The sequence below is a fragment of the Solanum dulcamara genome, chromosome 10 (genome assembly GCF_947179165.1).
Source record: "Solanum dulcamara chromosome 10, daSolDulc1.2, whole genome shotgun sequence".
Classification (NCBI taxonomy): domain Eukaryota; kingdom Viridiplantae; phylum Streptophyta; class Magnoliopsida; order Solanales; family Solanaceae; genus Solanum; species Solanum dulcamara.
The window spans coordinates 68,489,875-68,617,164 of NC_077246.1; the positions used below are offsets into that span (position 1 = coordinate 68,489,875).

A 127,290-nucleotide genomic window follows, 5' to 3' on the forward strand; every position below is an offset into this window, starting at 1 on the left:
AATCCGCCCATTCCGCATTATTTAAATATTCCGCCCATTTCGTATTAATTATTATTTTTCCGCTGTTCCGCATTATTTTATATTTTTGCCCACTCCGCATTATTTTAATCATCCGTTTTACTTTTATTTTTATTTTAATTTCCATCTCCCTATAAATAGAGGGATTGGACAGAAGAAAAGGAGGGGCTTACACTTACACGAACAGGAGGAGAGAAAAAAAAAACGCAGACAAAAAAAAAAAAAACTCTTACATTGATTTTGAATATTTCTTTCAAAGTATTTTTGAATTTGCACTTAGCTTTACTTTTAAAATGAGGGTAGATTCATGACCAAATCATCCCCGTTCACTGCCCTGCAACAGGTAATATTTACTTCATGTTCCTTTGTTTTTTTCGATGTTATTATGCTTAAATATTATCCTAAAAATGCTAGCCTCCTAATTTCGTCACTCTCTTTTTGTTTGTATGAACACTTCGGGAGCAAAAATGGAGTTTCAATGTAATCTTCATTCCCTCACACGGAGCCGATATCCTTATTATTATTTTTACTATTGTTATTATTATTATTATTATTGTTGTTATTATTATTATTTTTAATTATTATTGCTATTATTATTATTAGTATATTTTATTTTCTGTTATTACTATTATTATTATTATTATTATTATTTTCGCTATCAATATTATTAATAGAAGTAGTAGTATGTTTATTTTTCTGTTAGTATTACTATTATTATTATTATTATTATTATTATTTTCGTTATTCATATTAATATTATTATTTTCATTATTAATATTATTAATAGAAGCAGTAGTATGTTTATTTTTCTGTTATCATTATTATTATTATTATTATTATTGTTATTATTATTGTTATTATTATTGTTATTGTTATTATTATTTTCGTTATTATTATTATTAGTAGTAGTAGTATATATTCTTATTATTACCGTTTCTTTTTATTATTATTAGTATTTTATTTACTGTTAGCATTATTAATATTACTATTATTATTAATATTTTCGTAATTATTATTATCATTATTATTAGTACATTTTGTTTACTGCTATTATTATTAATATTACTATTATTATTATTATTGTGTTATTATTAGTATTGTTATTTTCGTTATTAATATTATTAGTAGTTATAATTGTATTTTTATTTTTTACTGTTAGTATTATTATTATTATTATTATTATTATTATTATTTTCGTTGTTATTATTATTAGCAGTTATTATTAGTATATTTTATTATCATTAGTATTATTATTATTAGTAATAGTAGTATATATATTTTTATTTTACTATTTTTATTATTAATATTAATAGTATATTTTATTTCTGTTAGTATTGTTATTATTATATTTTATTATTATTATTATTATTATTATCATTGTTATTTTTATGGCTATTATTATTATTATTATTGTTATTATTATTATGGTATTATTGTTATAATCATTATTATTATTTTTATTATTACTATTATTATTATCGTTATTATTATTATCATCATTATCGTATTTATTATTATTGTTGTTGTTATTTACTGTTATTATTATTATTATTATTATTTATCATATTATATTTATTATTTATCATATTATTATTATTATTATTTATCGTATTATTATTATTATATATTTTTTTACTACCGTTATTATTATTATTATACTTTATTATTATTAATATTATCATTGTTATTATTATTATGGCTATTATTATTGTTATTGTTATTGTTGCATTATTGTTATTATGATTGTTGTTATTATTATTACTATCATTAGTATTATTATTACTATTATTAGTATTACTATTATTACTATTACTACTATTATTAGTATTATTATTATTATCATTACATGTTAAATTTGCTTTTATAATGTGAATATGTTCTCACTAATGCAATAGCTAACATTGTATAGATATTTAGATTTGTGAACTTTTAATTAAAATGAGTCATCATAATAAAAGAAACCTATATTTTTATTTAAGGCTAAATTATTAGTAAAAAATACCGCATTTAAACACGCACTTATTTCATGCAATAAACAATATTTGCCTAATAATTTCAAGTTCAAAAATCTTTTTCCATGTAATTACTAAGCTTCATTTTCAAAACTTTTGAACAACTTTTTATAATTTTAATCTAAACCTAAGTTTGGCCGGTAATCGTTTTTAACGAATCTTGAAGGATGCCTAATCCCTTCCCTTTAGGATAACTAGAACCCTTATCTAGAATCTCATAAGCTAAGTAGACCACTAATCGGAGATCATTTTTTAGCATTAAATAAGTTAATTATTTAGGTATCCTAATTTACCTTAAAAATAATTAAGTGGCGACTCCTTAAAATTAAATAATTTAGGAATCATCAATATGTTGTACACCGTTTGACCTCGAGTTAAAATGGGGTATAACAATAATTTGTCTTGAGTTGAGGTGGATAGTTGTGTGTATATATATGTATTGATTGGAATGAAAAGAATGAATTGATTTGTTAAGAATGTCCTTTTGCTTTTATAAAATGAACATAGGACAAAAATAAGGATTTTAGAGTAGATGTTTGATGATTGATGTGATGATGATACTTGACAATGATGTGATGATAATATATGATGATGATGTTTTGGTGACGATGTGAGTGATGATGTGAATGGTGCTTATTTAATATATGTAGAATGGTTGACGAAGAGGTATATTGATGAGGATGTTATGTGATGAAGTGGATTGGAGTCTAATGTGAGTTTGTGGTATGTGATGTGCATAATTTGAGTTGATTGGAGTCTTAGGAATGTTTTGAAAATAAATAATCTTTTGAGGAGGAGTTTTAAATAAATTATTTGTGAACCTTTTTGCATGAACTATTTATACACTATTTTGAGTCTAAAGAATTAGTAGTTTTATCTTTGATTTAGAAAAGAGTTTAAGTATGAGTTGAGTATGAGGAGCCTTTAAACGAGTTGAGTATTTTTACATTAAAGTATCTATTTTGAGTTTGAGTTGAGGAGTTGAAATTATATTTTAATGTACATGATATTTTCTACATTCATTGAGTCGAGATTGTATAAATTTTTAAAGAGAAGAGTTTGATGATTTGAGATGAGTCGATTTAAAAGAAGGTCCAACGAGACTAGTCATTATGAGTTAATTGAGTTGAAATGAGAACAGAGTTGATGAGGTGGCAATGTTCCACATGAAACTAGCCGTGAGGGCTTGTTTAAGATGATTGGAGGAGTTTTATGAGCATGGAGTCATGGGAGGAGTATCGAGCACCGAATTGGGCAAGAGTATAGTCCATACTCGAACCCAATACCTGTGTTGCCAAACGTAGGGGGGATTGAACCGTTAAAATCGGATGCTTCCCCGAGAGCTTTTGTCCTGACATTATAGGACCTGGTTGGATTGGATCCATGAGGTTCGTCGTTCATGCCCTGGCAAGGTATGAATGGGCGTGGCAACGACGTCGCTTCGTTGTACCTTCACTGGCTCATAAGTGTTGGTTGTCGGTTAAGAGAAACTCCCATTTAGGTCTTGATAGTACTCTGAGTCAGTTGAGTTGAGTGAGTTGCTATATGCTTATGAGTTAGTCCGGTCTACACTATTTCTTGTTAGACTTAGGACACTTGAGTGAGTTGTTACAGATTTATTGAGTTGAGTCCTTTGAGTTGAATTGTAAAACGTTGCATAATTTAATTAGCATATTTACTGAGTTGAGTCCTTTGAGCTGATTGTTGAGTTGAATGTTGAGTAGATTGTATACGGTCGGATTGGAGTAGATGAATTGTGATTGGAATGAATGGAATGGTACGTGACTAGATTGGATTTGATTATTGAGTTAATTGTTGAGTTGAGTGTATATAATCGGATTGCACATGATTGAAAGGGATCGAATTGTAAATGAGTTGATTGAACGGTATTGTGTATGATTGGATTGGACTGTATGGTATATGATTGATCTTTGTCTAAAAATGTATTATTACTTTAGACTTATGACGCCTTGTTGAGTCTCTCTTATCTTTTCAATTTGAGATATTTGGACCGCTGCTATTCTTCCTTGAGGTCTGTTTCATTCTGCCATTTTACATACCAGTACATTCCACGTACTGACGCCATTTGGCCTGCATCGTTTCATGATGCAGAGACAGGTTTGAGAGATCGTCAATAGGAGCATCATTGGGGATCTATTCGCACTCAGCGTGTTGGTGAGTCCTCCCCTACATTCGGAGGACACCGTCTGTGTATTCTTGCATCGAGTTAGCCCTTTTCATTTTGATTTGAGGTAGCCATGAACATGTCATTGGCACCAATTAGATAGTAGTGATAGAGGCTTCATAGACTAGATAGTGATGAGTCGATCGAGTTATTCTTGTCAAACTATTTATAATGACAAATATTAGAGTCGAATTTGTTGGCCCATGGCCTTTATTCTTTGAGTTAGACTGAGGTTTGAGTTGCCCACTGAATATTCTCTTTATTCTTTTGTCTTCCGCTGATCGAATGAATGAACGGATGTGTAATCAGGCTATGTGGTTCGCTTGGGAGCCAGAAATGGTTTCTGAGTGCCGGTTACGTCTAGGATACCCTCCCGGGGCGTGACAGATAGTGGCGCGTCGCGCCCTTACAACGCCAAGGCCAAAGTTTCTGAATTCTAGAAAATTGGCCTGAAAAACCCTGCACAACTTTTAGTGGCGCATCACGCCAAGGACCAAACTACTGAGGCATGTTTCTGGCGCGATAGTGGCGCGTTGCGCCCTAACAGTGCCAAGGTCATTTCCCCAGTAGTTGCAACCCAGGCCAAAGTGAAATTCCTGCCGTGCTAGCTCGTCTTAGGATCGTCATATCTTTTGACTCCGAACTCCAAAATTTACGTTCTTGGTGGCGTTGGAAAGAAGACTCGACGACCTTTAATTTGATAGGTCGTGGTCCACCCAAACTGACGTCCTTCAAAAGATAGGGTCGTTAAAATTCGACCCTTATACGAACTCATCCTAAACTTAGCCACGACGGATCTTTCGGACTTAGCTCGGTCCTAGGGGCCTTTGGTGACCCCACATCACCCCTAACACTGCTCAGTCCCTCAGAGACTCGTCTTAACTCACGAATATACTTCAAGATACTCAGGTTCGACCCCTCCCGAACACAAGAAGGGTCCGAATCTTTGGAAATTTTTTTGAGGGGTGTTACAACCACTTAACTTTAATGTCATAAATTCTTGCCGTTAGCTTAAAAAAACTTAAATTGTACCAGCCTAAGAAAACTAACTTGGGATAATTTTACTATGCATTAAAGCTTGTGAAAAGAATTTAGAGGTAAGTAGGACTACGAAAAGTTTAGGAGTGCACTGATAAACCATGCCAAGTTTAGGGGGTAATGAGGTATTCTATATCAATTAGCAACTTGAAACCATAAAATTTATAGAAGCATATGATAATACCAATTGAAACTTGAAGTTTTAGAAGGAAAAAAGGCCGTTGAGGGTTAATTAAACTACTTTACTAGTTATGACAAGATGACTTCAAAATGGAAAGCTTTCTCTTACTTTTACTCAACTAGTAAAAGTAGGTTACATCACAAAGCAGATCTGCCAACACAAAAGTTGAAAACACCACATCTGCACAAAAATCTTCATAATAAAATAAGGCAACATGAGATTTAGTTTACTGTAATTGAAAAGAAAGCTAAGAGAAGACGCGTTTCAAAACCTTTGCAGCAAATTAAGGAATATACTACTATTTATGATGGTATCGTCCAGGTCAACTTGTGCTAATCCACCAAGTATATGTTCAAGATTAAATATATGTGTAAAAATTAATATTTTACCTATATATGAAGCAATGATTTTCAACAAGATTTAAAATACATGTAACTTTTTACCTATTTATGCACTTAGGATTTTCTACAAACAAGGTATTATTTTTTGACGAAAGGTCTTCAACTACCACTTTTCGGTCTTATGTGAATCTATCACTGCTACTATCTTTGACCAACACAAGTATTGAATAATTCTATCCACCATAGCTTAAGAAGATAAAAAGAAATCCCTAACTTTCTATTGTTTTTACTGAAGTTTGAGCTCTGATTTTCCATGATTTACACCCACTAACATAAATTAATTAATGGACTGAAAGCAAAGGTTAAAAGAGAGAGGAGAAACCAGATGATGAACATGCACTGCAATTTGACAAAGAAAATTCAAAAAAAAAAAAAAGCAAGATCTTTTTAGCTTATTTCTGATGACCAATAGCTGACTCATGCAACAGTTATCAACTTATATATATATATATATTCTGCAAGGAATGTTCTTAAACCATCAACCAAAACATAATAATATTTCAGTTACCTTAACAATACAGCAATCCTCTTCAAGATCAGAAGTCACAATGAAGGACTTAATCAGTGGAAATGTGGTGGGTGTTCCCATGAGTTCAGCAGTATGTTCATTTGAAAGGCAGCCTAAAAGACTGCTATTCCTATCTTCTTGCCAAGACCATATTCCATCGGCAACATCAAAGATCTTATCTAAATTAAAGCAACGTGAGTATTTTCCCCATCTCTTGCTGAAGAATCAACTCGATATTGTAGTAGTTCTAAACAGTATCAATTAATGACCCTTGAAAAGAAGAGAACATTAAGATTGAAAATTAATTTTTGAATATGCAGGAAAATCTGTGATTAGGAACAAACTGGGAGAAAGGATGGACTGTCTTGCACAAGGCATCCGCGAGCATGGTAAGCACTCACGTTTGGAGTTAGAAATTGGAAAGGAATATTTTGCCTTTGGAAATAAACAGCTGAAGTTTTGTGATTGAAAACCAAATAATCCTCAAACAAATTTTTCAATATTTGACGAGTGTTATCTGCATAATACTGATTGGTAAACTTCAACTTGCAAATAATCAATTTAGTATTTAAAAGTGAAGTCGCGGCCAAACACAATTGTAAACCTAAAGAACACATATAAGTGAGTCATAAAATTCATGCAAAGAAGCACTAATTACATGTATATACAATACAAAGTATTGATTCTAATATCACAACTCAAATTATGCAGTGAGCCTAAGCCCGAAGCTAACAGAAACTGTGAAGGGAAAATTGAGCCTTGGAGCAAAAATTCTTCAAGTACGAGGACTGGAGAAGATATTCAGGCAGAAGTTTAGTGTTAGAGATGATGAAAAGCTATTGAAGGTTTCTCAATGCTATTTATCTACTACAGCTGGTCCAATAGCAGGCCTTCTCTACATCTCTACTGATAAGATTGCTTTCTGCAGTGAGAGATCAATAAAGCTCTTATCTCCAACCGGAAAGTTACTTAGAGTTTGTTATAAGGTATCGATCCCAATAACTAATATACGGAAAGCAAAAGAGTGTGAAAATATGGAGAAGCCATCACAATTCACAGAAGTATATACAGTTAGTTACAGAGGACGATTATGAGTTCTGGTTTATGGGGTTCTTTAATCATCAAAAGGCTCTAAGATATCTACAGCAGGCAATTTCAACTTTCAAGAACTTCAATCAGCTAAGAAGATGACTTTTTTGTTTTATTTTGTTTCCTAATACATCCATTCATCAATGTCAAATGTTTATGCAAAAAACAAATTTTCAGATCAGTTCAAACTTTTAACTAGTTCCATTGCTCAAAGGAGGTTTACATTTTTTAGGCTTTAAGCATTAGTTGTTAATACGAGTGGATAGACTTTTTGTAAAACTAATGCAAACAGGAGGCTGATTCATCTTTTGACCAGTCATCCAGCCATTTTCATGACATCGTCAGTGAGTCTTGATTCATCCCCATGGCATAATCACACCACTCATAAGCTATAAAGAGTCTAACTGAAAGTTGGGTAGTGTCAAATATCTCAAACTACCTCAATAGTTCAAGCCTTAGTTCTTGGGTGAAATTTGGTCGAATAGGTAATCAAACCAAAAATCTATGATTTGAGAGTTAAATCATGAGTTATTATACCAGGAATAGCTTAAAACGACTTACCTTAATGATGGGAAGGATTGGGAGTGATTTCATCTTCTTGGACCGAGTTTGTGGAGTGGGAATCGAGAAAAATGATAAATTTTAGAGTTGTAGATTTGAAATACCTTTGAAGCAACCACAGGTCTGGGAATGATCACAGCATTGAAGATTGGAGTGACCAAGAAGAACGCTGTGATTGTGGTCCTTGAGCCCGTATTCGAGATCATGAAGCTGAGCTCAATACCTCAGCAGCCCCATAGAGTGGATATTGAAGCAACCGCGCTCACGATCACGATTTTGGAGCTTTGGCTTACTGCCTCCTAGACCGTGCCTCGTTGCAATCGTGAGGCATATATTGTGCTCACAACCTTCTTTGTTACCATGCAGAAATCACTAATGCTGTGATTGCGCAAACATATTGCGATCATAGAACCAGTTCATTTTGACAGGTGTTTCCCTTTCCTTAACCACAGTCCATTCTGATCATCGAAGAGAACAAGTAAATACCCACACCATACAACTAACTCAATTTAGTCCTAAGCATGCTTCTGACATGCCTCCAACATGTTGAGTAGAAACAAAGTTTTTGATTGAAGAGAAGAAACCATTTTGTGCAGATGATTTTCCTCTTTGAGAATCTGATCCAAGAATTGACAATATGCCCTGTTTCACTATACTTGTCTTAGGCAGATGTCATGTAGGTGGTTAATTTACTCAATCGTTGAGGATAGTATAATTGTTTTCTTTAGATTTTAATGTGCTCGCTTGCATAATGCTGGTGGGAGGTGACATATATAGATACTTAAAATAAACTAAATTAAATTAGCATTCAACTATAAAACCCATTACACAAGGAGGACAAGAAAAACTGGTAAGCTCATCAACACTACAATTGAGATAATTACTACTTACTTAACGGACCTGTGAAAGCTAGAATAGTTTGTATAGTTGTGAGTAGGAGGAGCATAATGGCCGCCACAGTTGAAGCTCCCACCCAAGGACTACTAAAATAATTATGCTTCAAATTTGCCTTCATTCTGTTCCATGGATTTTTACAATGTTCAACTGCTTTTCTGAATTCTTCATTGTAATAGAAGTTGGGATACGTAGTGATCCCCTTTCCAATTTTGTTGAAGAGGCTAGCCACTTCTTTGTCCTCTCCTATCCAGGTCACTATGATTCCCTTTCTGCGAAGCAAATTCACATCTTTATCTGAGTCTATAAGTTGATCCATGAATAATGCATAATCACTGAAATATTTAAAATGTACATCAGATGATTGTTGCTCATAAGCAATGAGATTTCGCAGGATGGTTTCCGTGTTATCTTCCACTCGAAGACAAGGGATTGTCATCAATCCACTCTCGAACTTTATATCCAATAAACTTGCCATATAACTGACCTTTGCAAAGCTAACTCCAGCTTCAGAAAGCTCTGTTGCATTTGGCATCGCCTTTTGTCGCGTTATGTCATATTTCGAGTACTTTTTCATGGTATTTCGGCCATGACATGAAAATATATGTACTACATGAAGTAAATGTTTGATATTTCCTGCATTACATTCTATCTCTTTAATAATAGATGCATGAGTCAATTTTGGCATGTCACCAAAATAATTAAATGTATCATTTGCCAATATTGCCAATGGTAATTCATCATCTTGCTTTGTCATGTGAAAGAGCTTGTTGAGGTCAAAGAAAGGAAGTTGGTTTTCTAGTAACATCAAGTCTCGGAATATGTTATTATCATTAATATTGATAATTTTGCCTTCTCCTTTTGGATACATTTGACAACACTCTCGAATAAACTCAACCACAAAGCAACCATCAAGCAACAACATTTGGCAAAATTCATCAGTATAGAGGTCTTCTATATCGTCGTAACACTTTAGTGCTTCCCCCTTCAGTTTCTCCAATTCACTAATGCAACTTTCCACATCAAGCCCCTCTTTTCGTTGAAGAAATCGTCTTAGGTACAACAGTTGTACTTTTTCATTGGATCAAGTTGAGGATTTTTCTTATGGTAAGGACCAATAGAGATCATCTTTGATGTATAAGCATCTGGATTTGATTCACGTAGCCAGACGTTTACTTTGGAAATCGTCCATGATTTAATAGACAAATTGTCTAAATCCTCAAACATTTCATCAAAGATTTGATTTACAGATTTCTTTGTTAGTGACACTAATGAATCCTGACCATTTATTTCCTTTATCTCAATTAAATGATCCACTTTCCTCCCTTCTTATCCACCTCTAAAGTTCAAGAAATTGATTGTTGCCATCTTTCCTCCAAAGATCTCATCTTTCTCAAGAATTAGGAATGTATAAGGTATGTAATGCTACTCCTAACGTGGATTGAGTTCATCCTCGTGCCTTGCGTCTTTATTGAGTTGAGTTTATTGAGTTTTGAAGCTTCATGAAATGGGATTTTTGAGTTATCTATAATTTCTATTGAGTTTTTGTATATAAATTCATATTTATTGATGATGTCCTTGAGTTGGGTATTTTGGGTATACATACATGTCTTCATTCACATGAACCCAAATTGAGATTTTTTTTTTGTTTTATTATATAGTGATGGAGTTTTAAAAACATGATTTAGGAAGGTTTTGAATGAGAAAGAGTTGAGTTGTGAGGAGTCCCATAACTACCATTTTGAGTATGAAAGAGTTGAAAATTTATATATATTCTTTCAAAACATATAATTGAGAATGAGTTGAGTCTGAGAAGTTCTTAAATTTTGTTATTTTAAACATGAGTATTTTGAGTATAAATGATTGTTGGAGATGGAGTTTTGGAAAGGTATGAATGAGTTTGAGAAGTCTCTGAATTATTATTTTTAGTATGAGTTTGAGAATTCTCTCAATTATTATTTTGAGCATGAGTATTTTGAGTATAAACAAGTTGAGCATTATTACATTACAACATCTATAGAAGCAGCAAAAATGTTTTCTATAGTTGAGAGAGAGACCTTGTAACACCCCTCAAAATTTTCCCCTAAGATTCAGACCCTTCTGGTATACGAGTAGGGTCGAACTCGAGTATTGCAGAGCGTATACATGAGCTAGGATGAGTCTCCAAGAAATTTAAGGATGTTGGAGGTGATGTGGGGTCACAAGGGGCCCCTAGGACCAAGCTAAGTCCAAAATATTCGTCGTGGCTAAGTTTGAGGAGGAGTTCGTGTAAGGGGTCAACTTCTAACGACCATATCTTTTGAAAGACGACACTCTGGGTGGCCTATGACCTTTTAAATTATAGGTCGTCGAGTCTTCTTTCCAACGCCACCAAGAATGTAAATTTTTAAGTTCAGAGTCAAAAGATATGAAGATCCTAAGACAAACTGTCACGGCAGGGATTTCAGGCCTAGGTTGAAATTCTGGAAAAAGGCTTGGCGCCCCAGTGGCGCGATGCGCCACTATCGCGCCAGAAATATGCCTCAGTAGTTTGGTCTCTGGCACGCTACGAGATGTGCAGGGTTTTTCAAGCCTAATTTCCAGAACCCAGAAAATATGGGCTTGGCGTTGTAAGGGTGCGACGCGCCACTATCGCGCCAGAAACATGCCTCAGTAGTTTGATATCTGGCGCGGCGCGCCACTACTAGATGTGAAGGTTTTAGACGTAATCATCCTGGCACTGCAATGACGCGACGCGCCACTATTGCGCCAAGAGCATTTTAGCCTATTTTCAGAACTTTTTGAGGAGGGGCAATTTGGGAACTTACCCAAATTATATATGTATCACCCTAGACCATTTTGAGATCATATTTTGCAGCCCCTCTCTCTCTCTAAAATCCCTAGGAGTTTTCCTCCCTCTCCCTCTCTTCTTCTTCTTCTCCATTTCCAATAAGAAGAGTTCCAAGAGCTTCAAGATTCGAGTTCTCCATTGAAGACCCAACATCAAGGTTTTCTTCAAGTCTTCATTAAGGTATGTAAGGCTATCCAAAACATAGGTTGAGTCCACCCATGTGCCCTACTCTTGCTTTGAGATTAGAGGTCCATGAGAATTGAGTTTCTTGGTATGGTTTGTGTTTGAATGAGTTTTGTCTCCTATTAATTTGATCCTATTTTTGTTGATGTTGTTGAGCTAAGAGTTTCTAAAACCTTCATGTTAGCATGAGTTGATGGAGATGACTTGTTAATATGTGTTGTTGATCTCTTTAACCATGTGACTATGTTGCATAAGTCAATTTCCTTAAATATGCTATTCTATTTGAATTGTTAGGCTAGAGCCATAGAGTTGTGATGAGTCTTGAGGAGATGTCATAAATGCTTATCTAAATGAGGCTTGATTGAGTTGATTGGAGGATAGAATTGACGAGTGGACAAGGTCCTAAATGAGACATGCCATTATGACTTAATTGAGTTGAAATAAGAATAGAGTTGATGAGTTGGCAATGTTCCACATGAAACTAGCCGTGAGGGCTTGTTTGAGATGATTGGAGGGAGTCTTATGAGCATGGATTCATGGGAGGAGTATCGAGCACCGAAGTGGGTGAGAGTACAGTCCATACTCGAACCCCAGAAACTACGCCGCCAACGTAGGTAGGGATGGAACCGTTAAAGTCGGATGCTTCCCGTGGGATCGAACCTTTAAAGTCGGATGTGTCCCATTTTTATTGTCCTGAAATGATAGGACTTGACTAATAGATGATTCCATGATTAGGGAGGCGTTCATGCCCTGACAAGGTATGGACGGACGTGGTAACAACGTCTGATTATTGTACTATCACTGGCTCATAAGTGATGGTTGTCGGATAAGAGAAACTCCCATTTAGGTCTTGATAGTACTCCGAGTCAGTTGAGTTGAGTGGCTTGTGATGTGGTCCCGTCTAATCTATTCTTGTTATACTTAGAACACTTGAGTGAGTTGTTATGTATTTATGAGGTGAGATCCTGAGTTGATATTAATGTTTTCTTGGTGGTTGTTTCTTCCGGCCATTTTACATACTCGTACATTCCACGTACTAACGTCATTTGGCCTGCATCATTTCATGATGCAGAGACAGGTACCAGAGATCATCAACCGGCGTACCGTTGATTATTTACACATTTACGGATACGTGGTGAGTCCTCCTAGTTTCTGGAGGATCATGAGCTCCCTGTATAAGCTTTATGTTGTTTCCTTTATTTTGATTGTTGGTAGCCATGGGCTTGTCATTTGCACCTTCTAGACTTTGATAGAGACTTCATAGACTAGAGTGTGGGGAGGTTGGACTGTTATTTTGAGGAGTCATATTATACTTATTTTGTTGAGTTGAACATGTTTGGCCTTCGGCCCCATATTGTGAATGGCATGATTGAGCCTTCCTTTGAGTGTATGTGACTGAATGATAGAGTGATTGAATCAGGTGGTTCGCTTGAAGGACAAAAATGGCTTTTAAGTGCCGGTCACGTCTAGGGTACCCTCTCGGGGCATGACAGACCTCATCTTTTTCAGTTTGAAGAAGCGGTGGAAATAATTGGTTATCTATTGAGATAATCTCAGTGGAGGGTGCCATCCAATTCCTACAAAAAGACACATTCTTTTTAATTTCAATTCATAGATACCGTGACTATTATTATTATATTTAATCCAAATCATTTCATTGCAGAACTTGATTTGAAAAGAGAAAACAAAGCAATAAAAGGGAAATTATATCAACTCTCATGCTACTTAATGAAAAGAACCCTACTATGTCTTGTCAAAACTTGTAGGAAAAGAAACTAATTTCATCTATTAAAAATAAAAAGATCAGGAAGGAATACCGTTATATTAATTTAATAGAAAACACATACTCTCACCTTTTTATTTTAATTGTCTCTCTCATTTATGAGTAACTTTTTAATTCTAACTTTTTTCATGACACTTTTACGGTCAAAAGATTAAAGAGCACTTTAGTACATTTTATATATTTTTAGTTTAAGACCATAAGATTCAATAAGTCTCTTTACTTTCTTAATTCTGTATAAAGTCAAAATTAGATTAAAAAATTGAAACAGACACTAGTAAAAAGTCACTATTTTTCCTTGTGAAATTTTTGCACATAAAAATTAGGAGGCTTTCTTTTGTTTTAGTGGGAATCTATTTTCCACCATGCGTTTTCCCAAAGAGCTAGTTCCTTGGAAAATGAGTAGAAAAATCGTACTTTATAATAAAAAATTCTCATTAATTCGCAGCGGAAAAACCCTCTATTAGTGAGGATGGTAGAGATGTGGTAGGACTTTTTGAAGCATGCAAGTTGTTTGCGTGAAGATTAATATAATGTTTTTCTTCATAAAAAAAATAACAGAAGTTGATTTACATTTGAAACAACAGAACAGAGAAGAAATTGTGTTTTTACATATTCTCATTCACTTTTCCCTTTACACTAGAAAAGAAATTGTGTTTTTCATATTCTCATTCACTTTTCCCTTTACACTAGAAAAGAAATTGTTTTTTTTCATAAATGTGTATAGTAAATATGATTTGAGCAAGTGTCTTAAGGATATCTCAATGTATATTATATGGTATGACTCAGAAGTGTTTGAAATAGAAATAATAAAAGGAAAAACAAAGAGTGAAATTTATTAAAATTGGCCAAATTAAGAGAAGTTAGGCCAAATTATAAACATGACAAGTAGCAGCAGCTATTAGGACTCTTGAGAAATTAATCTGAAAATAAATTAAGCTAAGGAACAAGTTGACGGATGAAAACCCAGGCTTCTTTATCACTGATATGCTGAAGCCATTACATTGGAGGTTCTGCAACTTGATATTCTTCAAACCCAGATTGAGTTGTTGATTATTGTTGGCAAGCGTAGAAGTTAATCTTGCGAGAAGGGAAGAATCTTTATAAGTTTTAGTGATTGTTTTCTTGCTTCACACTTAAAATACATTAGGATGAGTTATGATTTTATTTCCTCTCTTATCCCTTCATTACCTTCATGTTTATTCAAGATTTCGTTCTTACTTAAGGAAAATGCCGAGACTCACTGAGTACCGCTAGTGTGTACTGACGTTCACTTTGTGGAACCTACATTGACCTAGGTCAATGTAGATGCAGGTGTTATAAATGAGTAGACTACGGGCTAGATCGTGTTACGCTGATTTGGTGAGCTCCGCCTTTGACCGTGGAGTTTCTTCTCTTTCAGTTAATAGTTTTATTCATTTGTCCGGTATTTGTTTTGAGGAATAGCCAGGAAATCTATGTCTTGTGCATTCCTCTTAGCAACACCATAGAAGCTTCACAGATGTGTTTTAGTTGGGTTTATGGTTGATCACATTACTTGGGATAATTTTCAGTATATTTTAGTATTTATTGATTTCGATCTTTATTTGGATTATTTTATGAATTGTTAAGTTCGATTTTTTTCTATCAAAGGGATTAGTTATCTGTTTTTATATATGTATGCGGGTCTATGATATGAAGGTACAGGTTAGAACAGTCAAGCTGGTTCGCTCGGTTAAGTAAGCCATCGGGTGCCGGTCAAAACCTTGTGTAGAGAACGGATCGTGACAAAATCTAAGAAAGATATACTAAGGTTTGCATGGGGGTTAAGGATGTGAGGGTGGTGGGGATGAGGACTATGGGGTTGGTACAGAGGCGTATCAAAAATTTCAATAAGATGAGTGCATTGTTACGAAAAGGGGATCTACCATATAAATTTTACCAGTTTGATCTTTAGTTTCTTATAATTGAATCCGTTAAAATTTTAAAAATTATGGGTCCAAAATTACTTCTTATCTATTCAAATATATATATATTAAATCGTTTTGATTGGAGAGACTAAAGCATTTTGTGCAAGCCATTGTGCAGTTAATTTTCCTCTTTGAGAATTTGATCCAAGAATTGACAATATGCCCTGTTTCACTATACTTTTCTTAGGCAGACGTCGTTTTGGTGGTTTACTCCATTCTCTTCGCAGTCTAGTAATTACATAGTATAATTCTTATAGCTAAGAAATTAAGTGTTGTTACCTTAAGCAAACAACAAAAAACATTCAATAGAGGATAGTGTCTAATTGTATGACAGTTCCAAGCTAAGAGTAAGAAAAAGAAATTATGAAGAATATATGCGATGAGGGTAGTATTATTGTTATATGGAATGTTTGTTGTGAATCAAATAAAAGGGGATTGTTTTCTTAGATCTAAATAATGTGCCCGCTTGCCTAGTGGATAAAGTTATATGGTACATGTTGTTGGTGGAGGTGACATATATAGATACTTAAAATAAACTAAATTAAATTAGCATTCAGCTATAAAACCCGATACAAAAGGGGGACATGAAAAACTCGTAAGCTCATCAACACTACAATTGAGATAATTACTACTTACTTAACGGAACCTGTGAAAGCTAGAATAGATTGTATAGTTGTGAGTATGAGGAGCATAATGGCCGCCACAGTTGAAGCTCCCACCCAAGGACTACTAAAATAATTATGCTTCAAATTTGCCTTCATTCTGTTCCATGGTTTTTCACAATGTTCAATTGCTTTTCTGATTTAACTGGACCTTTAGAGGCGATAAAAGTCGCCACAAAATGTCATGCCCCGGGAGCGTACCTTAGATGTAACCGGCATCCGAAGGCCATTTCTGACCTCCGAGCGAACCACCTGGTCCAGTCACACATTCATTCAATCACATTCTCTTAGCGGAAACTCAATTAATGAAATACTATTCGCAATAAGAGGGCCGAAGGCCAAGCATTCATCAACTCAACAACAAATATAATAAGACTCCTCGAATTAACCATCCAACCTCCCCACACTCCAGTCTATGAAGCCTCTATCCAAGTCTAAAAGGTGTCAATGACAAGTCCATGGCTACCAACAATCAAAATAAAAGAAATGACAACAAAACTGTACAAGAAGGATCAATATCCTCCGGGGACTAGGAGGACTCACCAACTAGCTGGAAGTGTATGTGGATCTTCAACGGAGCGCCGGTTGATGATCTCTAGTACCTGTCTCTGTATCATGAAACGATGCAGGCCAAATGGCGTCAGTACATGGAATGTACGAGTATGTAAAATGGCCGGATGAAACTACATTAAGAAAACATCAATATCAACTCAGGATCTCAACTCAAACATATATACATGACAACTCACTCAAATGTCCTAAGTCCAACAAGAATAGTTTAGATAGGACTAACTCATAAGCCACGTAACTCAACTGACTCGGAGCACTATCAAGGCCTAAATGGGAGTTTCTCTTAACCGACAAACCATCACATATGAGCCGGTGATAGTACAACAATCAGACATTGTTGCCACGTCCGTCCATACCTTGCCAGGGCATGAACGCCTCCCTAATCATGGATACCATCGATTAGTCAAGTCCTATCATTTCAGGACAATAAAATGGGAAACATCCGACTTTAACGGTTCGATCCTATGGGAAGCATCCGACTTTAACAGTTCCATCCCTACCTACGTTGGCGGCGTAGTTTTTGGGGTTCGAGTATGGACTATACTCTTACCCGCTTCGGTGCTCGATACTCCTCCCATGACTCTATGCTCATAAGACTCCCTCCAATCATCTCAAACAAGCCCTCACGGCTAGTTTCATGTAGAATATTTCCCACTCATCAACTCTATTCTTATTTCAACTTAATTAAGTCATAATGGCATGTCTCATTTAGGACCTTGTCCACTCGTCAATTCTATCCTCCAATCAACTCAATCAAGCCTCATTTAGATAAGCATTTATGACATCTCCTCAAGACTCATCACAACTCTATGGCTCTAGTCTAACAATTCAAATAGAATAGCATATTTAAGGAAATTGACTTATGCAACATAGTCACATGGTTAAAGAGATCAACAACACATATTAACAAGTCATCTCCATCAACTCATACTAACATGAAGGTTTTAAGAATTTCTTAGCTCAACAACATCAACACATATAGCATTAAATAAATAGGGGACAAACTCATTCAAACATGAACCATACCAAGAAACTCCATTTTTCATGGACTTCTAACCTCAAAGCAAGAGTAGGGCACATGGGTGGACTTAGCCCATGTTTTGGATAGCCTTACATACCTTAGTGAAGGCTTGAAGAAAACCTTGTGGTTGGGTCTTCAATGGAGGACTCAAATGTTGAAGCTCTTGGACTCTTTTTGTGGGAAATGGAGAAGAAGAAGAAGAGAGAGAGAGAGATTTCCAGGGCTTTTAGAGAGAGAGTGAGGGCTGAAGAAATGTTCCAAAAATGTTCAAGGCTTGTGTATATATAATTTGGGAAAATTCCCAAATTACCCTTCCTCCAAAATTTTGAAAAATAGGCCAAAACGCCCCTAGCGCGATAGTGGAGCATCGCGCCCTTACAGCGCCAAGGCCAATTATGCCTAAAAACCTGCACAACTTTTAGTGGTGCGTCGCGCCAGAGCCCGAACTACTGAGGCATGTTTCTGGAGCGATAGAGGCGTGTCGTGCCCTTATAGCGCCAAGGCCAAAGGTTCTTGGTTCTAGAATTTGGCTTGAAAACCCTGCACACTTTTTAGTGGCGCGCTGCGCCAGAGCCCAAACTACTGAGGCATGTTTCTGGCGCGATAGTGGCGCGTCGTGCCCTTATAGTGCCAAGGCCAAAGGTTCTGGGTTATGGAATTTGGCTTGAAAACCCTGTACACTTTTTAATGGCGCGCCGCGCCAGAGCCCAAACTACTGAGGCATGTTTCTGGTGCGATAGTGGCGCGTTATCCTCCGGGGACTAGGAGGACTCACCAACTAGCTGGAAGTGTATGTGGATCTTCAACGGAGCACCGGTTGATGATCTCTAGTACTTGTGTCTACATCATGAAGGCCAAATGGCGTCAGTACATGGAATGTACGAGTATGTAAAAGGGCCGGATGAAACCACATTAAGTAAACATCAATATCAACTCAGGATCTCAACTCATACATATATACATGACAACTCACTCAAATGTCCTAAGTCCAACAAGAATAGTTTAGACAGAACTAACTCATAAGCCATGTAACTCAACTGACTCGGAGCACTATCAAGGCCTAAATGAGAGTTTCTCTTAACCGACAACCATCACATATGAGCCGATGATAGTACAACAATCAGACGTTGTTGCCACATCCGTCCATAACTTACCAGGGCATGAACGCCTCCCTAATCATGGATACCATCGATTAGTCAAGTCCTATCATTTCAGGACAATAAAATCGAAAACATCCAACTTTAACGGTTCGATCCCATGGGAAGCATCCGACTTTAACGGTTCCATCCCTACCTACGTTGGCGGCGTAGTTTCTGGGGTTCGAGTATGGACTATACTCTTACCCACTTCGGTGCTCGATACTCCTCCCATGACTCTATGCTCATAAGACTCCCTCCAATCATCTCAAACAAGCCTTCACGGCTAGTTTCATGTGGAACATTTCCCACTCATCAACTATATCCTCATTCTTAACTCAATTTAAGTCATAATGGCAAGTCTCATTTAGGACCTTGTCCACTCGTCAATTCTATCCTCTAATCAACTCAATCAAGCCTCATTTAGGTAAGCATTTATGACATCTCCTCAAGACTCATCACAACTCTTTGACTTTAGCTCAACAATTCAAGTAGAATAACACATTTAAGGAAAATGACTTAAGCAACATAATCACTTGGCTAAAGAGAACAACAAAACATAATAACAAGTCATCTCCATCAACTCATACTAACATGAAGGTTTTAGGAATTTCTTAGCTCGACAACATCAACACATATAGCATTAAATAAATAGGGGAAAAAACTCATTCAAACATGAACCATACCAAGAAACTCCATTTTTCATGGACAACTAACCTCAAAGCAAGAGTAGGGCACATGGGTGGACTTAGCCCATATTTTGGATAGCCTTACATACCTTAGTGAAGGCTTGAAGAAAACTTTGTGGTTGGGTCTTTAATGGAGGACTCAAATCTTGAAGCTCTTGGACTCTTTTTGTGGGAAATGGAGAAGAAGAAGAGAGAGAGAGATTTCTAGGGCTTTTAGAGAGAGAGTGAGGGCTGAAGAAATGTTCCGAAAATGTTCAAGGCTTGTGTATATATAATTTGGGAAAATTCCCAAATTACCCTTCCTCCAAAATTCTGAAAAATAGGCCAAAACGCCCTTGGCGCGATAGTGACTCATCGCGCCCTTACAACGCCAAGGCCAATTATGCCTAAAAACCTGCACAACTTTTAGTGGCGCGTCGCGCCAGAGCCCGAACTACTGAGGCATGTTTCTGGCGCGATAGTGGCGCGTCGCGCCCTTATAGCGCCAAGGCCAAAGGTTCTGGGTTCTGGAATTTGGCTTGAAAACCCTGCACACTTTTTAGTGGCGCGCCGCGCCAGAGCCCAAACTACTGAGGCATGTTTCTGGCGCGATAGTGGCGTGTCGCGCCCTTATAGCGCCAAACCCAGAGGTTCTGGGTTATGGAATTTAGCTTGAAAACCCTGCACACTTTTTAGTGGCGCGCCACACTAGAGCCTAAACTACTGAGGCATTTTTCTGGCGTGATAGTGGCGCGTCGCGCCACTGCGGCGCCAAGCCCAGTTTTCCAGCTATTGCAACCCAGGCCTGAAAATCTCTGTTGTGCTAGTTTATCTTAGGATTGCCATATCTTTTGACTCCGAACTCCGAAAGTTACATTCCTGGTGGCGTTGGAAAGAAGACTCGACGACCTTTAATTTTCTAGGTCGTGGGCCACCATATTGACGTCTTTCATAAGATAGGGTCGTTAAAAGTCAATCCCTTATACGAACTCATCCTAAAACTTAGCCACGACGGATCTTTTGGACTTAGCTTGGTCCTAGGGGTCCTTCGTGACCCCTCATCACCTCCAACACTCTTCAATCTCTTAGGGACTCATCTTGTAACACCCCAATTTATTTTTAAGAATTATTTATTTATTTTTTTAGTTATATTTTGGATGATCTGACTTTAGGAGGGCATAACCCTATCAAAATTTGAAAATTTGGGAAAACCCATAAAATGAAAGTTGTAGATAATTGAAATACCTTTCCAACCATAGGTCATGGGCTTATATACGACATCGGAATAAAAAGTTATGGACATTGCAAGGCAAAAGGGTCAAGATAGGAAGAAAATTTGGCCCAACCCGATTCCAAATCGGGTCAGCCCATATTTATTTCCATGTAAGAGATAAGTTCAGCCTTATCTCTTTCCTTTCATCCAAAATATTTCCAGAACACCATAGAAATATAGAGAGATAGAGAGAGAGTGAATTAAAATCCATTTTTGACCCAAATTCGAGTTCCGATTTCAAAAGCTCATGAAGAGAAAAACGTTGCACGTTGCGTTGTCTTCATTTTGAGCTAAAAATCAGAGAAGAAGGAGTGTATTAAGGTGGTTGACTTATACTTCAAGGTAAGATTTAGTTGTTGTTTTTCCTTATTATCAAACTTGTTTAGAGATTTAACGGATTAGAACGGAGAAAATAGTGTTATAAACTTGTTTGTTGCTTTGTTGGAATTTATGGATTAGGGGATGTTTTGGTTGGATTAAATGGGTGGAATTAGTTAAGTTATGAAGTAGAATGATTGTTTATATTGTTGTTGATGTTCTTGATAAGTTGTTGTTGTCGAAATTGGGGGAATAAACTTTGGTTGCAAACCCGTTTTTGGTTGGGACTGCTGTTAGTAATTGTAGTATAACTCCTTGTGTAAAACTTAGTTTTGAGTGATTCAAGATGTTTTGGAAAGCTATTTCATAGGGCTATAACTTTTATTTAGGATCCAAAATCCAGTTTTGCTTTTATTGACTCGAAAAAGGGTGATGAAGTACAGGGGAGGTGCTGCCCAGATTTTGGTCTAAAAGTCCTACATGGACTGCTGTGGGTATTTTGAGCATATCTTGTTGTACATAATTGCTGTAGGGGTGATTCAAAGTTGTATATGACCCTAATACATATAGCTATAACTTTCTTTGAGGACACAAAGCCTAATTATCCCATTTACCCCTTCGAAACTGAGCAGCAATACAAGACAGTAGTGCTGCCCAGAATTTCTGTTTTGATATTTTGGGTTGATTTTCAGTGATTTTATGTTTAGTTTCGATATGTTGGAGCTTTTAAACTTAAGTAGATGTTTGATTGTGTATTTAAGGTGTATATTCTCTTATACAAGCTAAGAGGAATTGTTTGACGAAGTGGATTTTGGTTGATCTATGACATAGAGAAATTGAACTCCGCGAGTGGTGGTAGAACTTGTTGTATGCTAAAACGCCAAGGTTCGTGTATAAACTTGAACTTGAAATATTTTATTTTTCAGAAATTTAAAGTATTTTATTGGGTTGTTTCCTTACTCCTTGTTTTATATTTTGGTATGACTATTATCTCAAGTATTGCAAAACTTTCGTTGAATCGCCCACTTGTACGAATTGCTAGATCATTTTGCATTCTTGTTGGGAAATTGTCCTTCTTGTTACGGTGACTTGTCATCGATATTGGCATGCCTCTCGATTCAGATCTTGCCCGTCTTGACTTTGGATTTATATTTCGTCTTGACGATGGATTTTCGTCCATTTTTGAGTACGAGTGAAAAGCCACTTTCAACATGGTCTTTGATCTTCTTGATATTGAGTGACGACCCTTCTTGATATGGACACTTCTTGATTTTGGGGCTTCGGTCCGTCTTGATATTGATTGTGCTTAGTGTGAAGGCATGACGTACATATGGGGTGAAATTGATTATTTGACTACTCTTTTGAATTAAATTATAAGCATTCTTGGTACTTAAGCCTTTGAATATTAGTATTGGTATTTTGAAACTCTCTAAGATTTGTATTTGATACTTGATATACTTGTTCACTTGGACTTAATGCTACCTTATTGAACTGTTTATGATGAAAAAGAAAATTGAGAATTTTTTTAATGGCTCTAAGTCCAAAGGTTATACACCACTAAGCTTTATGCTTAGCGATAGTTGTTTCCTATCGTAGGTGATATGCAAGGCGGGATATGAAGATGGTCATGTGGAGTAGACTTTTTGGGAGCTCTTTTGAAGATCACATATGCATATACATCTAGTTTTTATATATTATTTTGGGGACTTGTACATGATACATGTGTGACACTTATGTACAAAATTTTTAAAGGCTTGTAACTTAAACCATGTGACTAATTTTGTTATTTTAGAGTGTGCTTTTAACTCAAGTAATGCAATATACTAGGTCATATTTTGACTTGTCATTATGCACGAAGGAATATAATATTTTTGTGATAATTACTTATTTGAAGTTTTGTGTATTTTATGAACCTGAAGTATTGTTGAATTGGAAATCATTTTTTTTTAAATAAAACTCATATATTGTTTTTCAATAAGTTTTTTTTAGGGTAAAATAATAGAAATAATTAGTTTTGTTTCGTAAGTGGTATTCTCCTAAAAGGGGATGCTACAAGAGTTGGTATCAGAGCATAGGTTTATAATTCTAGGACTTTTGTTATGATTTGTTGGCAGACTATTTTCTTTTGTCCCGTATATTTTTTTTTTCTTGTATATAGTGCATATGCATCATGTGCATGTCCCTAATGCAATGTGATCTTCCCTTATGTAGGAGTCAATTCGTGGCATCTTCTACTTCTAATAGACTTATGGAAGCCGCTCGTGAGGGGGAAAATAACTCTAATGCCCAACCCCACCTACAAGAAGGGGTTGGAGAACATTTTTCTGATCCTAATCCTCTTAGCACAAGTGGATCTGAAGCGGGAAATAATCGGGGGACAAGAGTTGAGCCACACCCCCAAATGAGTCATGGTGCTCCTGCTGCTGATCCTCCTTTTCAACAAATGGCTGATTTCTTTCATCACATGGCTAGAAGAATGCCTGACCCTGATGAAATGAACTATGAGAAAATGAGAAAAATGGGGGGAGTTGAGTTTGAAGGAACTGTTGACCCTACCGATGCCGAGCAGTGGTTAGAACGAATTGAAAGAGTATTCGAGCAGTTAGAGTGTTCAGACACTTCCAAATTTAAGTATGCTGTCTCACTGTTACAAAAAGATGCTTATGATTGGTGGATAAGTGTACCAAATGCCAGGGCAAAACCTTCTGTTCTTACTTGGGATGATTTTGTGAAGGAATTTCATAAGAAGTATGTCCCACCTGCTTATCACGATGCAAAGAAAAAAGAGTTCTTAAATTTAGAGCAAGGGAGCATGTCTATCGCTGAATATCAGCAGCAATTTCTCAGGCTGTCCCGCTATGCTGGGGGTATTATTAATGATGAAAAAGATAAGTGCAGGCGGTTCGAAGACGGTTTAAATGATTCTATCAGAAAATCTGTAGCGGTCCTACAACATGAAAATTTTTGTAAATTAGTTTCAGCTGCTCTTACTTGGGAAAGGATCGACAAGGAACAAACTGGTAGAAATGAACACAAGTTCAGGAAAGCTTATGCAGATTCAGGAGGTCCATCAAAAAGAGGGAAATTTGACAGTTCCACAGCTAATACTTTTCGCAAGATAGCCCAACATAAGCAGAATAGATCAAGTTACTCTACTGCCAGCACTCCAAGCTATGGTCAAGGCAAGACTCGTATACTCACTTGTGCACAATGTGGGAAAAATCACTTTGGTACTTGTAGAAGAGCTTCTGGTGCTTGTTTTAATTGTGGGAGCTTCGATCATAAAGTGAGGGATTGTCCTAATCCTAATCCCATTTCTTCTCCGCATACGGAAGTCTCTGTTCAGAAACCTATTACCACTCAATCTCAAGGGAATAGAGGTGCAAGATCTAGAAACACACAAGCAACAGGTGCAGGTGGATCCAATCAAGCGAGTGGATCAAGAGCTACAGCACGAGCTTATGCGATGAGACAGAGAGATGAACAAGATGGAGCAGATATGGTTGTTGGTAAATTTCACTTATTTGACTTATGTGTCGTTACATTATTTGATCCTGGTTCTACACATTCGTATGTTTGTTCATCATTGGATTTTCCTGAAAATGTGAAGCCTGTGAGACTCGATTATGGTGTGCTTGTCCAAAGTCCTTTGGGTCAACAGGTTGTTTGCAATCAAATCTATCGAGGTTGTCCCTTCATGATTCAAAACCTGGTCCTTCCTGCTGATTTGATTGAAATGCCTTTCCATGATTTTGATATTATTATCGGTATGGATTGGCTTTATAAATATCATGCAGTAGTGGATTGTAGGTCCAAGCATGTGACTTTTAAGGACCCTGCATTTTCACACATTATTGTGCAGGGTGAAAGGTCATTGTCCTCTAATATTATTTCTGCGGCCTTAGCAAAAAGGATGATTCGTCAGGGTTGTAGTGTGTATCTTGCTCACATAATTGATACACGTGTGGAGAGTCCTATTCTTAAAGATATACCTACTGTGTGTGACTTTCCTGAAGTGTTTCCAGAAAATCTTCCTGGGTTACCACCAGAAAGAGAAGTTGAATTTCCGATTGAGCTTATTCCTGGATCTACTCCTATTTCTATCACTCCTTATAGGATGGCACCAGCAGAATTAAAGGAATTGAAAACTCAATTGCAAGAACTTCTAGAGAAAGGTTTCATTCGTCCAAGTGTTTCTCCTTGGGGAGCCCCTGTGCTATTTGTGAAAAAGAAAGATGGTACTTTTAGACTTTGTATTGACTATAGACAATTGAATAAAATAACAATCAAGAACAGATATCCATTACCAAGAATTGATGATTTGTTTGACCAACTGAAGGGTGCTAATTTATTCTCCAAGATCGATTTAAGGTCTGGGTATCACCAACTGCGTGTTAGAAAGGAAGATGTTCCTAAAACTGCTTTTAGAACTCGATATGGTCACTATGAATTTTTAGTGATGCCCTTTGGATTAACTAATGCGCCTGCAATATTCATGGATTTGATGAATCGAGTATTTAGGCCTTATCTTGATCAATTTGTGGTGGTATTTATAGATGATATTTTAATATATTCCAAGAATGAAGAAGAGCATGATAAACATCTTCGAATTGTTTTGCAAATTCTGCAAGAGAAGAAGCTTTATGCTAAGCTTTCTAAATGTGAATTTTGGCTCGGTGAAGTGGCCTTTCTGGGACATATTGTGTCGGCCGCAGGTGTGAAAGTGGATCCTGGTAAGATTCAAGCTATTGTTGAATGGAAACCACCTAAAAGTCCAACTGAAGTAAGGAGTTTCTTGGGTTTAGCGGGATACTATAGGAGGTTTGTCAAAGGCTTCTCCATTATCGCCTCCCCTTTGACTAAACTTTTAAGGAAGGATGTCAAGTTTGTATGGGATGACAAATGCCAGGAAAGTTTTGAAAATCTCAAATCCTTATTGACACAAGCTCCTATACTTACTCTACCAACTGAAGGTAAAGAATATGTGATATATAGTGATGCTTCTCATCATGGTTTGGGTTGTGTACTGATGCAAGAAGGGAAAGTGGTTGCATATGCTTCCCGAAAATTGAAACCACATGAATTGAACTATCCTACTCATGACCTTGAGCTCGCTGCCATAGTGTTTGCCTTGAAAATTTGGAGGCATTACTTATATGGCGAAAAGTGTCACATATTTACTGATCACAAGAGTTTGAAGTACTTGGGTACACAGAAAGAGTTGAATTTGAGGCAACGTAGATGGCTTGAACTCATTAAAGATTACGACTGTACCATTGACTATCATCCTGGTAAAGCCAATGTAGTTGCAGATGCTCTAAGTCGTAAAGCCTTTGCTAGTTTATCTATTAATCCTCTGACTTCATTTCTTGACTTACGAGCCATGAATGCTTGTCTTGCATTTAATTCTGATGGCTCTATTGTTGCTAGATTGCAAGTCAAGCCAATTCTACTTGAACAGGTGAAAGAAGCACAACAATTAGATGAGAAGCTTGTAAAATTGATCAAAGAAGTTCAAACTGGAGGAAAGCTTGATTTTACTTTAGGGGAGAATGGTGCTCTATTTTATCATAATAGGTTATGTGTTCCGAAGGATGACAACTTGAGGAAAGAGATTTTGAATGAAGCACATACGTCACCATATGCAATGCATCCTGGAGGTACTAAAATGTACCAAACCATCAAAGAACACTACTGGTGGAATGGTATGAAGAAGGACATTGCGGAATATATTTCCAAATGCTTAACTTGTCAACAGATAAAGGCCGAGCATCAAGTCCCAGCAGGATTATTACAACCCCTATCAATACCTGAGTGGAAATGGGAAAGAATAACCATGGACTTTGTTTTTGGGCTTCCACGTTCCCAAAGAAATCATGATGCAATTTGGGTTATAGTTGATAGGCTCACTAAAAGTGCTCATTTCTTGGCCATCAGAATGGACTACCCACTTGAACGTTTAGCAGAATTGTACGTTAATGAAATTGTGAGGCTACATGGAGTTCCTGTTTCTATTGTATCTGACCGAGACCCGAGGTTTACATCTAGATTCTGGACTAGCTTGCAAGAAGCTTTGGGCACTAGGTTGAACTTTAGTACATCTTTCCATCCTCAGACAGATGGCCAATCCGAGAGGGTGATTCAAATCTTGGAAGATATGCTTCGAGCTTGCATTATGGAATTTGAAGGTAGTTGGGACAGACACCTAGCCTTGGTAGAATTCGCTTATAACAATAGCTACCAATCAAGCATTGGCATGCCACCCTATGAAGCCTTATATGGGAGAAAGTGTAGAACTCCTCTTTGCTGGAGTGAAGTTGGTGAACGAAAACTGGTTGGTCCTGAGATTGTGCAACAAACTGAGGATAAGGTAAAAATAATCAAGGATCGTCTAAAAATTGCTTCAGATAGACAAAAGTCTTATGCTGATCTTAAGAGGCGTGAAATTGAATATCAAGCAGGAGACAAGGTATTTTTAAAGGTTTCTCCATGGAAGAGAATTATGAGATTTGGCCAAAAAGGGAAACTTAGTCCTCGATTTGTTGGACCATATGAAGTACTTGAGAGAGTTGGTCCAGTTGCATATAAACTAGCACTTCCACCGGAGTTAGATAGGATCCACAATGTCTTCCATGTTTCTATGCTTAGAAGATATCGCTCAGATCCATCTCATGTTCTTCCTGTTGAATCCATTGAGGTCAATCCTGACTTGACATACGAAGAGGAACCTATCAAAATCTTGGAGCATGATACAAAAAAGCTTAGAAATAAGAAAATCCCTTTAGTAAAGGTCCTTTGGAGAAATCATTCTGGCAAGGAAGCTACCTGGGAGAGAGAAGAGGATATGCGACTCCAACATCCACAGTTGTTTTGAGGAGACTATCAGGTAAATTTCGGGACGAAATTTCTTAAGGGGGGTAGAGTTGTAACACCCCAATTTATTTTTAAGAATTATTTATTTATTTTTTTAGTTATATTTTGGATGATCTGACTTTAGGAGGGCATAACCCTATCAAAATTTGAAAATTTGGGAAAACCCATAAAATGAAAGTTGTAGATAATTGAAATACCTTTCCAACCATAGGTCATGGGCTTATATACGACATCGGAATAAAAAGTTATGGACATTGCAAGGCAAAAGGGTCAAGATAGGAAGAAAATTTGGCCCAACCCGATTCCAAATCGGGTCAGCCCATATTTATTTCCATGTAAGAGATAAGTTCAGCCTTATCTCTTTCCTTTCATCCAAAATATTTCCAGAACACCATAGAAATATAGAGAGATAGAGAGAGAGTGAATTAAAATCCATTTTTGACCCAAATTCGAGTTCCGATTTCAAAAGCTCATGAAGAGAAAAACGTTGCACGTTGCGTTGTCTTCATTTTGAGCTAAAAATCAGAGAAGAAGGAGTGTATTAAGGTGGTTGACTTATACTTCAAGGTAAGATTTAGTTGTTGTTTTTCCTTATTATCAAACTTGTTTAGAGATTTAACGGATTAGAACGGAGAAAATAGTGTTATAAACTTGTTTGTTGCTTTGTTGGAATTTATGGATTAGGGGATGTTTTGGTTGGATTAAATGGGTGGAATTAGTTAAGTTATGAAGTAGAATGATTGTTTATATTGTTGTTGATGTTCTTGATAAGTTGTTGTTGTCGAAATTGGGGGAATAAACTTTGGTTGCAAACCCGTTTTTGGTTGGGACTGCTGTTAGTAATTGTAGTATAACTCCTTGTGTAAAACTTAGTTTTGAGTGATTCAAGATGTTTTGGAAAGCTATTTCATAGGGCTATAACTTTTATTTAGGATCCAAAATCCAGTTTTGCTTTTATTGACTCGAAAAAGGGTGATGAAGTACAGGGGAGGTGCTGCCCAGATTTTGGTCTAAAAGTCCTACATGGACTGCTGTGGGTATTTTGAGCATATCTTGTTGTACATAATTGCTGTAGGGGTGATTCAAAGTTGTATATGACCCTAATACATATAGCTATAACTTTCTTTGAGGACACAAAGCCTAATTATCCCATTTACCCCTTCGAAACTGAGCAGCAATACAAGACAGTAGTGCTGCCCAGAATTTCTGTTTTGATATTTTGGGTTGATTTTCAGTGATTTTATGTTTAGTTTCGATATGTTGGAGCTTTTAAACTTAAGTAGATGTTTGATTGTGTATTTAAGGTGTATATTCTCTTATACAAGCTAAGAGGAATTGTTTGACGAAGTGGATTTTGGTTGATCTATGACATAGAGAAATTGAACTCCGCGAGTGGTGGTAGAACTTGTTGTATGCTAAAACGCCAAGGTTCGTGTATAAACTTGAACTTGAAATATTTTATTTTTCAGAAATTTAAAGTATTTTATTGGGTTGTTTCCTTACTCCTTGTTTTATATTTTGGTATGACTATTATCTCAAGTATTGCAAAACTTTCGTTGAATCGCCCACTTGTACGAATTGCTAGATCATTTTGCATTCTTGTTGGGAAATTGTCCTTCTTGTTACGGTGACTTGTCATCGATATTGGCATGCCTCTCGATTCAGATCTTGCCCGTCTTGACTTTGGATTTATATTTCGTCTTGACGATGGATTTTCGTCCATTTTTGAGTACGAGTGAAAAGCCACTTTCAACATGGTCTTTGATCTTCTTGATATTGGGTGACGACCCTTCTTGATATTGGGTGACGACCCGGTCTCCACTGATTTTTAGTGGCGATTAAAGGCTTTGATAGCCATTGATTTTTAGTGGTAATTAAAGATCGCCACTAAAACCTAATGCTAAAAATCATTTTAAATTAAAGATAAAATATAAATAGTGACCTTGAATGTGATATTTGCGTAAATCAACCTCATGTTTATATATCTAAGTAGTAATAGAGCTTTTACTTCATTTTATTCAAATTTTGAGTAACTCATTTTTCGACAAAACTTTGACCAACTAGCTTGATGTCTGTAACAAATACTTCTATCCAAATGTGTTATTCCGTCATTTTACAATTTATAAACATTTTTAGTTTGATCAAATATTGTACAATTTTAACCCTAATATTTTTCACTCTCAGAAATACTTTTCATTAAATGAAAAAATGGTTTTAAATGTTGTGTTTCATTGGGTTTAAATGTTCAGTTGCAAAGTTGTGCATAGAAGCTCCAGTTGACAATCTAATCCAAGTACAAAGGTCTCTCAAGTCCTTCCGCCAGAAGAAACTAAAGAAGATAGACATAATCGATAAATGTGCTCTTTATTTTGGCTTCATCTTGCATCTATGCCCTCCAACTTTGAGTGTGCACAAATAGATACCTAAACTTGTATAAAGTTAAACAAGTAGACATGTGTATCCTATGTGGCATCCTACGTGGCCAATTTGCATCCTACGTGACATCCTATGTGTATTATGCCACGTAGGATGTGTGTATCTACTTATTCAATTTTATACAAGCGTAAGTGCTTACTTATGCACATTCAGAGTTGGAGATCAGCTAAGGCCAAGTTCAAGGGCGTGTTTATGTATTATGCCAGGAAGATATAATGGTTAGGGAAAAAAAGAAAAAAAATTGCCTTACTAGTTTTGATAAGATGACTTTAGAATGCAAAGTTTCCTCTTTTACTCAACCTGAAAAGTAGGTTTACATCACAAAGCAAATCTGCCAACTCAAAAATTGAAAACACTACATGTGCACACAAATCTTGATTACAAAAACAAGTCAGCATGAGATTAGCTTACTGTAATTGACCAAATATTCAAAAGAAGAAATTGAGAAAGACCCAATCTTTTGATATTATGTTCACGGTGATGTTAAGGTCAACTTGTGCATACTCTAACTACTCCGCTAAATACCTGCTTTGGCAATAGAGTGTAGCAAAGCCAGAATTCATCAAGTAATTTTTTGACCTATATATAATAATGATTTTCTTTATACACATTACACAACATCATTTTTTGACAAAGAGTATTTAACTAACCACCAGTCGATCTATATGGCTCTGCCACTTCTACTACATCAAATCAATACAAGTGTTGGGTAATTCTATATGCCATAACGTAGGCGGATAGGAAAACATCTCCTAACTTGTTTTGTTTTTACTGGAATTTGAACTGTAACATAAATTAATTAATGGACTGAAAAGCAATGAGAAGAAAAAGAATAGAAAGCAGAGGTTGAACATGCAATGCACTTTCACAAAAAAAAATCAAAGTAAAAAGCACAAGATCTTCTTTTTTGCTTGTTGCTGATGACCCATAGCTGACTCATGCAACAGTTAGTAGTTAAAATATTCATTAACTTCTCCCAAACTGCTGTATATATACAAGGAATGTTCTTAAACCATCAACCAAAAGCATAATAATATATTAGTTACCTTCACAATATAGCAATTCTCTTCAAAATCAGAATACACAATGAAGAACTTACTCAGTGGAAATGTGGTAACTGTTTCCATGAGTTCAAAAGTATGCTCATTTGAAAGGCAGCCTAAAAAGTTACTGTCTCTATCTGCTAGCCAAGACTATGTTCCATCTGCAACTTCAAAGCACTTATCTAAAATAAATCAAAGTGAGTATTTTCGATCCCCCGTCTTTTGATGAAGAATCAACTCAATATCCTTGAAGAAGATATCATTAAGATTGAATATTTTTGAATATGCAGGAAAATCTATGATTGTTAAGATGAACAAGCTTGGAGAGAGGATGGACTGTCTTGCACAAGGCATCCGCGAGCATGGTAAGCACTCATATAATATTCTTGATATATATTATAAAGGAAGAGTATTTGAAGTTAGAAACTAAAAAGTAGTAGTTCGCCTTGGTTGAAGTTTTGTGATTGAAAACCAAATACTCCTCAACAAATTTTTCACATGTTATTTGCATAATACTGATGACTAAACTTCAACTTGCAAATAATGACTTAAGTATTATGAATTTAAGTTGCGGCCAAACACAATAGTAAAACTAAAGAATACAAACAAGTGACTCATGAAGTACTAAAATTCATGCAAGTAGCACAATTTACATGTATATATGATTAACAGTATCGATTTTAATGTCAGTAATGGGTCAAGTTTAATTGTGCAGTGAGCCATAGCCCGAAGCTAACAGAAACAGTGAAGGGGAAATTGAGCCTTGGAGCGAAAATTCTTCAAGTTGGAGGGTTGGAGAAGATATTCAAGCAGATGTTTGGTGTTAGAGATGATGAAAAGCTATTGAAGATTTCTCAATGCTATTTATCAACTACAGCTGGTCCAATAGCAGGACTTATCTACATCTCTACCGATAAGATTGCTTTCTGCAGTGAGAGATCAATAAAGCTCTCATCTCCAACTGGAAAGTTGCTTAGAATCTACTATAAGGTACCACTCTGCTTCGTTTTTATTTTAACTCTTAATTTTCTAGTATCATGAAGCATCATCTAATAGGCCAGTTCACAATTGCAGGTATCGATCCCAATAAGTAAGATAATGAAAGCAAAAGAGAGTGAAAATAGGGAAAAACCATCACAGAAGTATATACAAGTAATTACAGAGGATGATTTTGAGTTCTGGTTTATCGAAATCATCAAAAGACTCTGAGATATCTGCAGCACGCAGTTTCAAGTGCTTCATGCAGCTAAGAAGATAACTACTACATTTTGTTTTTTCATTTTGATTTGTAATACGCCCATTCATCAATGTAAAATGTTGATGCAAAAATGTACAGATCTTTTCAAACTTATAACTAGCTTCCATTGCTCTAAGGAGACTTTCGTTTTTTTAGGCTTTGATCCGTAGTCTGTTAGCACGAATGTATAGACTTATTGTGCAGTCAGAAGGTTAATTCATCTTTTGGGACTTGGCATAGTCATCACTTCCTAAGTGTATGTTTGAGTAGCAGATTATAATGCTCCTCGAGAAGCATATTTAAAATATTATGTTAAGTTCCCAACAAAGAGGGCCCCCCTTGATAATAGAAACACAATAAATAACGGATGGTAACAAATAACAAAAGAAAAAAACTACATGAATAAGACTAATACTACGACTGACACGGTGCTTCACTCCCACCTTGTCTCAGATATCCTTATTCCTAATTCATCGCTCATAGTATGCCCAAACATCCATCTCAACATCCTCATTTCTGCAACTTGTATCTTCTGAACATAAGATTACTTGACTTTCCAAGACTCTACCCCATACAACAAAGTAAGTCTAACCACAACTCTAATATTCTGAACATAAGAGTTCTTGACTTTCCAAGACTCTACCCCATACAACAAAGTCAGTCAAACCACAACTCTACAAAACTTACCTTTAGTTTTAACGTTACTTGTTCATCACACAAGACTCTGGAGGCAAGCCTCCATATCATCCACATCGCACCAATACGATGTGTGACATAATTGTCGCCCAAAATACTTAAAATTTTCTCTCTTGGGGATAACCCGTGTATCAAGCCTCACTTCCATGCTTGCCTTATGCCACATCATTGAAATTGCACTCCAAATATTCTGTTTTGTTTCTACTCAACATGGTATCCTTAGACCCCATAATTTGTCTCTACACCTCCAACCAAATAATTACTCCGCCACAAGTCTCATCAATCAATACCGTTTCATTTGCAAATAACATACACCGTGAATATGCCACATCGATTCATCCATCACCAAGGATAATAGAAATGGGATATGTGTTGATCCCTAGTGCAACACCATCTCAACTAAAAAATGGTCTAAGTCTTCTCCCACTATTCTTACGTGAGCTGTGGCTCGATTATACATGTCGTTCATCCCTTAATGTAAGCCACCACTACACCTTTAGCCTCCCAACATCTACAAAGGACTTCACTCTGAACTTTGTCATATGCCTTTTCTAGGCCAGTAGACACTATATGTAAGTCCCCCTTTCATTCCCTATAATTATCCACCAGACATCTCACAAGATGAGATGACAAGATGAATGGCTTCTGAGTAAGTTTGTAACATTTGGAGGGCTCAAATTGAACAAACATCTGCCTGTAAAAGAGAACATGACTTTTCCGGAAAGGTAGCAACAGATAGCTTGCAATATACTAGGCATTCTTTTCTTTTTTTCAATGTTGTTTCCTATTCTTCTAACAGAAAATACAATTACTTTGTGTGCTTAAATTACCTTCTAAAAATACTTGGCATTTCTCTCATGATTTTTCAACGGCAAAAGTTTGCCTAGAAAAAAATAAGTTAAATTACTCAAAAGAAAATGTATTGTTTGTCATGCATGTATATGCATGTATGGTGTGTTCCACATAAAGTCAGCATAAATGGCCTACAAAACCTGCCTTTACACCTCAAGATGAGATGACAAAAAAGGTTAGATAAGGTAACTGCCTTAAAAAGAGAAGTTAATATAATCTAGAATTGTTGGCCGTAGGTAACAGATTGAAATATTTGAATGACTACTTTTTTCCCTTTGCCTGATTTATTGAGCAACAAATCAAAGTTCATGGATGACTCATTCACGATCAACAGCCACTAATTAACTTTAATGTCATAAATCCATGTCATTATCTTGTCAACCTTGATCATACAAGACTAATAAAACTAACTTGAGATAATTTCACTATGCACCAAAAGTTTTCTCTTACTTTTAATCAACTTGTAAAAGGAGGTTACATCACAAAGCAAATCTTCCAACTCAAAAGTTGACAACACCACATGTGCACACAAATCTTCATAATAAAATAAGGAAGCATAAGATATTTACTATCATTGAAAAGACAGCTAAAAGAAGACATTTTCAAAACCTTTGCAGCAAATTGAGAAATATACTATTTTGATGACCCATAGCTGACTCATGCAACAGTTAGTAGTTAAAAGATTCATCAACTTCTCCCAAACTGCTGTGTATATATATAGTGCTGCAAGGAATGTTCTTAAACCATCAACCGAAACATAATAATATCTCAGTTACCTTCACAATAGCAATTCTCTTCAAAATCAAAAGTCACAATGAAGAACTTATTCAGTGGAAATGAGGTAGGTGTTCCCATGAGTTCAGCAGTATATTCATATGAACGGCAGCCAAACAGACTACTGTCTCTTTCTGCTTGGCAAGACCATCTTCCATCTGCAACTTCAAAACACTTATCTAAAATAAAGCAAAGTGAGTATTTTCCCTCAGAAGAATAATCTACTTGTTCTTGTATTAGTTATAAAGAGTATTAATGACATGTTCTTGAATATGCAGCAAAATCTGTGATTAGTAAGATGAACAAACTTGGAGAAAGGATGGACTTTCTTGCACAAGGCATCCGCGAACATGGTGAGCACTTACATTCATGATGAAGAACTTTAAAAGATTAATCGAAAAGTTACTTAGACAATATTTTGATTAAGTTGAAAAGGAATATTTCGAGGTTGAAATTGTGTATGGGCATGAGTTTATTTGGAAAAGAAAAGGTTGAAATATTGTGAATGAAAACCATCATCCCACTCGAAAAACTTCTAAAACAAGTTTTTTAATAATTTCACTATTTCAAATACTGAAGTTCAATATTTATAAATATGGTGCCAAACATCAACTTGCACATAATGACATCAGTATTTGCAAGTGAAATCATGGCCAAACACAAGTGTAAATCTAAAGAACAATAGATAAAGGGAGTCAAGATGTACATAAATTTGTGCAACAAGCACTATTTACATGTATGAAAGAAAATACTGATTGCAAAGTCCTTAATGTTTAAACTTTTGTCGTGCAGTGAGCCTTAGCCCGAAGTTAACAGAAACAGTGAAGGGAAAATTGAGCCTTGGAGTAAAAATTCTTCAAGTGGGAGGGTTGGAGAAGATATTCAAGCAGAAGTTTAGTGTTAGAAATGATGAAAAGCTATTAAAGGTTTGTCAATGCTATTTATCAACTACAGCTGGTCCAATAGCAGGACTTATCTACATCTCTACCAATAAGATTGCTTTCTGCAGTGAGAGATCAATAAAGCTCTTATCTCCAACTGGAAAGTTGCTTAGAATCTACTATAAGGTACCACTGCTCCGTTTTTATTTTACCTCTTAATTTTCTAGTATCATGAAGCATCATCTAATAGACCAGTTCACAATTGCAGGTATCGATCCCACTAAGTAAGATAATGAAAGCAAAAGAGAGTGAAAATAGGGAAAAACCATCACAGAAGTATATACAAGTAATTACAGAGGATGATTTTGAGTTCTGGTTTATCGGATTCCTTAATTATCAAAAGAGTGAGAGATATCTGCAGCAGGCAATTTCAAGTACTTCAAGTAGCTAAGAAGATAACTACTTCTTTTTCATTTTGATTTCTAATACGCCCATTCATCAATGAATGTACAGATCTCTTCAAACATGTAACTAGCTTTATTCCTTAATACGCCCATTCATCAATGAATGTACAGATCTCTTCAAACATGTAACTAGCTTTATTCCTCAATGGAGGGTTTGGAGTTTTTAGGCTTTGAGCCCTAGCTGTCAATACGAATGTATAAACTTTATTGTAAAACTAATGCAGTCAGATTCATCTTTTGGGACTTAGCAGAGTCATCACTTCCTATTTGACCATTTGAGTAGCAGATGGTTATGGGAACCCAAATTTGAAGTAGTGTACATTCTAACATAACAAGTTCAATGGGTAATAACAAGGTACTTTGTTGTTAAAAGCACTTATCCCTCTTATAGATTTACTGTAATGCATATTATTCTGTGAGGAGCTAAGGAATTGTTAAATATCTAATATAAAAGAAAAGAGTGACAAACTGTAAAATGCAAACTGTTACCAGATAAGGTTGGATAAATTCTTAAATGGATTAGTAACTGTAGCAAGGACATAGTAGCTAACTCCACTTATATAAATATCAAAGTAGTGCCGCTTCAAATAAGATCTAAAGGGTTGGTCTTGTAAATATTCACGGGATCAAGATTGAGTGCATGGTCGTAAAAGTGCTAAGAGCAAAATACCGGTTAGTTTGGGTCGATAAATAGAGTCTCTGTGTAATAATATAGATACACAATTCAATGATATTTTTGTCCTAGATTTCTCACATGATATCAGAATCAGGTTAAAAATGGGTGTTTATCTTGGCGGGTTCAGTGTAGCCGCTACCCATTTGACAGTAATGAGGATTTTTGTTGGAGAAATTTTTTCAGAGGGGTTCTCTGTTTCGAGGCATAGATTTAATGGAGGAGATGTAACACCCCGAAATTTTTTTCGCAAAGACTCGAACATTTCTTCACGTGTGTGTGGAGACTCGAACCGAAGGACTTGTAATTTTATATATGAGTTAGGATTAATTCTTAAGTTTTGAAGTGTGTTAGATGTGTTTAGGGGTCAAAAGGAATCTCTAACACCAAGTCGAGTCCAAAGAACTTCAGTCGATTAAGTTTTCGGACGAGTTAGTATAAGGGTCAACAAGATTTTTGCCCAGTTTTCCAGATTTTGAAGAGGGGCAACTTGGACATTTTCCCTAAACATATATACCCTAACTTGGAACGTTTTGGGATCATTTTTCAGCCTTCTCACCTCCCAAAACCCTAATCTTCATCCCCTCTTCTCTTTTAAACATCTCCAACAAGATTTGCCCTCAAAATCTCAAGGATTCAAGCTTCCCATTGAAGACCCAACAACAAGGTTTCTTCAAAATCTACTCTAAGGTATGTAAGGCTAACCTAACATATGGATTAAGTTCTTCCATATGCCCATAGATGTGTTGGATAGAAGTTGTGAAAGATTTGAACCTTCTATGAAGGTTTTCTTGAAATTTCCTAAACTATAGAATATTACTAAAATGTGTTAATGGTGTTCTTGAGTTGACTTTGTTGAGAGTATGGATTTATGTATTCATTCACATGAACTCAAGATGAGATTTATTTTTTTGGTCATACAAGATTGATGGTTTTTATGTATAATAAAAATAATATTATTTTCATAGTGAAATGAGATATTCTTTTACATGAGTTTGATGAAATTGATTTTTAGTTATATGAGAATTTTGGGATAGTTATGAATGTGAAGGGCATAAAAAGAAACGAAACCTTGGTAGAGTTAGAATTCCCTTTTGTCTCTGTAAATTGAACATAGAATTAAATAGGGATTTTGGAGTAGATGTTTGACGATGATGTGATGATGGTGTTTGATGATGATGTGAATGATGATATTTGATGATGATGTGATGATGATGTTTGATGATGATGTGATGATGATGTTTGACGATGATGTGAATGAAGAGGTTATGTTGATGAGGATGTTGTGTGATGAAGTGGATTGGAGTCTAATGTGATTATGTGATATGTGATTCGCATAATTTGATTTGATTGGAGTCTTATGAACATTTTGAAAATAAATGATCTTTTGAGAAGGAGTTTTAAATAAATAATTTGTGAACATTTTTGCATAAACTATTGATACACTATTTTGAGTTTAAAGAGTGATTATTTTCATCTTTGATTTAGAAAGAAGTCTCTTAAATTCTCATTTTTGAAAATGAGTATTTTGAGTATAAATGAGTTGAGCATTTTTTTCTCTTTAGAATGTCAATTTTTGAGATTGAGTTGAGATTGTATCAATTTTAAAGAGAAGAGTTTGATGATTTGAGATGAGTCGATTTGAAAGAAGGTCCAATGAGGCCAGATTTGATTTGAGTTTTGAAAAGAGTCTAATGAGACTAAATGAGTTGATTTGAAAGAGTCCAATGAGACTAAATGAGTATTTTGAGTATTTTACTCACTTGATAGATATGAGCATATTGAGTCTTGGGAGGATTATCGAGCACCGAATTGGGTAAGCGTATAGTCCATACTCGAACTAATAAACTACATCGTCAAACATAGGAGAGGATTGAACCGTTAAAGTCGGATGTTTCCTAAATTACTGTCCTGACATGATAGGACTTGATTGGTTATGGATCCATGATTGTTGATTCGTTCTTACCCTGGCAAGGTATGAACAGACGTGGCAACAACGTCGGCTTGTTGTACTATCACTCGCTCATATGGTGATAGTTATCGGTTAGAGAAACTCCCAATTGAATGGATTGTTCTTGATATGATTGGTTTGATTGTGATTGTAGATGATTGAGTTGAATTGTAAAACATTGCATAATTTTAATTTGTATATCTATTGAGTTGAGTTGATTGCATATGATTGGATTGGATTGGATTGGGTATGTGATTGGATTGGATTAGATGATATGTGATTGAATTAGAGTTGATGGTACATGATTGGATGGGATCGAATTATAAATGATTTGATTGAACTGTATTGTACATGATTGGATTGGATTTTATGGTATATGATTGTTCGTTGTCTAAAAATGTATTCTTACTTTAGACTTATGACCCTTTGATTGAGTCTCCCTTATCTTTCTGATTTGAGATATTTGAACCAACGTTATTCTTCCTTGAGGTATGTTTCATTCTGCCATATTACATACTCATACATTCCATGTACTGACGTCCATTTAGACCTGCATCATTTTATGATGCAGAGACAGGTTTAAGAGATCGTCAATAAGAGCCCCATTGAGGATCTATACACACTCAGCGTACTGGTAAGTCCTCCCCTACATTCGGAGGACACCACTTATATTATTCTTGCGTCGAGATAACCCTTTTCATTTTGATTTGAGGTAGCCATGAACATGTCATTGGCACCAATTAGATAGTAGTGATAGAGGCTTCATAGACTACATAGTGATGGGTTGATTGAGTATTTTCTTTCCTTGAATTATTCTTGTCAAAGTATTTTAATGATAAATATTGGAGTTTGATTTGTTGGCCCATGGCCTTTCTTTCTTGAGTTAGATCGTTGATTTGGATTGCCCGCCAAATTATTTCGTTATTTTAAACTTTCTGCTGATTGATTGATAGTGAATGGATGTGTGATTGGACCAAGTGGTTCGTTTGGGGACCAGCAATGGTCTTTGAGTGCCGGTCACGTCTAGGGTACCCTCTCGGGGCGTGACAAGAGATTACAGAGAGGAGATGCAACCTGTTGAAAATTATGTAAAGAAGGTAGAACAAATTTATTTTGTCAAAAATTCAAGCCAAAGGGAGAATTATTGGGTGTTTGCCCTAATTTTCTTACCATAATTGGGTTTCCTTTTCGTAAAAGGAAAACACAAAGTCTCCATATATGGCTGGTCCTTTTTCTTGTATGAAAAGATTTATGACTCTATAAATAGAGGCACAATCTTTCTAACTTTCTAAGTTGGTAGAATTCACAATATAGTCTTAGGGGCTTTAAGAGTTTTATTTTGGAGAAGAATTTGTGTGAATCTCTTTTTATTTCGAGTGAATTATTTGGGGTTATTTTTCTCAATATTGTGTACTGTCTTTTATATAGTGGATTGTTCATCTCCTCTTGTGGATGTAGATCGATTAACTGAACTACGTTAAATGTTTGTGTCTCTTTCGGTATATTTCTCGATGATAGTCTTACTCATGGTTATTCGAGATTTGTTTTGCTAGCTTCCGCATGATACTCAATTATTTCGGTCATAACAAGTGGAGTCTGTATGTTTTTCTCCACGCTGATCTTGAGGAAGAAGTCTATATGGAGAAACCACCTAGTTTTTTTGCTCGGGGGGAGTCTGGTAGCCTTGTATATCAATTGTGTAATTCACTCTATGGTCTGAAATAACCTTCTCAAGCTTCATTTAGGAAGTTCAACATTGTAATTTTATCACTCTGTGTTTTATCGACATTATGCATCAAATTCAATATTTAATGGAAAGACTAAGCACATTGAGATTGACTGACATTATGCATCAAATCAAGTATTTTATGAGATTTCATTGACAGTCAATTTTGTGAAGTCGAGTGATCAACTTGCCGATATTTCACCAAGCCCCTCATCAGTTGTCACGCCCCGGGAGGGTACCCTAGACGTAACCGGCACTCAGAAACCATTTCTGGCTCCCAAGCGAACCACATAGCCTGATCACACATCCGTTCATTCATTCGATCAGCGGAAGACAAAAGAATAAAGAAAATATTCAGTGGGAAACTCAAACCTTAGTCTAACTCAAAGAATAAAGGCCAGGGGCCAACAAATTCAACTCTAATATTTATCATTATAAACAGTTTGACGAGAATAACTCAATCGACTCATCACTATCTAGTCTATGAAGCCTCTATCACTGCTATCTAATTGGTGCCAATGACATGTTCATGGCTACCTCAAATCAAAATGAAAAGGGCTAACTCGATGCAAGAATACACAGACGGTGTCCTCCGAATGTAGGGGAGGACTCACCAACACGCTGAGTGTGAATAGATCCCCAATGATGCTCCTATTGACGATCTCTCAAACCTGTCTCTGCATCATGAAACGATGCAGGCCAAATGGCGTCAGTACGTGGAATGTACTGGTATGTAAAATGGCAGAATGAAACATACCTCAAGGAAGAATAGCAGCGGTCCAAATATCTCAAATTGAAAAGATAAGAGAGACTCAACAAGGCGTCATAAGTCTAAAGTAATAATACATTTTTAGACAAAGATCAATCATATACCATACAGTCCAATCCAATCATACACAATACCGTTCAATCGACTCATTTACAATTCGATCCCTTTCAATCATCTGCAATCCGATTATATACACTCAACTCAACAATTAACTCAATAATCAAATCCAATCTAGTCACATACCATTCCATTCATTCCAATCACAATTCATCTACTCCAATCCGACCGTATACAATCTACTCAACATTCAACTCAACAATCAGCTCAAAGGACTCAACTCAGTAAATATGCAAATTAAATTATGCAACGTTTTACAATTCAACTCAAAGGACTCAACTCAATAAATCTGTAACAACTCACTCAAGTGTCCTAAGTCTAACAAGAAATAGTGTAGACAGGACTAACTCATAAGCATATAGCAACTCACTCAACTCAACTGACTCAGAGTACTATCAAGACCTAAATGGGAGTTTCTCTTAACCGACAACCAACACTTATGAGCCAGTGAAGGTACAACGAAACGACGTCGTTGCCACGCCCGTTCATACCTTGCCAGGGCATGAACGACGAACCTCATGGATCCAATCCAACCAAGTCCTATAATGTCAGGACAAAAGCTCTCGGGGAAGCATCCGACTTTAACGGTTCATTCCCCCCTACGTTTGGCAACACAGGTATTGGGTGCGAGTATGGACTATACTCTTGCCCAATTCGGTGCTCGATACTCCTCCCATGACTCCATGCTCATAAAACTCCTCCAATCATCTTAAACAAGCCCTCACGGCTAGTTTCATGTGGAACATTGCCACCTCATCAACTCTGTTCTCATTTCAACTCAATTAACTCATAATGACTAGTCTCGTTGGACCTTCTTTTAAATCGACTCATCTCAAATCATCAAACTCTTCTCTTTAAAAATTTATACGATCTCGACTCAATGAATATAGAAAATATCATGTACATTAAAATATAATTTCAACTCCTCAACTCAAACTCAAAATAGATACTTTAATGTAAAAATACTCAACTCGTTTAAAGGCTCCTCATACTCAACTCATACTTAAACTCTTTTCTAAATCAAAGATAAAACTACTAATTCTTTAGACTCAAAATAGTGTATAAATAGTTTATGCAAAAAGGTTCATAAATAATTTATTTAAGGCTCCTCCTCAAAAGATCATTTATTCTCAAAATATTCCTAAGACTGCAATCAACTCAAATTATGCACATCACATACCACAAAATCACATTAGACTCTAATCCACTTCATCACATAACATCTTCATCAATATACCTCTTCGTCAACCATTCTATATATATTAAATAAGCACCATTCACATCATCACTCACATCGTCACCAAAACATCATCACATCAATCATCAAACATCTACTCCAAAAATCCTTATTTTTGTCCTATGTTCATTTTATAGAAGCAAAGGGACATTCTTAACTAATCAATTCATTCTTTTCATTCCAATCAATACATATATATACACACAACTATCCATCTCAACCTCAAGACATTTATGACAAGAAATCTCATCTTGAGTTCATGTGAATGAAACATGAACCCATACTCTCAACAAAACTCAACTCAAGAATATCGTCAATACCTATAAATCTATATACAAAGATACATTTGTAGCCAAAAATATGAAAGATAACTATTTAGTAACTCAAGTCATTAAAATCACCAATCAACCATTTATATCTAAAACATTCCATAGTTTAGGAAAAACTTTCAAGAAAACCTTCTAAGAAGGTTCAACTCTTTCACAACTTCTATCCACACATATATATGGGCATATGGAAGAACTAAATCCATATTTTAGGTTAGCCTTACATACCTTGTTTGAAGACTTTGAAGGAACTTGATGTTAGGTCTTCAATGGAAGACTTGAATCCTTGAAACTCTTGAAGGCACCCTTTGTTGGAGATGGATTTGGGGAAGAAGAAGAAGAGAGAGAGAGAGAAGCTCCTAGGGCTTTTAGAGAGAGAGTGGGGGCTGAAAAATGGTCCCAAAACGTTCAAGGATAGGGTATATGTAATTAGGGAAAAAGTCCAATTTGTCCCTCTTCAAAAATCTGAAAAAATGGGCAAAAATCTTGTTGGCGTTGGAAAGAAGACTCAAAGACCTTTAATTTGGTAGGTCGTGGTCCACCCAGTTATTTATATACTAGGAGATATGGTCATTTGAAGTTGACCCTTATACTAACTCGTCCGAAAACTTAATCGATTGGAGTTCTTTGGACTCGACTTGGTGTTAGAGATCCCTTATGACCCCTAAACACCTCTAACACACTTCAAATACTTAGGAATTAGTCCTAACTCACATGTAGAATTACAAGTCCTTCGGCCCGAGTCTACTCACACGTGAAGAAAGGTTTGATTCTTTGCGAAAAATTTTCCGGGGTGTCACATTAGTCTTCGTATTAATTACATTTGTAACAGGCTAAGTACATATGACTTGTATGCACTAGCTTAAGGGGGAGTGTTAGAATAGGAATATGTATATACAATCCTACTTAGAATAGAAATAGTAATAGAAATACGAATAATAAATAGTATTCTACTTGGTAAAGGATTGTATGGTAATGTCTATAAATAGGGTCTATGTGTAATAATGTAAATACACATTTCAATAATATTTTTATCCTATATTTCTCGCAGATACTTTCTGGTATGTATGATTTTATGAGATATATTACAAATTATTGGGGGATTGTTGAGTAATTAGTTTGTAACCTTTGAATGACTTAAATTGAATAGACACATCTATTCGTGAGAGAAAAGACGATTTTTTAAAAGTCATCTCGCAAGTTCTATAAATATAAGGACTCTCTTGAAGTAGCGAAAGTTAGCTTGCAATATACTAGACTTTCCTAAAGACAATGGCTTGGATTCCCCTAAAAAATATATGGCAAATATCTCAACATGCACAGTGAATTTGACATGGCAAACTCTTCCTTCTTCAGTGTTGTTTCCTATTATTCAAATAGAATATACAATTACTTTTGTGCTTAAATTACCTTTTAAAAATACTAGACATTTCTCTCAAGATTTTTCAAAGGCAAAAGTTGGTCAAGAAGAAAATGAGTTAGTTTACTCATAAGAATTAAATCATTTGTCATGCACGTATGGTGAGTTCCACATAAAATCAGCAGGAATGGTCTACAAATCCAGCCTTTACACGTCAAGATGCGATGACAGAAAAGGTGAGAGAAGGTGACTGCCTTAAAAGAGAAGTTATAATAAATCCAGAATTGTTGGCCCATGTAACATATTGAAATATTTGAATGGCTACTTTTTTCCCTTTGCCTGAATTATTGAGCTACAAATCAAAGTTCATGGATGACTCATTCATGTTTCAAAGGGGACAATCCAGTGGTGGTTGTTGATCACCACATAACTTTAATGTCATAATTCTTATCGTTATCTTGTCAACCTTAAATCATACAAACCTTAGAAAACTAACTTGGGATAATTTTACTATGCATTAAAGCTTGTGAAAAGAATTTAGGGGTACGAAAAATTTAGGAGTGAACTGAATAAACCATGCCAAGTTTAGGGGGTAATGAGGTATTCTATATCACTTAGCAACTTGAAACCATAAAATTTATAGAAGCATATGATAATACTAATTGAAACTTGAAGTTTTAGAAGAAACTAAACAGGATGTGACTGTAGAGAAACATGGCCATGAATGGAATTCACGAGTCGATTTGCATATAAAAGGAAAAAAAGGTCGTTGAGGGTGAATTAAACTACCTTACTAATTATGACAAGATGACTTCAAAATGGAAAGCTTTCCCTTACTTTTACTCAACTTGTAAAAGTAGGTTACATCACAAAGCAGATCTGCCAACATAAAAGTTGAAAACATCACATGTACACACAACTCTTTATTAAAAAAAAGGCAACATGAGATTTAGTTTACTGTAATTGAAAAGAAAGCTAAAAGGATACATGTTTCAAAACCTTTGCAGCGAATTACGGAATATACTATTTTTATGAAGTAAAATTATATGTTCAAGATCAAAATATATGTATAAAAAATAATTTTTGACCTACATATATATGAAGTAATGATTTTCAAACAAGATTTAAAACATATGTATAACAAGCAACTTTTTACCTATATATGCAGTTATGATTTTCTACATATACACAGTATAATTTTTTGACAAGGTTGTTCAACTACCACTTTTCAGTCTATGTGAATCTATCACTGCTACTTAACTTCAACCAATACAAGTGTTGGGTAATTCTGTCCACTATAGCTTAGTCAGAAATCCCTAACTTTCTTTTATTTTTCTTGAAATTTGAACTCTGATTTTCTGTGATTTACACCCACCAGCATAAATTAATTAATGGACTGAAAGCAAAGGGGGAAAAAGAAAGAATAGAAACCAGAGGTTGAACATGCACTGCACTTTGACAAAGTAAATTCTAAAAAAAGCAAGATCTTTTTTGCTTATTTCTGATGACCAATAGCTGACTCATGCAACAGTTATCAACTTATATATATATATATATATATATATATATATATATATATATAGTTCTGCAAGGAATGTTCTTAAACCATCAACCAAAACATAATAATATTTCAGTTACCTTAACAATACAGCAATCCTCTTCAAGATCAGAAGTCGCAATGAAGAACTTAATCGGTGGAAATGTTCCCATGAGTTCAGCAGTATGTTCATTTGAAAGGCAGCCAAAAAGACTACTATCCCTATCTTCTTGCCAAAACCATATTCCATCTGCAACAGCAAACATCTTATCTAAATTAAAGCAACGTGAGTATTTTCCCCGTCTCTTGATGAAGAATCAACTCGATATTGTAGTAGTTCTAAAGAGTACTATTTAATGACCCTTGAAAAGAAGAGATCACTAAGATTGAAAATTATTTTTTGAATATGCAGGAAAATCAGTGAATAGTAAGATGAACAAACTGGGAGAAAGGATGGATTGTCTTGCACAAGGCATCCGTGATCATGGTAAGCATTTACATTTGAAATTAGAAATTGAAAGAGAGTATTTTGCCTTTGGAAATAAACAGTTGAATTTTTGTGATTGAAAACCAAATACTCAGGCAAATTTTTCAATATTTGACGAGTGTTATCTGCATAATACTGAGGGCTAAACTTCAACTTGCAAATAATGAAGTTAGTATTTGAAAGTGAAGTCACGGCCAAACATAATTGTAAACCTAAAGAACACATATAAGTGAGTCATGAAGTGCTAAGATTCATGCAAACAAGCACTTATTACATATATAGACAATACAAAGTATTGATTCTAAATTCGCAACTATAATTATGCAGTGAGCCTAAGCCCAAAGTTAACAGAGACTGAAGGGAAAATTGAGCCTTGGAGCAAAAATTCTTCAAGTAGGAGGGTTGGAGAAGATATTCAAGCAGAAGTTTAGTGTTAGAGATGATGAAAAATTATTGAAGGTTTCTCAATGCTATTTATCAACTACAGCTGGTCCAATAGCAGGCCTTCTCTACATCTCTACCGATAAGATTGCTTTCTGCAGTGAGAGATCAATAAAGCTCTTATCTCCAACTGGAAAGTTGCTTAGAATCTACTATAAGGTACCATTCTGCTCCGTTTTTCTTTCAGCTCTTAATTTTCTAGCCACGTAAAGCATAATCTAATAGGCCAGTTCACAATTGCAGGTATCGATCCCAATAAGTAAGATAATGAAAGCAAAAGAAAGTGAAAATAGGGAAAAGCCATCACAGAAGTATATACAAGTAATTACAGAGGATGATTTTGAGTTCTGGTTTATGGGATTCCTTAATCATCAAAAGACTGAGAGATGTCTGCAGCAGGTAATTTCAAGTACTTCAAGCAGCTAAGAAGATAACTACTTTTTTTTCTCATTTGGATTTGTAATACGCCCATTCATCAATGTAAAATGTTGATGCAAAACCAAATGTACAGATCTTTTCAAACTTGTAATTAGCTCCATTGCTCAAAGGAGGCTTTAAGCCTTTGAGCCGTAGCTGTCAACACAAATGTATAGACTTATTGTAAAACTAATGCAGTCAGAAGGCTAATTCATCTTTCGGGACTTGTCATAGTCATCACTTCCTAAGTGAACATTTGAGTAGCAGATCATAATGCTCCTCGAGAAGCATATTTAAAATATTATGTTAAGTTCGCAACAAAGGGAGCCCCCCTTGTTAATAGAAACACATATCAGATGTTAACAGATAACAAAAGTAAGAAACTAAATGTATAAGACTAATACTACGACTAACACGGTGCTCCAGACCACCACCAAGCCTAATCCCGTCGAAAAGCAAGACAATGTTGCACTGCCTACTAACCATTTATCTTAATCTGCGACCTTCATACCCTTTTATCTAAGGTCATATCTTCAATAAGCTGAACCTTCACCCTGTCCTATCTGATCGCCTCTGTCCAATACTTCTTCGGTCTACCTCTACATCTCTTCAGACCTAATATATCAAACTTCTTACACCTCCTTACTGGGCATCTACTTTTCACATGCCCAACCATATCAGTCTTGCTTCTCTCATCTTGTCAACCACTGAGGCCGCTCCTACCTTGTCCCTTATATCCTCATTCATAATTTATCGCTCATAATATGCCCACACATCTGTCTCAACATCCTCATTTCTGCAACTTACATTTTTTGGACATTAGAGTTTTTGACTGACCAAGACACAGCCAGGCCCATACAACAAAATCAGTCTAACCACCACTCTACAGAATTTAACTTTAAGTTTTGAGGGGACCTTTTCATCACACAAAACTCTAGAGGCAAGCCTCCATATCATCTACGTCACACCTATACGATGTGTGACATCATTGTCGATTGTCCATTTCCTTGGATTAAAGACCCAAGATACTTAAATTTTTCTCTCTTATGAATAGCCTGTATATCAAGCCTCACTTTCATGCTTGCCTCATACTACATCACTTAAATTGCAATCCAAATATTTTGTTTTGTTCCAGCTCAACATGGACCCTTTAGACTCTAAATTTTTTATCTACGCCTCCAACAAATTGTTTACTCTACCACGAGTCTCATCAATCAGTACTATGTTATTTGCAAATAACATACACCATGACACTTCACAATGAATATGGCGCATCAATTCATCCATCATCACGTAATATAAAAATGGGCTAAGTGTTGATCCCTAGTGCAACGCCATCTCGACTAGAAAGTGCTTTGAGTCTACTCCCACTGTTCTTACCCGAGTTTTGGCTCTATTATACAAGTCACCAGTACACCTTTAACCTCACGATATTTACATAGGACTTCCCTCAAAACCTTGTCGTATGCCTTTTCTAGGTCAATAAACACCATATGCAAGTCCCTCTTTCATTCCCTATACTTCTCCACCAATCATGTCACAAGATGAATAGTGTAACACCCCTCAAATATTTTCCCTAATATGCGCCACTATCGCGCCAGGAACATGCCTCAATAGTTCGGTCTCTGGCGCGGTGTGCCACTACAAGATGTACAGGGTTTTTCAAGCCAAATTTCCAGAACCCAGAAAATATGGCCTTGGCGCTGTAAGGGCGCGACGCGCCACTATCGCGCCATGAATGTGCCTCAGTAGTTTGGTCCTTGGCGCGGCGCGCAACTAATAGGTGTGCAGGTTTTTAGGCGAAATCGTCCTGGCACTGCACTGGCAGGACGCGCCTATATCGCGCTAGGAGCATTTTAACCTATTTTTTAGAACTTTTGAGAAGTGGCAATTTGGGAATTTTCCCAAATTATATATGTATCATCCGTGAGCATTTGGGAGCATATTTGTCAGCCCCTCTCTCTCTCTAGAAAAGCCCTAGAAATCTCTCTCTCTCTCTTCTTCATCTTTTTCTTCTTCTTCTCCATCTACAACAAGGATTTGTTCCAAGAGCTTCAAGAATTCAAGCTTTCCATTGAAGGCCCAACAATAAGGTTTTCTTCAAGTCTTCACTAAGGTATGTAAGGTCATTCAAAACATGGGTTGAGTCCACCCATGTGCCCTATACCTTCTTTGAGGATAAATGTCCATAGGATTGAAGTTTCTTGCTAGAGTTATGTTCAAATGAGTCTTGTCATCCATTAAATTGATTCTTGCTATGTTGATGAGGTTGATTCAAGAAACTTCTAAAAAGAGCCTTTATGTGAGTATGAGTTAATGAAGATGAGTTGTTAAATATGCTTAATTGATTTTCTTAACTAAGTGGATTATGATAAAGGGGTGCTATTTTATTTAAAATGTTGCTTATCTTGAATTGTTGATTTAAAGCCTTGAAGTTGTGATGAGTTTCAAAGATTGATTAAATGGATATAGGAAATGATTGGTTATGTTTACACGTTGCTATAAATATGCATTTAAATTTACTCTTCAAAGATATGATTGGGAGATGTTTGATTGTGATAGAGTTAATGAGTTGACAAGGTTGAAATGAGACTTGTCGATATAATTTGATTGAGTTGATTGGATGGAGTTTTATGAGCATTGAGTCTTGGGAGGAGTATCGAGTACCGAATTGGGCAAGAGTACAGTCCATACTCGAACCCAATAACTACATCGCCAAACGTAGGAGGGGATTGAACCATTAAAGTCAGATGCTTCCCCAAAATTATTGTCCTGACATTATAGGACTTGGTTGGATTGGATCCATGATTGATTGATTCATTCATGCCCTGGCAAAGCATGAATGGACGCGGCAACAACGTCGGCTTGTTGTACTGTCACTGGCTCATAAGTGATGGTTGTCGGATAAAAGAAACTCCCATATAGGTCTTGATAGTACTCTGAGTCAAATGGAGTTGAATTGTAGGTGATTGGTCTCGTCTAAATCATACTCTTGTCTAGACTTAGGACACTTGATTGAGTTGTTATTTCTCTTGAGTTGAGATTCCGATGTTGATTTGATTCTTCCTTGATTTTCATTTCATTCGGCCATTTTATATACTCGTATATTCTATGTACTGACGCTATTTGGCCTGCATCGTTTCATGATGCAAAGACAGGTACTAGAGATCATCAACTGGCGCACCATTGAAGATTCACACACTCTCAGCTAGTTGGTGAGTCCTCCTAGTTTTCGGAGGATATTGAGTTTTTCTGTATAGTCTTGTATTGTTTTCCTTATCTTGATTGTTGGTAGTCATGGGCTTGTCATTGGCACCTCCTAGACTTTGATAGAGGCTTCATAGACTAGAATGTGGGGAGGTTGGACTATTATTTTGAGAAGTCTTATCATATTTGTTTTGATGAGTTGATGGTGATTGGACTTCGACCCATATATTATGAATAGTATATTTATGATTGAGTCTTCCTCCGAGTGAATGTGAATGAATGATAGTGTGACTGAATCAGGTGGTTCGCTTGAAGGACAGAAATGGCTTTCGAGTGCCGGTTGTGCTTAGGGTACTCTCCCAGGACGTGACAAACATAGTATGAGAGCACAAAGTTCAAGAGTCCTAGGGAGTCTATGAAGCCGTGTCTAGTAGAGTCTTGCTTATGGGTGTATTGTGCACCACACTTATAATCAAGAGGCTATGAGTCATTAGGAATTATTTCACTTATTCCATACTCTGAATTCGTGCGATAGAGTTAAACTCTATAAAACTCCTTTCTAATTTGTGCGTTTTTACGTTACAGATAATACCTCCTAAACGTATGGCTAGACAGAGAAAATTGATAATGCCGAGATGCCCCAATCAAAGATACGCCCAGCAAGGGCTAGAGGCCGACCTACGAGGTATGCGTAGGCACCTCAAGTGTCTGCTACTCCGCCTGCACCACATCAGAGGCCAAATTTCGAAGGGCAATTGTAATGCTCATCCAATTAGTGGCTGCCCAAAATGGTAACCAGAGTTCGCCAACTCTTAGCTCTAGTTCCCAAGATCCGACTGCTGCTGCCAGAATTCGAGACTTTTTGAGAATGAATCCACCAGCATTCACGGGTTCTAAGGTTGATGAAGACCCCCAGAACTTTATTGATGAGATGTGAAAAATTCTGAAAGCTATACATGCCACAGAAATTGAAAGGGTTGAGTTGGTGTCTTATCAGCTCAAAGATGTGGCAAACATCTGGTATAACCAATGGGAACAAGGTAGGGGTGAGGATGTTGAACCTGCTAGATGGGATAAATTTGAGGGAGCCTTTCTTGACCACTTCTTTTCCCGAGAATTGAGGGAAGTAAAAGTGGAGGAATTTGTGAACCTGAAATAGAAAGGTATGACAGTTAATGAGTATGGCCTAAAGTTCATCCAGCTGTCCAGGTATGCTCCAGAAATGATCCCAGATATGAGGTCAAAGATAAGGAAGTTCGTCTCCGGGTTAGGGAGGCATGTGAAAAAGGAATGCAAAGCAGCATTATTGATCTTGGACATGGATATTTCCAGATTAATTGTGTATGCTCAACAGGTGGAGGATGAGAAGAGGAAAGATAGAGAGAAGCATCTGAGCAAGAAGGTAAAATCAGTAGGCCATGAGAATGAACAGAGACAAAATAAGGGCAACAGGTCCTTCTTCCATAAGAGGCCTTCCAACTATACCTCATCCACAACCAGTGCACCTATGTCGCAGAACAGGTATGATCGGTAGGGATAAAGTTGCCAGAATTTCAGACCTCAGGATTCTCAATCCCAAGCTAGCGTGGGTCAAGGTTCGCAAGGGAAGCCACCATGCGTCAAGTGTGGTAAGCTCCACTTGGGAGAGTGCAGAGCGGGAAGGGCTGGTTGTTATAAGTGTGGCCAAAGAGACCATTTTCAGAGAGAGTTTCCAGCATGGGGAGACAGATCTTAGTTCTCTACCACCGCACCATCAGTTAGAGGTAATCAGAGGGGCACTACTTCAGGTACGAGTAGAGGTACAAACCGCCTATATGCCATGGGTAGTCGTCAAGATCAGGAGAACTCTCCAAACATTATGACAGGTATGATTCGAGTCTCTTCTCTTGTCTATCATGTTTTGATGGACCTGGGTGCCACATTATCGTTTGTGACTCTTTACGTGGCTAGTAAATTCAATAAAATTCCTGAATGTCTTCTTGAGCCTTTCAGTGTAGCTACTCCTGTCGGTGATTCTGTCTTAGCTGAGAAAGTTTATAGAGATTGCACTGTGATAATCCATCACAAGGACACTTTGGCCAACTTAATTGAGTTGGATATGGTCGATTTCGATGTAATCCTTGGCATGGACTGGCTTTATGTATGTTATGCCTCTATTGATTGAAGGACTCAAATTATTAAGTTCAAATTCCCGAATGAAGCTATCATAGAGTGGAAGGGTAGCCATGTTATGCCTAAAGGTATGTTTATTGCTTACCTAAGAGCCAGGAAGCTTATCTCAAAAGGGTGTATCTATCACATTATCCGGGTGAAAGATGACAATGATGAGTCTCCATCCCTCGAGTCGGTCCCGATTGTCAAGGAGTTTCCCGACGTCTTTCCCGAAGATCTGCCTGGAGTCCCTCCGGATAGGGAGATCGACTTTGGGATTGATGTTCTTCCTGATACCCAGCCTATCTCAATTCCTCTATATAGAATGGCTCCGGGTGAGTTGAAAGAGTTGAAAGAGAAATTGAAGGACTTGTTGGATAAGGGATTTATTAGGCCGAGTATCTCACCATGGGGTGCTCCCGTCCTATTTGTGCGGAAGAAAGATGGATCCCTCAGAATGTGTATTGATTACAGGCAGCTGAACAAGGTCACCATAAAGAATAAATACCCTCTCCCCAGAATAGATGACTTATTTGATCAACTTCAAAGTGCCACTTGTTTCTCAAAGATAGACCTTAGATCCGGCTACCATCAGTTGAAGGTGAGGGAGTGTGATATTCCAAAGACTGCTTTTCGGACTCATTATGGTCACTTTGAATTTTTAGTCATGTTTTTTGGGTTGACTAATGCCCCCGTAGCTTTTATAGACTTCATGAATTGGGTATTTAAATCATATCTTGATATGTTTGTGATTGTATTCATAGATGATATTCTAGTCTACTCCAAGAATGAGGAGAAGCACGCCTATCATTTTAGATCATCCTACAAACTTTGAGGGACCAGGTATTGTATGCAAAGTTCTCCAAATATGAATTTTGGCTTGCATCAGTGGCCTTCCTAGGCCACATTGTATCTGGAGATGGTATTCAGGTTGACGATCAGAAGATTGAAACTGTGAAGAAATAGCCTAGACCCACATCCCCGATGGAGATAAGAAGCTTCTTGGGTTTGTCCGGTTATTATCGAAGGTTTGTAGAGGGATTCTCATCCATATCATCACCATTGACTAAGCTGACCCAAAAGAAGGCTAAGTTTCAATGGTCCGATGCTTGTGAGAAGAGTTTTCATAAATTGAAGATGAAGCTAACCACTGCTCTTGTCTTGACTTTGCTCGAGGGAACAAAGGGTTTTGTGATCTATTGTGATGCATCTAGAGTTGGTTTGGGTTGTGTGCTGATGCAGAAGGGGAAGTGATAGCCTACGCTTTAAGACAACTTAAGGTTCATGAGAGGAACTACCCAACTCATGACCTTGAGCTGGCAACTATGGTGTTTGCACTTAAAATTTGGTGTCACTACTTGTATGGAGTGCATGTTGATGTATTCACCGATCACAAGAGTTTACAGTATGTTTTCAGCCAGAAGGAACTCAACCTGAGGCAACGGAGATGGCTCGAGCTACTCAAGGACTATGACATGAGCATCCTATACTATCCAAGTAAAGGTAATGTTGTTCTTGATGCTCTTAGCAGGTTGTCTATGGGTAGCACTGCCCATGTGGAGGAGGGGAGGAGAGAATTGGTAAAGGAAGTACATAGATTAGCCCGATTGAGAGTTCGTCTGGAAGAGAAAAATGAAGGCGGAGTTATTATTCGGAAGGGTCTACATCCTCACTTATGGCAGAGGTAAAGAAGAAACAAGATCAAAATCCCGTCCTTCTCATTTTAAGGGAGTTGTTCACAAACAAGAGGTAATGGTTTTTACCAAAGAAGGAGATGGTGTGTTGAGGTACCAAAATAGATTGTGTGTACCTGAGGTCGATGATGTTCGAGAGAGGATTATGGATGAAGCGCATAGTTCTAGATACTCTATTCATCCGGGCTCCACAAAAATGTACCATGACTTGAGGGAAATCTATTAGTGGAGTGGATGAAGAGAGATATTGCAAAATTTGTTTCCAAGTGCCCGAATTGCCAACAGGTGAAAGTTGAGCATCAAAGGCCATGTGGTTTATCCCAAAACATAGAAATTCCAGAATGGAAGTGGGAGATGATCAACATGGACTTTATTACGGGTTTGCCAAGGTCCCAAAATCAACATGACTCGATTTGGGTGATTGTAGATAGAATGACGAAATTAGCTTACTTCTTGGCGGTTAAGACTACTGACACCGCAGAAGATTACACAAAATTATACATTCAAGAGATCGTCAGATTGCATGGGGTTCCCTTTTCTATCATCTCAGACAGAGTAGCTCAATTCACTTTCTAATTTTGAAAATCTTTTCAGAAGGGGTTAGGTTCGAAGGTGAACTTGAGTATGGCCTTCCATCCCTAGACAGATGGCCAAGCAGAGCGCACCATTCAAACATTGGAAGATATGTTAAGGGCATGTGTGCTTGACTTCAAAGGAAATTGGGATGATCACTTACCTCTCATAGAGTTTACATATAATAATAGCTATCATGCGAGCATTCAAATGGCTCCTTATGAAGCTTTGTATGGGAGGAGGTGTAGATCGCCAATTGGATGGTTTAAAGTGGGTGAAGTTGAGTTGATTGGTCCCGATTTTGTTCACCAAGCCATGGAGAAGGTGAGAGTCATTCAAAATAGGCTAAAGACAGCCCAAAGCCGCCAAAAATCTTACACCGACGTGAGGAGGAGAGACTTAGAGTTTGAGGTGGGTGATTGGGTATACTTGAAAGTGTCACCCATGAAGGGTTTCATGAGGTTTGGGAGGAAGGAGAAGCTCAGTCCTCGATATATTGGTCCTTACCAGATTTCGAAGCGGGTTGGGAGTGTTGCCTATGAATTGGAGTTACTCTCAGAGCTAGCCTCTATTTATCCAGTATTCCACATTTCAATGTTGAAGAAGTGCTTAGGCAATCCCTCATTGGTAGTCCCCATTAATAGTATTGGAGTTAAGGATAGCTTATCCTATGAAGAGGTTCCAGTCCAAATTCTTGATCGTAAAATCCGCAAATTGAGGAACAAAGAGATTGCCTCAGTTAAAGTTCTGTGGAAAAACCAATTTTTTGAGGAAGCCACATGGGAAGCGGAGGAAGACATGAAATCTAAATATCCCCATCTATTCATGCCTACCGACGAAAATATTGAAGGTAATGTCCATTTCCTTGACTTGAATTTGTTTATGCATTATGAGTTTGATTGGTAGCTTGTTTAAGGATTTGATTGGTTGAATGACTGAATTTTGATGGTGATTTGTACCCTATGTCCATTTCTGATTTCTCGTCATTCGAGGACGAATGATCCCAAGGAGGAGATAATGTAACACCCCTCAAAAAAAATTCTAAGATTCGGACCCTTCTTATATATGGGTAGGGTCGAACTCGAGTATTATGGAGCACATACACGAGTTAAGATGAGTTTTTGAGAAATTAAGCAGCGTTAGAGATGATGTGGGGTCATGAAGGACCCTTAGGACCAAGCTAAGTCCAAAAGATCCATCGTGGCTAAGTTTTATGATGCGTTCATATAAGAGGTCGACTTCTAACGACCCTATCTTTTGAAAGATGACAATTTGGATGGACCACGACCTATTAAATTAAAGGTCATCGAGTCTTCTTTCCAACGCCACCAAGAATGTAAATTTTGAAGTTCAGAGACAAAAGATATGACGATCCTAAGATGAACTAGCACAACAGGGATTTCAGGCCTGGGTTGCAATTGCTGGAAAATTGGGCTTGGCGCCACAGTGGCGCGATGCGCCACTATCGCGCTAGGAACATGCCTCAGTAGTTTGGTACCTGGCGCGGCGCGCCACTATGAGATGTGCAGGGTTTTTTAAGCCAAATTTCCAAAACCCAGAAAATATGGCCTTGGCGTTGTAAGGGCGCGACGCACCACTATCGCGCCACGAATGTGCCTCAGTAGTTTGGTCCTTGGCGCAGCGCGCAACTAATAGGTGTGCAGGTTTTTAGGCGAAATCGTCTTGGCACTGCAGTGGCACGACGCGCCTCTATCGCGCTAGGAGCATTTTAACCTATTTTTTAGAACTTTTGAGAAGTGGCAATTTGGGAATTTTCCCAAATTATATATGTATCATCCGTGAGCATTTGGGAGCATATTTGTCAGCCCCTCTCTCTCTCTAGAAAAGCCCTAGAAATCTCTCTCTCTCTCTTCTTCATCTTTTTCTTCTTCTTCTCCATCTACAACAAGGATTTGTTCCAAGAGCTTCAAGAATTCAAGCTTTCCATTGAAGGCCCAACAACAAGGTTTTCTTCAAGTCTTCACTAAGGTATGTAAGGTCATTCAAAACATGGGTTGAGTCCACCCATGTGCCCTATACCTTCTTTGAGGATAAATGCCCATGGGAATAAAGTTTCTTGCTAGAGTTATGTTCAAATAAGTCTTGTCATCCATTAAATCGATTCTTGGTATGTTGATGAGGTTGAGTCAAGAAACTTCTAAAAAGAGCCTTTATGTGAGTATGAGTTGATGAAGATGAGTTGTTAAATATGCTTTATTGATTTTCTTAACTAGGTGGATTATGATGAAGGGATGTTATTTTCTTTAAAATGTTGCTTATCTTGAATTGTTGATTTAAAGCCTTGAAGTTGTGATGAGTTTCAAAGATTGATTAAATGGATAGAGGAAATGATTGGTTATGTTTACACGTTGCTATAAATGTGCATTGAAATTTACTCTTGAAAGATATGATTGGGAGATGTTTGATTGTGATAGAGTTAATGAGTTGACAAGGTTGAAATGAGACTTGTTGATATGATTTGATTGAGTTGATTAGATGGAGTTTTATGAGCATTGAGTCTTGGGAGGAGTATCAAGCACCGAATTGGGCAAGAGTACAGTCCATACTCGAACCCAATAACTACGTCGCCAAATGTAGGAGGGGATTGAACCGTTAAAGTCGGATGCTTCCCCAAAATTATTGTCCTGACATTATAGGACTTGGTTGGATTGGATCCATGATTGGTTGATTCGTTCATGCCCTGGCAAAGCATGAATGGACGCGGCAACAACGTCGGCTTGTTGTACTGTCACTAGCTCATAAGTGATGGTTGTCGGATAAGATAAACTCCCATATAGGTCTTGATAGTACTCTGAGTCAAATGGAGTTGAATTGTAGGTGATTGGTCTCGTCTAAATCATACTCTTGTCTAGACTTAGGGCACTTGATTGAGTTGTTATTTCTCTTGAGTTGAGATTCCGATGTTGATTTGATTCTTCCTTGATTTTCATTTCATTCGGCCATTTTACATACTCGTACATTCCATGTACTGACGCCATTTGGCCTGCATCGTTTCATAATGCAAAGACAGGTACTAGAGATCATCAACCGGCGCACCATTGAAGATTCACACAATCCCAGCTAGTTGGTGAGTCCTCCTAGTTTCCGGAGGATGTTGAGTTTTTTTGTATAGTCTTGTGTTGTTTTCTTTATCTTGATTGTTGGTAGTCATGGGCTTGTCATTGGCACCTCCTAGACTTTGATAGAGGCTTCATAGACTAGAGTGTGGGGAGGTTGGACTGTTATTTTGAGAAGTCTTATCATATTTGTTTTGATGAGTTGATGGTGATTGGCCTTCGGCCCTTATATTATGAATAGTGTATTTATGATTGAGTCTTCCTCCGAGTGAATGTGAATGAATGATAGTGTGACTGAATCTGGTGGTTCGCTTGAAGGCCAGAAATGGCTTTCGAGTGCCGGTTGCGCTTATGGTATCCTCCCGGGGCGTGACAAATAGCTTCTAAGTAAGTTTGTAATATTTAGATGGCTTAAATTGAACACACATCTGTTTGTGAAAGAGAATGATTTTTCTGAAAAGTTAGCATACGATAGCTTGCAATAGACTAGGCACTCATTCTTTTTCAATGTTGTTATCTATTTTTGTAACAGAAAATACAATTACTTTTTGTGCTTAAACTACCTTCTAAAAATATTTGACATTTCTCTCATTATTTTTCAAAGGCAAAAGTTGGTCAAGAAGAAAATAAGTTAAATTACTCAAAAATATTAAATTATTTGTCATGCATGTATGGTGTGTTCCACATAAAGTCAGCATAAATGGCCTACAAATCCTGCCTTTACACCTCAAGATGAGATTAAAGAAAAAGGTAAGATAAGGTAACTGTCTTAAAAGAGAAGTTAATATAATCTAGAACTGTTGGCCCTATGTAACAGGTTGAAATATTTGAATGGCTATTTTTTTCCCTTTGCCTGATTTATTGCGCAACAAATCAAAGATCATGGATGACTCATTCCTGGTCAACAACCACTACTTAACTTTAATGTCATCAATCCGTATCATTATTGTGAGAAATATAGGATAAAAATATTATTAAATTGTGTAAAAACAATATTACACAAAGACCCTATTTATAGACACTATAAAACAATATAAAAAAATTCTTTACCAAGTAGGACACTACAAACTATTCCTAATTCTATTTCTATTGTAAGTAGGATTGTGTACATCTATTTTGTATTCTAACACTCTCCCTCAAGCCGGTGCATACAAATCATATGTACCTAGCTTGTTACAAATATAATTAATACGAGGACGAGTGAGGGACTTGGTGAAGATATCTGCAAGTTGATCGCTTAACTTCGCAAACTTTGTAACAATATCTTCTAATAGTATCTTCTCTCTGACAAAGTGACAATCAATCTCAATGTTCTTAGTCCTCTATAGAAATACTGGATTTGATGCGATATGAAGGGCCGCTTGATTATCACACACAAGTTCCATATCACCGGTTACTCCAAATTTTAGTTCTCTCAACAACTGTTTGATCCAAACTAGCTCACATGTTGCTACAACCATTGCTCGATATTCTGCTTCTACACTAGATCGAGCAACCACACTTTGTTTCTTAATTTTCCACGACACCAAATTACCTCCTACTAAAACACAATATCCGGATGTGGAACGTCTATCAGAAGGTGATCCTGCCTAATTAGCATCAGTATATCCGGTGATATCTCATAGCCGTGATCCTTGAAGAGTTGTCCTTTATTGGGAGCTGACGTTATATATCGCAGAATATGAATAACTTCATCCCAATGACTATCAAAATGAGAAATCATAAACTGACTTACAACACATATAGGAAAAGAGATGTCGGGTCTAGTCACTGTGAGATAATTCAACTTTCCAACCAGCCATCTATACCTTTCAGAATTACTAAGTGTCTCCCCCTGTCTTGGAAAGAGTTTAACATTTGGATCCATAAGAGTGTCAATAGGTCTACATCCCGTCATTTCTATCAATGTCTAAGTCATACTTGCATTGAGAAATAAAAATACCTAATCTAGAATGAGCAACCTCAACACCTAGAAAATACTTCAACCTGCCAAGGTCTTTAGTATGAAAATGCTGAAAAAAGATGTTGCTTTAAATTAGTGATACCATCTTGATCATTGCCATTGATAATGATATCATCAACGTAAACAACTAAATAAATACACAAATTTGGTGCAAAATGCCGGTAGAAGACAAAGTGATCAGCTCCACTATGAATCATGTCAAACTGCTGAATTACTATGCTGAACTTCCCAAACTAGGCTCGAGGAGACTGTTCCAGACCATAGAGTGACCTACACAATCGACATACAAGGGTACTAGACTCCCCCTGAGCAACAAAATCAGGTGGTTGCTCCATATAAACTTCTTCCTCAAGATCACCATGCAAAAAGCATTCTTAATGTCCAACTGATGAAGAGGCCAATAACGGACGACAACCATAGATAGAAAAAGACGAACAAGTGCTATTTTAGCCACGGGAGACAAAGTATCACTATAATCTAGCCCAAATATCTAAGTATACCCTTTGGTAACAAGGCGAGCATTTAGTCGATCCACCTGACCGTCTAGACCAATTTTGACTGCATAAACCCAACCCCAACCAACAGTTGATTTTCCTGCAGGAAGGGAAACAAGCTCCCAAGTACCACTCGTATGTAAAGCAGACATCTCATCAATCATAGCCTGCCTCCAACCAGAATGAGATAGTGCTTCACCTATAGTCTTAGAAATAGAACTAGAGGACAAAGATGATACAAAGGCATAATGTGGTGAGGATAAACGATGATAACTCGAGAAACTATAATGTGGGCTAGCATTTCGAGTGGATCATATACATTTTGAAGTGTAATCGGTTGGCCATGAGGAGGCAAGTCTGTAGTAGGAGCAGGGTCCAGCATATGAAATGAATCATCTGGGACAATAAGTGGACGCGGACGACGATGATAAGTCAGAAGTGGTGGCACTATAAATGGAGATGTAGGAGAGACCTTAGATTCCTCAAAAGTTGGTACAGGTAAGATTTGAGGTATGGGTAAGACACTTGATGTATCTGGATGATCAGAAGATGTATAATAAGGTTGAGATTCAAAGAATGTGACATCAGTGGACATAAGGTATCGATGAAGTTCAGGTGAATAACAACGATACCTTTTTTGAACTCAAAAGTAACCAAGAAAGACACATTTGAGGGCACGAGGGGCTAATTTATCTTTCCTAGAGGCTAAGTTATGAACAAAGCATGTGCTCCCAAAGATACGAGGAGGGATAGAGTAAAGACATAACTGAGGAAACAGTATGGAATATGGAACCTGATTTTGAATAGAGGATGAGAGTATTCTATTAATTAAATAATAAGACGTAAGGACTGCATCTCCCCAAAAATGCAACGGAATATGACATTCAATAAGAAGAGTGTGAGCGGTCTCAATGAGATGCATATTCTTCCTTTCTGCTACATCATTTTGTTGAGGGGTGTACGAACAAAATGTTTGGTGAATAATTCCATGGTGAGTCATAAACTCCTAAAATTGGGAGGATAAGTATTCTAAGGCATTATCACTACAAAAAGTACGAATAGAAATACCAAATTGATTTTGTATTTCAACAAAGAAACTTTTGAATATAGAAAATAACTCAGAACGATCTTTCATTAAGAAAACCCAAGTGCATCTTGAATAATCATCAATGACACTAACAAAATCTTAAGGGTGAACTAACTCTATTAAGATCCCAAACATCAGAATGAACTAATGAAAAAAAAGACTCAGAATGACACTCAATACTACGTGAAAACGTAGCACGAGTGTGTTTCCCAAGTTGACATGACTCACAATCTAAACTAGAAACTAGGCACCATCTTTTGCAGCTTGGATAGACTCGGATGTCCCAAACGTTTTTGAATTAGGTCTGGAGGATTTGTAACGGAGCATGCTGTGAAGGAATTTGAAGATGTAAGATAGTAAAGGCCTTGTGATTCATGTCCGGTGCCAATCGTCTGTCTTGTACTGCGGTCCTGTATGAGAAAAAAATCATCAAAAAAGAATATGCCACAATGTAAGGCATGCTTCAAACGACTAACAAATGCTATATTAAAAGGAGAGCCAAGGACATAAAGAACAGAGTCTAGAGTGACATTAGATAAGGGTTTGTCTTTGCCAACCCCTCTTGGTTTTGTTTGGATCCCATTAGCTAAAGTAATAGCTGGAAGAGATTGTGAATAAAAAATATCAGACAAAAGTGATTTATTACTAGAGGTATGATCAGAAGCGCCTGAGTCCATGAATCATGATCCAAGATTACTAGATTGTGAAACACAAGCAAAAGAATTATCCGTAAAAGAAACATCAGGTTATGCAACTGAAGCTACTTGTGGTTACGTTTTCTTACTTGCTCGATATTGGACGAACTCATCATATTCTGTATGAGCAGTATGAGCATTATTGGATAAGTGATTAGGCTGAGCCACAGATGCTACTTGTGGAGATGTCTGCTTACTTGCACGATTTCGAAGGAACTCATTATATTACTTTAGAACAATAATATCATAACTTGGTGGTGGACCATGAAAAATTAACATATGTCACGAGTATCCCAAGTTTATAACAGTAACTACACTTGGATTGAGGTTTTCCAAAAGGCCCTCCTCCTCGACAATTCTCCATGGATTGATATATTCATTTTTCTATTTTGAGATGCAAGAACGGAGGAGTAAATGGTGGGTGATAAGGCTAGTTTGTGACTGGGAGGAGCAGCAAGACGAAGTAGATGAGAGAATAATTCATCAATTGTAGGAACTACAGAACTAGCTAAAATATGATCACGCACTGAATCATGGTCAGTAGGAAGACTAACAAGTGTAAGAACTAGAAACAACGTCTGTCTGTGCTCTTGTTATTTTTCCACATTTGTAGTAACTGGCATCAACGTTTCAAATTCCTTCATGACTGCTTGTACCTGCCCCAAGTAAGTAGATATATCGAAATCTTATTTCTTTAAGTTGGTCATTCGAGATATCACATCATAGAATCGAGATATGTCATTAGTGTATAAAGAATGAGCCTTTTCCCAAACTGAATAACATGTCTGGGATGGGTGAAACAAAGGCATCAACTTGGAATCAATAGATCGTCATAAGAGACTACATAATTGAGCATCAACCTTCACTCATTGTGCTTTGTCTTTTGCATCTTCCTCTCTAGCCTTTGCCTTTTCATCTACCACATAAGCATTATTGGTTAAGTGATCTTGGACGCCTTGAGACTTACACCACAACTCAACTGAGGATGCCTAAGCTAAATAGTTTGAGCTTCCCATTAATGGTTCCGAAGTAATCATAGGGCTAGAACTTCCTATATTTTTGAAGCTAAAAATATCAACCCCTAACGACATATTAGGAAAAGAAAAAGGAAATATATAGGAATCAGGAATCTGGAAAATTCAGATCTGTCCGAAAACTAGAAAAGACAGATCTGACTGCCTAAAAAAAGTTCCAGTCGTCGGAAACTGGAAAAGACAGATATGACTGTCGGAAACTGATCAAAATCAAAATATAATTAGATAGTCAGTCTCGAGATGCAGAGGTGACCTCACTGGAAAAAAACAAAAAATTCAAAAATTGGCTGGAAACTGCCACACGTGCCTGAAACAGATTGGGTTTTCTTTCTTGTAAGTTTCTCACCAATGCTTTGATACCACGTGAGAAATATAGGAGAAAAATATTATTGAGTTGTGTAAGAACAATATTACACAAAGACCCTATTTATACACACTATAAAATAATTCTTTTCCAAGTAAGATACTATAAACTATTCCTAATTCTATTCTTATTCTAAGTAGGATTGTGTACACTTATTTTTATTCTAACAATTATCTTGTCAACCTAGATCATACAAGACTAATAAAACTACATTGAGAAAATTCTCTTACTTTTACTCAACTTGTAAAAGGAGGTTACATCACAAAGCAAATCTTCCAACTCAAAAGTTGACAACACCGCATGTGCACACAAATCTTCAAAATAAAATAAGGCAGCATAAGATAGTTTACTATAGTTGAAAAGACAGCTAAAAGAAGACATTTTCAAAACCATTGCGGCAAATTGAGAAATATACTATTTTGATGACCCATAGCTGACTCATGTAACAGTTAGTAGTTAAAAGATTCATCAACTTCTCCCAAACTGCTGTGTATATATATAGTGCTGCAAGGAATGTTCTTAAACCATCAACCGAAACATAATAATATCTCAGTTACCTTCACAATAGCAATTCTCTTCAAAATCAGAAGTCACAATGAAGAACTTACTCAGTGGAAATGAGGTGGGTGTTCCCATGAGTTCAGCAGTATACTCATTTGAACGGCAGCCAAAAAGACTACTGTCTCTATCCGCTTTCTTGTATCAGTTATAAATAGTATTAATGACATGTTCTTGAATGTGCAGGAAACACTGTGATTAGTAAGATAAACAAACTTGGAGAAAGGATGGACTGTCTTGCACAAGGCATCCGTGAACATGGTGAGCACTTATATTCATGATGAACTTTAAAATATTAATCGAAAAGTTACTTAGACAATATTTTGTTTAAGCTGAAAACGAGTATTTAGCGGTTGAAATCGTATACGGGCATGAGTTTATTTGGAAAATAAAAAGTTAGAAATATTGTGAATGAAAACCATCATCCCACTAGAAAAACATCTTAAACAAGTTCTTTAATAATTTCACTACTTCAAATATTGAAGTTCAATATTTATAAACATGGCGCCAAACATCAATTTGCAAATAATGACATCAGTATTTTCAAGTGAAACCATGGCCAAACACAAGTGTAAATCTAAAGAACAACTGATAAAGGGAGTCAAGATGTACAAAAATTTGTGCAACAAGCACTATTTAAATGTATGAAAGAAAATACTGATTATAAAGTCCTTAATATTTAAACTTTTATCATGCAGTGAGCCTTAGTCCGAAGTTAACAGAGACTGTGAAGGGAAAATTGAGCCTTGGAGCGAAGATTCTTCAAGTGGGAGGGTTGGAGAAGATATTCAAGCAGAAGTTTAGTGTTAGAAATGATGAAAAGCTATTAAAGGTTTGTCAATGCTATTTATCAACTACAGCTGGTCCAATAGCAGGACTTCTCTACATCTCTACCGATAAGATTGCTTTCTGCGTGAGAGATCAATAAAGGTCTTATCTCCAACTGGAAAGTTGCTTAGAATCTACTATAAGGTACCACTCAGCTTCGTTTTTATTTTAACTCTTAATTTTCTAGTAACATGAAACATCATCTAATAGACCAGTTCACAATTGCAGGTATCGATCCCAATAAGTAAGATAATGAAAGCAAAAGAGAGTGAAAATAGGGAAAAACCATCACAGAAGTTTATACAAGTAATTACAGAGGATGATTTTGAGTTCTGGTTTATCGGATTCCTTAATTATCAAAAGAGCTGAGATATCTGCAGCAGGCAATTTCAAGTACTTCAAGTAGCTAAGAAGATAACTTCTAGTTTTTCATTTGGTTTCCGAATACACCCATTCATTAATGAATGTACAGATCTCTTCAAACATGTAACTAGCTCCATTCCTCAATGGAGGGTTTAGAGTTTTTAGGCTTTGAGCCCTTGCTGTCAATACGAATGTATAAACTTTATTGTAAAACTAATGCAGTCAGATTCATCTTTTGGGACTTAGCAGAGTCATCACTTCCTATTTGACCATTTGAGTAGCAGATCGTTATGGGAACCCAAATTTGAGGTAGTGTACATTCTAACATAACAAGTTCAATGGGTAATAACAAGGTACTTTGTGTTGTTAAAGCACTTATCCTTCTTATAGAGAATGACTGTAATGCATATAATTCTGTGAGGAGCTACGGAATTGTTAAATATCTGATACAACAGGAAACAGTGACAAACTATATAATGCAAACTGTTACCAAAAAAGGCTGGATAAATTCTTAAAGGGATTAGTAAATTTCTAGTGTAGCGGGGACATAGTAGCTAATTCCACTAATATAAATATTGAAGTAGTGCCGCTCGGTTAAAACATGTCTCCCGTTATTGTTGATCATCCATACCTTGTGGTGTGTGCTGTGCCTTTGCGTCATTCCTTGCACAACAAACTTTTCTTTGGGATGGACATGGCTTTCTTCTGTTGCCAAAGCGAATGCCTGATGAGGCGCGATTATCACCAAAAACTTTGGACATGGCATCCAATAGGCATTGTACGCCGTACATGTTCAGATCACTTATATGTTGCCTATCACTACCTTGCAATAAGATGTTGAACTCATTACTTGAAGGTCCTAACTATCAAAAGCATTCACTAAGGATTTTGTTGTGGGTCTACCTATCACCACGGGTGGTTATGACTCTATTTGGGTGGTTATTGAAAAATTGACCAAGTCCTCCCATTTCATCCCAGTAAGGGTGAAGTATATGGTGGAGAAGTTAGCCCAACTGTACATCAGACTATCGAGTGCATGGTCGTAAAAGTGCTAAGAGCAAATTACGGTTAGTTTGCTACTATTACGGAAATACTGTAGGTTAACTAGCACACAATCACAAACAAAGAAAATAGAGAAGAAAAATAACACAAGGATTTAATGAGGTTCGACTAGGCCTAATCCTCCAAGCAAAAGCAGAGAGTTTTCTACTATGAAAGAGAAGAAGAAGTGTACAATGCTCTCAAGCCATTAGGACTACATTGTAGATCCTCTGCCTCCTATAGATTCCCAACTATATCCCCTATATATATAGATCCCAAGTAGTCCCAAACCTATAAGGAAAAGGTTCTTCCAATTCTAGAAGGACAATATATTCCTTTTCCAAATCTATTAGGACAAAGGATCTCCTAAACCAATAGGGGTTATGAATTTCCTAAAATACACAAGAGAAAAATTCAAGAAATAATTAAAAAATCTTCCCCTTGGCTTGAATTCCTTTTATCAATAGGAATAACATCTATTTGCCTTGCCCTCAGCCCTCCGAAGGGTTTACTAAACAGAACTCACGTCAATCAAGTCTAGGCAATGCCCAAACTTATTAGTCAGACTGTCTTGGTCATCATATCTCCTGAATTGTCATGTGTAGACACTTTCTTCACATCAATAACCCCTTTAGATACAATATCTCAGATAAAATGATGACTAACTACCACATGTTTTGTCTGCTCCAAGCCTTGTAGCCATATAGCCTCTTTCACTGTCTCCATAATTGCCATATACTCAACTTGTGTGGTGGACAAAGCAACAACAGATTGCAAAGTTGCCTTCCAAGTACTGATGAAACTACCAGAAGGAGAAAAAACATAACATGTCAGAGATCTTCTCTTATCCAAGTCTCCTGCATAATCCAAATCCACATGACCTACTACTGATTCACTTAGCTTGTCTTTGGAGAAAGTCAAGATCACATTTGTAGTACCCTTCAAGTATCTCAAGATCCACTTCACTGCCTGCCAATGCTCTTTACCAAGATATTGCCATGTATCTACTCACAACACTGACAACATATGAAATGTCAGGACGAGTGCAAACCATGGCATACATAATGCTACCAATGTGGAACACTAGACACTCGAAGATTGTACAAACACTTTTTTCAAATCTGCTTTTTCTAATTCTTTCAACTCTTCTAGAAAAGCCTCCTCAATTGTCTTCTATAACCCTTGTAACACCAAGGACAATCTAATTCTAATCTTCCACAAACTAAAACTAGATCCCTCATCGAATTTCTCTATTTCATACTTTGTTGAAGATGATGAAGATATTTTAACCCTTGATTATGTGCAGAAACTCCAACCAAGCTTTAATACCAATTGTCACGGAAATATCAAGGGTTAACTAGCACACAAACACAAATAAATAAAATAGAGAAGAAAATTAACATAAGGATGATTCGGCTAAGCCTAATACAACAAGCAAAATATCACGCCCAGGGAGGGTACCCTAGACGTGGCCGGCACTCGAAGACCATTTCTGATCCCCAAGCTAACCACTTGATCCAATCACACATCCATTCATATCAATTAATCAGCGGAAAGTTTAAAATAAAGAAATAATTTAGTGGGCAGCTCAAATCAATAATCTAACTCAAGAAAGAAAGGTCATGGGCCAACAAATTGAACTCCAATCTATATCATTAAATAGTTCGACAAGAACAATTCAAGGAAATAAAAATACTCAATCGATCCATCACTATCTAGTCTATTAAGCCTCTATCACTACTATCTAATTGGTGCCAATGACATGTTCATGGCTACCTCAAATCAGAATGAAAAGGACTAAACTCAATGCAAGAATAACATAAGTGGTGTCCTCCGAATGTAGGGGAGGACTCACCAATAAGCTGAGTGTAAATGGATCCTCAATGGTGCGCGTATTGACGATCTCTTAAACCTGTCTCTGCATCATGAAATGATGCAAGGCCAAATGGACGTCACTACATGGAATGTACGAGTATGTAATATGGCAGAATGAAACATACATCAAGATAGAATAATATCGATTCAAATATCTCAAATCAGAAAGATAAGAGAGACTCAATCAAGGTGTCATAAGTCTAAAGTAAGAATATGGTTTAGACAGAGACCAATCATATACTATCCAATCATGTACCATACAGTTCAGTCAAATCATTTACAATTCTATTCAATCCAATCACAAATCATCTAATCCAATCCAATCACATGTCATCTAATCCAATCCAATCCAATCCAATCACATATCATCTAATCCAATCCAATCATATACAATCAACTCAACAATCAAGTCAAAGGACTCAACTCAATAAATATGCAAATTAGAACTTAGTAATGTTATACAATCCAATCAATCATCAAACAATCTCAATCAAACCAATCATATCATGCACAATCCACTCAATTTGGGATTTTTTCTAACCGACAACCATCATCATATGAGCAAGTGATAGTACAATAAGCCAATGTTGTGCCCATGTCCGTTCATACTTTGCCAGGGTATGAACGAATCAACCAATCATGGATCCATCAATCAATCAAGTCCTATCATTTCAGGACAATGAAATAGGGAAACATCCGACACGATACAATTCCTTCCTACATTGGCTATGTAGTTTATGGGATTCGAGTATGGACTATACTCTTACCCAATTCTGTGCTCAATACTCCTCCCAAGATTCAATATGCTCATATCTATCAAGTGAGTAAAATACTCAAAATACTCATTTAGTCTCATTGAACTCTTTCAAATCAACTCATTTAGTCTCATTGGACTCTTTTCAAAACTCAAATCAAATTTGGCCTCATTGGACCTTCTTTCAAATCGACTCATCTCAATCATCAAACTCTTCTCTTTAAATTTGATACCATCTCAACTCAATGGATGTAGAAAATATTATATGCATTTAAAATATAATTCCAACTCCTCAACTCAAACTTAAAATAGATATTTTAATATAAAAATACTCAACTCATTTATACTCAAAATATTCATGTTCAAAAATGATAATTTAGAGACTCCTCAAACTCAACTCATACTTAAATTTTTTTTTAAATCAAAGATGAAAATAATCATTCTTTAAACTCAAAACAGTGTATAAATAGTTTATGCAAAAATGTTCACAAATAATTTATTTAAAACTCCTTCCCAACCAATAATTTATACTCATGTGACTCCAATCAAATCAAATTATGCAAATCACATATCATGTAGTCACATTAGACTCTAATCCATTTCACCTCAAACATCATCATCAAGCATCATTATTCACATCATCATCAAACATCATCATTCACATCATTATCAAGCATCTTGCTCCAAAATTCTTATTTAATTCTATATTCCATTTATAGAAACAAAATGACATTTTAGCTCTACCAAGGTTTTGTTTCTTTTTATGCCCTTCACATTCATAACTATCCCAATTCATTCTTTTCATTCCAATCAATACATACACATAAAACCATCAATCTCAACCTCAAGACAATTATGACAAAAGAAATCTCATCTTGGGTTCATGTGAATGAATACATGAATCCATACTCTCAACGAAACTCAACTCAAGAACACCATCAATACATATTAATTTATATACAAAATTCATTTTTGTCAATATGTAACTATGGTTTATGAAATAAACATGAAAGATAATTATTCAAGAGTTTAAGTCATGAAAATCATCAATCAATTACTAGTATATAAAAATATTCTAGAGTTTTAGGAAAATTTTAAGAAAACCTTCATAGAAGGTTCAAGTCTTTCACCATCTTCATCAAACACATCTATGGGGCATATGGAAGAACTCAATCCATATTTTAGGTTAGCCTTACATACCTGGAAATGAAGAACATCTCACCGAAAATCAAAGACATGACTTGAAGATCTTGAATCCTTGAGCTTTTGAGAGGATTTTGTTGGAGATAATTTGGAAGAGAAGAGGGGATGAAGATTAGGGTTTCTTTGGAGGTGAGAAGGCTGAAAATAATGATCCCAAAACGTTCCAAGTTGTGTATATATGTTTAGGGAAAATGTCCAATTGCCCTTCATCAAAAATCTGGAAAAATGGGCTAAAATCCTGCTGGTACTATAGTGGCGCGTCGCGCCACTGCAACGCCAAGCTAAAATGGGCTTAAAACCCTGCACACCTAATAGTGGCGCGTCACGCCAAGGAACAAACTACTGAGACTGTTTTCTGGCGCTATAGTGGCGCCGGGCGCCACTGGAGCTCCAGGCCTGAAATTCCTGCAGTGATCGCCCAGGCCTGAAATTCCTGCAGTACTAGTTTGTAGAAAAAAGGCCATAACTTTTGACTCTGTGTTAGAGATCTCTTATGATCCTAAAACACATCTAATATACTTCAAATATTTAGGAATTGATCCTAAATCATATATAAAATTACAAGTCCTTCGGTTCAAGTCTACACAAACGTGAAGAAATGTTAGAGTCTTTGCGGAAAAAAAAATTCATGGGTGTTACACAAAAGCAGAGAGAGTTTTCCACTATGAAAGAAAAAAAGAAGTGTACAATGCTCGCAAGACCTAAGGACTATATTGTGGATCCTCTGCCTCCTGTAGAATCCCCAACTATATCCCTTATATGTATAGATAGATCTCAAGTAGTTCCAAACCTAGAAGGAAAATATTCTTCCAATTCTAGGAGGACAATATATTCCTTTCCCAAATCTATTAGGACAAAGAGTCTCCTAAACCAACAGGGATTATGAGTTTCCTAAAATATAAAAAGGGCAGCCTAGTGCACTAAAGCTGTCGCTATGCGCAAGGTTCAGGGAAGGGCCCGACCACAAGGGCCTTTGTACGCAGCCTTACCTTGCATTTCTGTCAGAGGTTACTTCCAAAACTTGAACCCGTGACCTCCTGATCACATGGAAGCAATTTTACCAATTACTCCAAAGCTCCCCTTCTAGTTTTCTAAAATATACAAAGGAAAAAATTCAACACATAATTAACAGCTACTAAACATTTGTATGGTACTCCTTGCTTGACATAATGAACCGTTCAAATCTTAGGATACCATCAACTTAGTCAAACCTTAAAGGTTTTACACTAATGGAAAGTTAAAATCTATGCAAGATACTTTCTGGTATGTATGATTTTATGAGATTTATTACAAATTATTAGGGGATTGTTGAATTAGTTTCTAACATTTGTATGGCTTAAATTGAGCAGATACATCTGTTCGTGAGAGAAAACAACTTTTTTTAAAAGTCATCTCTCAAGTTCTATAAATATAAGGCCTCTATTGAAGTAGTATAAGTTGGCTTGCAATATACTAGACTTTATTGAATCCTAAAGAAAATTGCTTGGATTCCCCTAAAGAATATATGGCAAATATCTCTAAAGCACACTGAATTTAACATGGCAAACTCTTCCTTCTTCAGTATTGTTTCCTATTATTCTAACAGAAAATACAAGTACTTTTTTGTGCTTAAATTACCATTTAAAAATACTTGACATTTCTCTCATCTCATGATTTTTCAAAGGCAAAAGTTGGTCAAGAAGAAAATAAGTTAGTTTATTCAAAAGAATTAAATCATTTGTCATGCATGTGTGGTGTGTTCCACATAAAGTCAGCATAAATGGACTACAAATCCTGTCTTTACACCTCAAGATGAGAGGACAAAAAACTAATATAAGGTAACTGCCTTACAAGAGAAGTTACTATAATCCAGAATTGTTGGCCCTCTTGTAACCGATTGAAATAGTTGAATGGCTACACTTTTTCCCTTTGCCTGATTTAGTGAGCAACAAATCAACGTTTATGGATGACTCATTCATGTTTCAAAGGGGACAATCCAATGGTGGTTGTGGATCGCCACTTAACTTTAATGTCATAAATTCTTGCCGTTAGCTTGTCAAACTTAAATCGTACCAGCCTAAGAAAACTAACTTGGGATAATTTTACTATGCATTAAAGCTTGTGAAAAGAATTTAGAGGTAAGTAGGACTACGAAAAGTTTAGGAGTGCACTGAATAAACCATGCCAAGTTTAGGGGGTAATGAGGTATTCTATATCAATTAGCAACTTGAAACCATAAAATTTATAGAAGCATATGATAATACCAATTGAAACTTGAAGTTTTAGAAGGAAAAAAGGCTGTTGAGGGTTAATTAAACTACCTTACTAGTTATGACAATATGACTTCAAAATGGAAAGCTTTCTCTTGCTTTTACTCAACTAGTAAAAGTAGGTTACATCACAAAGCAGATCTGCCAACACAAAAGTTGAAAACACCACATCTGCACAAAAATCTTCATAATAAAATAAGGCAACATGAGATTTAGTTTACTGTAATTAAAAAGAAAGCTAAAAGAAGACGCGTTTTAAAACCTTTGCAGCAAATTAAGGAATATACTATTATTTATGATGGTATCGTCTAGGTCAGCTTGTGCTAATCCACCAAGTATATGTTCAAGATTAAATATATGTATAAAAATTAATTTTTTACCTATATATGAAGTAATGATTTTCAACAAGATTTAAAATATATGTAACGTTTTACCTATATGCACTTAGGATTTTCTATAAACAAGGTATTATTTTTTGATGAAAGGTCTTCAAATACCACTCTTCGATCTTATGTGAATCTATCACTGCTACTATCTTTGACCAACACAAGTATTGGGTAATTTTTTTTTTATAGCTTAAGCAGATAGAAAGAAATCCCTAACTTTCTTTTGTTTTTTCTAAAGTTTGAGATCTGATTTTCCATGATTTACACCCACTAACATAAATTAATTAATGGATTGAAAGCAAAGGTTAAAAGAGAGAGGAGAAGCCAGAGGATGAACATGCACTGCAATTTGACAGAAAATTCTAAAAAAAAAAAAAAGCAAGATCTTTTTAGCTTATTTTTGATGACCAATAGCTGACTCATGCAACAGTTATCAACTTTTATATATATATAGTTCTGCAAGCAATGGTCTTAAACCATCAACCAAAACCTAATATATTTCAGTTACCTTAGCAATACAGTAATCCTCTTCAAGATCAGCAGTCACAATGAAGGACTTAATCAGTGGAAATGTGGTGAGTGTTCCCATGAGTTCAGCAGTATGTTCATTTGAAAGGCAGCCTAAAAGATTACTATCCCTATCTTCTTGCCAAGACCATATTCCATCTGCAACATCAAAGATCTTATCTAAATTAAAGCAACGTGAGTATTTTCCCCATCTCTTGCTGAAGAATCAACTCTATATTGTAGTAGTTCTAAACAGTATCAATTAATGACCCTTGAAAAGAAGAGATCATTAAGATTGAAAATTAATTTTTGAATATGCAGGAAAATCGGTGATTAGTAAGATGAACAAACTGGGAGAAAGGATGGACTGTCTTGCACAAGGCATCCGCGAGCATGGTAAGCACTCACGTTTGGAGTTAGAAATTGGAAAGGAATATTTTGCCTTTGGAAATAAACAGCTGAAGTTTTGTGATTGAAAACCAAATAATCCTCAAACAAATTTTTCAATATTTGACGAGTGTTATCGGCATAATACTGATTGGTAAACTTCAACTTGCAAATAATGAATTTAGTATTTAAAAGTGAAGTCACGGCCAAACACAATTGTAAACCTAAAGAACACATATAAGTGAGTCATGAAGTACTAAAATTCATGCAAAGAAGCACTAATTACGTGTATACACAATACAAAGTATTGATTCTAATATCACAACTAAAATTATGCAGTGAGCTTAAGCCCGAAGCTAACAGAAACTGTGAAGGGAAAATTGAGCCTTGGAGCAAAAATTCTTCAAGTAGGAGGACTGGAGAAGATATTCAGGCAGAAGTTTAGTGTTAGAGATGATGAAAAACTATTGAAGGTTTCTCAATGCTATTTATCAACTACAGCTGGTCCAATAGCAGGCCTTCTCTTTATCTCTACTGATAATATTGCTTTCTGTAGTGAGAGATCAATAAAGCTCTTATCTCCAACCGGAAAGTTACTTAAGAGTTTGTTATAAGGTATCGATCCCAATAACTAAGATACGGAAAGCAAAAGAGGGTGAAAATATGGAGAAGCCATCACAGAAGTATATACAGTTAGTTACAGAGGACCATTATGAGTTCTGGTTTATGGGGTTCTTTAATCATCAAAAGGCTCTAAGATATCTGCAGCAGGCAATTTCATCTTTCAAGAACTTCAATCATCTGAGAAGATGACTTTTTTGTTTTATTTTGTTTCCTAATACACCCATTCACCAATGTAAAATGTTTATGCAAAAAACAAATTTTCATATCTGTTCAAACTTGTAACTAGCTCCATTGCTCAAAGGAGGTTTACATTTTTTTGGCTTTAAGCATTAGTTGTTAATACGAGTGGATAGAATATTTGTAAAAATAATGCAAACAGGAGGCTGATTCATCTTTTGACCAGTCATCCAGCCATTTTCATGACATCGGCGGTGAGTCTTGATTCATCCCCATAGCATAATCACACCACTCATAAGCTATAAAGAGTCTAACTGAAAGTTGGGTAGTGTCAAATATCTCAAACCACCTCAATAGTTCAAGCCTTAGTTCTTGGGTGAAATTTGGTCGAATAGGTAATCAAACCAAAAATCTATGATTTGAGAGTTAAATCATGAGTTATTATACCAGGAATAGCTTAAAACAACTTACCTTAATGATGGGAAGGAGTGGGAGTGATTCCATCTTCTTGGACCGAGTTTGTGGAGTGGGAATCGAGAAAAATGATAAATTTTAGAGTTGTACATTTGAAATACCTTTGAAGCAACCACAGGTCTGGCAATGATCACAGCATTGAAGATTGGAGTGCCCAAGAAGAACACTGTGATTGTGGTCCTTACTCCTTGAGCCCGTATTCGAGATTATGAAGCTGAGCTCAATACCTCAGCAGCCCCATAGAGTGGAGATTGAAGCAACCGCGCTCACGATCACGATTTTGGAGCTTTGGCTTACTGCCTCCCAGACCGTGCCTCGTTGCAATCGTGAGGCATATGTTGTGCTCACAAACTTCTTTGTTACCATGCAGAAATCACTAATGCTGTGATTGCGCAAAGATATTGCGATCACAGAACCAGTTCATTTTGACAGGTGTTTCCCTTTCCTTAACCACAGTCCATTCTGATCATCGAAGAGAACAAGTAAATACCCACACCATACAGCTAACTCAATTTAGTCCTAAGCATGCTTCTGACATGCCTCCAACATGTTGAGTAGAAACAAGTTTTTGATTGGAGAGAAGAAACCATTTTGTGCAGATGATTTTCCTCTTTGAGAATCTGACCCAAGAATTGACAATATGCCCTGTTTCACTATGCTTGTCTTTGGCAGATATCGTGTTGGTGGTTAATTTACTCAATTCTTGAGGATAGTATTATTGTTTTTTTTTAGATTTTAATGTTCTCGCTTGCATAATGCTGGTGGGAGGTGATAGGTATAGATACTTGAAATAAACCAAAATTAAATTAACATTCAACTATAAAACCCAATACAAAAGGGGGACATGAAAAACTCGTAAGCTCATAAACACTAGAATTGAAATAATTACTACTTACATAACGGAACCTGTGAAAGCTAGAATAGTTTGTATAGTTGTGAGTATGAGGAGTATAATGGCCGCCACAGTTGAAGCTCCTACCCAAGGACTACTAAAATAATTATGCTTCAAATTTGCCTTCATTCTGTTCCATGGTTTTTTACAATGTTCAACTGCTTTTCTGAATTGTTTATTGTAATAGAAGCCATCATGATACAAAGTGACCCCTTTTCCAATTTTGTTGAAGAGGCTAGCCACCTCTTTGTCCTCTCCTAACCAGTTCACTATGATTCCTTTTTTGCGAAGCAAATTCACATCTTTGTCTGAGTCTATAAGATGATCCATGAAAGTTGCATAATCACTGAAATATGTAGAATGTTCATCAGATGATTGTTGCTCATAAGCAATGAGATTTCGCAGGATGGTTTCCGTATCATCTTCCACTCGAAAACAAGGAATTGTCATCAAACCATTCTCGAACTTTATATCGAATGAACTTGTCATATTACTGACCTTTGCAAAGCTAACTCCAGCTTCGGAAAGCTCTGTTGCATTTGGCATGACCATTTCCATTGTTTTGTAATCGTTTGACTTTTCCTTGGTAATCCCATGACATGAAAATATGTGTAGTAGATGAAGTAAATGTTTGATATTTCCTGCTTTACATTCTGTCGTTATTGGGAAGTGAACAAAAGAGTGAAACCAATGACTCACCAGTTTTTCCAATGGTTCATCATCATCTTGCTTTGTCATGAGAAAAAGTTGGTCTAGGACAAAGAAAGGAAGTTGGTTTTCCAGTAACAACAAGTCTCGGGATATGTAAAAAGAGCAGCCCGATGCACTAAAGCTCCCGCTATGCGCGGGGTTCGGGGAAGGGACTGACCTCAAGGGTTTATTGTACATAGCCTTACCTCGCATTCCTGATTTCCAAAGATTGAACACGTGACCTCTTGGTCTAATGTAATTATTATTAATATTGATAATTTTGTCTTCTCCTTTTGGAGAATGCTCCCTAGAATGCTCTCGAATAAACTCAACGACAAAACAACCATCAAGCAACAACATTTTAGTATCGATGTCTTTCATATCGTCGTAACACTCTAGTGCTTCCTTCTTCAGTTTCACCATTTCACTAATGCAACTTTTCACATCAAGCCCCTCTTTTCGTTGAAGAAATCGTCTTAGGTACAATTTTTTGTACTTTTCCATTGAATCAAGTTGAGGATTTTTCTTATGGTAAGGACCAATAGATACCATCTTTGGTGTATAAGCATCTGGATTTGATTCACGTAGCCACACGTTTACTTTGGAAATCGTCCACGATTTAATATACAAATTGTCTAAATCATTTAGGTCGATTATATGATCCACTTTCCTCCCTTCTTCTATCTGTAAAGGAAGAGAATAAGAAATTTTAAAATGTTTATTAGAAGCACTATGCAATAAGCAAACAATTACATATTCTTTTAATATGATCAACTTTACGATTTAGATTAGATATATCTGCATTTAAAAAAAGTTGTGCATATATACTTTGGACGTTTAACAAATTATGTAAATTTATCTTTTTCATTAACAAGATGTATTAAAAAAACAATTTAAAACTGTTTTTTTTTTAATTTTAAAAATGTCAACATAACTTTAAAAGCATACCTCACCCGATCCATTATTTCTTGTTAGTGTGGTATTTTAATATTTTATTAAATTGCAATTTTACATTGCTACATTTTCTTTTATTATATATTCAACAGTTAAAGGGTGATATTGGTTAAACATAAGTACTTTATAAGCGATAATTGAGGTCAAATCTAAGTGTATCTATGCTTTTTGTTTTTTATAAAATAGTTAATTATCAGAGAAGTAATATTATATTTTAAATGAATCTTAGGATTGTTGAAGTTCAACACATTCACAAGATAAATATTATAAAGATCGATGCATATGTTAAGATTCCATGGTCCTACAAAACTTGATAAGATTAACAATGACTACATATTCTCCAAATGGTGCACAAGAGAACAAGGATTGTTTGGTCATGTCCTATGCCGACCTACAAATGCACCGGTCCGTAGGTGTTAAACCATGGTTAGTGAACGTGTTAGGATCATGAGGTAGACCTAAAATTACATCGAAGAAGCAGCAAAAATGTTTTGTATAGTTGAGAGAGGGACCTCATCTTTTTCAGTTTGAAGAAGCGGTGGAATTAATTGGTTATCTATTGAGATAATCTCAGTGGAGGGTGCCATCCAATTCCTACAAAAAGACACATTCTTTTTAATTTCAATTCATAGATACCATGACTATTATTATTATATTTAATCCAAATCATTTCATTGCAGAATTTGATTTGAAAAGAGAAAACAAAGCAATAAAAGGGAAATTATATAACATCAACTCTCATGCTACTTAGTGAAATGAACCCTACTATGTCTTGTCAAAACTTGCAGGAAAAGAAACTAATTTCATCTATTAAAAATAAAAAGATCAGGAAGGAATACCGTTATATTAATCTAATAGAAAACACATACTCTCACCTTTTTATTTTAATTCTCTCTCTCATTTATCAGTAACTTTTTCAGGACACTTTTACGACCAAAAGATTAAAGGGCACTTTAGTACATTTTATATATTTTTAGTTTAAGATCATAAGATTCAATAAGTCTCTTTACTTTCTTAATTCTGTATCAAATCAAAATTAGATAAACAAATTGAAACAGACACTACTAAAAAGTCACTATTTTTCCTTGTGAAATTTTTGCACATAAAAATTAGGAGGCTTTCTTGTGTTTTAGTGGGATCTATTTTCCACCATGCGTTTTCCCAATGAGCTAGTTCCTTGGAAAATGAGTGAAAAAATCATACTTTATAATAAAAATTTCTCATTGATTTGCAGCGGAAAAATCATCAATTAGTGAGGATGGTAGAGATGTGGTAGGACTTTTTGAAGCATGCAAGTTGTTTGCATGAAGATTAATATAATGTTTTTCTTCATAAAAAAATAGTAGAAGTTGATTTACATTTGAAACAACAGAAACAGAGAAGAAATTGTATTTTTTCATATTCTCATTCACTTTTCCCTTTACACTAGAAAAGAAATTGTGTTTTTTCATAAATGTGTATAGTAAATATGATTAGAGCAAAAAACTAAATAGAGATGAAGTATTGTGGATATAAAAATAAATAAAATAGATAAATATACCTTGTATGTAGTATATACACGTATATATCTTGTGTTCGCTGTTATATAGAGTGTTGATTATAAAGGCTTTAACGACATTTATATAGAATGTTGGTTATAAATACATATATTTTTTTATTATCATTACATTATTTATTTGTTGTATAAGTGTATAAGGTGAGATATTGTATAAAACATTTCAAAAATATTACCTGGTTTGGTTGTTCATAAATTCGAAATGGACTAGTTGGAGTGAACTTGAGTTTCTTCTTAAAATACTTCTATGCTCAACTTTTCTGAAGGTGAAGAATGAGAGATGGAGAATATAAAATTATATATGAGTACTATATATAGATGTTCCTTTGTGTGATTGCAAGCCTGCCTACATTAATAACATGAAATAATGTACATTTTGAGAAAAGTATCATAGAATAAATAAAGCTTTAATATAATAGAATAAAGTGTATTGACATTATTTCATTTAAGAAAACATATCATAGAATAAAACTTTGAGTGTGTATTCAAGCTACCATTTATTCTAAAATTTGATATCAAGTATAACTGAAGAAGAACTTTTTTAGGCTGTGTTTGGGTACGCCGGAAAATTTGCCATTTTTTCTGAAAAATAAGTGAGTTTTTAAATTTATTTTTAATATTTGATAAATAAGTTGAAAAAATCCTTTGTAAAAATAGGAATAATGTATAAGTATCCTCCTGAATTATGACTGAAATCTCAGTGACACATTATAACTTAACTAGGGTCCTATTACGCCCTCCCCCTCCCCACATCCCACCCCCAAACTCATTTTTTTTTTGCATTATCTTACACCTTTTGTGTTGATGTGGCACCTTCAACCAAGTAAGTTGATAGTGTTTGTACACACTCGCATGCCACATCAATATATATATATTTTATTTTATTTTAAAAATAATTCTTAATTCTTTTTAAATCTTCTTATTTATTTTATCTTGTATTTAAATTAAGTTAATACACATAAAACAATTTAAAAATATTCCTTGTGTTTAAACCTTTTTTTTACCTTCATTCATTGTCTTTTCTCTTTTATTTTTTATTTACTCTTTTTATTTTTTGTCTTTCCTTTTAATTTGATTTCAAATTTAATTCCAAATACCGTGTATTTAAAATAAGTTAATTTTGAATGGATATCAAACTAAGTGAAAAAAATCAAAGAAAACTTAAAAAAATTAAAACGTTAAAGTTAAAGAACATTTTTTAATTATTTTTTAAAAATAATTAAAAGTGAAAAGATAAGAAATTAATGAAAGAAAAAAATAAAGTTTAAAGTGAGGAAGAAATTAAATTAAATATTTTACATGGAAAGGAATGAAAATAACTAAATATGTATATGTTTTAATATCAATAATTATATGTACTAACAAATTACAAAGTTACTAATTAAAAAAGGACATCTGTCCAATTCTTTCACTCATCACTTGCCTTTAAGAGAGCGTGCACACTTTTTATGCCACGTCAACTTTTAGGGTGTATTTGTTACATTATAAAATAGTTTAGGGGGGTAATAGGACCCTAGTTAAGTTAAGGTGTGTCGATGGAATTTCAGTTATAGTTCACGAGAGTACTTATACATTATCCCAAAAAAATATTTGTATAAAATCTAAGCAAGCACTATGTTATACCCCCAAAATTACCAAATACCCCTAGAGGATAGCGCGCTCGTATAACATATCATTCCTAACTTTTTTTGGCCAATCCGAGGCCAGAATATTGATCAGGGGAAGAATCATGTGAGAAAGTGGTCTTGGTTGAAGTTTAGGCCAACCGGATCAAAAGATAATTTTTCGAGGCAAAATTGCTTAACCAGAAGAGTGCGCGACAGGTGCCCCAACATAGTTCATTTTCATCAATTGTTCATAAAACCCATTCACTGAATGTGATTTATGTGTTAAGTTGAAAAATGTATTGAAATGGATCAAGTCCGCATCGCAGACTTGCTTTATCACAGTACCCAATTTTCAGTTTTAAGTGAGGGGCATTCGGGACTTTTCTCCACCCCTCCTATACTTAACCCCCGACTTTCTTAGGGCGTTTTCAACCTTGAAACAGTTCCTAAACACATTTCTAAGTCTTTTTACACAAAATTAACTTAAGAACTAGGGCTAAGGAGAGGAGAGGAGGCTAGGGTTCAAGAGATTCAAGCAAATCCTTTGCAATTTGAAATCCCAGTCTACATTCTAGGTATGTAAGGCTAACTAAAACATAGATTTGAGTTCTTCCATGTGTCACGACCCAGCCCCGTGGGCCGCGACTGGTGCCCTATTAGGACACCTAAACGAACTTACATACCAAATCATCATATTACAAAATAATTCCAATTTAATATTAGTCTCAATCAGAATAGCAGGCTATCCTTAATTTCAGTAGCCGCGTATGCAGAAAAATAATTTATCAAACCAAAAAGGAGCAACGGAGGGTGCGTCACCGGATACGTACATATATACAAACATATGGGCCGTTTTGGCCGTTATAACAAAAGGGGCCACATTAAGATACAAATCATACGCGAACGAACATATACGACCCATGACCCACACCTATGTCTACAGGCCTCTACCAAAGCATAACGAAAACATATGACGGGACAGGGCCCCGCCATACCCAAATATTCAAATACATAAGAGTGTGTACATCAGAAAGGCATATACCAAAATGCGGCTCCGAGTCAATAGAGCACTCTGTAGTAGAGGAAGGTATGCAGCAACGCCGATGGATCCAGAACGTCTATACCTGCGGGCATATAACGCAGCCCCCAAAGAAAGGAGGTCAGTACGAAATATGTACTGAATATGTAAAGCACACGTGTAAGGAATATAAATCGTAACTGAAAGGGAGGGTACACGGAGCACATACCAAACCAGAACATCAAAATTTGTACTGAAAATATATGTACACAATGCAAGTAAAATCATGCATAAGGCATAAGAACGTGGTCACCACCCTGACGCTGGTGCCACAACACATCATACTCCAGAAGGTTTCAAATCTCCGTACCAACCCCAAACATATCGTATCATCACAGCATGCTATATCATCAAAACATATCATATGCCATGTCACATCATGTCACCATAGACGGTACCCGGCCCTATGGAGAGGTCTCGGGACCCGTAACACATCATACTACTGAGTATATTATAGGGCGCACGATTACAAAGCCGGCCCGGGTTCCGGCGAACGATATCATAGTAATATGCACAAGCGGAGTAGTGAGAAACTAATGCAGCACATATATATATCAAACATTTCTGAAATTATGTTTACAGTCCCAAAACGGGTATTAGAACATTAGGGGACGATCAGGATATTATTATTTTATTCTTAGTTTTTGTAGGAAAACTCATGGGCAAAAGTTATCCCTTTATGTTTTATCAGAATAAACTAGATAGGACAACTAGGTGAATTTCGGAGCTAGTGGGCCCACCTTTGGCCAAGCCAAGGTGGCGTACATAAATTTCAAACACTTGGCCCTACGGAGTCATCTATCAAGGTTGTAGGATGATGCGGTCATATAAGTAGAAGTTACGGATATTTGCATGTTTCTTTTCAACATACATGAATTTTTAATTCAATTTCACTGAATGGATTTCTAGGAAATTCAAGCTTGGATTCTCGTGAGTAGAGTTTTTCCCGAGACTCAAATTACAACCTACTACACTTAGGATATGCCAAAACAAGAAAAAGAGGAGCTTTACATACCTTATCCGCTTCTTACGCTCACTCAAATTCAAATCCCGTTTCTTCCAAAATCTACAAATGGTCACAATTACCAATTGTAAATTATAAGCCTTTAAGAGTTCAATTTTTTTTCCTTTACTTGCCTACAAAAATTTGGGCAGCACCTCCCCTATAAATTCAACATCCCCGAGAATTTAACTCGGCTAGAATATCAACAACAACACCCACAAGCATACCAACAATATCAACAATTTACACTAAAAATCTTTCTTCTTCTTCTATTTTGTCACATAAGGCCACAAGTTCTATTCCACCTCACCTTCAAACTAATATCAACATTTCATATTCATTTACTAGCTCAAGACCACGTAATCATAATTCTAAAGAAGTTAACATTATGCCATACAATATGTAAGAATTCCACCAAAACCATAATCCACCCAAAACTTCTACGAATGTAACGAAACTACCAAATTGCATTGTCTCCTTCCAAATTCATTAAGAATAACAATAATCCATATACTAGAATTCTATTTCCATAATTACACAAAAACTATACTAAAATCACATAATTCTCTATAACAACTTAGAACCAATTTCAATGCCGTCTCGAATCATTAAACTTGTAGTTACACCATAATCGCCATAACGACACCACTAACAAGCTAAATAAAGTTCAATTCCTCTTCTCCCAACCATCACACCACATGACCACACACACCCACTTGCACACCCACATGGTCACACACCCACATACATCATAATTACATAATTTCCACTTAATTCCACTAGCTACAACACATAGACTTCTTCCATAACATAAAAAAGATAGAATTCTTACCTTTTCTTCAATTTTTGACTTGCCACAAATGAAACTTTCTCGCTCAATTAATTATACCACGGTGAAGAGGGCCTCGAACTTGACAAGAAGTCAAGAAGACAAGGTTTTTGGATCAAAGTTGAAAAACTTGGAATTTTTCCCCTTTTCTTCCTCTAGTATCGGTCTCTTCTTCTCTTTCGAAGATGACTTAGCTCTCTTTGGAAGTCTTGAAATTTCTAGAGACACATATACTAAATAGATGATGGGCCAATATAATTAATGAACTAAATTTTCAAGGCTTGGGCCATATCATGTATTGGGCCCTAATTTCTCTTATTCCCTTTTTTTTAAAGCCCAACTATAAGTCTTACAAGTAATTCACAAAATTAGTTTCCAAAATTTCCAATTTTTTTTGCCCTCGGTCTTCTTCCGTATTTCCACACCATTTTTTTTTCATGAACATCATACCGGTAATAATTGAAATAAATAAAATAATTCACAACCTCATTCTTTGCAAGCCAAAAATATTTTTTTCCCTCTTTCCGAATGCGCAAAGGTGCGAGATGTAACATCCTCCCCTCCTTTAGAACATTCGTCCCCGAATGTTAAATTAGCCTTATGGGTTGGATTCTTTATATGGGCGGCACACATAATTAATTACTAATTAATGTAATTAATTAAGAAATTTAAGTTACCTGACGGCATAGGAAACAGGTACGGATATTTCTTCTTCATCTCGCTTTCAGCCTCCCAGGTCATTTCCTCTCGGTTATTGTTCCGCCACAGAACCTTGACAGAGGGTACATCCTTGGTCCGTAATCTTCTCACCTGCCGATCTAAAATGGCTACGGGATGTTCTTCGTAAGATAGCTCCTCTGTTATCTGTACATCTTCTATAGGAAATATTCTGGAAGGATCACCAACACATTTACGAAGCATAGATACATGAAATAACGGGTGCACTGCCTCCAGATCGGACGGTAAGTCTAGCTCATAGGCGACTTCGCCTATCCTCTGGGTAATCTGATAAGGTCCGATATACCGCGGACTAAGCTTACCCTTTTTGCCGAACCTCATCACACCTTTCATGGGCGACACCTTCAGAAATACCCAATAGCCAATCTGAAACTCTAGTGGTCGACGTCGCTTATCTGCATATGATTTTTGTCGACTCTGGGTAGCCAATAATCGCTCCCGAATAAGCTTTACTTTATCAACTGCTTGCTGTACCACATCTGGCCCAATTAATTTAGTCTTGCCCACATCAAACCAACCAATCGGGGATCTGCACTTCCTACCATATAGGGCTTCATATGGCGCCATTTGAATGCTAGAATGGTAGCTATTATTATAAGCAAATTCAATAAGTGGCAAATGATCGTCCCAGCTACCTTTGAAATCAATTACACAGGCCCGCAACATATCTTCCAGCGTTTGAATAGTGCGCTCGGCCTGTCCATCAGATTGAGGATGAAATGCGGTGCTAAGACTCACCTGAGTCCCTAATCCTTCTTGGAAGGATCTCCAGAAGTTAGTCGTAAATTGGGCACCTCTGTTGGTTATAATAGATACAGGAACTCCATGGAGCCTTACTATCTCCTTAATATATAATCTAGCATAATCCCCAGTCGAATACGTAGTCCTGACAGGAAGAAAATGGGCTGATTTTGTTAATCTGTCAACAATAACCCAAATAGAATCATACCTGCGTAGAGTGCGTGGTAATCCTGTAAAAAAATCCATATTAATTCTTTCCCACTTCCAAGCGGGAATTTCCATTTGCTGTAGTAATCCAGCGGGCTTTTGATGCTCGATCTTGACTTGCTGACAGTTAGAACACTGACCAATAAACTCTGCAATATCTCTTTTCATCCCATCCCACCAATATAAACATTTGAGATCATGATACATTTTTGTGGATCCCGGATGAATAGAATATCGGGCATTATGTGCCTCGCCCATAATTTGTTGCCGCAGCCCTGCAATGTCAGGTACACATATCCTGCCTTCACATAATAATGCCCCATCAGACGAAATTTTGAACTGAGTCCTTTCTTTGTTAAAAGCCACATTTTTGTACTGTAACAAATTGGGATCCTCGAACTGCTGCCATTTTACCTCTTCCATAAGTGATGATTCAACAACATCTCGGATAGAAATCCCGGTATCTCCAAAATCGGCCAAACGAACTCCAAGGCTGGCTAACTGATGAATCTCATGAACCAATTCTTTCTTTTCTGGTGGCACGTCGGTTAAACTACTCATGGACTTGCGGCTAAGTGCATCAGCTACCACATTGGCTTTCCCCGGATGATACAAAATATCGACATCATAATCTTTCAATAATTCAAGCCATCTTTTCTGCCGCAAATTTAGCTCTTTTTGCTTAAAAATATATTGGAGGCTCTTGTGGTCCGTATAAATATCAACGTGGACCCCATATAAATAATGCCGCCACATCTTCAAGGCATGAATCATCGCGGCTAATTCTAAATCATGAGTGGGATAATTTCTCTCGTGCGGTCTAAGCTGTCGGGAAGCATAAGCTATGACTCGACCGTGCTGCATTAACATGCAACCTATCCCAATACCCGAAGCATCACAATAAATGACATACCCCTCTGACCCCTCTGGAAGAGCTAAAACTGGAGTTGTAATCAACTTTTCCTTCAGCAATCGAAAACTGCATTCACAAGCATCAGTCCAATGAAATTTTGCTGCCTTCTGAGTTAGCTTTGTTAAGGGTGTCGCAATAAAAGCAAAATTTTCTACAAATCTTCTGTAATACCCGGCTAACCCCAGAAAGCTGCGTACCTCTGTCGGTGTGGTAGGCCTGGGCCAATTTTGTACAGCCTCAATCTTTTGTGTATCGACCCGAATGCCATCTGCTCCAACAATATGCCCTAGGAATGCCACGGAGGTTAACGAAAATTCACATTTAGAGAATTTAGCATATAATTTTTGTTGTCGAAGTATGCTGAGTACTGTTCTCAGATGATCGGAATGTGCTTCTGCTGATCGTGAGTAAACTAAAATATCATCAATAAATACAATCACGAACATATCAAGGTACGACCGAAATACCCGATTCATCAAGTCCATAAACACCGCTGGAGCATTAGTTAGCCCAAAAGACATCACCCTGAATTCATAATGCCCGTATCGGGTCCTGAAAGCAGTCTTTGGAATATCTGCCTCTCGTACCCATACCTAATGGTAGCCCGAACGTAAATCAATCTTTGAAAAATATTTGGAACCCTGCAACTGATCAAATAAATCGTCAATCTGGGGGAGGGGGTATTTATTTTTTATGGTCACCTTATTTAATTGTCTGTAGTCAATACACATCCGCAGTGACCCATCTTTCTTCCTTACAAATAATACCGGCGCTCCCCAGGGCAATGTGCTGGGCCTAATGAAGCCTTTGTCTAATAAGTCTTTCAGTTGCTCTTTCAATTCTTTTAATTCCCTCGGCGCCATTCTATACGGAGGGATGGATATAGGTTGAGTATCCGACAACAAATCTATCGTGAACTCTACCTCCCGTTCAGGAGGAAGGCCTGGAAGCTCTTCCGGAAATATATCTGGGAATTCATTGACTACCGGAACTGATGGGAGAATAGGTGTCTCGGCCTTAGTATCATATACCCCAACCAAATGATAAATATAGCCTTTTTGAATCATCTTTTTAGCCTTGAGGAATGAAATAAACTTACCCCTCGGCGATGCTGTACTTCCTACCCATTCTACCACTGGTTCTCCTGGAAATTGAAACCGAACTACCTTTTTCCGGCAGTCAACATTAGCATAACAGGAAGCTAACCAGTCCATCCCCATAATAACATCAAATTCGATCATATCTAATTCCACCAAATCAGCTTTAGTACAACGATCACATATAATCACAGAACAATCCTTATATGTCTGCCTAGCTATAATAAAATCCCCAACTGGTGTAGCTACCTCAAATGGCTCTATAGGTTCGGGAGTTATTCCGATTTTACTAGCAACGAGCGGAGAGATATATGATAAAGTAGATCCGGGATCAATCAATGCATATACAGATCGAGAGAAAACCAATAATGTACCTGTGACAACATTTGGCGACGCCTCCTGATCCTGGCGGCTAGCCAATGCATATATGCGGTTCGAAGGACCGCTAGAATCAGAAACCCCGCCACGACTTCAACCACGGCCCGCCAGTGATGGCATACCTCGTCCCGCAGAACGTGCAGCTAGAGGGGTAGACGATGAACCAGCAACTGATCCTGTCGGCTGAACTGCGCCAGCTGCACCACTCGCCAACGGACAATCTCGCATGATATGGCCTTGACGGCCGCAAGAAAAACAGGCTCCTGTAGCTCGGTAGCACTCCCCGGGATGTGATCTCCCATAATAAGAACACCGAGGCATAGGGGGCCTGGACTGACCAGAACCTCTGCTCGTCTGTGGACCTGATGCTCTGGAACTTTGGTCGGCCCCAGACGGCCCTGCACTATCAAGTCGTCTGACGGCGGACTGCGTACTCCGGTTTAACAGAGGAAGATATCTACTGGACTGCTGCTGAGGCTGCCCGCCTCGGAAATCTCCAGAATACCCCGCTAATCTAGACCTCTTGGGCGGCCTCCTGTCACGATCTCTACCAGAATAATCTCCCCTATGCCGGTCCTCCATTCCCTGCGCATAGGCTTGCAGTCGGCCAATATCCATGCCGACCTGAGATGCCATCGCCATACAGCTGTCAACAAAATAACGATCTAACCCTATCACGTACCGATGCATCCTGTCCTCCATATCAACTACAATAGTAGGTGCATATCGGGCCAGAGAATCAAACTCCAAGCTGTACTCTCGAACACTCCTGCCTCGCTGCTTCAGCTGTAAAAATCTATCAACTCTCGCCCGCCGCAGCTCTGGGGGTAAGAAGTGGCTGAGGAAGGCAGCTGCAAACTCATCCCATACCGCTGGGGGAGCACCCTCGCCCCTGGACAGCTCTCAAGACTCATACCAGTTAATCGCAACATGCCGTAACCTGTGTGAAGCTAATTCAACAGACTCGGTCTCAGAAGCCCTGACCAGTCTCAATGAGCGCTGCATCTGCCGAATAAAATCCTGGGGGTCCTCCTCGGGCTTAGACCCAAAAAACTCTGGAGGATTACATGTCAGGAAATCGCGGACCCTCAAACTATCACGTCTGTCATCATCATCACCTCTTTGCCCACGTCCGCGAGCCTGACCCGCTACTATCGTCGTCAGCAACTGCACAGCCTCCTTCAGCACCCTATCCTCCGCCCTAAGCTGAGGAGCTGGAGGCTCGGGCGCTGGAGCCTCTGGAGCTAATGGGGGAGCTGCTCCAGGCTCCTCCGGTGGTGGTGTAGCAGACCCTTCTGACTGGGGCATAACATCTGGCATAGTCTGAGCACGAGCTCGGGTAGCTCTCGGCCTTCGACTCATCCATCCGACCACTGCTTTGCCCTTCTGGGCCGCCATCGCCTTCTTTGGAGGCATCACTGAAAAATACAATAGCCGATTAGAAAAGGAATTCATCCTAATAGCACAGCTCTCGCGCACGATCTAAGATTCAAAGAAAAGTAACACCCTAAATGTCCTGCAACCTCCTGTTTATAGATGTGGTGCACAACACACCGATAACCAGGACTCTACGAGACACGGCCTGTAGACACTCCAAGGACAAACCGCTCTGATACCACTTTTGTCACGACCCAGCCCCGTGGGCCGCGACTGGTGCCCTATTAGGACACCTAAACGAACTTACATACCAAATCATCATATTACAAAATAATTCCAATTTAATATTAGTCTCAATCAGAATAGCAGGCTATCCTTAATTTCAGTAGCCGCGTATGCAGAAAAATAATTTATCAAACCAAAAAGGGGCAACGGAGGGTGCGTCACCGGATACGTACATATATACAAACATATGGGCCGTTTTGGCCGTTATAACAAAAGGGGCCACATTAAGATACAAATCATACGCGAACGAACATATACGACCCATGACCCACACCTATGTCTACAGGCCTCTACCAAAGCATAACGAAAACATATGACGGGACAGGGCCCCGCCATACCCAAATATTCAAATACATAAGAGTGTGTACATCAGAAAGGCATATACCAAAATGCGGCTCCGAGTCAATAGAGCACTCTGTAGTAGAGGAAGGTATGCAGCCTACGCCGATGGATCCAGAACGTCTATACCTGCGGGCATATAACGCATCCCCCAAAGAAAGGGGGTCAGTACGAAATATGTACTGAATATGTAAAGCACACGTGTAAGGAATATAAATCGTAACTGAAAGGGAGGGTACACGGAGCACATACCAAACCAGAACATCAAAATCTGTACTGAAAACATATGTACACAATGCAAGTAAAATCATGCATAAGGCATAAGAACGTGGTCACCACCCTGACGCTGGTGCCACAACACATCATACTCCAGAAGGTTTCAAATCTCCGTACCAACCCCAAACATATCGTATCATCACAGCATGCCATATCATCAAAACATATCATATGCCATGTCACATCATGTCACCATAGACGGTACCCGACCCTATGGCGAGGTCTCGGGACCCGTAACACATCATACTACTGAGTATATTATAGGGCGCACGATTACAAAGCCGGCCCGGGTTCCGGCGAACGATATCATAGTAATATGCACAAGCGGAGTAGTGAGAAACTAATGCAGCACATATATATATCAAACATTTCTGAAATTATGTTTACAGTCCCAAAACGGGTATTAGAACATTAGGGGACGATCGGGATATTATTATTTTATTCTTAGTTTTTGTAGGAAAACTCATGGGCAAAAGTTATCCCTTTATGTTTTATCAGAATAAACTAGATAGGACAACTAGGTGAATTTCGGAGCTAGTGGGCCCACCTTTGGCCAAGCCAAGGTGGCGTACATAAATTTCAAACATTTGGCCCTACGGAGTCATCTATCAAGGTTGTAGGATGATGCGGTCATATAAGTAGAAGTTACGGATATTTGCATGTTTCTTTTCAACATACATGAATTTTTAATTCAATTTCACTGAATGGATTTCTAGGAAATTCAAGCTTGGATTCTCGTGAGTAGAGTTTTTCCCGAGACTCAAATTACAACCTACTACACTTAGGATATGCCAAAACAAGAAAAAGAGGAGCTTTACATACCTTATCCGCTTCTTACGCTCACTCAAATTCAAATCCCGTTTCTTCCAAAATCTACAAATGGTCACAATTACCAATTGTAAATTATAAGCCTTTAAGAGTTCAATTTTTTTTCCTTTACTTGCCTACAAAAATTTGGGCAGCACCTCCCCTATAAATTCAACATCCCCGAGAATTTAACTCGGCTAGAATATCAACAACAACACCCACAAGCATACCAACAATATCAACAATTACTACAAAGCACAATTTACACTAAAAATCTTTCTTCTTCTTCTATTTTGTCACATAAGGCCACAAGTTCTATTCCACCTCACCTTCAAACTAATATCAACATTTCATATTCATTTACTAGCTCAAGACCACGTAATCATAATTCTAAAGAAGTTAACATTATGCCATACAATATGTAAGAATTCCACCAAAACCATAATCCACCCAAAACTTCTACGAATGTAACGAAACTACCAAATTGCATTGTCTCCTTCCAAATTCATTAAGAATAACAATAATCCATATACTAGAATTCTATTTCCATAATTACACAAAAACTATACTAAAATCACATAATTCTCTATAACAACTTAGAACCAATTTCAATGCCGTCTCGAATCATTAAACTTGTAGTTACACCATAATCGCCATAACGACACCACTAACAAGCTAAATAAAGTTCAATTCCTCTTCTCCCAACCATCACACCACATGACCACACACACCCACTTGCACACCCACATGGTCACACACCCACATACATCATAATTACATAATTTCCACTTAATTCCATTAGCTACAACACATAGACTTCTTCCATAACATAAAAAAGATAGAATTCTTACCTTTTCTTCAATTTTTGACTTGCCACAAATGAAACTTTCTCGCTCAATTAATTATACCACGTTGAAGAGGGCCTCGAACTTGACAAGAATTCAAGAAGACAAGGTTTTTGGATCAAAGTTGAAAAACTTGGAATTTTTCCCCTTTTCTTCCTCTAGTATCGGTCTCTTCTTCTCTTTGGAAGATGACTTAGCTCTCTTTGGAAGTCTTGAAACTTCTAGAGACACATATACTAAATAGATGATGGGCCAATATAATTAATGAACTAAATTTTCAAGGCTTGGGCCATATCATGTATTGGGCCCTAATTTCTCTTATTCCCTTTTTTTTAAAGCCCAACTATAAGTCTTACAAGTAATTCACAAAATTAGTTTCCAAAATTTCCAAATTTTTTTGCCCTCGGTCTTCTTCCGTATTTCCACACCATTTTTTTTTCATGAACATCATACCGGTAATAATTGAAATAAATAAAATAATTCACAACCTCATTCTTTGCAAGCCAAAAATATTTTTTTTCCTCTTTCCGAATGCGCAAAGGTGCGAGATGTAACACCATGTCCCCTAATTAGTTGACATGTGAAATTGAGTTGAATTGGGTCTTCCATGAGTAATTTCTTGAAAGCTTTCCTTAAACCTTAGTATATTCTTGTGTAATATGATATTGATGATTGTTTTATGACTATAATACTTGTAACAAATGATTTGACCTATTTCTACATGAACTCTAACTAAAAAATTTACCAATATTTGAATGTTCCTATGTAATGATTGAGTCTAGAACCATGAACGATGAACGCCTTGTATGTGAATGGGATTGAACATGAATGTAGCCTTAATGAAACTTGAAGGTCCTTTGTATTTTCACAAATGGAATCCAAATGACTGAATAGAATTAAGTGTTGTCATAAATGCATATCTAAACTACTCTTGAAAGATTTGATTGAGATTGATTGGATAGTTTGATTGGTTAAGAGGTTTGATTGTGATAGAATTGATGAATTGAAATGAGTCCAAATGAGACTTGTCGAATGACTAGATTGAACTGATTGGGTAGAGTTTTATGAGCACTGAGTCTTGGGAGGAGTATCGAGCACCGAATTGGGTGAGAGTAACTAACAACTCGAACTCAATAAATACATAGCCAACGTAGGTGAGGATTGTACCATAAATTGAATGAATTCCCTTATTATCCCTAAAGTGGACTTGACTTATTGATTGTGGATCCTTGATTGGTTTATTTGTCCCTTACCCTAGTAAAGTATTGGACGGAAGTGGCAATGACGTCGGCTCATTGTACCCCATCGGCTCATAGGTGATGGTTCTCGGATAAGAGAAACTCCCAGATAGGTCTTGATAGTACTCTAAATGATTGGTTTGATTGGCATAAGATTGTTCCTGTCTAAATCATATTTACTTTAGACTTGTCATATCCTGATTGAGTTCTTTATTCTGATTTGAGCTTATTCTATCTTGATGGTTATTATTTTTCTATCATTTACATTCCACGTACTGGCGTTCATTTGATCTTGCATCTTTTCATGATGCAGAGACAGGTATTAGAGATCATCAACAGGTGCTTCGTTGAGGATTAGATTTGTCATCAGCTTTGGTGAGTCCTCCCTGCTTTTGGAGGATTCCACACTTATCTTGAGCTGAGGAGCCGAGTGACGTGCTGTTGAGATAGTACTCTTCTTTCATTGAGGTAGCCATGAACTTATCATGAGCTCCATTGAGATAGTAGAGGTAGAGGTTTCATAGACTAGACAGTGATGGTTTGATTTGATGTCATTATATCTTCACTAGCTACTCTCAAACTATTCTTACGACATAGATTTGGATTTGATTGTTGGCCTTTGGCCTTTATTCTTTAAGTTATTGGTCGTGTTACACTCTATGAAGTGTTTTTCCTTACTTTTGAGTCTTCCGCTGTATGATTGGACCAGTGATCAGGCCAAGTGGTTCGTTTGGGGACCAACAATGATTTTTGAGTATCGGTCACATCTAGGGTACCCTCCCGAGGTGTGACACACTATTAAGGTCGACATGGAGGTTAAAGACGTGAGGGTGGTGGGAATGATGAATATGGAGTTGGTATAGAGGCGTATCCAAAATTTCGATAGGATGAGTGCATTGTTATGAAAAAGGGATCTATCATAGAATAACACTTTGAGTGTGTGTTCAAGCTACCATATCCTAAAATTTGATATCAAGTTTAATTGAAGAAAAACACTTTTAGGGTGTGTTTCGGTACGATGGAAGATTGCTATTTTTTCTGAAGAATAAGTGATTTTTTAAATTTATTTTTGATGTTTGATAAATAAGTTGAAAATAATATTTTGAAAAATTATTTGTATAAAATCTGTAAAGCCCCATAAATTTCTAGGCTTACAATTTCGATAATGGACTTGATAACATAATTAAAGTACCCTACAGGGTATACAGAACTGCTCAAGCAAGTGTCTTAAGGATATCTCAATGTATATTATATGGTATGACTTAGAAGTGTTTGAAATAGAAATAATAAAAGGAAAAAAAAGAGTGAAATTTATTATAATTGGCCAAATTAAGAGAAGTTAGGCCAAATTATAAACATGACAAGTAGCAGCAGCTATTAGGACTCTTGAGAAATTAATCTGAAAACAAATTAAGCTAAGGAACAAGTTGACGGATGAAAACCCAGGCTTCTTTATCACTGATATGCTGAAGCCATTACATTGGAGGTTCTGCAACTTGATATTCTTCAAACCCAGATTGAGTTGTTGGTTATTGTTGGCAAGCGTAGAAGTTAATCTTGCGAGAAGGGAAGAATCTTTATAAGCTTTAGTGATTGTTTTCTTGCTTCACACTTAAAATACATTAGGATGAATTATGATTTTATTTCCTCTCTTATCCCTTCGTTACCTTCATGTTTTATTCAAGATCTCGTTCTTACTTTAGTAAGGAAAATGCCGAGACTCACTGAGTACCGCTAGTGTGTACTGACGTTCTCTTTGTGGAACCTACATTGACCTATGTCAATGTAGACGCAGATGTTATAGATGAGTAGACTACGGGCTAGATCGTGTTAAGCTGATTTGGTGAGCTCCGCCTTTGACCGTGGAGTTTCTTCTCTTTCAGTTAAATAGTTTTATTCATTTGTCCGGTATTTGTTTTGAGGAATAGCCAGGAAATCTATGTCTTGTGCATTCCTCTTAGCAACTTCATAGAAGCTTCACAGATGTGTTTTAATTGGGTTTATGGCTGATCACGTTACTTGGGATAATTTTCAGTATATTTTAGTATTTATTGATTTCGATCTTTATTTGGATTATTTTATGAATTGTTAAGTTCGATTTTTTTCTATCAAAGGGATTAGTTAACTGTTTTTATATATGTATGCGGGTCTATGAGATGAAGGTACAGGTTAGAACAATCAAGCCGGTTCGTTCGGTTAAGTAAGACATCGGGTGCCGGTCACATCCTTGTGTAGAGAACGGATCGTGAAAAAATCTAAGAAAAACATATTAAGGTTGGCATGGGGGTTAAGGATGTGAGGGTGGTGGGGATGAGGACTATGGGGTTGGTATAGAGGCGTATCAAGAATTTCAATAAGATGAGTGCATTGTTACGAAAAGGGATCTACCATATAAATTTTACCAGTTTGATCTTTAGTTTCTTATCATTGAATCCGTTAAAATTTTAAAAGTTATGGGTCCAAAATTACTTCTTATCTATTCAAATATATATATATATATATATATATATATATATATATATATTAAATCGTTTTGATTGGAGAGACTAAAGCATTTTGTGCAAGCCATTGTGCAGTTAATTTTCCTCTTTGAGAATTTGATCCAAGAATTGACAATATGCCCTGTTTCACTATACTTTTCTTAGGCAGACGTCGTTTTGGTGGTTTACTCCATTCTTCGCAGTCTAGTAATTACATAGTATAATTCTTATAGCTAAGAAATTAAGTGTTGTTACCTTAAGCAAACAACAAAAAACATTCAATAGAGGATAGTGTCTAATTGTATGACAGTTCCAAGCTAAGAGTAAGAAAAAGAAATTATGAAGAATATATGCGTTGAGGGTAGTATTATTGGTATATGGAATGTTTGTTGTGAATGCAAATAAAAGGGGATTGTTTTCTTAGATCTAAATAATGTGCCCGCTTGCCTAGTGGATAAAGTTATATGGTACATGTTGTTGGTGGAGGTGACATATATAGATACTTAAAATAAACTAAATTAAATTAGCATTCAACTATAAAACCCGATACAAAAGGGGGACATGAAAAACTCGTAAGCTCATCAACACTACAATTGAGATAATTACTACTTACTTAACGGAACCTGTGAAAGCTAGAATAGTTTGTATAGTTGTGAGTATGAGGAGCATAATGGCCGCCACAGTTGAAGCTCCCACCCAAGGACTACTAAAATAATTATGCTTCAAATTTGCCTTCATTCTGTTCCATGGTTTTTCACAATGTTCAATTGCTTTTCTGATTTAACTGGACCTTTAGAGGCGATAAAAGTCGCCACAAAATTTAAAAATATCACCGGTCTCCACTGATTTTTAGTGGCGATTAAAGACTTTGATAGCCATTGATTTTTACTGGTAATTAAAGATCGCCACTAAAACCTAATGCTAAAAATCATTTTAAATTAATGATAAAATATAAATAGTGATCTTGAATGTGATATTTGCGTAAATCAACCTCATGTTTATATATCTAGGTAGTAATAGAGCTTTTACTTCATTTTATTCAAACTTTGAGTAACTCATTTTTCGACAAAACTTTGACCAACTAGCTTGATGTCTGTAACAAATACTTATATCCAAATGTGTTATTCCGACATTTTACAATTTATAAACATTTTTAGTTTGATCAAATATTGTACAATTTTAACCCTAATATTTTTCATTCTTAGAAATACTTTTCATTAAATGAAAAAATGGTTTTAAATGTTGTGTTTCATTGGGTTTAAATGTTCAGTTGCAAAGTTGTGCATAGAAGCTCCAGTTGACAATCTAATCCAAGTACAAAGGTCTCTCAAGTCCTTCCGCAAGAAGAAACTAAAGAAGATAGACATAATAGATAAATGTGTCCTTTATTTTGGCTTCATCTTGCATCTATGCCCTCCAACTTTGAGTGTGCATAAATAGACACCTAAACTTGTATAAAGTTGAACAAGTAGACATGGATATCCTATGTGGCATTCTATGTGTATTATGCCACGTAGGATGTGTATCTACTTATTCAATTTTATACAAGCGTAAGTGCTTACTTGTGTACATCCAAAGTTGGAGATCAGCTAAGCCCAAATTCAAGGGCGTGTTTATGTATTATGCCAAGAAGATATAATGGTTAGGAAAAAAAATAAAAAAATTACCTTACTAGTTTTGATAAGATGACTTTAGAATGAAAAGTTCTCTTTTACTCAACTTGTAAAAGTAGGTTAACATCACAAAGCAAATCTGCCAACTCAAAAGTTGAAAACACTACATGTGCACACAAATCTTGATTACAAAAACAAGTCAGCATGAGATTAGCTTACTGTAATTGACCAAATATCCAAAAGAAGAAATTGAGAAAGACCCAATCTTTTGATATTATGTTCACGGTGATGTTAAGGTCAACTTATGCATACTCTAACTACTCCACTAAATACCTGCTTTGGCAATAGACAGAAGCAAAGCCAGAATTCATCAAGTAATTTTTTGACCTATATATAATAATGATTTTCTTTATACATATTACAAAACATCATTTTTTGACAAAGAGTATTTAAAATATTATGTTAAGTTGTTAAACATCTCCTAACTTGTTTTGTTTTTACTGGAATTTGAACTGTAACATAAATTAATTAATGGACTGAAAAGCAATGAGAAGAAAAAGAATAGAAAGCAAAGGTTGAACATGCAATGCACTTTCACAAAGAAAATTCAAAGTAAAAAGCACAAGATCTTCTTTTTTGCTTGTTGCTGATGACCCATAGCTGACTCATGCAACAGTTAGTAGTTAAAAGATTCATCAACTTCTCCCAAACTGCTGTATATATACAAGGAATGTTCTTAAACCATCAACCAAATCATAATCATATATTAGTTACCTTCACAATATAGCAATTCTCTTCAAAATCAGAATACACAATGAAGAACTTACTCAGTGGAAAGGTGGTAACTGTTTCCATGAGTTCAACAGTATGCTCATTTGAAAGGCAGCCTAAAAAGTTACTGTCTCTATCTGCTAGCCAAGACTATGTTCCATCTGCAACTTCAAAGCACTTATCTAAAATAAAGCAAAGTGAGTATTTTCGATCCCCCGTCTTTTGATGAAGAATCAACTCAATATCCTTGAAGAAGATATCATTAAGATTGAATATTCTTGAATATGCAGGAAAATCTGTGATTGTTAAGATGAACAAGCTTGGAGAGAGGATGGACTGTCTTGCACAAGGCATCCGCGAGCATGGTAAGCACTCATATAATATTCTTGATATATATTATAAAGGAAGAGTATTTGAAGTTAGAAACTAAAAAGGAGTAGTTCGCCTTGGTTGAAGTTTTGTGATTGAAAACCAAATGCTCCTCAAACAAATTTTTCACATGTTATTTGCATAATACTGATGACTAAACTTCAACTTGCAAATAATGACTTAAGTATTATGAATTTAAGTTGCGGCCAAACACAATTGTAAACCTAAAGAATACAAACAAGTGAATCATGAAGTACTAAAATTCATGCAAGTAGCACAATTTACATGTATATATGATTGAAAGTATCGATTTGAATGTCAGTAATGGGTCATCTTTAATTGTGCAGTGAGCCTTAGACCGAAGCTAACAGAAACAGTGAAGGGAAAATTGAGCCTCGGAGCGAAAATTCTTCAAGTTGGAGGGTTGGAGAAGATATTCAAGCAGATGTTTAGTGTTAGAGATGATGAAAAGCTATTGAAGATTTCTCAATGCTCTTTATCAACTACAGCTGGTCCAATAGCAGGCCTTCTCTTCATCTCTACCGATAAGATTGCTTTCTGCAGTGAGAGATCAATAAAGCTCTTATCTCCAACTGGAAAGTTGCTTAGAATCTACTATAAGGTACCACTCTGCCCCGTTTTTATTTTAACTCTTAATTTTATAGTAATGTGAAGCATAATCTAATAAACCAGTTCACAATTGCAGGTATCGATCACAATAAGTAAGATAATGAAAGCAAAAGAGAGTGAAAATAGAAAAAACCATCACAGAAGTATATACAAGTAATTACAGAGGATGATTTTGAGTTCTGGTTTATCGAATTCCTTAATCATCAAAAGACTCTGAGATATCTACAGCGGCAGTTTCAAGTACTTCATGCAGCTAAGAAGATAACTACTACATTTTTTTTTTTCATTTTGATTCGTAATACGCCCATTCATCAATGTAAAATGTTGATGCACAAATGTACAGATCTTTTCAAACTTGTAACTATCTTCCATTGCTCAAAGGAGACTTTAGGTTTTTTAGGCTTTGATCCATAGTCTGTCAGCACGAATGTATAGACTTATTGTGCAGTCAGAAGGTTAATTCATCTTTTGGGACTTGGCATAGTCATCACTTCCTAAGTGTATGTTTGAGTAGCAGATTATAATGCTCCTCGAGAAGCATATTTAAAATATTATGTTAAGTTCCCAACAAAGAGAGCCCCCCTTGATAATAGAAACACAATAAATAACGGATGGTAACAAATAACAAAAGAAAAAAACTACATGAATAAAACTAATACTACGACTAACACGGTGCTTCACTCCCACCTTGTCTCAGACATTCTCATTCCTAATTCATTGCTCATAGTATGCCCACACATCCATCTCAACATCCTCATTTCTGCAACTTGTATCTTCTGAACATAAGAGTACTTGACTTTCCAAGCACTACTAAAACCAGTTCAAAAAAGGACGGAAAATTAGAGACGGACTGCGTCGCTCAAAAAAGCAACGGATTTTGAGACCCTGTCCATCGCGTTTTTATATATATAGTTTTTTAAAACTTTTTTAATAAAAAGCGACGGATAGAGACTATTTATCCGTCGCTTTTTTGGGCGGATTTTTGCTCCATATATAAATATATTTAAAAAGTAATTGTTAAATAAAACTAATGACGGAGTCCGTCGCTTTTAATTAAAAATAATTAAATTGTAACACCCCCCAAAATTTTCCGCTAAGATTCGAACATTTCTTCACGTGTGGGTAGACTCGGACCGGAGGACTTGTAATTCTACACATGAGTTAGGATTAATTCCTAAGTATTTAAAGTGTGTTAGATGTGTTTAGGGGTCATAAGGGATCTCTAACACCAAGTCGAGTCCAAAGAACTCCAATTGATTAAGTTTTCGGACGAGTTAGTTTAAGGGTCAACTTCAAACGACCATATCTCCTTGGATATAAAGAACTGGGTGGCCCACGACCTACCAAATTAAAGGTATTTGAGTCTTATTTCCAACTCCACCAAGATTGCAATTTTTGGAGTTCGGAGTCAAAAGTTATGGCTATTTTACTACAGACTAGTACTGCAGGAATTTCAAGCCTGGGCGAAATTTGGGCTTGGCGCTCCAGTGGCGCCCCACGCCACTATAGCGCCAGAAAACAGCCTCAGTAGTTTGGGGCTTGGCGCGACGCGCCACTATTAGATGTGCAGGTTTTTAAGCCTATTTTGGCTTGGCGCTGCAGTGGCGCGACGCGCCACTATAGCGCCAACAAGATTTTTGCCCATTTTTCAGATTTTTGAAGAGGGACAAATTGGACTTTTTCCCTAATTACATATACCCTATCCTTGAACGTTTTGGGACCATTTTTCAGCCCCCACTCTCTCTCTAAAATCCCTAGGAGCTTCTCTCTCTCTCTTCTTCTTCTTCCCCAAATCCATCTCCAACAAAGGGTGCCTTCAAGAGTTTCAAGGATTCAAGTCTTCCATTGAAGACCTAACATCAAGTTCCTTCAAAGTCTTCAAACAAGGTATGTAAGGCTAATCTAAAATATGGATTTAGTTCTTCCATATGCCCATATATATGTGTGGATAGAAGTTGTGAAAGAGTTGAACCTTCTTAGAAGGTTTTCTTGAAAGTTTTTCCTAAACTATGGAATGTTTTAGATATAAATGGTTGATTGGTGATTTTAATGACTTGAGTTACTAAATAGTTATCTTTCATATTTTTGGCTACAAATGTATCTTTGTATATAGATTTATAGGTATTGACGATATTCTTGAGTTGAGTTTTGTTGAGAGTATGGGTTCATGTTTCATTCACATGAACTCAAGATGAGATTTCTTGTCATAAATGTCTTGAGGTTGAGATGGATAGTTGTGTGTATATATATGTATTGATTGGAATGAAAAGAATGAATTGATTAGTTAAGAATGTCCCTTTGCTTCTATAAAATGAACATAGGACAAAAATAAGGATTTTTGGAGTAGATGGTTGATGATTGATGTGATGATGATACTTGACAATGATGTGATGATAATGTTTGATGATGATGTAAATGATAATATATGATGATGATGTGATGATGATGTTTTGGTGACGATGTGAGTGATGATGTGAATGGTGCTTATTTAATATATGTAGAATGGTTGACGAAAAGGTATATTGATGAGGATGTTATGTGATGAAGTGGATTGGAGTCTAATGTGAGTTTGTGGTATGTGATGTGCATAATTTGAGTTGGTTGGAGTCTTAGGTATGTTTTGAAAATAAATGATCTTTTGAGGAGGAGCTTTAAATAAATTAATTGTGAACCTTTTTGCATAAACTACTTATACACTATTTTGAGTCTAAAGAATTAATAGTTTTATCTTTGATTTAGAAAAGAGTTTAAGTATGAGTTGAGCAAGAGGAGCCTTTCAATGAGTTGAGTATTTTTACATTAAAGTATTTATTTTGAGTTTGAGTTGAGGAGTTGAAATTATATTTTGATGTACATAACATTTTCTACATTCATTGAGTCGAGATTGTATAAATTTTTAAAGAGAAGAGTTTGATGATTTGAGATGAGTCGATTTGAAAGAAGGTCCAATGAGACTTTTCATTACGAGTTAATTGAGTTGAAATGAGAACAGAGTTGATGAGGTGGCAATATTCCACATGAAACTAGCCATGAGGGCTTGTTTGAGATGATTGAAGGAGTTTTATGAGCATGGAGTCATGGGAGGAGTATTGAGCACCGAATTGAGCAAGAGTACAGTCCATACTCGAACCCAATACCTGTGTTGCCAAACGTAGGGGGGATTGAACCATTAAGTCGGATGCTTCCCCGAGAGATTTGTCCTGACATTATAGGACTTGGTTGGATTGGATCCATGAGGTTCGTCGTTCATGCCCTGGCAAGGTATGAACGGGCGTGGCAACGACGTCGTTTCGTTGTACCTTCACTGGCTCATAAGTGTTGGTTGTCGGTTAAGAGAAACTCCCATTTAGGTCTTGATAGTACTCTAAGTCAGTTTAGTTGAGTGAGTTGCTATATGCTTATGAGTTAGTCCTGTCTACACTATTTCTTGTTAGACTTAGGACACTTGAGTGAGTTGTTACAGATTTATTGAGTTGAGTCCTTTGAGTTGAATTGTAAAACGTTGCATAATTTAATTTGCATATTTACTGAGTTGAGTCCTTTGAGCTGATTGTTGAGTTGAATGTTGAGTAGATTGTATACGGTCGGATTGGAGTAGATGAATTGTGATTGGAATGAATGGAATGGTATGTGACTAGATTGGATTTGATTATTTAGTTAATTGTTGAGTTGAGTGTATATAATCGGATTGCGCATGATTGAAAGGGATCGAATTGTAAATGAATTGATTGAACAGTATTGTGTATGATTGGATTTGGACTGTATGGTATATGATTGATCTTTGTCTAAAAATGTATTATTACTTTAGACTTATGACGCCTTGTTGAGTCTCTCTTATCTTTTCAATTTGAGATATTTGGACCGCTGCTATTCTTCCTTGAGGTATGTTTCATTCTGCCATTTTACATACCAGTACATTCCACGTACTGACGCCATTTGGCCTGCATCGTTTCATGATGCAGAGACAGGTTTAAGAGATCGTCAATAGGAGCATCATTGGGGATCTATTCGCACTCAGCGTGTTGGTGAGTCCTCCCCTACATTCGGAGGACACCGTCTGTGTATTCTTGCATCGAGTTAGCCCTTTTCATTTTGATTTGAGGTAGCCATGAACATGTCATTGGCACCAATTAGATAGTAGTGATAGAGGCTTCATAGACTAGATAGTGATGAGTCGATCGAGTTATTCTTGTCAAACTATTTATAATGACAAATATTAGAGTTGAATTTGTTGGCCATGGCCTTTATTCTTTGAGTTAGACTGAGGTTTGAGTTGCCCACTGAATATTCTCTTTATTCTTTTGTCTTCCGCTGATCGAATGAATGAACGGATGTGTGATCAGGCTATGTGGTTCGCTTGGGAGCCAGAAATGGTTTCTGAGTGCCGGTTACGTCTAGGGTACCCTCCCGGGGCGTGACAAACATGGTATCAGAGCACAGAGTTCAAGTGTCCTAGGGAGTCTATGAAGCCGTGTCTAGTAGAGTCTTGCTTATGGGTGTGTTGTGCACCACCCTTATAATCAGGAGGCTATAGGACATTAGGAATTGTTTCCCTTCTTTCATATTCTAGATTCGTGCGATAGAGTTTAACTCTATGAATGTTCCTTTCTAGTTCGTGCGTTGCTCAAATCTATTTGACTACCCCTCATACTCAAGGTAGTTGAGATGGTAAATATAAGATTCTTATTGGTGAGTTAAGATAATGTTTTGAGGAGATGAAGAGACTGCTCAAGGCTTGAGAGGAGCCGATTAATGTGCTTAACTCTATTGATTGAAAGAATGCACTCTCATTCAAATGAATCGTGCATTGAGTCAGAGCGAGATGTATTCTAGAATCTTATCCCTATATCTTGATTTGAATGTTACCTTCGAGGGGGAAGTTGCGTATCTAAGTGATAAGTGTCATCATCCGATGGAGTGTAATCCGAGGCATGAAGAGCTATGGTTGATGGGATGATTGTAGAGTTAGAAAGAGGGAGTTAGAGGAGTAGAACTCAAATAGTGAGAATGGTGGTTGATTGAGTCCTACAATTAGGGTGAAGTATTTATGAGGTGAGTAACGAGATGTAATGGATGATTGTGATAGTGCTAGTTTTAAGATTTGATTTGGTAGGTTTGACACGACGTATGTGAGAGATTAAGATATTAACTTGAGAGAAGTGTGTGCTATGAATGGAGGTGTATGTGACCCTCAAATGTAAATAGTGAGTTGAGGCTAAGTCATTTTATAAGAAGAGGCTTAGGATGTGTATATGAAATAGTATAGATTTGAATGAGGCTCTAATTTTATGAGTTGCTTTGGGGTGACTAGTTAGTATCCTTTAGTTGATGCCTTTAAGCTAAGGGGGAGATGATAGGGTAATGAGCCAAAGTAAGTCTTGAGCTTTCGATAGTGATGAGTTGGCCAAGATGATAGTAGATGGAGTTGAGTAAGAGTAGATGAGGGAGAGTGAGTGCTTCCCGATTGTGATAGTTGTGTTGTACTTGTCTAGTTTAGGATAGATGTGTGGAGGAGGAGTGAGATGAGACCTTGTGATGAGCGATAGATGGTAAGAGTATGTTAGTATGTCTCTGGGTGAGAGCTCATACAATAATGAAGGTAGAAGTAGTAAGGTAAGACCGAGAATTCTTAGATGAGAGTGAGGTAGTTAGAGTGATAAGTTTGAGAGTATGATTGTCACTGTGAGAGTGATGGTAGTAGGCTAACGATTGCATTTGGGGGAAAGATTGGAGGTTCATGAAGGGCGTAATGAGGCTTGGAAAGGAGGGGAAGTTTGGACACCGATATATTGACCTTATGAAATTGTGAAGAGGATTAGGAATGTCGCTCATGAGTTGGAGTTCGACAATTGACGATCTAGAGGTTGGAATGATTCGGTTGATAGAGTTTCGATGTTCTATTCGTGCCTAATGATGAGAATGTTGAGGGTGATGTTCCTATTCTTGACTTGAAGTAGTTTGCCTATTCTTGAGTCGAAATAGTTGATTGTCTAGATTGTTTGATGTGGTTGATTTGATTGAGTATCGATTCTTATTCGTGCCTCGAGTCCACTATTGGTTTACTCATCATTCGAGGACGAATGATCCCAAGGGGGAGATATTGTAACACCCCCCAAAATTTTCCGCTAAGATTCGAACATTTCTTCACGTGTGGGTAGACTCGGACCGGAGGACTTGTAATTCTACACATGAGTTAGGATTAATTCCTAAGTATTTGAAGTGTGTTAGATGTGTTTAGGGGTCATAAGGGATCTCTAACACCAAGTCGAGTCCAAAGAACTCCAATTGATTAAGTTTTCGGACGAGTTAGTTTAAGGGTCAACTTCAAACGACCATATCTCCTTGGATATAAAGAACTGGGTGGCCCACGACCTACCAAATTAAAGGTATTTGAGTCTTATTTCCAACTCCACCAAGATTGCAATTTTTGGAGCTCGGAGTCAAAAGTTATGGCCATTTTACTACAGACTAGTACTGCAGGAATTTCAAGCCTGGGCGAAATTTGGGCTTGGCGCTCCAGTGGCGCCCCACGCCACTATAGCACCAGAAAACAGCCTCAGTAGTTTGGGGCTTGGCGCGACGCGCCACTATTAGATGTGCAGGTTTTTAAGCCTATTTTGGCTTGGCGCTGCAGTGGCGCGACGCGCCACTATAGCGCCAACAAGATTTTTGCCCATTTTTCAGATTTTTGAAGAGGGACAAATTGGACTTTTTCCCTAATTACATATACCCTATCCTTGAACGTTTTGGGACCATTTTTCAGCCCCCACTCTCTCTCTAAAAGCCCTAGGAGCTTCTCTCTCTCTCTTCTTCTTCTTCCCCAAATCCATCTCCAACAAAGGGTGCCTTCAAGAGTTTCAAGGATTCAAGTCTTCCATTGAAGACCTAACATCAAGTTCCTTCAAAGTATTCAAACAAGGTATGTAAGGCTAACCTAAAATATGGATTTAGTTCTTCCATATGCCCATATATATGTGTGGATAGAAGTTGTGAAAGAGTTGAACCTTCTTAGAAGGTTTTCTTGAAAGTTTTTCCTAAACTATGGAATGTTTTAGATATAAATGGTTGATTGGTGATTTTAATGACTTGAGTTACTAAATAGTTATCTTTCATATTTTTGGCTACAAATGTATCTTTGTATATAGATTTATAGGTATTGACGATATTCTTGAGTTGAGTTTTGTTGAGAGTATGGGTTCATATTTCATTCACATGAACTCAAGATGAGATTTTTTGTCATAAATGTCTTGAGGTTGAGATGGATAGTTGTGTGTATATATATGTATTGATTGGAATGAAAAGAATGAATTGATTAGTTAAGAATGTCCCTTTGCTTCTATAAAATGAACATAGGACAAAAATAAGGATTTTTGGAGTAGATGGTTGATGATTGATGTGATGATGATACTTGACAATGATGTGATGATAATGTTTGATGATGATGTAAATGATAATATATGATGATGATGTGATGATGATGTTTTGGTGACGATGTGAGTGATGATGTGAATGGTGCTTATTTAATATATGTAGAATGGTTGACGAAGAGGTATATTGATGAGGATGTTATGTGATGAAGTGGATTGGAGTCTAATGTGAGTTTGTGGTATGTGATGTGCATAATTTGAGTTGGTTGGAGTCTTAGGTATGTTTTGAAAATAAATGATCTTTTGAGGAGGAGCTTTAAATAAATTAATTGTGAACCTTTTTGCATAAACTACTTATACACTATTTTGAGTCTAAAGAATTAATAGTTTTATCTTTGATTTAGAAAAGAGTTTAAGTATGAGTTGAGCAAGAGGAGCCTTTCAATGAGTTGAGTATTTTTACATTAAAGTATTTATTTTGAGTTTGAGTTGAGGAGTTGAAATTATATTTTGATGTACATAACATTTTCTACATTCATTGAGTCGAGATTGTATAAATTTTTAAAGAGAAGAGTTTGATGATTTGAGATGAGTCGATTTGAAAGAAGGTCCAATGAGACTTTTCATTACGAGTTAATTGAGTTGAAATGAGAACAGAGTTGATGAGGTGGCAATGTTCCACATGAAACTAGCCGTGAGGGCTTGTTTGAGATGATTGAAGGAGTTTTATGAGCATGGAGTCATGGGAGGAGTATCGAGCACCGAATTGAGCAAGAGTACAGTCCATACTCGAACCCAATACCTGTGTTGCCAAACGTAGGGGGGATTGAACCGTTAAGTCGGATGCTTTCCCGAGAGATTTGTCCTGACATTATAGGACTTGGTTGGATTGGATCCATGAGGTTCGTCGTTCATGCCCTGGCAAGGTATGAACGGGCGTGGCAACGACGTCGTTTCGTTGTACCTTCACTGGCTCATAAGTGTTGGTTGTCGGTTAAGAGAAACTCCCATTTAGGTCTTGATAGTACTCTGAGTCAGTTGAGTTGAGTGAGTTGCTATATGCTTATGAGTTAGTCCTGTCTACACTATTTCTTGTTAGACTTAGGACACTTGAGTGAGTTGTTACAGATTTATTGAGTTGAGTCCTTTGAGTTGAATTGTAAAACGTTGAATAATTTAATTTGCATATTTACTGAGTTGAGTCCTTTGAGCTGATTGTTGAGTTGAATGTTGAGTAGATTGTATACGGTCGGATTGGAGTAGATGAATTGTGATTGGAATGAATGGAATGGTATGTGACTAGATTGGATTTGATTATTGAGTTAATTGTTGAGTTGAGTGTATATAATCGGATTGCGCATGATTGAAAGGGATCGAATTGTAAATGAGTTGATTGAACAGTATTGTGTATGATTGGATTTGGACTGTATGGTATATGATTGATCTTTGTCTAAAAATGTATTATTACTTTAGACTTATGACGCCTTGTTGAGTCTCTCTTATCTTTTCAATTTGAGATATTTGGACCGCTGCTATTCTTCCTTGAGGTATGTTTCATTCTGCCATTTTACATACCAGTACATTCCACGTACTGACGCCATTTGGCCTGCATCGTTTCATGATGCAGAGACAGGTTTAAGAGATCGTCAATAGGAGCATCATTGGGGATCTATTCGCACTCAGCGTGTTGGTGAGTCCTCCCCTACATTCGGAGGACACCGTCTGTGTATTCTTGCATCGAGTTAGCCCTTTTCATTTTGATTTGAGGTAGCCATGAACATGTCATTGGCACCAATTAGATAGTAGTGATAGAGGCTTCATAGACTAGATAGTGATGAGTCGATCGAGTTATTCTTGTCAAACTATTTATAATGACAAATATTAGAGTTGAATTTGTTGGCCATGGCCTTTATTCTTTGAGTTAGACTGAGGTTTGAGTTGCCCACTGAATATTCTCTTTATTCTTTTGTCTTCCGCTGATCGAATGAATGAACGGATGTGTGATCAGGCTATGTGGTTCGCTTGGGAGCCAGAAATGGTTTCTGAGTGCCGGTTACGTCTAGGGTACCCTCCCGGGGCGTGACATAAATATTATTTAAAAATGGCGTCTCCGTCCGTCGTATTTTATTACATTTTATTTGTCAATTGTTTTTTAAATAAGCGATGGACAGTGTTGCCTTGTCCGTCCTTTTTGGTCAAAATGGCGGTTAACTACTTAAAAAGGCGACAGACAGGGCGACACTGTCCGTCGCTTTTTCTGAAATATTTCAAACCAGTGCCCGACTTTTTCTCATTTTCTTGGCGCTCTCTCTCTCTCTAAACCCTCTCCCTTCTCTCTAAAAATTCCGACCCCCACCCCCTTCTCCGCGTCGCCGTTGTTTGCCACTGCCACACCCTCCCGTCGTCGTCTTTGCCGTCGCCTCTCCCCATCATCAGCTTCTCCATATTGTTAATAATAAGGTTAGTTAGTTTAGGGTTTTAATTTTGAAAAAAAAATTAATTTGTTGATTTGTTAGTTAATTTATTTCATTTAGTTTGTTTAATGTATGTTATTATTAACATAGTTAATTTGTATATGTAATTTTGAATTGGTGAATGTTAGAAATTAGATTTTAGGTCTTTGCTTTGATTTGGATTGTTTTTTGAGTTGGAATTAAAGTGTTCTTGATGTTCAAATGTTATTAACATAATTAGTTCTTGAAGTTAGAATGTGAAAGAAGATTTTAGGGCTTTAGTTAGAATTGTGATTTTTTTTAATTAGATTGTGAATTGGGTATTGTTTTCGTTGGACTTGAATTGTTTTTGAAGATAAAATTAAAGTTAGAACATGTAGTAATTAGAAGTTAGAATTTAGGATTTTTTTATGTTTGGAAGATATTCAAGTTAGAAAAATATTGGGTTAGAATGATTTTTGATGTTTGGAAGATATTCAAGTTATGAACTTGGACTTTAGGATTTTTGAACTTAGATTTTTTTTTTTGGTTTGTATAAATTGTAAACTTTAGACTTTGGAAGTAATTATAACTTAGATACTTGAATTTTAGGATACTTGAATATAATTTAGAACTTGAATTGTGAGCTTGAACTTAGAACTTAGAACTTGAAATCTTGTTCAATTGTAGTAGTCCTTATGAACAAAATTAAGCTAATTAGAGTTAAACAATATTCAAAGTCATGAACTTAAACTCCAGGAGTTTTGAAGTTGAACTTTGAAATTTTTAGGTTTGTATATGTTTGAACTCTTTAAACTTTAGAAGTAACTAGAGCTTAGAAGTTCATGTGGTTATTAACTTGAACTTTAGATACTTGAATTTTAGGAACTCAGAACTTTTATAAATTATTTTGGTTTGGATAAATTTTAAACTTTTAGACTTTAAAACTAATTAATTAGAACTTTATGTTGTCATGAACTTGAACTTTAATTAGATACTTGAATACTCGTATTTTAGAACTTTAATTTGTATATACTTGAAACTTGTGATTTTGTTCTTGTTTAACTTAGAACATGTCACGCCCCGGGAGGGTACCCTAGATGTGGCCGGCACTCGAAGACCATTGCTGGTCCCCAAGCGAATCACTTGGTCCAATCACACATCCATTCAATATCAATCAATCAGCAGAAAGTTTAAAATAAAGAAATAATTTAGTGGGCAATCCAAATCAATGATCTAACTCAAGAAAGAAAGGTCATGGGCCAACAATTCAAACTCCAATCTTTGTCATTGAAATTAGTTTGACAAGAATAATTCAAGGGAAAAAAATACTCAATCGACCCATCACTATCTAGTCTATGAAGCCTCTATCACTACTATCCAATTGGTGCCAATGACATGTTCATGCCTACCTCAAATCAAAATGAAAAGGGCTAACTCGATGCAAGAATAACATAAGCGGTGTCCTCCGAATGTAGGGGAGGACTCACCAATATGCTGAGTGTGTATAGATCCTCAATGGTGCTCCTATTGACGATCTCTTAAACCTGTCACTGCATCATGAAATGATGCAGGTCCAAATGGACGTCAGTGCATAGAATGTACGAGTATGTAATATGGCAGAATGAAACATACCTCAAGGAAGAATAACGTTGGTTCAAATATCTCAAATCAGAAAGATAAGAGAGACTCAATCAAAGTGTCATAAGTCAAAAGTAAGAATACATTTTTAGACAAAGACCAATCATATACCATACAATCCAATCCAATCATGTACAATACAGTTCAATCAAATCATTTACAATTCGATCCCATCCAATCACATACCACTCTATTTAACCCAATCACACATCATTCTATTCAATCTAATCCAATCGTACACTATCCGATCACATATCATTTAATCTAATCCATCACATATCACCTAATCTAATCTAATCATACACAATCCAATCATATATCATCCAATCATATGCAATCAACTCCACCATAAAGTCAAAGGACTCAGCTCAATAGATATGCAAATTAAATTATGCAATGTTTTACAATTCAACCCAATCATCTACAATCACAATCAAACCAATCATATCAAGCACAATCCATTCAATTGGGAGTTTCTCTAACCGACAACTATCACCATATGAGTGAGTGATAGTACAACAAGCCGACGTTGTTTCCATATCCGTTCATACCTTGCCAGGGTAAGAACGAATCAACAATCATGGATCCATAACCAATCAAGTCCTATCATGTCAGGACAGTAATTTAGGAAACATCCGACTTTAACGGTTTAATCCTCTCCTACATTTGGCGACGTAGTTTATTGGTTCGAGTATGGACTATACTCTTACCCAATTCGGTGCTCGATACTCCTCCCAAGACTCAATATGCTCATATCTATCAAGTGAGTAAAATACTCAAAATACTCATTTAGTCTCATTGGACTCTTTTCAAAAATCAATCAAATCTGGCCTCATTGGTCCTTCTTTCAAATCGACTCATCTCAAATCATCAAACTCTTGTCTTTAAATTTGATACCATCTTAACTCAATGAATGCAGAAAATATTAGATGCATTTAAAACATAATTTCAACTCCTCAACTCAAACTCAAAAGAGATATTTTTATGTAAAAATACTCAACTCGTTTATACTCAAAATACTCATGTTCAAAAATAATTAAAAGACTTCTCAAACTCAACTCATGCTTAAACTCCTTTTAAATCATAGATGAAAATAATCATTCTTTGAACTCAAAAATAGTGTGTAAATAGTTTATGCAAAATGTTCACAATCATTTATTTAAAACTCCTTCTCAAAAGATCATTTATTTTCAAAATGTTCATAAGACTCCAATCAAATCAAATTATGCCAAATCACATTTCACATAATCACATTAGACTCCAATCCACTTCATCACACAACACTCTCATCAACATAACCTCTTCATCAATCATTCTACATATGTTAAATAACCACCATTCACATTATTATTCACACCATCATCAAAAATCATCATTCACATCATTATCAAACATCACCATTCACATTATTATCAAACATCTTGATCCAAAATTCTTATTTAATTCTATATTCCCTTTATAGAAACAAAAGTGACATTCTAGCTCTACCAAGATTTCATTTCTTTTTATGCCCTTCACATTCATAACTATCCCAAAATTCTTATATAACTAAAAAATCAATTTCATCAAACTCATGTAAAAGAATACCTCATTTCGCTATGAAAAATAATATTATTTTTATTATACATAAAAACCATCAATCTCATCCTCAAGATAAATTATGACCAAAAAGAAATCTCATCTTGGGTTCATGTAAATTAATATATGAATCCATACTCTCAACAAAGTCAACTCAAGAACATCATTAACACATTTTAGTAATATTATATAGTTTAGGAAATTTCAAGAAAACCTTCATAGAAGGTTCAAATCTTTCACAACTTCTATCTAACACATCTATAGGCATATGGAAGAACTCATTCCATATTTTAGGTTAGCCTTACATACCTTTCTTGAAGATCACCCCACCGGAAACCAAGACTTGACTTGAAGATCTTGAATAATTGAGCTTTTGAGGGCAAATCTTGTTGGAGATGTTTGGGAGAAAAGAGAATGGAGATTGTGGTTTTTTAGAGAGGGGCACAAGACTGAAAATATTGTCCAAATCAATAAAGGCTAGAGTATATATAATTAGGGGAAAAGTCCAATTTGCCCTTCCTCAAAAATCTGGAAAACTGGGCAAATATCCTGCTGGCGCTATACTGGCGCATCGTGCCACTGCAGCGCTAAGCCAAAATGGGCTTAAAACCTTGCACACCTAATAGTGGTGCATCGCGCTAAGGACCAAACTACTGAGGCTGTTTTCTGGCGCTATAGTGGCGCCGGGCGCCACTGGAGTGCCAAGCCTAAATTTTTTGCAGTTAGAGTCCAGGCCTATAGTACTAGTCTGTATAAAAAGGGTCATAAATTTTGACTTCGAACTCAAAAATTACAATCTTGGTGGCGTTGGAAAGAAGACTCAAAGACCTTTAATTTGGTAGGTTGTGGGCCACCCAGTTCGTTATATTCAAAGAGATATGGCCGTTTGAAGTTGACCCATATACTAACTCATCCGAAAACTTAATCGATTGGAATTCTTTGGACTCGACTTGGTGTTAGAGATCACTAAACACATCTAACACACTTCAAATACTTAAGAATTAATCCTAACTCATATATAAAATTACAAGTCCTTCGGTTCGAGTCTACACACACGTGAAGAAATGTTCGAGTCTTTGCGAAAAACATTCCGAGGTATTACAGAACATCAGACTTGAATTATTTATAATTTGAACTTAACTATAAGTTGAACTTAATTATTACATGAATTAATTAATTATAACTTGAACTAATCATAACTTGAACTTAATTATTATATGAATTAATTAATTATAACTTGAATTAATTAGAATTTAAACTTAATTATAGGTTGAATTAATTATAACTTGAACTTAATTATTATATGAATTAATTAAATTATAACTTGAATTAATCATAACTTGAACTTAATTATTATAACTTGAATTAATTAGAATTTGAACTTAATTAGAAGTTGAATTAATTATAACTTGAACTTAATTATTATATGAATTAATTAATTATAACTTGAATTAATTAGAGTTTGTAGTCTCAATAAATTGTAGTCATTATAAACTAATTAATTAAGCTTGAATATATGTAATTTTGTAGATGGATCATCGTTTGTGGATGTATAACATGCATTATGAAATTGGTGGTGGTTTGAAATCTGAATTTATTGACGGTAAGAAGTTTTATCGATCATGCCATGACACTTGATGTTTTTAAGCAAAATGGATTGGTTAGGTGTCCTTATCGTGAATGTAGGTGCTTGAAATTTTTTAATCCAGATATAGTTATGGTTCATTTATATGGTAATGGATTTAAGCCTAGATATTTTGTATGGGTTGATCATGGAGAAATAAATAGATTGAATAATATATTTTATAATCTGTTGCCCGTGGATGAATATAATATGATTGCACCACATGGTCAAATTAGGGTTGAACATGATAGGGTTCTACATGATAGAGTTCAACATTATACATTTCAACATGATAGAGTTCATGAAATGGTTAATGATGCATTTGGAGTTCAAAATGGGATGGAACCCGAACAATATTTTAATGAAACTCCTAATGAAAAAGCAAGATGCTTTTATCAACATTTAGAAGAGGCTAGTCGTCCACTATGTGAAGGGAGTCCGCATTCTGTTTTGTCGATTGCAGTTAGGTTAATGAATATTAAATCAGATTGGAGTGTTCCTCATGCGGCTACAGACTCAATGGTTGATCTTTTGGGCGAACTGGTTAATCTTGAGTTTAACATACCTAAGAACTTCTATCAGGCAAAGAGATTGGTTTCCAAGTTAGGATTATCGTATGATAGAATTCACTGTTGTGTTAATGGATGCATGTTGTTCTACAAGACTGATAGTAAATTAAAAAATTGTAAGTTTTGTGGACAAGCTCATTATAAGAGGACTCATGCTGGAAAGATGGTCCCAATTAAGGCGATGCATTATTTACCTCTTATTCTCAGATTAAAGAGGTTGTATGCATCGATGAGATTTGCCCCACATATGAGATGTCACCGTGAATATAGAAGGCCGCCGGGTGTCTTGTCTCATCCATCTGACGGAGAAGCATGGAAACATTTTGATAACATATATTCTGATTTTGCTAGTGAACCAAGAAATATACGATTGGGGTTGTGTGCAGATGGCTTCAGACCATTCTCTAATGCTGCCTCACCTTATTCTTGTTGGCCTGTATTTCTTACCCCGTACAACCTTCCTCCTGAAATGTACATGACAAGTCTGTACATCTTTATAAGCTGTGTTATTCTAGGTCCTTGTAATCCTAAAAGTTTGATTGATGTCTATCTACAGCCATTAATAGATGAGCTTAAACAATTGTGGTTTGAAGGAGTAGTGACTTACGATATATCAACTAAGCAGAATTTTGTTATGCATGTTGTTTTAATGTGGACTATTAATGATTTTCCTGCATACGGAATGTTGTCTGGTTGGATGACTGCTGGAAAGCTTGCTTGTCCTCATTGAATGGAGCATAGTAAGGCATTCACCTTAAAGCATGGCAGAAAAAATTCATGGTTTGATTGAGATTGTCAGTTCTTGCCAATGAACCATGAGTTTAGAAAGATGAAACATGCATTCAAAAAAATAGGGTTGAAAATGACCCTCTGCCTTTATCACTGATAGAACATCAAATTTGGGAGAGAGTTTCTCAATTGCCTAAAGTTACAGAAACTCCACCGTCTAGACTTCCTGGATATGGTGTTGAACATAATTGGAACAAACAGAGCATATTCTGGGAGTTGCCGTATTGGAAGGATAATCTCCTACGACATAATCTTGATGTGATGCACATTGAGAAAAATTATTTTGACAATTTGTTTAACACAGTGATAGATGTTAAGGGCAAGACAAAAGACAACACAAAAGCTAGAATGGACTTACAGGAATACTACAGGAAAAAAAATTGTGGTTGCAAGAACTACAAAATTATAAAATTGTCAAGCCTAAAGTCAGTTATTCATTCACATTGGATGAGAAACGTGGCATATGTGAGTGGGTTAAAAATTTGAGAATACCAGAGGGATATGCTTCGAATTTGGGTAAGCGGGCAGATCTGAATGAAGGAAAGTTGATAGGTATGAAAAGCCATGATTGTCATGTATTCATGGAAACATTGATTCCTATCGCTTTTAGCCATCTACCTGTCAGGATATGGAAGCCAATCACAGAGGTAAGTCTTTTCTTTAGAGATTTATGTTTTGAAAAGTTGTTGAAAAGCACTTTAGATAGAATGGAGGAAAATATTTCTGTTATTACTACAAAGCTAGAGAAGATTTTTCCATGTGGTTTTTTTGATGTGATGGAGCATCTTCCAATTCATCTTGTAAAAGAAGCCCGCCTTGGAGGTCCAGTTCAAACAAGGTGGATGTATCTATTTGAGAGGTAATGTTTTTCTTATATAAGTAATTAATTTATTCTTCTTATATATACTATAATTATTAGTTAACATATATTTAAAAAAATTAGAAGGTGCAAACAAATAATTAAACAGAGAGGAAAAATTGAAGGCTCAATTGTTCAAGATCATATTGCGAGAGAAACTGGTGACTTTTATTCCTATTACTTTGGGGATGAAGTTCCATGCAGGAGAAATAGGCCTAATCGCAATGATGAAGGTGATAGTGATCCATGTATCCATCGATTTCAATTTTTAATCAGAGTGGTCGAGGATCTAAACAGCTTTGAAGACGAAGCTTCACTAATATGGAAAGACAATCAGTTGTGACCCATATTCTGGTTAATTGTCCATATATTCAGCCATATCTTAAGTAAGTGTGAAATTTAATTATCAAATTACATAGTAATAAGTGATTACTAACTATCAAAATTGTACATATCAATATCAGCTCATTCGTAAGCACATGGAGCAATGAAGCCATATATACGCGGTTTTCCAAATGGCTAAAGGATTATGTAAGTGTGAAAGCTTATATTGAATTAATAGGTATAATGTTTTCATTTTATAGTAAATTGTATTACTTTAAAATCAATTTGTAGGTTTGTAGGGATCTTCAGGAGAGTGTTAGGAGGCTATATACTGAGCCCTATCACTCTTGGCGGGAGATTCCAAATAGTATTTGCCAGGCGATGTTTAATGAATTCAAGGTACATATATGTTTAAATCTATTTTTTAAAGTTATTTTTAATATTTTTACTATACTTTACTTAACTAATTATTTAACGTTATTCATTTTTTTTCAAACTTTATGTACTTGGGAGCCAAGGTACAATATGATCATTGCGACCACTTTTGAAAGATAAGCGAGCGCCAGACTGTCTAGGTGGCTAAAGAAAGCTAGGGATGATCGGGCACCTTCAAGTTGGATGTTGCCTCATATATTTGAAGAATTATGCCGGTATTGGGATACCGAAGAATTCAAGACTTTGTCCGATCAAGGAAAAAAAGCAAGAGCCAGCCTAAAGGGTGGCGCGTTGCATACCGAAGGTGCAAAAAGTGTTGGTACGATTTAGAGGGAGATGGTAAGGTTTCTAAATTTTAAGTTTAAATTCATTTTCTAAAATAAATTATTTGACAAAATATTATTTCATTAATTGTATTTTTATTTATAGGAAAAAGAATTGGGACGCACTCCCTATCGTCATGAAGTCTTTAATAAGACTCATGTGAAGAAAAAGACTAATGAGTCAGATCTAGATGAGTGGTGGAGGAAAGGGCCGAATGAGCCTATGTAAGTTATTTAAGAAATAATGTATATGTGACACCCCAGAAATATTTTCGCAAAGACTCGAACATTTCTTCACATGTGGGTAGACTCGGACCGGAGGACTTGTAATTCTACACATGAGTTAGGATTAATTCCTAAGTGTTTGAAGTGTGTTAAATATGTTTAGGGGTCATAAGGGATCTCTAACACCAAGTCAAGTCCAAAGAACTCCAATCGATTAAGTTTTCGGACGAGTTAGTATAAGGGTCAAATTCAAACGACCATATCTCCTATTATATAAATACCTGGGTATCCCACGACCTACCAAATTAAAGGTCTTTGAGTCTTCTTTCCAACGCCACCAAGATTTCAATTTTTAGAGTTTGGAGTCAAAAGTTATGGCCATTTTACTACAGACTAGTACTACAGGAATTTCAAGCCTGGGCAAAATTTGGGCTTGGCGCTCCAGTGGCGTCCCACGCCACTATAGCGCTAGAAAACAGCCTCAGTAGTTTGGGGCTTGGCGCGACGCACCACTAGTAGATGTGCAGGGTTTTAAGCCTATTTTGGCTTGGCGCTGCAGTGGCGCGACGCGCCACTATAGTGCCAGCAAGACTTTTGCCCAAATTTCCAGATTTTTGAAAGAGGGGCAACTTGGACTTTTTCCAAATTATATATACACCATCCTTGAGCATTTTGGACCATTATTTTCAGCTTCTCTCTCTCTCTCTAAAAAGCCCTAGAAATTTTCCCTCTCTTTTTCTTCTTCTTCCCCAAATCCATCTCCAACAAAGGGTGCCTTCAAGAGCTTCAAGAATTCAAGTCTTCCATTGAAGACCTAACATCAAGTTCCTTCAAAGTCTTCAAACAAGGTATGTAAGGCTAACCTAAAATATGGATTGAGTTCTTCCATATGCCCATAGATGTGTTGGTTAGGAGTTGTGAAAGAGTTGCACCTTCTAGAAAGGTTTTGTTGAAAGTTTTCCCTAAACTATAGAATGTTTTCAAGTACAAATGGTTGATTGATGATTTTAATGACTTGAGTTACTAAATAGTTATTTTTCATATTATTAACTACAAATGTATCTTTGTTTATAGATTTATAGGTATTGACGATATTCTTGAGTTGAGTTTTGTTGAGAGTATGGGTTTATTTTTCATTCACATGAACCCAAGATGAGATTTCTTGTCATAAGTGTCTTGAGGTTGAGATGGATAGTTGTGTGTATATATGTGTTGATTGGAATGAAAAAAATGAATTGGTTAGTTAAGAATGTCCCTTTGCTTCTATAAAATGAACATAGGACAAAAATAAGGATTTTGGAGTAGATGTTTGATGATTGATGTAATGATAATACTTGACAATGATATGATGATGATGTAAATGATAATATATGATGATGATGTGATGATGATGTTTTGATGACGATGTGAGTGATGACGTGAATGGTGCTTATTTAATATGTGTAGAATGATTGATGAAGAGGTGTATTGATGCAGATGTTATGTGATGGAGTGGATTGGAGTCTAATGTGATATGTGATTTGCATAATCTGAGTTGATTGGATTCTTATGAGTATTTTGGAAATAAAGGATCTTTTGAGAAGGAGTTTTAAATAAATGATTTGTGAGCATTTTTGCATAAACTATTTATACACTATTTTTGAATTTAAGAAATGATTATTTTCATCTATGATTTAAAAAGAGTTTAAGCATGAGTTGAGTATGAAGAGCCTTTAAATGAGTTGAGTATTTTTACATTAAAGTGTCTATTTTGAGTTTGAGTTGAGGGGTTGAAATTATGTTTTAACGTACATAATATTTTCTGCATTCATCGAGTTGAGATTGTACAAGTTTTAAAGAGAAGAGTTTGATGATTTGAGTTGAGTTTTGAAAAAAGTCCAATGAGACTTGGCATTATGACTTATTTGAGTTGAAATGAGAACAGAGTTGATGAGGTGGTAATGTTCCACATGAAACTAGTCGTGAGGGCTTGTTTGAGATGATTGGAGGGAGTCTTATGAGCATGGGGTTATGGGAGGAGTATCAAGCATCGAAGCGGGTGAGAGTATAGTCCATACTCGAACCCCAGAAACTACGCCGCCAATGTTGGTAGGGATGGAACCGTTAAAGTCGGATGCTTCCCATGGGATCGAACCGTTAAAGTCGGATGTTTCCCATTTTTATTGTCCTGAAATGATAGGACTTGACTAATCGATGGTATCCATGATTAGGGAGGCGTTCATGCCCTAGCAAGGTATGGACGGACGTGGCAACAATGTCTGATTGTTGTACTATCACCAGCTCATAGGTGATGGTTGTCGGATAAGAGAAACTCCCATTTAGGTCTTGATAGTGCTCCGAGTCAGTTGAGTTTGAGTGGTTTACGAGTTGGTCCTGTCTAAACTATTTCTTGTTAGACTTAGGACACTTGAGTGAGTTGTTACATATTTATTGAGTTGAGTCATTTGAGTTGAATTGTAAAACGTTGCATAATTTAATTTGCATATTTACTGAGTTGATTCCTTTGAGCTAATTGTTGAGTTGATTTTATATGGTCGGATTGGATTAGATGAATTGTGATTGGATTGAATAGAATGGTATGTGACTAGATTGGATTTGATTATTGAGTTAATTATTGAGTTGAGTGTATATAATCGGATTGTACATGATTGAAAGGGATCAAATTGTAAATGATTTGATTGAACTGTATTATACATAATTGGATTGGATTGTATGGTATATGATTGGTCTCTGTCTAAACTGTATCCTTACTTTAGATTTATGATGCCTTATTTGAGTCTCTCTTATCTTTTTGGTTTGAGATATGTGGACCGATGTTAATCTTCCTCGAGGTATGTTTCATTCTGCCTTATTACATACTCGTACATTCCACGTACTGACGTCCATTTGGACCTACATCATTTCATGATGCAGAGACAGGTTTAAGAGATCGTCAATAGGAGCATCATTGGAGATCTATTCGTACTCAGCATATTGGTAAGTCCTCCCCTACATTCGGAGGACACCGTCTGTGTATTCTTGCATCGAGTTAGACCTTTTCATTTTGATTTGAGGTAGCCATGAACATGTCATGGTCACCAATTAGATAGTAGTGACAGAGGCTTCATAGACTAGATAGTGATGAGTCGATTGAGTATTTCTATCCTTGAGTTATTATTTCAAACTATTTTTAAATGACAAATATTTTAGTTAATCTGTCGGCCCATGGCCTTTATTCTTTGAGTTGGATGGGTGATTTGAGTTACCCGCTAAATTATTTTTTATTTTGAAACTTTCCGCTGAATGGATGAATGAACGGATGTGTGATCAGGCTATGTGGTTCGCTTGGGAGCCAGAAATGGTTTCTGAGTGCCAGTTACGTCTAGGGTACCCTCCCGGGGCATGACAGTATAATATATTTTGATTCTAAGTTTTATTTTATATATTGATTATAACTTTTATTTTCTAATATGCAGCAAGATTATGAGTGGCACGTACGTGAGATGAGAGATTCGATTCAGCTAACGCCTGAACAGTCCACTCAAATTTGGACAGAAAAAGTGGTTGGAGGCATCCACAAGGTCCGAATATATGGAATGAGCTCTAGGAATAATGTACGATGACTCCAATCAGGTTTAGAAGGTATTGGATCATCGCGTCAAGCCGAGACTATAACACCCCCCAAAATATTTCACTAAGAAACGGACCCTTCTTTGTATACGTGTAGGATCGAACCCGACTATTGTGAAGTGTATGCATGATTTAGTATGAGTTCCCTAGTAATTGAAGAGCGTTAGAGGTGATGTGGGGTCATAAAGGATCTCTAGAACCAAGCTAAGCCCAAAGAATTCATCCTGGCCAAGTTTTTGAATGAGTTCGTATAAGGGGTCAACTTCTAGTGACCATATCTTTTGAAATAGGACGATCTGGGTGGCCCATGAACTATTAAATTAAAGGTATTCGAGTCTTTTTTCCATTGCCGCTAAGATTGTAATTTTTGGAGTTCGGAGTCAAAAGTTATAACTCTCCTAAGACGGACTAGTACTGTAGGAATTTCAGGCCTGGGTGATAACTGCTGGAAACCTGGGCTTGGCACTGCAGTGGCGCGACGCGCCACTATCGCGCTAGGAACAAGCCTCAGTAGTTTGGTCCATGGCGCGGCGCGCCACTAGGATATGTGCAGAGTTTTTAAGCCTATTTTCCAAAACCCAGAAAATATAGGCTTGGCACTGTAAGGGCACGACGCGCCACTATCGTGCCAGGAACAAGCCTCAGTAGTTTGGTCCCTGGCGCGGCGCGCCGCTAGAAGGTGTGTAGGTTTTAAGCCTAAATTCGACTTGGCACCACAGTGGCGCGATGCGCCACTATCGCGCCAAGAGTGTTTTAGCCGTTTTTTAGATTTTCAAAGAAAGGGCAATTTGGGTATTTCCCAAATTATATATACACAAGCCTTGAATGTTTTTGGACCATTTTTTAGTCCCACTCTCTCTCTAAAAGCCCTAGAAAATTCCGTCTCTTCTCCAAATCCTTTTCCAAAAAGGATTGCTTCAAGAGCTTAAAAGATTCAAGCTTTCCATTGAAGACCCAACATCAAGGTTTTCTTCAAGGCTTCACTAAGGTATGTAAGTCTACTCAAAGCATGGGTTGAGTCCACCCATGTGCCCTACATCTTCTTTTGATTTATTGTCCATAAGAATGAAGCTTATTGATAGAGGTAGGTCCAAATAGGTCCTTTTAATCTATTACCCTAATTTCTATTATGTGGATGTGGTGGAGTCGAGAAAGTGATGTGCTTCATGTTGTTATGAGTTGATTGAGATGAGATGTCAATCATATATTGTTAATTTCTTAACTATGTTGACTATGTAAAACGTTAATTTTCTTAAATATGTCGTTTATCTTGAATTGTTGATTTAAAACCTTGGAGTTATGTTGAGTCCCAAAATATTTGTTAAATGAATAGAGGAACGATTGGATAGGTTTACATGTTGTTATAACTGCATATTTAATCTACTCTTGAAAGATATGATTGAGATTGATCGGATAGTATGATTGGGAGAGGTTTGATTGTGATAGAGTTGATGAGTTGATAAGGTTGTAAATGAGACTTGTCAATATGATTTGATTGAGTTGAATGGATGGAGTTTTATGAGCATTGAGTCTTGGGAGGAGTATCGAGCATCAAATTGGGTAAGAGTAAGTAATAACTCGAATCCAATAACTACATCGCCAAACGTAGGAGGGGATTGAACCGTTAAGTCAGATGCTTCCCCAAAATTATTGTCTTGACATTATAGGACTTGGTTGGATTAGATCCATGATTGGTTGATTCATTCATACCCTGGTAAAGTATGAACGGACACGGTAACAACGTCGGTTTGTTGTATTATCACTGGCTCATAAGTGATGGTTGTCGGATAAGAGAAACTCCCATATAGGTCTTGATAGTACTCTGAGTTGGATTGAGTTGAATGGTATGTGATTGGTCATGTCTAAACCATATTCTTGTTTAGACTTAGGATACTTGATTGAGTTGTTATTTCTCTCGAGTTGAGATTCCGAGTTTATTTGATGCTTCCTTGACGTTTGTCTCATTCAGCTATTTTACATACTCGTACATTCCATGTACTGACGCCATTTGGCCTGCATCATTTCATGATGCAGAGACAGGTACTAGAGATCATCAACCGATGCACCGTTGAAGATCTCCCCTCTTCCCGCTGGTTGATGAGTCCTCCTAGTCCCCGGAGGATGCCGAGATTTTCTTTATAGTATTGTTTTGTCTCTTTTATTTTGATTAGTGGTAGCCATGGGCTTGTCATTGGCACCTCCTAGATTGTTGATAGAGGCTTCATAGACTAGAGTGTAGAAATGTTGGATTGTTCATTTTGTCTAGTTTTATTCTACCTAGTTATTGATTTGATAGTTGTTTGGCCTTTGGCCCTATAATATGGATAGTATTCCTATGATTGAGTATTCCGTTGGTAAAATATGAATGAATGAAAGTGTGACTGGACCAGGTGGTTCGCTTGGAGGCCAGAAATGGCTTTCGAGTGCTGGCCACGCCTAGGGTACCCTCCCAGGGCGTGACAGAGGCTATTGACGGGGTTCAGATAGCTGCAATGTCTCAGCAAATTGCAGAACTTACATACGCATTGGCAGAATTAGAAAAAAGAAGGCTCGTGGATCAAAAAAGTATGAATGAACAAGTTGAGCAAATTAAAGAATAAGTGCTCAACCTCGCCCGTCAGCCTCCGCCCCGTTATTCAAGAAGGTCCACTCCGGATGATTACGACGATAGTGATGAATATATAACAAATAGTTCTTAGGGTTCCCTATGTTAGTTTATGAACATTTTGAATTTTTTTGTTAACTTTGAAACACTTTAAATCTTCTAAATTATGATTTTATTCATTTTAAGTGTTTAATTATGTTTGTTATTATGTATTTTGCGTATTTTATTTGTTGTTATTTGTGTTAGAATGGTCTAAATTGAATACAAGTGAAATAAATTTTGATTGCAGGTGGGCAGCAGAAACTGCAGGTTTCTACTATCAAATATATTGCAGAAAAGCGACGGACTTAAAGACCCTGTCCGTCGCTTTTCTGCAAAATTTTAAGAAGACCAGTATAAATATAGCGACGGATGGAGACTAATAGTCCGTCGATTTTTATTAAATAATTACTTTTTTAGAAAAAATAAAAAGATGGAGTCCGTCGTTTTTTCTCTCTATATTTTTTAATTAAAATAAATCGGGGGCGACGCAGTCCGTCGCTTTTTACGACCCTGTCCATCGCTCTTTCAAAAGCGTTGAGCAAAAAAGCGACGAAAGTGATTGTGTCGCTTTTCCGTTGAGTTTAACCAAAAAAGCGACACAGTCTGTTGCTTTTTTGCGTTGTTTTTTGATAGTTTTTTAGTAGTGAAGACTCTACCCCATACAACAAAATAAGTCTAACCACAACTCTAATCTACTGAACATAAGAGTTCTTGACTTTCCAAGATTCTACCCCATACAACAAAGTCAGTCAAACCACAACTCTACAAAACTTACCTTTAAAATTTAACGTTACTTGTTCATCACACAAGACTCTGGAGGCAAGCCTCCATATCATCCACATTGCACCAATACGATGTATGACATCACTGTCGCCTAAAATACTTAAAATTTTCTCTCTTGGGGATAACCAGTATATCAAGCCTCACTTCCATGCCTGCCTTATGCTACATCACTGAAATTGCACTCCAAATATTCTATTTTGTTTCTACTCAACATGGTATCCTTAGACCCCAGAATTTGTCTCTACACCTCCAACCAAATAATTACTCCGCCACAAGTTTCATCAATCAATACCGTGCCATTTGCAAATAACATACACAGTGAATATGCCACATCAATTCATCCATCACCAAGGATAATAAAAATGGGATATGTGTTGATCCCTAGTGCAACACCATCTCAACTAGAAAATGGTCTAAGTCTTCTCCCACTATTCTTACCTGAGTCGTGGCTCAATTATACACGTCCTTCATCCCTTAATGTAAGCCACCACTACACCTTTAGCCTCCCAACATCTACAAAGGACTTCACATTGGACTTTGTCATATGCCTTTTCAAGGTCAATAAACACCATATATAATTCCCTCTTTCATTCCCTATAATTCTCCACCAATCATCTTACAAGATGAGATGACAAGATAAATGGCTTCTGAGTAAGTTTGTAATATTTGGAGGGCTCAAATTGTGACACCCTAGAAAATGTTTCGCAAAGACTCGAACATTTCTTCACGTGTGGGTAGGCTCGGACCGGAGGACTTTTAATTCTACACATAAGTTAGAATTAATTCCTAAGTATTTGAAGTGTGTTAGATGTGTTTAGGGGTCATGAGGGATATCTAACACCAAGTCGAGTCCAAAGAACTCCAATCGATTAAGTTTTCGGACGAGTTAGTTTAAGGGTCAACTTCAAACGAACCTATCTTTTGATAGATGACGATCTGGGTGGCCCACGATCTATTAAATTAAAGGTCGTCGAGTCTTCTTTCCAACACCACCAAAATTTCAATTTTTGGAGTTCGGAGTCAAAAGTTATAGCCATTTTACTACAGACTAGTACAACAGAGATTTTCAGGCCTGGGTTGCAATTGCTGGAAAACTGGGCTTGGCGCCGCAGTGGCGCAATGCGCCACTATCGCTCCAGAAACATGCCTCAGTAGTTTGGGCTCTGGCACGATGCGCCACTATAAGGTGTGCAGGGTTTTCAAGGCCAATTTCCAAAACCCAGAAAATATTGGCCTTGGCGCCGTAAGGGCGCGATGCGCCACTATCGCGCCAGGTGCATTTTTGCCTATTTTTCAAAACTTTTGAGAAGGGCAATTTGGGAATTGCCCCAAATTATATATGTATCACCATATACCATTTTAGGAACATTTTTCAGCCCCCACTCTCTCTCTAGAAAAGCCCTAGGAGTTCCTCTCTCTCTCTCTTCTTCTTCTTCTCCATTTCCAACAAAAGAGTCCAAGAGCTTCAAGATTTGAGTCCTCCATTGAAGACCCAACATCAAGGTTTTCTTCAAGTCTTCACAAGGTATGTAAGGCTAATCTAAAATATGGATTTAGTTCTTCCATATGCCCATAGATGTGTTGGATAGGAGTTGTGAAAGAGTTGAACCTTCTAAGAAGGTTTTCTTGAAAGTTTTCCTAAACTATAGAATGTTTTTAAGTACTATTAGTTGATTGATGTTTTTAATGACTTGAGTTACTAAATAGTTATCTTTTATATTATTGATTTCAAATGCACCTTTGTATATAGATTTATAGATGTTGACGATATTCTTGAGTTGAGTTTTGTTGAGAGTATGGATTCATGTTTCATTCACATGAACCCAAGATGAAATTTCTTTGGTCATAATTTGTCTTGAGTTGAGGTGGATGGTTTTTTGTATATATGTATTGATTGGAATGAAAAGAATGAATTGGATAGTTAAGAATGTCCTTTTGCTTCCATAAATTGAACATAGAACTAAAATAAGGATCTTGGAGTAGATGTTTGACGATTGATGTGATGATGATATTTGACAATGATGTGATGATAATATTTGATGATGATGTGATGATGATGATGTTTGATGACGATGTGAATAATGGTATTTGACGATGTTGTGTGATGAAGTGGATTGGAGTCTAATGTGATTTGTGGTATGTGATGTGCATAATTTGAGTTGATTGGAGTCTTACGAATATTTTGAAAATAAATAATCTTTTGAGAAAGAGTTTTAAATAAATGTTTTTTTTGAACATTTTTGCATAAATTATTTATGCACAATTTTGAGTTTTAAAGGATGATTATTTTCATCTACGATTTAAAAAGAGTTTGAGCATGATTTGAGTTTGAGAAGTCTTTTAAATATTTTTGAACATGAGTATTTGGAGTATAAATGAGTTGAGCATTATTTTCCTTAAAAATGTAAATTTTGAGATTTATATAGATTTTTAAAGAGAAGAGTTTGATGATTGGAGATGAGTCGATTTGAAAGAGGGTCCAATGAGGCCAGATTTGATTGAATTTTGAAGAGAGTCCAATGAGGCCAGATTTGATTGAGTTTTGAAGAGAGTCCAATGAAACTAAATAAGTTGATTTGAAAGAGTCCGATGAGGCTAAATGAGTATTTTAAATATTTTACTCACTTAATAACTATGCGTGTATTGAGTCTTGGGAGGAGTATTGAGCACCGAATTGGGTAAGAGTATAGTCCATACTCGAATCCCATAAACTACGCCGCCAACGTAGGAAGGGATTGTACCTGTCAGATGTTTCCCTATTTTATTGTCCTGAAATGATAGGACTTGATTGATTGACGGATCCATGATTGGTTTGAGTTGTTCATACCTTGGCAAGTATGAATGGATGGAGCAATGGCGTGACTCGTTGTGCATCACCTATATATAAGTGGTGGGATTGTTGTCGGTTAGAGAAACTCCCAAATTGAATGGTTTGTGCATGATATGATTGGTTCGATTGAGATTGGTTGATGATTGAGTTGGATTGTAAAATATTGCATAATTTATTTGCATATTTATTGAGTTGATTATTGAG

The 127,290-nt window shown here is 36.6% G+C and overlaps 3 protein-coding genes, 3 long non-coding RNA genes and 7 pseudogenes across 7 annotated transcripts; 8 read left to right on the plus strand and 5 right to left on the minus strand.

The window, feature by feature from the left end:
- The first annotated feature begins 6,309 nt into the window (after positions 1–6,309).
- Positions 6,310–7,740, plus strand: LOC129870575 (putative GEM-like protein 8; annotated as a pseudogene).
- A 625-nt stretch (positions 7,741–8,365) lies between these two features.
- Positions 8,366–10,207, minus strand: LOC129869912 (putative UPF0481 protein At3g02645; annotated as a pseudogene).
- A 10,659-nt stretch (positions 10,208–20,866) lies between these two features.
- LOC129870582 (uncharacterized) lies at positions 20,867–23,143 on the plus strand. Of its 2 annotated transcripts, XR_008762099.1 has the most exons (3): positions 21,089–21,301; positions 22,039–22,162; positions 22,874–23,143. It is a non-coding gene; the product is annotated as an uncharacterized LOC129870582 (long non-coding RNA). The 2 variants fall into 2 exon arrangements; XR_008762098.1 differs by lacking the exon at positions 22,039–22,162 and having other exon boundaries at positions 20,867–21,301.
- An 8,455-nt stretch (positions 23,144–31,598) lies between these two features.
- Positions 31,599–33,179, plus strand: LOC129870580 (GEM-like protein 4). The gene is made up of 4 exons (XM_055945398.1): positions 31,599–31,826; positions 31,920–31,994; positions 32,345–32,619; positions 32,704–33,179. The coding sequence occupies exons 1-4, from the start codon at positions 31,673–31,675 to the stop codon at positions 32,836–32,838; spliced, it is 639 nt and encodes a 212-aa protein (XP_055801373.1). The 5' UTR covers positions 31,599–31,672; the 3' UTR covers positions 32,839–33,179.
- Positions 33,180–35,146: 1,967 nt separating this feature from the next.
- Positions 35,147–36,636, plus strand: LOC129870573 (putative GEM-like protein 8; annotated as a pseudogene).
- A 9,660-nt stretch (positions 36,637–46,296) lies between these two features.
- Positions 46,297–47,737, plus strand: LOC129870581 (putative GEM-like protein 8; annotated as a pseudogene).
- A 16,681-nt stretch (positions 47,738–64,418) lies between these two features.
- Positions 64,419–65,709, plus strand: LOC129870579 (putative GEM-like protein 8; annotated as a pseudogene).
- Positions 65,710–73,647: 7,938 nt separating this feature from the next.
- On the plus strand, positions 73,648–75,082 carry LOC129870574 (GEM-like protein 7; annotated as a pseudogene).
- Positions 75,083–76,144: 1,062 nt separating this feature from the next.
- LOC129870572 (putative UPF0481 protein At3g02645) lies at positions 76,145–78,462 on the minus strand. The gene is made up of 2 exons (XM_055945395.1): positions 78,388–78,462; positions 76,145–77,605 (listed from the first exon to the last, which is right to left on the minus strand). The coding sequence occupies exons 1-2, from the start codon at positions 78,460–78,462 to the stop codon at positions 76,232–76,234; spliced, it is 1,449 nt and encodes a 482-aa protein (XP_055801370.1). The 3' UTR covers positions 76,145–76,231.
- Positions 78,463–82,134: 3,672 nt separating this feature from the next.
- LOC129870915 (uncharacterized) lies at positions 82,135–84,120 on the minus strand. Its single transcript, XR_008762160.1, has 3 exons — positions 83,951–84,120; positions 83,131–83,181; positions 82,135–82,161 (listed from the first exon to the last, which is right to left on the minus strand). It is a non-coding gene; the product is annotated as an uncharacterized LOC129870915 (long non-coding RNA).
- Positions 84,121–84,433: 313 nt separating this feature from the next.
- On the minus strand, positions 84,434–85,252 carry LOC129869913 (uncharacterized). The gene is made up of 2 exons (XM_055944481.1): positions 84,625–85,252; positions 84,434–84,510 (listed from the first exon to the last, which is right to left on the minus strand). The coding sequence occupies exons 1-2, from the start codon at positions 85,250–85,252 to the stop codon at positions 84,434–84,436; spliced, it is 705 nt and encodes a 234-aa protein (XP_055800456.1).
- A 4,467-nt stretch (positions 85,253–89,719) lies between these two features.
- On the minus strand, positions 89,720–92,265 carry LOC129870763 (uncharacterized). Its single transcript, XR_008762125.1, has 3 exons — positions 91,957–92,265; positions 91,121–91,171; positions 89,720–90,151 (listed from the first exon to the last, which is right to left on the minus strand). It is a non-coding gene; the product is annotated as an uncharacterized LOC129870763 (long non-coding RNA).
- A 5,799-nt stretch (positions 92,266–98,064) lies between these two features.
- On the plus strand, positions 98,065–99,613 carry LOC129871114 (GEM-like protein 4; annotated as a pseudogene).
- Positions 99,614–127,290: the final 27,677 nt, after the last annotated feature.

Excerpts from the sequence above, each read along its gene's own strand:
- LOC129870580 (XM_055945398.1), top strand. The coding sequence starts at position 31,673 with ATGAAGAACTTACTCAGTGGAAATGTGGTAACTGTTTCCATGAGTTCA. Across the intron at positions 31,827-31,919 it reads CTTATCTAAAATAAATCAAA|GAAAATCTATGATTGTTAAG; the intron begins GTGAGTATTTTC and ends TTGAATATGCAG. Across the intron at positions 32,620-32,703 it reads TGCTTAGAATCTACTATAAG|GTATCGATCCCAATAAGTAA; the intron begins GTACCACTCTGC and ends TCACAATTGCAG.
- LOC129869913 (XM_055944481.1), bottom strand. The coding sequence starts at position 85,252 with ATGGCGCCATATGAAGCCCTATATGGTAGGAAGTGCAGATCCCCGATT. Across the intron at positions 84,511-84,624 it reads CCTGTTTCCTATGCCGTCAG|GAGGGGAGGATGTTACATCT; the intron begins GTAACTTAAATT and ends AATGTTCTAAAG.
- LOC129870572 (XM_055945395.1), bottom strand. The coding sequence starts at position 78,462 with ATGGCACCCTCCACTGAGATTATCTCAATAGATAACCAATTAATTCCA. Across the intron at positions 77,606-78,387 it reads TTCAAACTGAAAAAGATGAG|ATAGAAGAAGGGAGGAAAGT; the intron begins GTCCCTCTCTCA and ends CTTCCTTTACAG.